Below are 121,527 nucleotides of genomic sequence, written 5' to 3' on the forward strand. Positions count from 1 at the left end.
TAAAGGATAGAAAACAGAAAGTAGGAATAAATGGGGCATTTTCAAGTTGGCAGGTTGTACCTAGTGAGGTTCTGCAAGGATCAGTACTTGGGCCTCAGCTATTTACAGGCCAGAATTTTACGTTGGGTGGGATGCCCTGGCCAAAAAGTCAGGGCAAGCCCACCTCTGCTGGGATTTTATGCTCCCCAGGCCCTTAATTGGCCTTGGGCAGAACTTCCACCTCCTTGAGCCAGGAACTCCCACCTAATGGAGCTGCCGACCAATCAGTGGGCTAGCAGCTCTCAGTCCCAGCAGCACCACTGAGAGCGGTGGCCACTGCTGGGACTGCAGAAGCAAGAGGGACGACGGCCTCGGAATCAAGGTAAGTTTTTGGGGCTTCACTGGGGACAATTGGCCGGGCCACAGCAAGGCAAGTGGGGTAGGTTGTGGGGGGGTGGGGGGTGGGATTTGGGGGAATGTTGTGCAGTGGTGGCAGTTGGGCCATGGGGGGAGGTGAGGGCAGGCCCTCTGTGGGGCACAGGGTGCCCGATCAGGAGGACCACCCCCCCCAACCTATCAGCCCACAAGAAGGCCGCCAGGTTTTACCTGGTGGCATTCTCGGGGGCTTGAGTTGCCTGCTGGCTGTTGGTAAAATACCAGTGGCGGGAGGAGACCCTTAATTGGACAGTCAAGGGCCTTGATTGGCCTGGGCGGCTGGGCTGTTTCATGCTGCCGCCACTCCGCGTAAAGTTGCAGCAGGGACAGGCAGACGTCGGGAATGGCATCCCCGCCTTCCACCCAATTTTATGGCCCCCTTCGTCTGCAAAGGAAATCTGACCAAGCCCGAATGCCGGACCAGGAAGTGCGACCCGACCCGACCCCGACACATGGCATCTGGTCCCGTCGGGGTCGGGTCGGTAAAGGCATGCTACCCCACGTGTCGGGTTCAGGTCGGGACGCACTTCCGAGTCCGGCATTCGGGCTCGGTCGGGTTTCCTTTGCACACTTTTACCTCATATATAAGGCTATCCAACAGTACATTGTAGTGCTTTGCACCAGCCCACTCATGTGGGGGGGCTGTAAAATTCCAGCCACGATCTATATTAATCACTCAGATAAGGGGACTGAGTGTAACGTATTGAAGTTGCTGATAATACAAAGTTAGGTGGGAAAGTAAGAGTGAGAAGGATGCAAAGAGGCAGAAGAGGGATATAGACAGGTTGTGTGAGTGGACAAAGAACGTGGCAGATGGAATACAATGTGGCAAAGTGTGAAGTTATCCACTTCGTAAGGAAAATTTAAAAAAGGAGATTATTGTTTGAATGGCGAGAGACTGGGAAATGTTTGCATTCAGAGGGACCTGGGTGTCTTTGCACATGAATAGAAAGTTAACATACAGGGACAGCAAGCAATTAGGAGGCAAATGGTATGTTAGCATTTGTTATAAAGGGTTTGGAATATAAGAGTAAATAAGTCTTACTATTATTATACAGGGCATTGATAAGGCTACACATGGGAGTACTGTGTATAGTCTAGCGCTCCTTAGTTAAGGAAGGACATAGATGCCCTAGAGGGAGTGCAACAAGGGTTCACTAGATTGGTTCCCAGAATAAGGGGAATGTCCTAAGAGGGGAGATTGAGGGGACTAGGCCTATATTTCCAGAAGAATGAGAGTTGATCTAATTGAAACTTATAAAATTCTTAAGGTACTTGACAGGGTAGATAGAGAAAATGTTTTCCTTGGCTGGAGAATCAAGAACACAGGGTCACAGTCTTAGGATAAAAGGTTGGTCATTTAGGACTGAGATGAAGAGAAATTTCTTCACTCAGAGGTTGTGAATCTCTACTCCAGAGAGCTGTGGATGCTCAGTTATTGAGTGTTTTAAAGACTAAGGTCGATAGATCTTTGGGTACTAAGGGAATTAGGGGATAATGCAGGAAGGTGGAGTTGAGGTAGAAGATCACCCATGATCTTGTTGAATGTCGAAGCAGGTTTGAAGGGCCAAATGGCCTACTCCAGCTGCGATTTCTTACATTCTTATGAAGATGTTCACATAATTGATCATCTCCTAACTTTGTTTGTTATGTCTCAAATTTTTTTTCAATTCATTCATGGGATGTGGGCGTCGCTGGCCAGGCCAGCATTTATTGCCCATCCCTAATTGCCCTTGAGAAGGTGGTGGTGAGCTGCCTTCTTGAACTGCTGCAGTCCATTTGGGGTAGGTATACCCACTGTGCTGTTAGGAAGGGATTTCCAGGATTTTGACCCAGCGACAGTGAAGGAACGGTGATATAGTTCCAAGTCACGATGGTGTGTGACTTGGAGGGGAACTTGCAGGTGGTGGTGTTCCCATGTATTTGCTGCCTTTGTCCTTCTAGTTGAGGTCACGGGTTTGGAAGGTGCTGTCTAAGGAGCCTTGGTGCATTGCTGCAGTGCATCTTGTAGATGGTACACACTGCTGCCACTGTGCGTCGGTGGTGGAGGGAGTGAATGTTTGTAGATGGGGTGCCAATCAAGCGGGTTGCTTTGTCCTGGATGATGTCGAGCTTCTTGAGTGTTGTTGGAGCTACACCCATCCAGGCAAGTGGAGAGTATTCCATCACACTCCTGACTTGTGCCTTGTAGATGGTGGACAGGCTTTGGGGAATCAGGAGGTGAGTTACTCGCCTCAGGATTCCTAGCCTCTGACCTGCTCTTGTAGCCACGTTATTTATATGGCTACTCCAGTTCAGTTTCTGGTCAATGGTAGCCCTAAGGATGTTGATAGTGGGGGATTCAGTGATGGTAATGCCGTTGAATATCAAGGGGAGATGGTTAGATTCTCTCTTGTTGGAGATGGTCATTGCCTGGCACTTGTGTGGCGCGAATGTTACTTGCCACTTATCAGCCCAAGCCTGGATATTGATCAGGTCTTGCTGCATTTCTACACAGACTGCTTCAGTATCTAAGGAGTCACAAATGGTGCTGAGCATTGTGCAATCATCAGCGAACATCCCCACTTCTGATCTTATGATTGAAGGAAGGTCATTGATGAAGCAGCTGAAGATGGTTGGGCCAAGGACACTACCCTGAGGAACTCCTGCAGTGATGTCCTGGAGCTCAGATGATTGACCTCCAACAACCACAACCATCTTCCTTTGAGCTAGATATGATTCCAGCTAGCGGAGTGTTTTCCCCCTGATTCCCATTGACTTCAGTTTTGCTAGGGCTCCTTGATGCCATACTCAGTCAAATGCTGCCTTGATGTCAAGGGCAGTCACTCTGATGATTGAGAGTAGGCTGATGGGGCGGTAATTGGCCGGGTTGGACTTGTCCTGCTTTTTGTGTACAGGACATACCTGGGCAATTTTCCACATTGCAGGGTAGGTGCCAGTGTTGTAGCTGCACTGGAACAGCTTTGCTAGGGGCGCAGCAAGTTCTGGAGCACAGGTCTTCAGTACTATTGCCGGAATATTGTCAGGGCCCATAGCTTTTGCAGTATCCAGTGCCTTCAGTCGTTTCTTGATATCACGCGGAGTGAATCGAATTGGCTGAAGTCTGGCATCTGTGATGCTGGGGACTTCAGGAGGTGGCCGAGATGGATCATCAAATCGGCACTTCTGGCTGAAGATTGTTGTAAATGCTTCAGCCTCATCTTTCGCACTGATGTGCTGGGCTCCCCCATCATTGAGGATGGGGATATTTGTGGAGCCACCTCCTCCAGTTAGTTGTTTAATTGTCCACCACCATTCACGGCTGGATGTGGCAGGACTGCAGAGCTTAGATCTGATCCATTGGTTATGGGATCGCTTAGCTCTGTCTATCACATGCTGCTTATGCAGTTTGGCATGCAAGTAGTCCTGTGTTGTAGCTTCACCAGGTTGACACCTCATTTTGAGGTATGCCTGGTGCTGCTCCTGGCATGCCCTCCTGCACTCTTCATTGAACCAGGGTTGGTCTCCTGGTTTGATGGTAATGGTAGAGTGGGGGATATGCCGGGCCATGTGGTTACAGATTGTGGTTGAGTACAATTCTGCTGCTGCTGATAGCCCACAGCGCCTCATGGATACCCAGTTTTGCATTGCTAGATCTGTTCGAAATTTATCCCATTTAGCACGGTGATAGTGCCACACTACAAGATGGACGGTATCCTCAATGTGAAGGCGGGTCACTCCTACCAATACTGTCATGGACAGAAGCATCTGCGGCAGGCAGATTGGTGAGGACAAGGTCAAGTATGTTTTTCGCTCGTGTTGGTTCCCCCACCACCTGCCGCAGACCCAATCTAGCAGCTATGTCCTTTAGGACCCGGCCAGCTCGGTCAGTAGTGGTGCTACCGAGCCACTCTTGGTGATGGACATTGAAGTCCCCCACCCAGAGTACATTTTGTGGCCTTGCCACCCTCAGTGCTTCCTCCAAGTGGTGTTCAGCATGGAGGAGTACTGAGTCATCAGCTGAGGGAGGGCTGTAGGTAGTAATCAGTAGGAGGTTACCTCGCCCATGTTTGACCTTATGCCATGAGACTTCATGGGGTCCGGAGTCGATGTTGAGGACTCCCAGGGCAACTCCCTCCCTACTGTATACCACTGTCCCGCCACCTCTGCTGGGTCTGTCCTGCCAGTGGGACAGGACATACCTGGGGATGGTGATGGCAGTGTCTGGGACATTGTCTGTAATCTATGATTCCGTGAGTATGACTATGTCAGGCTGTTGCTTGACTAGTCTGTGGGACAGCTCTCCCAACTTTGGCACAAGCCCCCAGATGTTAGTAAGGAGGACTTTGCAGGGTCGACAGGGCTGGGTTTGCCGTAGTCGTTTCCGGTGCCTAGGTCGATGCCAGGTGGTCCATCCGGTTTCATTCCTTTTTATTGACTTCGTAGCGGTTAGGTACAACTGAGTGGCTTGCTAGGCCATTTCAGAGGACATGTAAGAGTTAACCACATTGCTGTGGGTCTGGAGTCACATGTAGGCCAGACCAGGTAAGGACAGCAGATTTCCTTCCCTGAAGGATATTAGTGAACCAGATGGATTTTTACAACAATCGACAATGGTTTCATGGCCATCATTGGACTAGCTTTTTAATTACAGATTTATTAATTAAATTCAAATTTCACCTTCTGCTGTGGTGGGATTCGAACCCATGTCCCCAGAGAAATACCCTGGGTCACTCGTCCAGTGACAATACCACTACGCCACCGCCTACTAAATGTCATATGACTAGTTTCCTGAGGCCAATACACTCTGACCAGTAGATTCACAAAGATGTTGTGAAACATTGGCCCAAATTTTGCAGCTGCAGTCGTGACAAAACTGTCAGCATTCAGTCATTACTCTGCGAAATGGATAACACCTTTTGGCATTCACGCATGCGCAGTTTAACACAGAAATCCAGAAACTGCCATCAGTGATTGCCCAATTCTTCACAGTGTGTGCTATTGAAGCCTCACAGATGGAAATCAATTGGAAAGACTTGCAGGTTGATAAGTAAATTGGCCATTATAAATTGCCCCTATTATAGGTAGGTGGTAGGGGAATTGAGGGAAGGTGGGGATGTGAGAGGGTAATGGGATTAATGCAGGATTAGTATAAATGGGTGGTTGATGGTCGGCACAGACTCGGTGGGCCGAAGGGCCTGATTCAGTGCCGTATCATAAAATAAATAAATAAATCACTGAATTGCTGTGAACTTCCAGTTTTTATGCAATTATTCTCACCGTAAAAATCTTTGAAAAAGTTACGCCTTGTTGAATGATGTGTAATTAGCTTTTTAAATGGTGTACTAAGTACTGCTGAAAATAGAGACATGTCGTTGAAGCTTTTCAGCTTGCACTCCTCAGAACAATCCAGTCAATCCATACACAAGACGAAAAGCTTTGACAACGTGTCTCTATTTTTAGCAATGCTCAAAATCTGTACTACCAAATGACTATTGGTGTACTAAAGTACTGATAATCCATTTTTACATTTTTTTTTAGATTTAGATTTAGATATACAGCACTGAAACAGGCCCTTCGGCCCACCGAGTCTGTGCCGACCATTAACCACCCATTTATACTAATCCTACACTAATCCCATTTTCCTACCACATCCTCACCTGTCCCTATATTCCCCTACCACCTACACTAGTGGCAATTTATAATGGCCAATTCACCTATCAACCTGCAAGTCTTTTGGCTGTGGGAGGAAACCGGAGCGCCCGGAGGAAACCCACGCAGACACAGGGAGAACTTGCAAACTCTACACAGGCAGTACCCAGAATTGAACCCGGGTCGCTGGAGCTGTGAGGCTGCGGTGCTAACCACTGCGCCACTGTACCGCCCTGTAGATGTTGCCATGCCACACCTGTAGATCACACTTATTGCAAATCAAGGAGTCACTGATTGTAGTTAAAATAAACCCTGAATTATCTGCTCCCTTCAGAGATCTTTAACGATCATTTGGACATCTCTTCTTGCAGCAAAATTGAAAGAAAAATTATTTCCAAATTTTAGTAAATCCCTATGCATACAAATCCTGATGCAAGGAAATCCCTAGCAATCTTCAGGTCTGTGCAAGTAGCCATCTAAGCTCAATTTGCAAATTTGTGGAATGTCAAATTTCTCCATTCAATGATTACAATTTCATAGAATTTTTAAAAATACAATCTTTTAAAAAAAAATCATATTTCAGCTTCTACCTCAATCCCGTGTGCATGTCCTAAATTTTATCTCGCTTTCTGTAAAATTATAAGAAAGTTAATGATAAAACCTGTTACTTACTTCCTGAAAGAATTCTTCAATGTGATTGGCAGCTTAGCCTGCTAAATGACATCACTGTTGCTGATCACCAGAAATCCCTTCTACCTCCCAGATGATGTGCGCTGGCGACATCCTTCTTCCACCAGCTGCATGGCCTCAATTATGACATGCAGCTCCTGTTTATAAACCTTGGGGGTCTCCATGCTTCCTTGCAGGAGCTGCCTGTCTTTTACCAGGAACTGATCAGGGTCTGAAACATGGTCGCCTTCAACTGGAGTCCTCCTGCAATAGGAGTGGCAGCTATCTTTTGGGAACCGCTGCTCACGAATCTGCACCTCCATCAGTACGGATGCATGTGGCTGGTGGCGGAGAGGGCTGTCGCTGCCAAAGAAATGTACTGGATGGCAGAGGAGTGGACTGGATGTTTCCAGAAGAGCTGGCATGACATGTGTCCTTGGGTAGCATCCAAAGCTGTTGAGAATCTTAGAAGTGGTGCTGGGGCCCCGAATGCACTCAAGGTGTTAAGGTGGCTCAGGCACGTACAGCACTCTCATCCGAGCTGACCCCCTTCGAACGGAATTTCAGCGCCAGGCCCCGAAACCTACCTCGGGAACCTTGGCCCCACAATCTGAGCCGCCTCTCGGAAATCCCCTCAGTGCTACTCCACTCTGCATGGAGGGGTTTCCTGTACGTTCTGCTCTTGCACATCCTCTACCTCCTCTGGTCATCTGGAGGAGGTGGGGGGAGGGGGGGAGGCGGTCCCAGGTTGGAGGCTCTCTACTTGGTGGTCTCATTATTTATTGGGGATTTGGCATGGAGGGTGTTGCACGTGGCGGTCCTGTGCAATAGAATGTTAAGCTGATTCATGGACTCCTGGGCTGCCTGCAATTTCTGTGGCATGGAGGAGTCTGTGTTTCATATCTGTGTAGAGTGTGAGAGGCTGCAGCCCCTCTTCCGTTTTTTTGAGGGAACTGCTTCTCAATTTCTGGCTGCACTTCAGTCTCATGCTTCTGAACTTTGGCAACCTTGTGCGGAGGGGACTAGTCAGTTAGGAGAACCTCCTCATGGGACTTCCCCTCAGCCTGGCCAAGATGGCCATCAACAGGACCAGGCAGTGGGCAGTTGAGGGGGTTGGTCGGCCTGACTGCCTGCCTCTCTTCCATGGCTACACCCACACCCGGGTGTCTCTGGAGAGGGAGTGCGCGGTGTCTGCGGTACGCTTCACACCTTCTGCGACCGGTGGGACTGGAGTGCATCATCACCCCTGACAATGTCACTTCCATCTGATTAGCTAAGTTTCCTTTAAAGTTTATGGGGTTTTTTCTGTTCAAGTATATTAGTGGTGCCCCTTTCAGAAGGGGCACCTAGTTCCTCTTTATTGACAGCCTTCCAAGTTGGTTAAAAAGAGGTGTACCTGGCGCCAGAATTAAATTAATGTTGTGAAAGGTGAAACCCACACCAGAGAATTCACCAGATCTTTGTGGGTGGCTTTCTTCAAGGTTAGTGGCAAGCACCTTCACTTTGTTGCTAATGGTGGAATCTAGTCCATTAGTTAAGTCAGTCATTCAGAGTTGGTAAAGTGTAGTAACTCCCTTTGTTTTCCATACACAGGCAGTGTATTAGCATTAGCAGAAATAGTTTCATTCAGCAAAAAGTCTATTCTCTTCAATACCCATGGCAATGTGGCTGTCTAAAGACCAGCTGAACAGTCCACATATTAATTTGGCACAGCTTATTTTCAAACATTCTCACCCAAGCTTTTCAAATAAATATACTTTTAAGTTCATTTTATCACTAGAAAAAAATAGACGATTGGGCTGAATTCACAGAAATCCAATACATTGTGTGTGTTCAGTGAAACAAAGCAGAAAACAACATATTTGAACAACACAAGATTTATTTTGTCAATTAGTTTACAATTCACAATGGTTTCTAATCTCAACAAGACTGGCTAGCATACCACCTGGTGGATGAATCGGTACAGCAATATTTTGATTAGCAGGCTTAAAGTGGTCAAATTGTGCAAGGCATTTAGGAATAAGTAATGCACGATAGTTTGGAGGAGAAAATATTAACTCCTAACCTTTATGAATGAATTCTACTGAAAATACAAAGCCAATAGTAATCCAGTCTTGTTGCAATGGTCAGTCAGGTCGCACACAATAATGAATAAATTGGTGTTTTTTTTTCCCACCTTGGGCTCAGCTTCCAACCTGTATCCGGTCCATCATCGGGCTTTCCTGCTCCATTTTCCTTGAAGTTGTCTACATGGGACACTACATCACCCTCATCCTAGTTTTACTCATTTCAGAGCTTAATTTCTCCAATACTCTTAATGCCAGTCTCGTGAGCTACATTGAAAATAAACTACCCAAAAGCCTGCTGTGATATCAAATCACAGATTAAATCCTACACATCCATCACCTTTGACCTTGCCCACTACTATTGACCCCCCATCGCCCAATGCATCTTTAAAAGTCGTCAATCTCAATTTCATATCTGCATTTCCTCACTTCACTCTTCCTCTGTAAATGTCTCCAAACTTATGTTTCAACAAGCACCCTCCTGTCAACGATGATCTATTTGTCACTTTCTCCTCTGCCCCGACTCTGGCCAATTGTGTATTTCCTCTCCTACTCCCTGTACTTTTCTTTTTTAAAATGTTACTGAACCTTGAGCCATTTTACCCTTGCTTTCTGAAACATTCTTCTTAAACCCCTTCATCTTATAACCTTGCTCTCCACATTCAAAAGCCTCAACACCTATTTATCTGTACCTCTGCTCACCTTCAATAATTGCTTGTCTGCTTCCTACTTGGTCCACTAATCTTAAGTACCTGGGACATTGGTCATGCTGTTCAGTCATGCTCTTTAAAAGTATAAGTTCTTGCTGTTGTTGCAAAGTTTAAGACAGTGACTAACAAGTACATTAGTTCTATTAAACATCTTTTTTGACTTGGACTATTCATTTCACCCTGTTCCTATTTTATTGTAATCTGTGATTTTACAAAAAAAATTGCTTGTGGTGCCTTTAAAAACTTGTTGAAACTTCAGATGGCAGGTTCAGAGTTCCATTTTTAGAGTCTCAAAACATAAAATTGTTTCAATTTGATTTTAAACACGCCAAGGAAATGCTTGCTGTTAAAAAGAATGTTAATACAGTATTATTTATGGAGAAAAAGGCTGGCAAAATGGTAGATAAAGCACACCTAGATATACTAGCAAACCTTTCAGAGTCTCAGATTGAAACTAGGAGCATTGTCTTACAGAACTATTCAAGACAGAGCCAAGTCTGCCATTAAAAACTGACCTTACCTTGGGGATGTGAAGTTCTTTGGTTTTGCCTTCATAGACACTCAATTAATCATTCAAACACTTTTTCTTAAATATTTGTTCTTAGGATGTGGACAACAATGTTGATAAGTCCACATTGACTGCCTAACGCTAGCTGTCCAGGGAAGGTGGTGATGGGTCTTTTTCTTGAAGCAATTGTACAACTGAGTGACTTGCTAGGTTGACCTCAGACAGCATTAAGAGTCAACCATGTCGTATCAACTATGCAGTCCAAGCCAGGTACTGGGGGCATGTTCCCTTCCCTGAAAGATGTTATTCCCCCAGAGATCTGTATGTGAGCTTCTTTAACAGCCTTAAGAGCCTGAGTACATGATATGACCACACGACCATACGAATTAGGAGTAGAAGTAGGCCATTCAGCGCATCGAGTCTGCTCTGCCATTTAATAAGATCACGGCTGATCTGTTTCTGTCACGAGTTCCACACTCCCATCTGCCCCCGATAATCTTTGATTCCCTTGCCTAAAAATATTCAATGACCTCGCCTCCATCACCTTCTGAGGCAGAGAATTCCAAAGTCGCACAACCCTCCGAGAGAAAGAATTTCTCCTCATCTCTGTCCTAAAAGGGTGACCCCTAATTTTCAAACAATGCCCCCTAGTTCTGGACTCACCCACAAGAGGAAACACCGCCTCCACATTCACCCTGTCAAGACCATTCATGATCTTATATACTTCAATCAAGTCTCCCCTCACTCTTCTAAACTCCAATGAAAAGAAGCCCAGTCTGTCCAACCTTTCCTCATCAGACAACCCGCTCATTCCAGGTATCAATCTAAACCTCCTCTGAACCGCCTCCAACGCATTCACATCCTTCCTTAAATAGAGACCAAAACTGCGCACAGTATTTGAGATGTGGTCTCACCAATGCCCTGTATAACTGAAGCATAACATCTTTACTTTTATTTTCAATTCCTCCCATAATAAAGGATAGCATTCCATTAGCCTTCTTCATTACTTGCTGTACCTGCATACTAACCTAGATCACTCTGCACCTTGGAATTCTGCAGTCATTCCCCATTTAAGAAATACTTTGCTTTTTATTCTTCCTGCCAAAGTGAACAACTTCACATTTTCCCACATCTGCCAGATGTTTGCCCACTCACTCAACCCATCTAGATCGGTCTGCAACTTCCTTATGTCCTCTGCACAACATACTTTCCTACCTATCTTTGTGTCATCTGCAAATTTATCTACCATGCCATCGCTCCCCTCATCTAAGTCATGGATATAAATTAAAAAAAAGTTGAGGCCCCAGCACAGACCCCTGCGGAACTCCACTTGTCACATCCTGCCAATCAGAAAAGGACCCATCTATGCATACTCTCTGTTTTCTGCCAGGCAGCCAATGTTCTATCCACGCTAATGTTTTATTTATTTTTATTTTATACGTTACCCCCTACTCCATGAGCTCCTACTTTGCGCAATAACCTTTTGTGTGGCCCCTTGTCAAATGCCTTCTGGAAATCCAAGTACAGTACGTCAACGGGCTCCCCTTTATCCACAGCGCATGTTACTCCTTCAAAGAACTCCAATAAATTGGTTAAACCTAATTTCCCTTTCACAAAACCATGCTGATTATTCCCGATTACCTTGAGTTTTTCGAAGTGCCCAGCTTTATCCTCCTTAATGATCAATTCTAATACCTTCCCCACGACAGACATCAAGCCAACTTGTTACCTGTTTTCTGTCTCCCCCCTTCTTGAATAGTGGGGTTATATTTGCCACTTTCTAGTCTGATGGAACCTTTCAAGAATCTAGCGAATTTTGAAAAATTAACAGCAACGCATCTACTACCTCATTAGACACCTCTTTTAAGACCCTAGAATGAAGTCCATCACGACCCAGGGACTTGTTAGCTCGCAGCTCCATTAGTTTGGTCAGTACTGCTTCCCCGGTGATTGGAATTTCACCAAGTTCCTCTCTTCCTTACACCTCCTGATTTACAGCTATTACTGGAATGTATTTAGTATCCTCTATAGTGAAGACAGAAGCAAAATATTTTGTTCATTTCATCCGCCATTTCTTTATTATTTACTATTAACTCCCCATTCTCACTCTCTAGAGGACCAACACTCACTTTACTTACTCGTTTCCTTTTTAAATACCTGTAGAAACTCTTGCTATCCGTTTTTACATTTCTGGCTAGCTTCCTCTCATACTCTAATTTCTTTCTCCTGATTAGCCTTTTAGTCATTCTCTGCCATTCTTAATATCACCTGACCTGCCACTCATCTTTGCACAATTATATGCATTTTTCTTAAGTTTGATGCTTTCATTAACTTCTTTAGTTAACCACGGATGGTGGGTCCTCCCCTTAGAATTTTTCTTTATAGTAGGAATATACCTCCTCTGAGTTTTCTGAAATATCCCATTCAATGTCTGCCACTGCTTCTCGATTGATCTATCTCCTAGCCTAGTAATCCAGTTCACATCAGCTAGCTCAGCTTTCATGCCCACACACTTGCCTTTATTTAAGTTTAAAATACTAGTCTTAGACCCACTCTTTCAAACTGGGTGTAAAATTCAATCATATTGTGGTCACTGCTACCTAGAGATGCCTTTACTCTGAGGTCATTAATTAATCCTGTCACATTACACAATACCAAGTCTAATAAAACCTGCTCTCTGGTTGGTTCCAGAACGTGCTGCTCTAAGAAACTCTCTCGAAAGGTAGTATGATAAGGTTGTCTATTTTCAACTCAAGTCTGTTTTCAGCAAAATAGCTAACTAATTTCAATGTGGATAAGTGTGAGGTGGTGCTTTTTTGGTAGGAGGAATAAGGATGCCACACCTTGGACAATAAGGACAATATCTAAATAGGGTAGAGGAGCAAAAGGATCAAGGAGCACACATTCACAAATCATTAAAAGTAGTATCACAAGTTAACAAGGCCATATTAAATACAAACAAAGCACTCGGGTTCATTTCTAGGGGAAGAGAATCGAAAAGCAGAGAAGTTATATTAAACTTGTTTAGAGTGATACCACAGATTGGTTGTAAAAAGAAAGCAGCGTTAACAGAGTGCTAAAGTTGGGAATTTGGTACAAACAGGAATTCAGTGCAGAGGAGGAAATGCTGCATTTTAAAAAAAAATCGGCAACCTCCAATGTAGTGGTTTGTGTAAGCTTGAGGCAACAAGATTTTTTTTTTTAAATTGTCTACTGCTTAGTGCAAGTTAATGTGTAGAAAAAAAACTACAAATTAAAAACTAGATGTAAATAATATAATCTAGACTGAGATAAGGCAGAGCAGGTTGTGTGTCTTGTGGGAGTGTGTGGATAGTGAGACTGTCCCAAGCCATCACATCTGCAGTAGATCTTTCCATCTCGAATCTCTCCAGCTCAGAGTCATTGAGCTGGAGTGAGAGTTGGAGATACACCGACACATTAGGGAGAGGTGGGGGAAGCAGTATCTGCACAGTTTGCTTCCGACTTCAGTCACACCTCGTAGAGAGGTACGGGTTCAGAATGGGGTTGGTGTGACCAATAGTGCACAGAGTAAGGGAAACCAGGGAAGATGAGAGAATGAGGAACCACAGAAACGTTTCCTATTCTACAGGTACAATGTACTTCATACTTGTGAGAATAAGGATTAAAAACTGTCTGAAGGGAAACCAGAATTGAGGCAATGGCTCTTGGACGAGAGGTTTGTTCAAAGGGGGGAGGAAGAGGAAGGGGATTCAATAATTATAGCTCCACATGGTTTATTGCCTACCTACTGCCAGCGTGTGGGATATCTCAAACTGTCTTGAAAGGATATTGGAGAGCGAAGGATCCAGTTGTTATAGTCCACATTCGGCCTACAAAATAGGCAGGAGTAGGCAAGAGATCCTGTTTGGAGAGTACCAGGAATTAGGAGGTAAATTAAAGTATAGAACATCGAGGTTTATAAATTTCTGGATTGATGTCTGAGCCACATGCAAATTGGCATAGGAATAAGCAGATCAGGGAAGTGAAGATGTGCCTGAAGGAGTAGTGTGGAAAAAGGGATTTCATTTCAAGGGTCACTGGCACCGTACTAGGACAGGAAGGAACTGTACCATTGGGACAGGCTCTACCTGAACTGGGCTGGGACCAGAGTCCTAGTGGAAAGGATAAATAAGGCGATCACAAGAACTTTAAACGAGGAAGTTGCAGAGAGGGTTCAGGTGAAAAAGGTAGTATAAATAATAGTTTGAAAACAAACAAAAGGGAAGAGAACAGAGCAACAAACAGAAATTGTGCTTTAGACAATAGAGGCAAAGGGAAAGCTAAAAGATGTAACGTACTTAAAGCAGGAGAGCATAAAATAGGTAAAGTGTGAGTAACCCAGTAAAACAGAGGACAGTTTAGGATGCGTGGCCCAAATAAGTGTTCTTTATACAAAGGCATGGAGTATAAGGAACAAATTGAATTAATTTCAGGAGCAAATTCAACAAGGAGGGTATGGCATGGTAGCCATTACTGAGACATGGCTGCAAGACAGTGAGGACTGGGAACGGAATATACCCAGTTATAAAGGTACAAGAAAAATAGTAAAAATGGTAGTGGCGAGAAGGAACCTAATGATTAAGGACAAAATCACATCAATGATGAGAGAATGCAACAAGAGGTAAGCAGGCAGCGGAGATTTTAACGATAGAATTAAGAAATAAAAAAAGATTTAAGAATGTAGAGGATGTTGTGTATTGGACCCCTGGTAACAGTTTTCAAATGGTAGCTTGTATAAATGCTAAGATTAGACAAGCATAGAAAACAGAGTGGTTTTTAATAGGGGATTTTAACTGTCATATAGTTTGGGATAAGCAGACTAGCACATCAAGAAAGGTAGTGAATTTGTTTGAGTGTGTCCGGGATAGTTTACAGCAACAATATGTCCCAGAATCAACATGGGGGAAGGCTATATTAGGTTTAGTAATAAAAATGAGCCAGATTTAGTTAACAGCTTCACGATGCATGAGAATATATCAAATAGTGGTCTTTATATGATCGAGTTGAATATAGTGTTTGAAAGAGAGAAATGTGAAACAGCTAAAATTCTAGATTTAGGCAAAGAACTTCAATAGGGCGAGACAGACTGTTCACAGTAAACTGGGCAAATCTGTTAATGGGTGAAATGACAGATGATCAGTGGGAGGTGTTCAAAAAAGAATTTAATGCCATCGAGTTATCTACGGCAGAGAAGAAGGCCATTCAGCCCATCAGCTACGTGCCAGCTCTCCACAGAGCTATCCAGTCAGTCCCACTCTTCCGCTTGATCCCCGTAGCCCTGCAAGTTTATTTTCTTCAAATTAGATACAGAACCAGTTTATACTCATAAAGGGCAAGAGTTTTGCTTTCTGAAACAGACAGCCATGGACAACTAAAGAGGTAAGAGGCAACATAAGACTAAAAGAAAAAACATACAAAAATACAGAAAATAGCACAGATCCTGGCAAATGGGAAAGATACAAAGAACAGCAAAGCATGACAAAGCAAAGTAAGAGCTACAAAAAGAGCGTATGAAAAGAAACTTGCAAGGGATATCAAAAGCAACACAGAAAACTTCTACAATTACGTTATGAAAAAAAGAGGGTCTTCAGAAGCAATGTAGGCCATTTGAAAACTGATAATTGTTGTGAATGAAAATAAGGGAATGGCAGACATGATGAATAGTTAAAAGCAAAATGCTGCAGATGTTGGAAATCTGAAATAAAGCAGAAAGTACTGGAAATACTCAGCAGGTCTGGCAGCATCCGTGGAGAGAGAAAGAGAGTTAATGTTTCAGGTCAATGACCTTTCATCAGAATAATTACGTTGCGCCAGTCTTTACAGTACAGGAAGAAGTCAGCTTGTCAGACCTCCCAATTGGATCAAGGATCAACAAAATTAACATATGCAAAATAACAGTAATGAATAAATTAATAGCACTAAAGAGTAACAAATCCCCAGCATCAGATGGTTTCCATCCCAGGGTTTAAAGGATGTAGATGAGAACACTGCAGATGCCCTAATTATAATCTTCTAAAGTTCTCTCGATTCAGAAAATGTTCATTCAGATTGGAAAATTTCACGTCACTCCACTATTTAAGAAAGGTGAGAGAGGGAAATCAGGAATTATAGACCAGTGAGCCTAACATCTGCTGTCAGGAAATTGTACTGAGGATAGGGTGGCTTAACACCTTGAAAAGTTGTAGGTCATGCTTGATGAATTTGATTGAATGTTTTTTGAAAAGCTGAATAAAGTAGTGAACAGGGGAATGTTTATGGATGTTACTTATAAGGACTTCCAGACAGCATTTGATAAAGTCCCTCATAAGAGACTGCTAGCTAAAGTTGAAGTCATGGAATTGAAGGCAAATTATTGACCTGGTTAGGAAAGTGTTTCAGCGGCAGGAGTCAGAGTGTAGGGATACTGGGCAGGTACTCTAATTGACAGGATGTGACTGGAGGTGTCTCGCAAGGGGCCTCAATTATTCAAAAACAACTGGGATGATGGGATAGCTGCATATTCAAATTTACCGATATCACAAAGATAGGGGGTTTGTAAGGAGTGTAGATGGAAGTGTAAAATTACAAAAAGATATTGACAGATTAAGTGATTGGGCAAAACTGTGGCAAATGGACTTTGATGTAGGCAAATATGACGTCACCTACTTTGGCCCTAAAAAGGATAGAGCAGGGTACTTTCTAAATTGTGAAAATCTAGAAACAGTGGAGGTTCAAAGAGACTTGAGGGTCCAGGTACGTAGATCATTAAAATGTTATGACCGGTACAGAAAATAATCAAAAAGGCTCGTGGAATGCTCGCCTTTATATCTAGAGGACTAGAATTCAAAGGGACAGAAGTCATACTTCAGCTATACAAAGCCTTGGTTAGATCACACCTGAAGCACTGTGAGCAGTTCTGGGCACCACAACTTAGGAAGGATATAATGACCCTGGAGGGACTGCAGCAGAGATTTACTAGAATGATTCCTGGACTCCAAAGGTTAAGCTATGAAAAGAGATGAAAAAAGCCAGGGTTGTATTCCCTTGAATTTTGACAGTTAAGGGGAATTTGATCTAAGTTTTCAAGGTACGAAGGGGAACAAATAGGGTACATGGAGAGAAATTATTTCTGCTGTCTAGGGAATCTAGGACTGGGGGCATAGTTTAAAAATTAGAGCCAGATCTTTCAGGAGTAAAATTAGGAATCACCTCTTCATGCAAAGGGTGGTAGAAGTTTGGAACTCTTTCACAAACAGCGATTGATGCTAGATTAATTGTTAAATTTAAAACCGAGATTGACAGGTTGTTATCCAAAGGTATTAAGAGATATGGGGTAGAGGTGGGCATATGGAGTTAGGTCACAGATCAGCTATGATTTCATTGAATGTTGGAACAGGATTGAGAAGTCAAATGGCCTACTCCTGTTCCTATGTTGTAGAACCTTGGCTAGACTGTGCACAGTTCTAATCTCCACATTTCGAAAAGGATGCAGAGGCACTGGAGAAGGTACTAAAAAAATTTGCAAGGATAATACTGCAACTGAAAGGTTCTAACTATCAGGAATGATTGAACAGGTTGATGTTGTTTTCTCTAGGAAAGGTGGAGGGTTGAACTAATAGCAGGTCTTTAAAATTATGCAGGGATATGATACAATAGACTTAGAGAAGATGTTTCCACTTGTGAGAAAGTCTAAAACTAAGGGTCGTAAATATGTGAGCCATTAATAAGTTCAATAAAGAATTCAGGAGAAATTCATTTAGTGAGAGTGGTCAGAATATGGAACTTGCTATCACATGGAGTAGATGAGGCAAATAGCATAGATACCTTTAAGGACATGAGCACATGAGGGAGAAAGGAAATGAAGGGTACGCTTGTCGGGTTAAATGAAGTAGAGTGGGAGGAGGTTCTTGTGGACCATAAACGCCAGCATGGGCCAGTTGTGCTGAATTACCTCTTTTTATGCTGTATACTCTATGTAGGAACAACATTAAGCTTTATACTTGTAAAAAGGGCCATAATTTCTTGTTGAAAGGTCCATGAACTGTTCTTGTGTTCTATTATTTTAGGGTTTATGATAATGTAGCATTGAACAATAAAAGGAAAAACACCAGATTTATTATAGTTGTAAAAGGATTTTACATGCAGTGGTATTCCTACAGCCCCAGTGGAGAGGCTTTGTATAATCCCACCAATTACTGATCTGTATAACAGTACATGCAGCAATATTCATCAGCTCACAGCTAGCTCATCAACTCCATCCTGAAAATTGATTCTCTAGTCTGTATCCAACATTGTTTAATCGGAGCATCTTTAAATACTCATTTTCAAACTGGTATATTACAGTCTGAAAAAAGATGTCCTGTGATTGTATCAAAGTACAGAGATTTATTTTGTATAGACCTGTGGGCAATCTCCACGGCAGCCAAGAAACGGGATCATAGTATTAACAAAAACAAACAAACAATCTGTCCAAGCTAAAATCCTGAAGTAAATATAAAGAAATTATAAATTACAATTACCAGATCCACTTTAATGCACTAATTAATCCCACACAATACCCAGCAGTCATAAAGCTAAAGGACAAAATCAGACAGATAGCATGTTTAATTAATTTGTCACCAATGAAGTGAAAAGGTTTGTGAGACTGTCTTCACTGTAGCAGACCATAATGTACCTGGAGCACTAGACTTGCTAATCAGACATATTGCAGACAAAATTATAGTGATTAGCGTCACTGAAAGAGGATTGGCCCTGGCTGAAACATATCAGTGTTGGTAGATTAAGTTCCCAAAATACCAGTACTCAGGAATTCACAATTATCATGAAACATACCTGAGTGCTGATTGATCTGGTAACAGACTTGCTTTCACCTTCTAGTTGTCTATTTCTAATGAGTTAAATTGTTGGATCAGCTTTGATGATGCTCACTTTGAAGATTCCAAAAGAGTTTGGGGAAGGTATGCCTGGTATGACCAGAAACAAATCTATTAGACTGCATTCCAATCTTGCTGAGTTACGGATAAGAAAGTTCCCACAGGGAGGGAGATCACAAGCAGTAGTTTTGATGGTATGTTGCCTTTTTGCTGTGATGAACAATTAACTATTTTTTCCTAATTTTTGTTGCATAACTACACCTTTAAACATAATGCATATCCTAATAGGCAAACATCTGTTCACCTTGAGAATGCTGTAAGATAAATTCTGTTTTTCTTTTATTACATCAACTAAACTACATAGCTCTAACACAAGTCTTACATATAGCATATTCCCTACCACCTACCTACACTAGGGGCAATTTACAATGGCCAATTTACCTATCACCTGCAAGTCTTTGGCAGTGGGAGGAAACCGGAGCACCCGGCGAAAATCCACGCGGTCACAGGGAGAACTTGCAAACTCCGCACAGGCAGTACCCAGAATTGAACTCGGGTCCCTGGAGCTGTGAGGCTGCGGTGCTAACCACTGCACCACTGTGCCGCCCTAAAAGAGCTGTCCAATTAGTCTCACCCTCCTACTCTTTCCCCATAGCCTTGTTAATACTTTTCAACTATTTATCCAATTCCTTTTAAAAGTTACTATTGAATGTGCTTCCACCACACTTTCAGGCAGTGCATTCCATGTCATAACTCGCTGCGTAACTTTACTTCCTCATGTCGCCAATTACCTTAAGTCTGTGTCCTCTGGATACCGACTCTTTTGTCACTGGAAACAGTTTCTCCTTATTTACTTTTATGAAAACCATTTATGATTTTGAACACCTCTATTAAATCACCCCTTAAACATCTCTGCCCTAAATGAGAAAAAAAAACCAATTGCTCTAGTGTGACTGAAGTCTTTCGTCCCTGGTACCATTCTTGTAAATCTCCTCTGCACCCTCTCCAAGGCCTTGGCATCCTTCCTAAAGCATGGTGCCTAAAATTGGCCACAATACTCTAGCTGGGACCTAACTAGTGTTTTATTTCTTTTTAAAGTTTAGCATAACCTCCTTGTTTTTGGACTCTATGTTCATGGATTAAAAAGTGAGGAAAGTGGCTAGAAAATTTTCAATGAAGAACTGTCAAGGATTTATAGAAAAAAAAATCAGGAGAAGTTACAATTAAAACACTTGGGACAAAAAATGGTGAACCAATTTAATTCATAGCTTTTCCTCCAGTAATTGAAACTTCTAATTTTCAGAATAATGCGAAAATAAAAATCAGATAATTGCATATTTTACAATAATATTAAGTATGCCTATTAAATTATCTTTAGTGTCCTCTAATGCCTGAACTTCAATTGGATAGGTTTTCACCAGTTGTAACGTTACCAGCCATATTTTTGCGCTCAGAGCATGTAGAGTTTGTAGAGTTTCCTGGCATACATTAGTACATTTTGGAGTTGAAACAGAAGGTGCTTCCCCGATCCCTGAGGATTTGACAGGTTTTGTTTTTAGAAAGACATTGGGCTCAATTTTTGCTCTTCCACCTGGTGATGAATTTGGTCTTCTTTATTTCACCATAGGGCATTAATCATTTGATTAACTAGCTAGACTGGGAATAGCTTCTTTAATGCAGATTTATTTATTTAATTTCTTTCAAAAAACACTCTAGTTGGTGGACCATACCTGTCAGTACAAAGCTTCATTCTAGAGTTGCATCGATTCATGCTGCTGCAGTAAACCTGGCCAGCACTGGAGTCCAACAAAGCTTAAAACACTGCAGATTGGACTTTAGTGTACCAGGATCACTTTAACATCCCAACATTTTTCTAATAGTTTTAGTCATCCACTAGTTCTATGTATTGTAATCCTTATTGCACTAAAATGATTGTACAAAAGAGGGAAACCTTCAATAAGATTACTGCCATGATGTAGGCTGAGAGAGTGCTTAAATGCAGTTATCTCCAGTATTGAACGATACGCAGTGCAGTTTTTTTTATTCTACAGTGTCGCAGATGGCGATCAATTCCATCGTGGCCTCCCACATCGAAGAATTACTAAACAATGAGACCTTGTAAATTAGAGAGACAATCCAAGATAGGAGACCAGCCTTAGGACTAATGTCCAAGCATCTTCATGAATGACACTGAAACTGGAAGTTACATCAGGAAGATTAGGAAAACACTGGTACAGTCACATGACTACCTACAGAATCATCCCTGGCAACAGCCTGGTGCCCAGAATCCATTTAATAAAGTAACATACAAAATGTTAATGGCAAAAGTTAGTGACAGTAAATGTTTACCACATTACAACCAACCAAAGTTTTAATACTGCAGCAGTCACAGTAAACCACTCATGCTCTAAAGAAATTCATACAAGAACCAAGAATTCACTTAAAATGTTAAACTGTAAAAGTTCATGATAACTGATTATCAAAACTTTAACAACCAAATCTCTTGTGCTTACTCAGAGAACATGGAATATCTTAGATGTGTGCGTTGTAACAGGCTGAGGGAAGTTACTCTGCCTCCTTTATAGCAAGAAAGAACAGGTATTACCATTACAGCATTTCCAAGTCAAGGATCGGCTTATAGAAAGGATTCATTTGGTTGCTTCTTCACTTCATTTGGGAAGCAAAGACAATGCTATTGGAGAATAATTCAGAATAATGGAAAAAAACTTCCTTATAATTTATTAAAGACGTGCATGGTTGCGCTGCTTGGAGTCATACCTAGCGCAAAGGAAGATGGCTGTGAATGTTGGAGGTCAAACATCTGAGCTCCAGGACATCACTGCAGGAGTTCCTCAGGGTAGTGTCCTAGGCCCAACCATCTTCAGCTGCTTCATCAATGACCTTCCTTCGATCATAAGGTCAGGAGTGGGGATGTTCGCTGATAATTGCACAATGTTCAGCACGATTCGTGACTCCTCAGATACTGAAGCAGTCCGTGGAGAAATGCAGCAAGACCTGGACAACATCCAGGCTTGGGCTGATAAGTGGCAAGTAACATTTGCGCCACACAAGTGCCAGGCGATGACCATCTCCAACAAGAGAGAATCTAACCATCTCCCCTTAACATTCAATGGCATTACCATCGCTGAATCCCCTATTATCAACATCCTGGGGGTTACCATTGACCAGAAACTGAACTGGAGTAGCCATATAAATACCATGGCTACAAGAGCAGGTCAGAGGCTAGGAATCCTGCGGCGAGTAACTCACCTCCTGACTCCCCAAAGCCTGTCCACCATCTACAAGGCACAAGTCAGGAGTGTGATGGAATACCCTCCACTTGCCTGGATGGGTGCAGCTCCAACAACACTCAAGAAGCTCGACACCATCTAGAACAAAGCAGCCCACTTGATTGGCACACCATGCACAAACATTCACTCCCTCCACCACCGACGCACAGTGGCAGCAGTGTGTACCATCTACAAGATGCACTGCAGCAAAGCATCAGGCTCCTTAGACAGCACCTTCCAAACCCGCGACCTCGACCACCTCGAAGGACAAGAGCAGCAGATGCATGAGAACATCATCACCTGCAAGTTCCCGTCCAAGTCACACACCATCCTGACTTGGAACTATATCGCCGTTCATTTACTGTCGTTGGGTCAAAATCCTGGGAACTCCCTTCCTAACAGCACTGTGGGTGTATCTACCTCACTTGGACTGCAGCGGTTCAAGAAGGCAGCTCATCAGCACCTTCTCAAGGGCAATTAGAGATGGGCAATAAATGCTAGCCTAGCCAGTGACGCCCACATCCCATGAATGAATAAAAAAAAAATGTGATTTGGATCAATGTCTTACCAATTTGAATGGCAGGAGCAAGATGGTTTAAGTTCAATAAATAAAACGATAATCCTTTACATAGTTATTTTATGAAAGAACCATGGTAATGAAAACATTTGCATCTGTATTGCTCAAGGCACTCAACCATCTCGATGATAAACATAGTGAATTTCTGATGTGTGGGAAAATGGAGATACAATATGATCTGCTAAATTATAGCCATTTCTCTGACATTCAGCATTCAATGTAAAAGTTATCAGAAATAAGAATTATGCCTTTTTTCAGTTTCTTCTATGAAAGCAGTAACCAAATAAGAACTAGGAGCAGGAATAGGCCATACAGCCCCTCGAGCATGCACTGCCATTCAAAATCATGGCTGATCTTTGACCTCAATTCTACTTTCCCACCTGATCCCCATATCCTTGATTCCTCTAGAGTCCAAACATATACCCATCTCAGCCTTGAATATACTCAACAACTGAGTATCCACAGCCCTATGGGGGTAGAGAATTCTAAAGATTCATAAACCCGAGCGAAGAAATGTCTCCTCAACTCAGTCTTAAATGATCATCCCATTTATGAAATCAAGAATAAATGTAACAGAAATTGTAACAAAAAACACAAAGGTAAATTTAGCAATTCTAGTGCTGCATCATGCTCAAAAATAGTGCAGGTCAGAAAATTACAGTAACATTGCTGTAGTCTAATCCATGAGGCTTCTCATTCACAGTAAAGGATGGCAGAATTTTGGGGATGATCAGCAGCAGTTAAAACTCCTTCTCGGGTATGAATGGTTTGCCTAAAGAATTTTCTAAACTTACTTTATTTAGACCTGCAAGCATTGAAGATGCAACGGACTACACAAATGATTTAGTCAGTGAACACAGTATTATCTAGCAAATACAATGACATAAAATACAATTACACATTTCATCATACAAACTACCAAACTGTAACAACTATTTTGATGCTATTCTCCAGACATAAGAAAGCAAGTTAACCATCAATGTTTTCATATACAGTACTTATAAAAGTAATAAACAACAAAGTAACAACAGCCTCAATGAGTGTCAGCAAGTCTTGGTGTGTGTGTATGCCAAGACAAGACAATTCTTCTGGATGGCAATAAGGGTGGAGGTAGGTGTGGAACCTCAGCTAAGATTTCATTTCTCTAATCTAGGAATGCTGAGGCCAATTGTAGCACCCCCACCACGACCTCTATAAAGATCGGTCAACTCGGCACAAATCCAGCAACAAATCCAAGGGATATGCTGGTCTGTACAGCTTGGCACCTCACGGGATAAACTTAACCCAGCCATGGGTCGAGGCAAGCCTCTGTTTTTCATTAAATGCTAGGAAACACAGGAGGTATGAATACTTGATCTTCAGTATTTTAAATATTCACCATACTTGACTGTTATAATGCAATAAGATAAAGTAAAATCCAATTTTCTATTTCTAACCATTTGAAAATTACATAAAACTCAAAGAATATCCCAATAGCTTTGTAACATCAAAACAAATTGGTATTGTAAACTTCAAAAGTAAAATGCCATGGTGCTGTTAGCCTACAGACTACAGTACGGTAGCATTCTCCAACACTTCAGGGGTGTTATTTCTCCCAGATTTCAATAGCACCAAGTATTCCCCATTCAATCTGCATAATTGTAAATAATATTCTGCATGTGGTCTTCTAACAAAATTTCCATTGATGCTGTTAGAATCAATCACATTATAGATACTTCAAACAGCAATTAATACATCGTTAAGATCTCAAGAGGCAAGGCCTCTCAAGGATTCTCCAATAAACAATTGAGGCAAATGGCTGTATAAAAAGGTTGACAGCTGTACTGCAGTGTCTTATTTGAGAGTCATTTTTTCAGAGAAGTCTCAAAATGTTTAGTCACTTTCAGGATTCCTCGAGGAACTGTAAGTCTTTACTGATTATGTTATTATCCTATCACTTCTCTCAGTGTGTTTTTTTTTTAATGAGACTATTTGGGCCTTATCTGGAGAAGAAAATCTGATAATTTTATGCCATTCCTTTTCTTGGACAGCAATCATTTTAGTACTTACACAGTTTTAAATTATGTTGACAATTCGATAAATAATATGGCAAGGGCTTTTGGGAAGTGGATGCACAAAGGGCTAGAGCACTGATTTTGCACTTCTTGTACATGGTCTCAAATCCAGCACAGATTCACAGAATGAAAAAATGTTGCCTCCATCTGCGGGCTTTTTGTGTTCCATGTAAAGTAAGTTTGGGCAGTTTCAACCAGTGCCTAGTCGGCACAGGGTCTAATGGCACAAAATTTCTCCTAATCAGTAATCTCATACAACGTGAAAGGCCAAAAAAATGCACATAAATGGGTGCTCGAATTTGGGGTTGAGACACACTGCTGGGACAGAGTAGAGGACCCTTACTCCAAATTGAGTTGTACTACATCGGACCCAAGAACATCCGAATCCAAAGTTATTCCAATCTCCAGAACCAACATCCTTTAGCATGATGACCACAAAAAAAAGCAGGCATGAAGTCCTAGTCCAAAGAGGGGCATCTCCTGCAATCCCTAACCAACAGAACAGGATCTCGCCAAGGAGGTACAATACGATTTAAATTCAAAATTATAATTGCTGTTTCTTTAATTTTGCCTTGTAATAACTAATTTTGCTAGAAGAATCTTTGTTGCATAGTACTAAAACAGTGTATGAAGACATATGTATTTTTAGCTTTTTAAATAAATTAGCCTTATTAAGACATTAGTGCAAAGCAGCAAATAAAGTTCAATATACTTCACTGGTGCCAAACCTAGGACATTCTCTCCAACTGCAGCAAACCTACACAGAGCGTTCCAAACCAAATAAACTTCCCTCCAAACATTTTTCAAGCAGTTTCTAATTCCACCTCTCCTCCAAAGTCATATGTCAAGAGTTAATTGATAACAATGGGTGCACTACTTCCTGGAGCTGCTACTTTGCCCTGATCGTCCACCTTTTTGATAGCTGCCTGGATGGCCTCCTGGTCACCCAAAAATTCATGTTGTTTAACTGGATGAAGGTTCTCGTCCAGTTCCAAGAGAACTGGCACTCCAGTAGGCAGGGTTACATTAACTATTTCATCAGCTGGGATACCTGAAAAAAATAGGAGAATTGATTAGAAATAGAAACTTGAACGGCAGAGAATCCTGAAGATTTCCTTGATGAGGCAAGTTTGAGAATATTGGATTACTATAAGGAAGCCTTTACAAAGCTCCACAGTTGTGCTATGTACATTTGGTAAAGACAGTACCAAAAAAGGCAGTCAAATGATCCAATTGATACTATTTTTAGTGGCACTTCAAAGAACTTGGCACTGAAAATCGCTATCGGTCTTTGCATCATTCATGTCTGCAATTAAGGACAATTGCTCCAATCTTGATCTGCTGTTTGAAAACACTCTACTATTAATCCAAGTTGAATACTATAGAGAGAACCTTGTACAGCCATATAAATATCAACAAACAGCAAGTCAATTATATGGTAACTTTGACAATCAAAAATGAACCACATAATCCTGTCTCACTAGATAAAAGTTTTTATTATGGTGATACACAAGTTCACAAAATGAAATGTAATATATTTACACTTGAAAATGTGAACAACAACTTGCATTTAGATAGCACCTTTAACGTAGTAAAATTTTCTAAAGGTGCTTCACAGGAGCGTTCACAGAACTTGAAACTGAACCAGGAGGACAGATGGTGAAAAGCTTGTCAAAGACATAGGTTTTAAAGGAACATCTTAAAGAAGGCAAGAGAGATAGAAGGGCAGAGAGGTTTGGAGAGGGAATTAGAGTTTAGGGCCTAGGCAGCTGAAAGCACGGCTATGAATGGTGAAGTGATTAAAATTAGGGTATGCACAAGTATGACGAGTGCAGAGATCTCAGAGAGCTGTATGACTGGAATTAGGGACAAGCAAGGCCTTGGAGTGAATCTGAAAACAAGGATGAGAATTTTAAAATTGAGTTGTTACTGGATTGGGAACCAACAAAGGTCAGTGAGTACACAGTGATGGATGAACAGGACTTGATGGGAGTTAGGGTACGAGCAGCAGAGCTTTGTATAGGCTCAAGTTTATGGAGGGTGGTGGATGGGAGGCTGGCAGGAAATCATTGGAATAATGAAGTCTAGAGGTAACAAAAGGCATGGATGAGCAGAAGCAGGGGCAGAGTTGGGCGATGTTGGAAGTGGAAGTAGGTAATCTTGATGGATGCTCAGATACGTGGTCAAAGGGCAATCACACTGCTGGGAGTGAAATTAGTTCCCTTTGACCCTCAACCCCTTCCCACCACCCCCACATCCAATAAAAATGGATTTGCCCGCTCTTCCACTCTTCCCGCTCTGAAAATTCTATTGCTCCCCTCTCCCCACCAGGTTCTCGCCTGGAACTCCATGTGGAGTTCCGAAGGCGCGCGGAGCACTAACGGCGGCCGTAATATAGGAGTGGGATGGCCACTGCCTGCAGGTAGGTTAATTTGAATTTCATTAGGCCTCATTTTAATATGGAGATGAAGTGCCCGCCGCTTAGCGGCCGGGGGGTGCGGGGGGGGGGGGCGCACCGAGGTCCCGCCACCACTGGTAATATGCGGCGGGCCCTTCTCAACGTCGCTGGTCAAGGCGGGACTGTCCCCGCAGCATTTTACTGGCCCCCGCGCTGTGACTCGCAGCGTCGAGGTCTCGGTAAAATTCAGCTCAATGTTTTAATCCAAGCTGACAGTGACCTTTCTAGTCCATCAGCCACAATTTTGTTAACCAGCCTTTTGTGTGGTACTTTGTCAAACACTTTCTTAAAAATCCATATGGACAACATCCATTGCATTCCCTTGATCAACCTTCTCTATTACTTCAAAAAATTCTATTAGATTAGTCAGACACAATCTGCCTTCTACAAATATGTGCTGGCTCTCCTTAATTAACTCAAAACTCTCCATGTGCCTGTTGATTTTTTTCCCTGATTATCATTTCTAAAACAAGGTGGGAGCAGCATCACTTTGACAGAACCACTCAAACCCTCAACCTCCACCATCTAGAAGGACCAGGGTAGCAATTATGTGTGAACACCATCACCTCCAAGTCACCTACACTCCTGACTTGTGTGAAATTCAGTACTAGGTGAACAGATATTTCCTCCATTTAAATATTGGGAAGACCAAAGCCATCATCTTTGGTCCTCATTACGAACCCTACTCCCTAGTCGCTGCCTCCATCCTTCTCCCTGGCAACTGTCTGAGGCTGAACCAGACTGTTCACAACCTTGGTATCATATTTGACCCGAAGATGAGCTTCTGTTTGCATATCCACGCCATCACTAAGACCACCTATTTTCACCTCCATGCATCACCCGACTTCGCTCATCGGCTTCTGTAACTCTCATCCATTCCTTTGTTACCTCTAGACCTAACCGTTCCAATGCACTACTGGCCAGCCTCCCACATTCAACCACCCGTAACTTGAGGTCATCTAAAGCTCTGCTGCCTGTGTCCTTACTCGCACCAAATCCCGTTCACCCACTACCCAGGTGCTCACTAACCTACACGGGCCCCCGGTTAAGTAGCACCACAATTTAAAAATTCTCAATCTTGTTTTAAAATCCCTTCATGGCCTCACCCCTCACTATCTCTATAACCTTCTCCAGCACCACAACCCTCAAGATATCTGGGCTCATCTAATTCTGGCCTCTTCAGCATCCCCGATTTTAATTGCTCCACCATTGGTGGCCATGCCTTCAGCTGCCAAGGCAATAAGGTTTCTGGTGGTTCAAAGCAAAAAGAAATTCTACCTCTACGATGAACATTGATTGCTGAAGGAATTTGCAGGCTATGCAAATACTCTGTCACCCTCTGGTGGCAGAAATTGGATACTGCCTTTCCACAACTTTAAGAGCCACCTCTCAGTTCTCCCTAGATACACAGGTCCAGCTCCACAGCTCAGGTCGATGAGATTTTTATCCCTAGCTTTGTGCGCAACTCAAATACTTAGAGTATACAACAATATTTCACATACAAAACAGCCAAATAAAGTACAGGCATTTTGCAGCAATCCTTCCAAATAGTTGGCACATCCATATTTTTTCTACTGACTGTATAAAAGAAAAACAGAGCTTAGAATAAATATTTGAATCCCAGACTTTATAGCGTAAACTAATTGTAAATACTGCAAATCACAACAGCTAACAGCATTTTGCCAGCCAACTTGCTTGCACTGAATTAACGACCATCTCTTGCTCCAGGACAAGCAGTAACTACCCCTTGTTTCCACAAGTGTATTGCTTTATAATATGCATGCAGTCACATGCATATAAATCAACAAGATCAGCTGATGCTGCAATCCTGATTTTGCATTACAAATTTTGGAAACTTCATTTTTCAGCCACAGAAATGAAAACAATGGCAGAACTGATCAGACTGATCGGAACAAAAGGAAAGAAAATGACTTATGTAAATTTATATTTCTTTATGCTTGATGCTGGGTGTATGAACTTTCGAAGGGGCTCAAATGAAGTGCCACATAATAGACTTGTTCACAAAACTGAAGTCAATGAGATTAAAAGGGGCAGAGGCAGTATGGATGCAAAATTGTCTAAGAGACAGAAAACAGAGAGTAGTGGTGAACAGTTGCTTTTCAGACTGGAGGGAAGTATACAGTGGTGTCCCACAGGAGTCAGTATTAGGACCGCTGATCTTTTTGATATATATTAATGACCTGGACTTGGATGAAGATGGTATAATTTCAAAGTTTACACATCCACACTGATACAACCCACCCTGCTATTTATAATAATGTTATTTTCCTTTCTAAAACTTAATGTGTCAACATTTTCTCCCTTGATCCCTTCAATACTCCGTACCCTTCTATTCCCTACAATACCCAGCAAAAATTGAAGGGAAACGTCAGTCTCATGATTCATTCCACTGACGTCCTATATGTGCTCAATAATACTAACCAGGGCAATGCAGGTGGGTAAGAGGGAAAAAGATAAAGGGAAAAAGAGTGAAGATGTTGGAAATGCACAGCAAGTTCATCAGCACTAAAAGGCAGAATAGTGTATGGTATAGTGTTTACCAACTTGCCCGTGTTAGCCATATTGCAAGTACAAAGAAAAAAAATCAACTATACAAATGACTGATATCAAATATATATTTTCTTTCTATTTTTGCTGTAGTTCATGCAGCAATGTTTTGTCTACATACTGTACACATTTAATAAGTCTTGCATGGAGTGTAAACAGCTGTATTCTGCTGTTCATTACGGGAAAAATAAAAGCAAACATTTATATAACGCCTCAACACATCCGCCGGGTACTCCAAATTGTTTTATAACCAATGCAAGATTTTGAAGTTATTCAAACAAACGCAGCAACCAACGTCTGCAAATCACATCACAAATGAATTGCCAGCTCATTTGCTTTCAAATGACATTGATTCAGGAAAATCCATTGCTCTTCTATTAATCCCTTGAGACTTCTTTTTTTAAATATCCACCTGAGCAGGGAAACCAGACCTTGGTTTAATGACTTATCTATTACTCTAGACAGAAATACAGGCTGTGGTCAAATCCATTTGAGGCTTGAACCCATAACTTTATGAATCCAGGAGAGACAATGCTGCTAACGTGGCAGTATGGACAGTTAGCTTATGGTTTCAAAATTCTGTAAAGGAGTTTGATTTAAAAAAGCACTTCAGATTTATTAGGCTCATCTCACACTGACAGGTTAACTGTAGACGTTTCTACACTCCTGCGCACAGCAATCTATTAATAAAGCAAGGCGTTGCAAATATGGCTTTGGATGTTCTGCCATTTCTAAATGTCACAAAGTTCATTTCACTCTCTGTAATACAAGCTGCATGGCATATCCAAAAGCTAAGTTTGTTTGTACGATGTATACTTGAACAGATTAGCGATTGGGGCAGTACATCTTAAGATCTAGGATTCCGAGAAATTGGTCAGCTTTTACAAGATAGAAAGTGAATTGGGCAGTATGAAGCTGGATGCCACAAAAGTGTACAACTCTAATCGATGCTCAGCTACAGCAGCAGTAGGCGCACTACAATTGGCCTCAGTGTCCCCAACTCAACCAAGGGGAAAAAAAGCAACCAAGTTTCTCACTGCTGATTAGTATGCTCTAAATTTGGTTGAAAAGTGTAGACGTTGGGGCATGGCAGTCAGTTGTAAGTGTGATGTCCTCAACAGGCAATGAGGCTGCTGTAGGGCTTAGTTATATAAACTGACTTCCACGATTCCTTATTATATATTCTCCATATTTAACATAGCAATGACTGTCAACAAGCACTATTATTGGCCTGCTTAAGGGCCCCAAGTGATTGACTGTAAAATGGCAAGTTTACCAACCGCTATCTAAAAGCCAACTGGTAAAAGGTTCTTCTATTATTAACATTTATTACCATACAACCAGGCGGCCTGTTTGGTGGAAATATTCAAAACGAATCTTAACAGGTGAAACAGCTGCTTGCCAAAACAAAGAATTGCTTGTGCATAGACGCAAGATAATGCTGAGTAGTGCAAAGATGTGTTCAGTCTATGTGGCATTAGGCAAAGCATCCTTATGTGCAGCATACAGGGAGGGTACCACTTTCTCCAAACAGTGTCTTCTTAAGGAAGGAGATAAATTGAACCCTAGTAACGTGTTTGAGACTGCTACAAACAAACAATCAGGGGATGTAGTGCAAGTTCATAAGAGGAATAATACAGTTTTGATTTAAGATATAGAATGCCAGACTGCCCAGGAAGGTAGGGAGGGAAAATTGGATACGTATTTGCAGGAGATTGCTATGGAGGGGTTCTAGTTTTAAGACTAGCCAGATGTACTGTAGTCTTTTGATCCTGTACTTTATGTTTCCTTTAACAGGGAGGCAACATTTAGTATTCCTTGTGTGAGAGAAGACTGCAAATTAAACAACTGTAATAAAAGGTATAATGATAAAGTTGGGGCAGATAATTCTGTGGTGCTCATGAAGCTTGGGGCCATGCAGGCATGGAATGCTGGTGCCCATAGGTCACAAGTGTGTGTGAGAATCAATGCTCCCAAAAGGGGCAAAGGTGGAAAATGTAAATGGCTTAGGTGTAAATCACGGATCATTCACTGAGGCTGAATTAATAAAATTTAAGTCAGTGCCAGGATCCATCTTAAAGATATTCAATTTTGGCAAAGAAACATTATTTTAACTACTAGTAGTGAAAAATGTGGAATAACGGGGTTAATTATTCGATTAGGTATGCCCAGAGGCACTGATTGGGTGCGTAAAATGGAGTATTATTGGGTAAACAGGTCTTGGGGTTCCAAAACCTAGGCATAGATTTGAAGTACCTGTCATGTTTCATGTTCAGAACCAGGAATGTTCTGCACCCATATAAAACAAAGGTGCATTTAAAGGTCCTTCTGCAGTTTAAGATTGCACTTAAAGGGATTAATGTAGAGCTGTGTTTCTCTCGTCATTCTTCATTTTAAAAAAAATGCTTTCATTGATCAGTGTTTGAAAAATGTAACAGAAGATGGCGTTATAAAAGCTTAGATATGTGTACATCTACTGTCCATCAAACCTCAGACATCCATCACTGGTCTTCTCAACAAAGCCAAGGCTCTGATCTTCACCGGAATATCAAACTGCGAATGAACTTTCCATGTGTTCATTTATCAATTGGACTTTGTAACCTTAGAAAAGGACACACACCTACATTTTAGCATATAAGATGGTACAACGTCCCTTGCTATACAAGAGTGTATCCTCAGACTTGCCTGAAGTCACCGGATCTGCTATTACAGGGAATGTACAGCATAGAAACAGGCCGTTCAGCCCAAATGATTCATGCTGGTGTTTATGCTCCACGTAAACCTCCTCCCACCCCTTTTCATCTAATCCAATCAGCACAACCTTCTATTCCTTTCTCTCTCATGTTTATCGAGCTTCCTCTTAAATGCATCTTATGCTAGTCGCCTCAACTACTCTTTGTGTGAGTCCCAAATTCTAACCACTCAGAGTAAAAAAAGTTTCTCCTGAATTCCTCAATTGGATTTATTAATGACTATTTTATATTTACGGGCCATAGTTATGGTCTCCACTAGTGGAAACCTCTTCTCTACGTCTACCTTATCCTACCTGTTCATAATCATAAAAACTTCCACAGATCACCCTTTAGCCTTCTCTTTCTCGATAAAACAAAAGTCCCTGCCTGTTCAATCTTTTACAATAGGTATAACCTCTCAGTGCTGGTATCATCCTTGTAAGTCTTGTTAACACCTTCTCCAGTGCCTCTACTTAGTTTTCATCATATGGAGACCAGTATTATGCATATTACTCCAAGTGTAGTCTAACCAAGGTGCTATACTACTTTAATAACTTCTTTACTTTTCAATTCTATCCCTCTAAAAATGAATCCCAGTGCTTTGTCTGCTTTTTTATGGCCTTATTAACTTATGGTTACTACTTTTAGTGATTTGTGTATCTGGAACCCTAGATCCCTCTGTTTTCTGCCCCATTTACTGGGTGGTGGCATAGTGGTAATGTCACTGGACTAATAATCCAGAGCCCAGTCTAATGCTTTGGGGACACAGGTTCCTCACTACCTCACACTTATCTACACTGAAATTAATTTACAAATTACATATCCATTCTGCATGTTTAATGGTTTGTATTTTCTCACAGCTGTCCTCCATATTAATTTTATCTCCAAGTTGGTGTCATGCACAGAACTTTGAAATTGTACTTCTGATTCCAAATTATTTATGTAAATGATGAACAAACGTGGTCCAAGCACAAATTTTTGAGGAACACCAATTCCCACTTTTTGCCAATCTAAGTAACCACCATAAGCCCCTACTCTTCTCATTTTGTAGCCAGCTCGCTGTCCATTCTGCTACTTGACCCCTGATTCCACATACTCTATATTAGTCATAGATCTACTATGTAGTGCTTCATTGAAGGTCTTTTGAAAATCCAAATATATTACATCTACTATATTACCCTTGTTTACTCTTACTTCTCCAAAGAATTCAATAAGATTGGTCAAGCATGACCTTCCCTTTTGAAATCCATGCTGCCTAATCTGATTACGTTTTCAGTTTCTTGATGTTTTTCTCTTACATTTTTGGAGTCAATATTGCAATATCTTTCCTACTACCTAGTAGCATTAGAAACATTTTAGCAATGTGACCTTTCAGATTTCATACTTAGCAGTCATACTTGATATGCAAAATCCCTGTCACAGATGTACCCAACAGGTTCAAATTACGTGTTTGTAAAATCAGCAAATTACAATTGAACAGGCAGACACTGCACCAATCAAATGTGGGAAAGGCAAGTAGGTAAACTTTGAATGAAAACAACCTATCCTCAATGCCTAGACCAGAGAATCTAATAAATGAAAGAAGGGCAAGTCATGCCAATCAAAACGTCTTAACTACTTTTTTGAAAGAATTTTGTGCCACCATTTGTTTTCCTTCAACTATCTGCACACTGGTTTTTTCATGAAGATAACATGGGCCTCCCCAAAAGGCGGCAAATAGTTGCAAACATGGAGAAACTTACAGCAGCAACAGCCCTCTCATGGACTATTTAGACCACTTTCCCACACAGAGTGCCTGAAAAATGGTATTTAACACCAATGCATTCCACCTCAATAATGCCTTTGAACAATTGACTAGGATGTTGCTGTAAATTATTTTATAGTTTTATAATGGAGATAGAATTTCCCAAATTACACGGTAAGGGTAATCATCTATCTAATTCCTATCTTTCTCTTGCCCCCGAGTTCCTCTTGATCCCAGACACTAGGCATGTAAAGGGTTCTCCTATCTGCTCTTTCCATAGTAGTGTGTCGCCCCCGCCCCCCCCCCCCCCCCCCATACCTACCATACCAAAAAGCTAGTTGAAATGGAGGTCAGGAACTTGCCTACATCCATCTCAACATTCCATGGCAAAGCAAGACATATACGATGACACCATTTAAACCATGATGCAAGGAAATAAAAATATATTACCTTCCAGATGTTTGAGCAGAGCCCTGGCACTGTTTCCATGTGCAGATATTAGAATACATTTCCCCCTTTTCACTTCTGGTGCAATTACATCATTCCAATAAGGCAGCAGTCTATCAAGAACCTCCTTCAAACTCTCAGCTTTGGGTAGCTTGTCTTTTACAACATCACAATAATTGTATCTTCGATCACTGTAAATTTCATAGAAGTACGAATGCGATTCATCAATAGGAGGAGGGGTGATATCATAACTTCTTCTCCAAAGCTTAACTTTTGCTTCTCCGTGAATTGCGGCCAACTCTGCCCGGTTAAGACCAATTAGTGCTCCATAATGACGCTCATTAAGTCGCCATGAACTCTCAGTCTGTACCCATTCTTGCCCCATCTCGTGCAAAACTAGCCATGCAGTTTCAATGGATCGGCTCAAAATGGACGTAAACACAAGATCAAATTCAAATCCTGCTTCTTTTAGGACCTTTCCACAGGTTTGGGCTTCTTTTATACCATTTGGAGTCAATCTCTGATCAACCCAACTGCAAAACCGGTTTTCTTTATTCCAAGCACCTTCACCGTGCCTCAGCAAAACCAGTTTGAACATCATACTGATCTAAATGTTGCTTCAAAGGCTTCTGCAAAACAAAAGAAATAAAATGTTTCACAGAAATGTGGTCATTACAGACTGGATACATAAGTATTTAATATATTAAAATCATGGCAAGTTTAAGATATTTAAAGAGGGAGCAGAAGCCACATGGCTATTCATGCATCACCAAATGCCTGATCACTACATGATACTTAGTTAGTTTGCTATTTTGGATCAGGTCAAAGAAAAGGTCAAAGCACATGCTGTTACCAGTTTATCTAATGTCATACAGTTTATCTGTCATACTACTTATCAGGGAACACAACAAAATAACCTATATTCACAGAATTCGGTGTAGTACAAACTAAAAATCTAAATTTCAAATCAGACATCTTGGGTGGGATTGTATGAGTGCCACGGCGTTCTCGACGGCGGGACCGGAAGCTGTCGTAACTTCTGCTCCGCACGTGATTTTGTATTTAAATTAGCCATGTGGCGACAGGCATGGGGAACACGTGGGATCATGCGGCGCGGGCTGCCTTTCATTGGTGGAACCCGCCAGCACTGCCCCAGTCTTCCTTTCGTGCAAGTATCTTCAGAATAACTTAAATTGAAGCTTTCACTGAAATCAAAGTGTTCTTGCCTCCATTATTTTGTGAAACTCAGAACTAACTTCAGATCATTTATTCTCCCTACAGCCAAAGTCAATGACATGGCAGCCAGCGTTCCGTCCCACAGTTCAGTGATGCCTCCCTGCAGCTTCTCCTCTAGCCTGTCAGGGAAAGGCAGGAGGTCCTCTTCCCTACAGATGGAGTGCAAAGACCCTCTCACCTCACCAAGGTGGCCTGGATGGACGTAGTGGAGGAGGTCTGGAACTGTAGGGTCACTCTTAGAACATGGGTACAATGTTGCAAACGTCTAAATGACCTGCTCAGATCGGTGAGGGTAAGTGCTTTCACTGAAGCTCAATTAATTCTGTCACCCTGGCTCCATTTGTGTTTGACAAGGGGCAGACAAGGCATGCATCAGAATGTCTGATCAGTCTTGGTGACAGACACCAAATGAATTTGCAGAATCCTGGCATCTGGCTTTTGTTTAGAGTGATGGCGTGAAAGCTACTCCAGAATGATTGTTGATGCAGGTATACAATGCATGTTATTTATCATTTCACGTCATTAAATCTGCACTGTATCCTGGAGGATAAATGCATCCATAACCAGACGGAGCAGGGAAAGACGGGTGCAGGAGTGCCCGATATTACAGCCTTTTCAAAAGCTGAGGAGGATGCAGTGCAGATCGCCAGAGAGCAGACAGAGCGTGGCTGACGGTGAGGCAGGATCCTCAAGGCATAAGAATGAAGTGTTCAATGTAGTCTAGCAGCGATATGTGAATGCAGACGAAACGTGAGTGAGAATTTCACATTCACGTTGAACTTATGCTGAATGTTCCTCTTTTTGTCTCCACTCCAGGCGGCTGCACTCTGCCGACAAAATGACAGGAGGGCCTGTAATCCTCCTCTCGGGAGCAAGAAAAAGCCAATTCCCCAGAGGATGCACCATCACCTGCTTCTTCCACCTCCACCAGGGCAGTTACATCCACATAGTCCGTGGGGCGTTTAGGACTAGAAGCAGCGTCACAATCTGGTGGACACAATACAGACACGTCCCAGGAACGGAGGGAGCATGTGCCAGCTGTGTCCCCCTGACAATTGGAGGACTGCTGGGGACCAGGTCCCTCAGCCCCACGCTCACGATGATCCTTCATGTGTTGCTACGAGACGTCTGCTGGATGTGCAGCAAAGCCATGTGGATCATATGGCGGAGATGCCTGAGGTCATGCGTGACTTTGCGCATAGCATGGAGGAGTCCATGCAAGCCATGACATCTGCCATATCTCAGACATATGAGCGTATGGCTTCTTCAGTCAAGAGTCTGGCGAGCTCCGTGGTGAGTCTGATTGAGCACTCAAGCCATAGGCGATCTGACCTGCACTCCATCGCTATATCCACCGGCTCCATGCAACAGAGTCTAAGCAAGAGGGGGATGAGGAACCTGGACCTCCGTACAGGTGCTCCTTCCCCTCAGGGAGACAGGCAGCCTTCTGCAGCCAGATGGAGGAGGAGCATGTGCCAACCCCTGACATTGACTCCTTACCTCCAGCAGGTGAGCACAAGGGGGATATTCAAGCACCAGAGCTGCAGACCTCCAATAAGATGGAGCCATCAAGGCCCGGTACCTCCACAGGATGCCCACCGGTCATCCACAGCAACGGGGCAGCGCAATGAGCAGACTGCTGCCACCTCAGCTGCTAATGTTGGGGTTGCACCTAGACGTAGCAGTAGAAAAAGAAAAACTAAACAATTATGAGCACTAAGATGGCACGGGTGATGTAAATTGTACAAAATGGAAGGAATGTTACAAATATATTTATTAGCTTTAATTTTTGATGCACTCTCGTGAGGTGATGTCGTAAATAGTGAGGAGGAAAGCCTTAGATTACAGGACAACATAGATGGGCTGGAAAGATGGACAGAGCTGTGGCAAATGGAATTTAATCCTGAGAAGTGTGAGGTCTAACAAGGCAAGGGAATATAATAGATGGTAGGACCTTTGGAAGTTCAGAGGGTCAGAGGGACCTTGGTGTACTTGTCCATAGATCACTGAAGGCAGCAGCACAGATAGATAAATGGTTAGGAAGGCATATGGGATACTTGCCTTCATTAGCCGAGGCATATATATAAAAGAACAGGGAGGTTATGATGGAGCTGTATAAAACGCTAGTTAGGCCATAGCTGGAGTACTGTGTACAGTTGTGGTCGCCACACTAAAGGAAGGATGTGATTGCACTGGAGAGGGTGCAGAGGAGATTCATCAGGATGTTGCCTGGGCTGGAGCATTTCAGCTATGAAGAGAGACTGAAAAGGCTAGGGTTGTTTTCCTTCGAACAGAGAAGACTGTGGGGGTACCTGATAGAGGCATACAAAATTATGAGGGGCATAGATAGGGTACATAGGAAGAAACTTTTTCCCTTAGCGGAGGTGTCATAGAGTTATACAGCACAGAAACAGGCCCTTCGGCCCATTGTGTCTGTGCCGGCCATCAAGCACCTAACTATTCTAATCCCATTTTCCAGCACTTGGCCCGTAGCCTTGTAATAACCAGGGGGCATAGATTTAAGGCAAGGGGCAGGAGGTTTAGAGGGGATTTGAGGAAAAAAAATTTCACCCCGAGGGTGGTTGGAATCTGGAACACACTGCCTGAAGAGATGGTAGAGGCAGGAACCCTCACAACATTTAAGAAGTATTTAGATGAGCACTTGAAATGCCATAGCATACAAGGCTACAGGCCAAGTGCTGAAAAATGGGATTAGAATAGATAGGTGCTTGATGGCCAGCACGAACATGATGGGCCGAAAAGCCTGTTTCTGTGCTGTATAACTCTATTAGTTCTAGATAAGAAGGTACATTTATTTTGAAGGCCAATGTCTGGCACCCATTGATGCTTGCAAAGGATTTACCAAAGAGTCCAGTGTGATTTAATCCTTGACATTGTAGCCTTCAGTCTGCAATGATGGCTATTTCTGCTTCAACATTTATCACTTGAACCTTTACCAACATAATATCCACTTTCAGTTCTGTGGTCATCCCGTTACATTAGTTGCATAGGTGCTGTGGTGGGTCTCTCGTTGACGATAAACGACTAGATATGCCTCTCACATCAAAGTGCTGCAAAGCTGCAGCATCCTCTGTGTGAGGGTCTCAGCCTTGATGCAGGACACCATTTCCATGGAGACACATGGCCCTTTTAATAAAGGTGAGAGCCGACAGGTCGTTAGAATCAAGTTAACCTGATTTGAAGATGTACCTGTCATAACAGCCCTTCTTTTAAATTGCAGCTCTGCATCAGAACACAGGCCTACATTAACAAATGTAGATTGTTTTCCTTCCATCCAAATAGATTTCCTTCCATCCAAATAGATTTCATCAAGTGACTCAATGTTGGTTGAAAGGTTCTCTCTGATGTCCTTTGCACATCTCTCCATGGCCCTTATATTCATAGCAGCAAAATTTGCATTGTTGCCCTCCTCACTTGCCTGGTATCGCAGATGCAACATTTTCTGGAAGAATAATGCAAACTGTGAGTCCAATCAAGGAATGCAGGTCGATTGGGAGGAGACAAATGATGGTGGTTGGGATCTCCTGCTGCATGCAAATGTAAGGCACATAATCGTGATCTGCTCATGACTTTCTTGGTTCTGCTGAATGACGTAAAACTGCCCTTTTTCTAAAACTTTTCTCTTGTCTACAGTTGAAAAGCTGCATAGACATGAGTCTCATACACACAATCTGTCTTCTAACATGCGAACAGTTACAGAGGGAGAGACTGAGGAGGGATCTTGGCAATGAGGATCTGAGGATGACTGCTGTGCCTTCTGTTGCACTCCATGCAAACTGTGACCATGTCTAACTGTCAGGTTGTGCAATGCACAGCAGAGAGCAATTAATCATGAGACCCTCTGTGATACATACTCAAGAGCCCCTCCAAACTTTCAAGGCAGTGGAATCGCATTTTCAACATGCCAATGGTCTGCTTAATGATGGCTGTAGTGGATGAGTGAGGAGCATCGTATCGATCTTCAGCTGCGCTTTGAGGATGCTGCACTGGTGTCATTAACCATGCTCAAAAGGGGCAGCCCTTGTCACCCAGGATGCAGCTGTCAGATTCTGCTGTTTCATCAAACTTTTAACTCAGCTGTGAATTATGCAAAATGTGGGAGTCGTGCATAAACATGCATGATTCTTTTCCTATGGTCACAAACCAGTTTTATGTTCAAACAGTGGAAGCCTTTGCGAATGCCAAATTCTGCAAGCTGTTGCCACGGAGCTCTAATGACCACATGAGTGCACTCAATCACCCCTTGAACTGTATGGAAACTAGCGATGTAGCCAAAGGGCGCAGACCTTGCTGCCTGGCTGTCCTCGTCTACAGGAAGTAGATGAAATCATCGGCACGACAGAACAGAGCATTGGTCACCTCTTTGATGCACCTATGGGTCACAGAGATGCCATATGTTGCCTGTTGATCCCTGGTAGCAAAGAAATTGAGTGCAATAGTAACCTTGAGGATAAGTGGCATGGGGTTCCCAACGAAAACAAGTGGCTGCAAGTAATGCTGAAGAATCATATACATTTCTGTCACCATTGCACATCGCATCCTCATGCGCCTCTGGCATTGCCTCTCTGATATCTGAAGGTAATATGTCCTTGTCCTGAGGATACAATGACACGTCAGCCCCCGTCCTTGATAATGCCTTTCCTGGATGGCTTCATTATGAGCAGCCTCAACCTCTTGCACTGCCTGCTGTTCCTGTTGAGGCATCATCCGTTGATGGCCAAGATCCCTCCTCGGTCTCTCCCTCTGCAATTGTTCGCATGTTAAAGGACAGATCGTGTGTATGAGACTCATGTCTCTGCAGCTTTTCAATTGTAGTCAAGAGAAAAGTGTTGTAAAACTGCCCTTTTTCTGCCATTCAGCAGAACCATGAAAGTCATGAGCAGATCGCGATTATGTGCCTTACATTTGCATGCAGCAGGAGATCCCACCCACCATCATTTGTCTCCTCCCAATGGACTTGCATTCCTTGACTGGACTCACGGATTGCATTCTTCCAGAAAATGTTACGTCTGCGATACCAGGCAAGTTTTCCCACCTTCCAACCTCCTCCTGTCACCTTCCAGTCTGCACCCATCACCCTTGACCTACTCAACTTAACCTACTCCCTTCCCCATTACCATAGAACCTCCCCCCATTATTGTGGACTAGCTCATCAATTTATACATGCCATCCCTCCACCGTATCCAAACTCTCATCACCATCCAACTGTCGACTCTCACCCTTGAACCTCCAAGAATCCCCCTTGATATAGTTACAGATTCCCAAACCCTTCCTTATGGCGACCTCGAATACCCAACCCTAAGTCTCAACCTTCCCCCCACTATATACAATTACCCCCTGTGACTATGACTGTATTTCTGCCAGCCAGTACCCTGATGTGGATACTCAGGACTCCGATGACAACAACAGCGATCCTCCCTCCTTTTAGGCCTCTCATGACCATCAGTTTTGTGACAGGAACACTTCAACCCACCACCCCCTGGAACTGCACACAGCCAGCCTCATCATCAAAACCAGCCACTATACACCCTGGATCCTCCTTCCTCCCTCCCCTGCTCCTCCACGCACCCAACTACAAACTCTGGAAGCTGCCTCCCTCCCTCCCCTGCACCCAAGACCCCACCATTTCCTCTCCGACTACCCTCTCCTGCTGCTCCATGCACTCGAGGCCCTACCCTGCCCTGCCTGACTACCTTCCCCGATCCTCCATGTAGCCCCTGCCTATGCCATTGCCACCATCCCGAGATGATTCACACTTGCTGGTGCTGAACCTGGAGGCAAACATCCATCGCAATGCTGGTGTTAGTTTAGCGGCTATGTGAAAGAGAGGACAGCACAGTCCTGAGATTCAACTGCACAAATCCAAATGTTGCACTCCACACTGAAACATTTGTGAAGCGGGTGGCACGGGAATATTGTTCGCCATTCACTTAATCTGGCAGGTAGGACTCAATCCTAACTATGCATAGGGTAATGAGTATTCAAAGCTGCAATCCGCAACCCCCCGATGACTTAATTCCTTTAAGATATCCTGTCGTTGGAAATCTGAGAAAACACCTTTTGCCTAATTATATTGGCCCTCGCCACCAAAACCTCCGCAGCCGACTGCATAAAACTACCCGCCCCCCCCCATCTATTTCCTCTTTCCAATTAGGTTCCAACCTATGTCAGCAGAAACAAGAGAATTAGAAAGTAATGTGTTTAAAAGAGAAAAATAATATGTTTAGGCAGTTCCCATTCATATACATGATAACATGAGGTAACAAAGTTAATAAAAAACAACAATCTGAAGATTAACTCGATATAAAACGTTTCAAACTTCATGGTTACCTGCAAGGCTTGAGGGAGAAACAAAGCTACTTTCTAACAAAGATTGTGCTTCCTTCAGTTATGTACACGGCAGCAAATTATTTTCAAATGAAGGTCAACAGTTACTCAAATCCAAGAAGGCTTGGTCGCAATTTCTGGTGACATTTAAAGATTTGTAGCTGTTTGAATCTTTTGAGCTATTTAGCATTCTCAAGAGAATAATTCAAGCCAGTTTCAGCTACTGCAGTGATTAATTTTCAAAGAACTAGATAGATTTTATATATAATATATATAAAACACATGTTCATCTGTTAAATAAATTCATTTAAGTATTTAAAATTAAAGTGAGCTCCATTTTGAAGACAAGAGAGAAAGCTTACGAAGACATAGGGTTATTCCAGCAGCTAAATATAACAGACACGTTGTTCTGTTCTCATATAGTATCCAGCACCAAGTCTCTTTCACCCATTGCTCCATCCTCGCTGATGTACACTGGGTCCTGATCCCCTGTACCTCAAATTTAAATCTCTTTATGGCCTCACTCCTCCCATCTCTAATCTATTTCAGCCCAATAACCACCTTTTTCTCACATCACCAGCCATCCCTCCAACCCCGAACTCTCAGTTTTTCCAATTCTGGCCTTGTTCTGACGTCCACCCATTCCCACTACCACCCACCATGCACCAACCTTAACCCCCACTTCCCACACACCTCTCCCAAAACCGCACTGCATCTCCTTCTCCTCTGTAAGAAACTCCCTAATACAAAGACCAGAAATTTAGAGCAAGGGTAGAAAAGACCCATAACAGGTAAGACCAGCATCCTGCATGTATTTGTAGGTCCACGTTGCCACAATAGAAAACTGCCACAAAACACTCTTCAGGACTCATGCCTCTTCCTTTTCTCGTTCTCATTGCAAAAAGAAAATTACATCGGTCCATGTTCAGACACTTAAGCCAAACTGCATTTAGTCTATCTACTATAGTTAGTGTTACTGTAAACTTGCTATCAGGTGATAATTCGAATGCATATCATATTTATTTGAGACATAATAGCAACAATTTAGACACTTTTTGGAACAATCTATTAAACAGATTTATAGGAAGAGTCATTTATAGAAGCAAACAGTATAGAAGAGATACTGAACAGTTCACATTCAACTCAGAAGTTGATCAGTCAAATAAGGCAGACAAATCCCTTTTAAATGTAAACCAGGTTAAGTTTATCAATAGATATACCCAATTTGAATCATTACATTGGGTAAGTTAGCAGTTCTTACCTGGAAAACTGCATTCTGAACAGCTTGAGCTAGACAAGGAATGAGCTCTGGGCACGGGCCTTTAACCAACCATATCAATCCCACAGGAGCAGGTCATGGTGTAGCTGTGTCTCAAATTCCTACTTACCACAGTGCTGTAATTTCATCTGCAGCAGGAAATTAATATTCCTTCTTTTTAAAATCAGTGTCATATTGATCAAGCCCTCTAATTTTCTTCTGTAAAATAAATTCAGCTCTGCAAGCCTTGGAATGAATATGCTCCTGATCTCCGAACACTCAAAACATCCAAGTATTTTAAAGTAGAAGCCCAAAATATTCTAAATCCAGTCTCACAAGTTATCTGTACATGGGCAACTAGTAATCAAAATGCCTGTAAGATGGATTCTAGTGTACTTGCTTATAGCTTCAAATTGCCATGACTTCACTTTGAATCCAATAAACAACATTTCAATTATTCAAGTGGCAGGCAGATTTCACCGAGTATATGCTGAAAATGTCTCATTCTTTAGGACAAAAACTTTATGCAAGACAATTTACTTCGGGACTTGCATGTGTCCAATGCGACACAAACTGCTATTTCTAAATAAAAGGCTGACAACAGTTAGCTTAATGTATTTAACATTGGTACAGTTCACAAATAAAAACTTTCAGGTAATTTCCAAAAGCTACCCCCCCAGGGTTAGTTAAAAAAGGCTAATTTTAGAAATCAGATGAGGCATTTGTAGAAGACTAATCATTCTGTGAAACTAGCTTATTTCTATACTCGAGCCATGAATAAGTTGCAATCTCAATGGCCTGCTCTAACTGGTCAATTTGCTCCTGAGTAACACTGAATCACTGGTAAGAGGCCAAAAGGAGGGATATTGCATAGCCAATATTAAACACTTGAAAGATACTAAGGTCATGGAATAGGTCAAGGATGTCAAATGAAAAAGGAATTTTACCATATATACCCACATACACGGCAACTTACCTACAAGATGATGCTCCCAAATTCCCCACCCTCCCCCCACCAAAAAAGCCCCAAGATTGTATTACAAAAATTCATTAACATTTTCAATTTTGCATCAGCTGGTGTCCATAAACATGTGCATTTTCTGTCCTTCCTTACTTTAGCCAGCAATTCCTATTTACTCTGCTTTGGTATTTAAATAACAAATCTCTCTCCACAGTAATGGCTGCTGCAGCTTTCAAATTTCCTCTCGTGCATTCATTCTGCCTGTGGAAGTTGGAAGAGTTACTGTTTAAATATCACAGCAGTCAACGTCATGCTCAAGCAAGGAAAAATTATGAACTATATAATGAATTTATGAAACAAACCCAGACTTGAGGCATGCCAAAGCGGCCTGGATTCAAACTGACCTATCATGAGAAAAGATTGTGACTGGTGATGGCGGCGTGCGAGTGAAGCGGCAGCACATTCTGGAACAATCGTAGCAGAATCAGTGTTGATTTTAATTCAGTTATTAGTTCAAAAGTGAAAAATCCATCTATTCCAGTGAAGAGGAAGGATCCTGCTGAAGATCATTACCTTTAAACTACATACAGGCAGAGACTGGAGTTGCTCTTGAACGCCCTACCTGAGAAATTGAACCAGGCTTTCGCCATTGAACTGTGACTGAGATATAACAAGAGAAGTCTGCAACAATGTATGCATGCATACTCCTGAACCTTCAGACTTTTTTTTATTTCCTTCAGTGAACCAGAAAAAAACGGAAATGCATTCTTGCACCGTTTCAAGTCTTCACCCTAGGGAGAAAGCAAGTTTTACAGCCAACTCTTTTTGAAACCATCAGACCTAAACACATGTTATATTTTAATCTATATATTTTCTTGGATGTGTCTATCTGCATGTGTGAGAGAATGGGCGAAGTTACCTACATTTTCGGGTGCTGTATAATGAACATTTATCTTTCTTTTAAACTTATGAGAAAACCTGTCATTTGCCTGTTTGTTGACCATTAAAACACTCATGGGTTAAAACACCTTTTAAAAACACACTGTGTGACGCAAATCACACATGCCAAATGGAAAATATTAATTTTGTCAGATGGAACTCTGCTTGACACTTTTGACTGGACGTTACAAATAACTTTTAAAAAGCAAAACAGAACAGCTAAAGATGGCCATGCACAATTTGCATATGAGACGCCAAAGGCTGGCTGAGAGACAGAGGTAAATTACCCAGTCTAGCTAGAACAACGGGAGTGCTCCCTGATTCAATTAACGAGAATGGTTTTGTCAATAGTAGTGATCAAAAGCCATCGACGCCCTTTGACTTTGAAAGAACCAACCCCCCGCCCCCCACCAAGTATGTCTGAAGAACTTTGAATTTCAAACAACCTTCCAGAGACTTCTGTTTTCAAACAAAGAGGTGGTCACATGACATACCCGCTGATGTAGCACTGAATTTGTGAATTGTGCCTCAGAAAGAAAGGGATGATAAATAAACTTCAAGAGAAAAGCACCTCTTTCTCTGTTTGCCTATCCAGCAAAGTCCCGGGGAATCTCAGCTGCAGCAAAACCTCAAGACCACAGAGCCTTACAGATGACAACCAAGAAGGATAAAGCCTCTCTTCAGCCTCCCGGAACCAGAGAAGCAAGCCTGAATTGTGCACATGGCCCCAGCAAGGGCTTCAAGATTTTAACTTCAACAAAGGACATTGAAACTCAGTATCTGAATTCCACTTATTACAGACTTTACTTCAACCTCCCAACTCTACTTTTCCCCTTTGTATCTATTTGTGTGTGTGTGCCTATTGTATGAATGGGAGCGTGGATGCGTCGTGTATTTTAGTAATTCTAACTGGTTTAGAGTGATAAGGCTAATAAACTTACATCTTTCTTGTTTAAATTCAAGAAAACCTGTCTGATTGGTTCATTTGCAATTGTAATTCGAGGAACAAGTGCTCACTGAGTTGGTAAGTTAAACCACTGTGTTTAAAAGAATAAACCCTGTTGCGGTCAAATCAAATAGGAGCAAAAGGAGAGCCTGAGACCCCTTCCTCACCTGATCCTAACTGTCTAGTCAATTGGGAGGTGAAAAAAGGGGAAACCGTCCCCATCATCTTCCATCTGTCCATAACAACAATAGGTGATATGAATGCATCACAATCCTTGTGGTGCTGAGTTAGCTATTTTAATGAAATTGCTGCATTCGGAAGGAAATCCAAAGACAATCCAAACAGGCACATCAATTTCTAGTTTGAATTTGGTCACTCTTGAAAGCAGCATCCTCCATATAGTAAAAGATGTCTGTCTTTTGTTCATGATTAATATACATAATATAGTTTTGTACATCCTGCAGCACCCAGCATAAGCGATTAGACATAAGGGAGAAACACATAATTAGATACATGCTACAATCTTATTATGGTCAACATTATCAGGGCTGCTTCCAAAATAGTTTTTGTTAATAATCTAGCCTCATTCCTGTAATATGATGACCTATTTCTTCCCAAGGTAGGTAAATTGTTTTTGTAGTCAAAGATATTGCTATGGGAGGGAAATAAACTAGCACCCAACTGTTAGAAATCCCCACAGTTCTAAGTCACAGACTCACAATCATTACAGTGCAGGAGGCCAATCGGCCCATCATGTCCACACCGGCTCTCTGAAAGAACAATTCCCTCGGTTCCATTCCCCTGCCTTCTCCCCATAACCCTGCACATTCTTCCTTTTCATGTAACTGTCTAATTCCCTTTTGAATGCTTCAATTGAACCTGCCTCCATCATGTTCTCAGGCAGCACATTCCAGATTCTAATCACTTGCTGCGTGAAAAAAGTTTTTCCTCATGTCACTTTTGCTTCTCTTACCAAATACTTTAAATCTGTGCCCTCCCGCTCTCGGTCCTTTCATGAGTGGGAACAGTTTCTCTCTAATTACTCTGTCCAGACCCCTCATGATTTTGAATACCTATCAAATCACCTCTCAGCCTTCTCATCTCCAAGGAAAACAGTCCTAACCTCTCCAATCTATCTTCATAACTGAAATTTCCCATCCCTGGAACCATTCTCGTGAATCTTTTCTGTACTCTCACCAATATCCTCATGTCTTTCCTCAAGTGCGGCGCCCAGAATTGGACGCAATACTCCAGCTGAGGCCTAACTAGTGTCTTATGCAAGTTCAACATAACTTCCTTGCTCTTGTACTCTATTCCCCTATTAATAAAGCCCAGGACACTGTATGCTTTATGAACCGCTCTCTCAACTTGTCCTGCCACCTTCAATGACTTCTGCACATATACACCCAAGCCCCTCGGCTACTGATTGAAATTTTAACATCACATTGCTGCTTAACTAGGAGTCGATGTAGATCAGCAAGCACAGGGTGATGGATGAATCGTATTTGGTGAGTTAGGATATAGGCAACAGAGTTTTGGATACTTCAGGTTTACGGAAGACAGAACATGGGAATCCGGCCAGAAAGTGTCAAGTCTGGAGGTAAGAAAAGCAGGATGAGGGTTTCAGCAACAGGTGCACTGAGGCAGGGGTGGGGTCAGGCAATGTAATAGAGGTGAAAATAGGTGGTCTTAGTGATGGCGTGGATTTATGGTCAAAAGCTCATCTTGGGGTCAAATACGACACCAAGGTTATAAGCAGCTTGGGTCAGCCTCAGACGGTTGCCAGGGAGAGGGATGGAGTCAGTGGCAAGGGAAAAAAGTTTGTGCTGGAGATCAAAGATAATGACTTCAATCTTTCCAATATTTAGTTGGGGAAATTTCTGCTGTACTGGATATTGGACAAGTTGTCAGAATTTAGAGACTGCAGAGGGGTCGAGAGAGGTAATGGTGATGTAGAGCTGGGTGTCATCAGTGTACAAATGGAAATTGACATTGTGTTTTCAGATAATATCACTGAGGGCCAGCATGTGGATGAGGAGTATGAGGTGGTTAAGCAGAGGTGGGACACTAGAGGTAACGGTGTGCAAGCAGGAAGAAAAGCCTTTGTAGGCGATTCTCTGGCTACAACTGGATAGATAAGAATGGAACCAGGCAAGTACGGTTCCACCCATCTGGATAAATGGAGGAGAGCTGTTGGAGGAGGGTGGTGTGGTCAACCTTGTCAAAGGTGCAGACAAATCAAGAAGGACGAGGAGGGTCAGATCACTTTTGTCACAGTCACATAGAATGTCATTTGTGGCTTTAATATGAGCCGTTTCAGTGCTGTGGCAGGAATGAGAACCTGATTGGAGGAATCAACCACGGAAACATGGTTTGGAAGGTGACAGTACCTGCAATGATATAAAAACAAGAAATGCTGGAAATACTCAGCAGGTCTGGCAGCCTCTGTGAAGCAGAGTTAATGTTTCAGGTCAGTGTTCCTTCTTCAGAACTGACAAATATTAGAAATGTAAAATGTTTTAAGTAAGTAAAGCAGGGGGGGGGGGTGGGACAAGAGATAACAAAAGAGGTGTTGATAGGACAAGGTTACAGAGAATAACTGACCCAAAGTGATTCCTGACAACGCAGCCTGCCACTGACGTAAGCAGGCTGCGCCGCGGTGCGCACATGCGCAGACGGTCTCCTGCTCTCTGCGCATGCACTGCGTTCCGGCTTGCCAGGGCTGGTTAGCGCATGCGCCGTTGACGTCATCGCGTGACGTGTGCTTCTTCGCGCAACACGCCTGGTCAGCCTCTGCGCATGCGCTTTATGCAACCCCAACGGGTATTCACGTATGCGTCAATCTTCTGATATTCACGCATGCCTCAAAGCTTCGGCGCGAGTTTCTGAAAGTGGAAGGAGGAGAGGTTTCATCGGGCATTTTCTCACATTTTATCGCAATTATTTAGTCGTTTTGGAGATTTCAGTCTGCTTCATTTTTATTAGAAAGAGGAGATTGCTCCAAGGTAAGTTGCTCTGCTGTTGTAAGTTGCTCTGAAAATATTTCCATTGTCTGGGGCACTGCATGTGCTCCAGTCCCTGTTGTAAATTGCTCTGAAAATATTTCCATTGTCTGGGGCACTGCATGTGCTCCAGTCCACTGCACTTTTCTTTTGGGCCTCCTTATCTCGAGACAATGGATACGCGCCTGGAGGTGGTCAGTGGTTTGTGAAGCAGCGCCTGAAGTGGCTATAAAGGCCAATTCTAGAGTGACAGGCTCTTCCACAGGTGCTGCAGAGAAATTTGTTTGTCGGGGCTGTTGCACAGTTGGCTCTCCCCTTGCGCCTGTCTTTTTTCCTGCCAACTACTAAGTCTCTTCGACTCGCCACATTTTAGCCCTGTCTTTATGGCTGCCACTGCACTGCACTGCACTAAAATCCTTTCCATTGTCTGGGACTGTGTGCAGGCAGTACATGTGCTCCAGTCCCTGTTGTAAGCTGCTCTGTTCCTGCACCCATTAGAGCCGTGCAAATGGACACACAGCCACACGTTTCCCCATCCGCCCTTGAAACAACCATGCAGAGCCTTGTGAGACTCTGCAATTGCCAGCTGCTGCCTGTCAAGCAGAGAGGGCATCCAAAGCGGTCAAGCACTTGGGGAACATTCAGAAAGAAGAGACTGAGCACTGAAAGAAACAAGCATGCCGTGTCCAGTGGTAGCACAAATGTGAATGCTCTTGCTGAGTACACAACTGGTGAGGTGGGAGTGCAGCCACACCGTTCTCCATCCTCAGTGTTGCTTTAAGGCAAAGGTAGGTAAGAGTGAAAGAAATGGAAGGTGATGCTGATAGTAGTAGGCAGGATTAAATGGGAATGGATGGGAAGATGCACGAATAGCATAACCACTAGCAGGGAACAGCTGGGCTAAATGGCCTGCTTTATGTTCATAGTCCAAAAGAAATGTGCTTCTTTTACCAGCACCCTCACATCATTCATGTTTTCCCTGAGAGCAGCATTGAACCATCACGAGATAGGGGCAGTTACATCATCCTGACTCCTACAGCTGAGTTGGGTACTAAGTGATTCATTGGCGGTGTTATCAGTACATGCCTTTACTGCAGAACATAAAGCATGCTCAACAGTAATTTCATTGGAGGACACTGATGTTCTTTCCTTATTTCTTTTCATGTAAAACATGCCCTTGAGAAAACAATCCTTGAGACTTAAGGTCAGCAATCAAGCAACGAAGGCAACTGGATCATGCTGCGGAGCTTCACGATACGGAAAGGAACCTTGCATTTATGGATGAAGTGGGAGCGCACATTGGGATGCGTTTGGGGAACATTCACCAAGAATAGACTGAGCTCAGACTCTTGTGACTTTGCCTTCTTCACATGGACAATACAGTAGTGGAATAGAGAGCCACGCGTTCATTCACCACGAGGCTCTCCAGGAACAATCTCTTTAGTTCTGCATAGCAGAAACTCGGCCTGTCTGTCTCACGGGAATGCTGGCAACACAACACTCATGTATCCATGCACAGCAGTGCCTCGAATGTTTAATGCACTTAATAAAATTTCTCAATAATTAAACCTGGAATTGTTGAGGTTTTTGATGTTATTTTCCCGACTTTGCAACTGCACTTCAGATACTCAACTGCGGTGTGGTCCTTGGGGGGGGCGGGGGGAGAGTGGGGGGGTTGTGAAGGGGTTGGGGGGGGGGGGGAAGAGGGAGGGGGTTGTGAGGGGAAAAGGGAGGGGGAGGTGGGGGAAGAGGGGGGAGGTGGGGGGAGGTAGAGAGGGGGTGTGGGGGGGGTAGTGGGAGAGAGTTAAATTCCGAAGCTCCTGAAGAGAGGGATGCAAAAGGCAGGGACCAGAGAACTGCAATGCCTGAAGTACAGTTGAGAAGTAGGGGAGAAAGCGGCTGGATGGGGGATCTGCACCTGGAGAGAACAGCTGGATGGAGAGGGCCAGAAGTGAGAGGCCGTAGAGAGCCGCGGGGAGCGAGCGGCCGAAGACCTTGGTGTTGCCGGGTGCAGGTAAGTCTTTTGCCGTTGCAAATTTATGGCGTATGCGTAGAAAAACGCACCTCCCCCCCCCCCCCCCCACGCTGCTATCTCCGGCCGCTCCACTTCCCTCCGTCACTGGGCCGTTCGCTCACCCACTCGCCGGCCGCTCCGCTCCCCCCAGAACCGCTCCGCTCCCCTCCGTCACCGGCCCGTTCACTCGGCCATTTGCCGACCGCTCCATTCCTACCAGGCCCGCTCCGCTCCGCTCCCCCCTCCCTTCCCGGCCCACTCCCCGGCTCGCTCCCCAGCCCCAGCTCGTTCGCTCTCTCACTCCGCCATTGTGTGCTGACATGTGTTTGTTAGGTTGCCTCCGTGTGATTATTTGAGCAGCGCTATCTTTAGTCCTGGCAGCTGACTAAAGTCGCAGTCTGTGACGTTTTAGTGGCACATGCTGCATTTGCGCATGTGTCACAACAGCGCGCCCTAGCGGCAGCGTTGTCAGCAAATGCAGTCTAACTGACCAGCTAGTCATGGAGCAAAGGCAAATGGTATGTTAATGGTGTGCTGAAAGTCAAAGCGTTAGTACAGAGAAGGTGTGAATTGACTGTAAAGCACAAAGCACACCAAGCACAAAACATTTAAAAACAAATTTAAAAAGTACCTTCAATGACATTGGAGAGGAAAAGTAGATTGGAAATGGGGCGGTAATTTGCAAGGACAGAGGGGTCAAGGATTGTTTTTTCCAGGAGAGGAGCGAGAGCAGTTTTGAAGGAGAAGGGGACAGTACCCGATAAGAGAGAACTGTGATTAATATCAGCTAACATGGGAGCAAGAAGGGAAGATGGGTAGTCAGCAGTTTAGTGGGTAAAGGATCAAGGGAGCAGGAAGTGGGTTTCATGGAAGAGGAGCCTGAAGGGAGCACAATGGGAGATAGGAGAGAAACTTGAAAAATATGTGAGTTTAGAGATATCATAGGGGGACCCTTACTGGAAGGTTGGCCAGGTGGGCTAGTAGATGGGAGGGAAGCTGCAAAGGCAGCTGATCCGATGGACTCAATCTTAATAATAAAGAGGTTGATGAACAGCTTGTACTTTTTGTTGAAGTGAGGGTGGAAGAGACAGGGGAGAGGGGTTTAAGAAGACAGTTTGCAGTAGATAAAAGAAGCCAGTGGCTATCTTTGCTTGCAGGAACATGCGAGAATAGTGAGCACATTTGGCAGGCAAGAGCAATACTCAGTAGTGCTTTAAGTGATCCAGACAGATCTGGCAATGAATGCCTAAACCAGTAATCTGCGATATCTATTCACTTCTACGTCCCTTGGACTTACGGGAGTGGAGATGAGAGCAATTCCAGGAGGAATGGCCAGAGCGAGAGAGTGCAGTGCTTTTAATGGGGACTAGGACATCAAAAGTGGAGGTGAGGGTGTGGTTGAGTAGATTGGTAGCTGCAGAAATTTTGTGATGAATGGGAGTGAGAGGGACAGGGTAGATATGGGGAGAGAGTGATACAAGGAAGTGATCAGAGATGGCCTTCTCTGTGATTAACATGATGACAGTGGTGAGGCCATGAGATGCAAGGTCAAGGGGTTTGCCTTGAATAGGCATTGAGGAGTTTTTAATGGAGGGAGAGATCAAGGGAGGATAGGAGGACAGTGAACTCAGAGGAGAGAGAGCATGATGAATTGAGATGAAAGTTGAAATCACCAATGATAAGTCACAGTGTTGAGGGTGAGAGGGGAAAGCAGTGAAGATATCTCAGTGAGAACATTTTTAATGGTACTTGGGTGAGCAGCAGAGAAAGAGAATTTTAAATGAGATGTGAGAGGGGTGGAACATGATGCTCAAAGTGGGGGAAAGTGGCAGGATTGGGGGGCAGGGGCAAACCAAGGTGTGATTTGATGATAAGAGCCAGGGAATCATATAACATCAACAGGTTATCGAAGTGCACAAAAGACACAGCAGTCTATCTACATTAGGCTAATAGGATGAAGCATTTAAAAGAAACAAAAAAAAAGTGCAAATGACAAAGGACAAGAACTGTGCTATTTTGTCAAGATTCTCCCAAGACACACTGCATTTTTGAAAAGTATTCTTGTTATACTGGTGGAATTTCTGAGTAAGATTTTACTTAGATTAATTTTATTTTGCACCAATAAATGACAGTGGATTAGAACAGACAACAGACTCACATAGGTACTGAATCAATTTTTTTAAAAATTATGCCTCTGAAGCATGTTGGGATTTTTAAAAATAAGTTAAAGCTATATATAAATACAAAGTTCTTGAATCATATAAGTAAAACTCAAACACTGTAATTTGAATGTGGTAGTATGTGTGGGTGTGTGTTTATTTCTTTGTGGTTTATTTCATTCAAACCATTACAGAATAATCTTCCCATTATTTCATTGTGGAATAAACCTCAAATTGGCAAAACAAATTTAAACTTCACTGAGTCGAGACTGGAAAGTTTAGATTAACAATATTCAAACTAATCTTTCAGATTCAATGAATAGTCCAACTAATAATGAACAGTAAAATGATCAACACCATTAAACTTATTTCACAATACTGTGCTGAAAAAGTATTTATACATTGGCAAATTTAGTGTAAAATATAAGCTGTTTTATCATAATATTCATGTTAAAAGGTAACCCACTGCTCCAATCTTTTATTGAAAGAGGTTCCGTAGGATTAGTTGCATGCCAAAATTTGACCAAAACTGGATTTAAAAGGTAGAGCTGCAATTATGTTGCACCTGATCACATCCCAAATGTTTCAAAGGAGCTCCACACAATTCATTAAATACAGTGACTTATGTAGAGAAATGAAACAAACACAGACATGAGATAAATGGACAGATTACATAGAAGCTAAGAAACATTTAACAGTTTCTCCTGAGCTCGAGTACCAAACATTCCACCAAGCCAGTTAAAGGCATCCGACAGCCTGTAATCACTGTTAAGGGTCACTGTCCAACATTGTTATGTTTTATTTCCTTATCCGGGGCTTGTTACATATCCTGTCCATATATCGATAATTACTTGGAGATAAACGTAGAATGGCTAATCCATGCTTTAAAAACAAAATTAAAGCTCAGCTTAAGTAGAGTTTTTTCCTCTTCCTCTCTTGACTCACAATGTAATACAATTCCATGGCACAATGAACCCTCTAGCACCTCACCCAAGCACTGTAGCAATTGTGAACAAGTTATTTTGCCACAATCAAGTCTTATCCTGTGCTTCCATTTAAAGAGATGAAGTCTTGTGTAGTTGTTGATCAAAGTGAACCTACCAACAAAAATGTGGAAAATCAAAAACTGATTGATCTTATTACAAAAAATTGCTGCCCAGTAGAAACCCACCATTTTCTTCCTCCTTCTCTACAAAAATACGTCTCTAGCCATTGGCAAGCCATTTTGTCCCAGGGTAGCCCAAGAACACTATCAACTTTGGGAAAACACACATTGGCACACAGTATTAGTTTTCTTGATGAGCTCCTAAATGGTTTCACTGTACCTGCACTGTTCCAATTTCAGGGTCCGTTTCAACCCTTTCCCAGCTTTAAAACATAATTCACAAATATTAATATATGTCAGCACCACTGAGTTACAGAAAATTGGGAATAATATGGAATTCACTCATTGTCCTCCTCCTCCTCGTACCCCACCCCCAACTTTTCTCAATATTGGACATTGGGCCATATTTTACTGAAAAAAGGCATCTCAATGACACACACCATTATTAGGGACAGGTGGTGATGTGGTAGGAATATGGGATTAGTGTAGGATTAGTATAAATGGGTGGTTGATGGTTGGCACAGACTTGGTGGGCCGAAGGGCCTGTTTCAGTGCTGTATCTCTAAACCAAACTAAACTAATGTGCAAACTAGCCAGAAAATTTTGGCAGAGATGAGATACCCAGAGAATTACAAATTACCACAAGTAATTACTACAAGGAGGACTTCTCACGCTTAACCTCCATGACTTTCATCAAGTTGTTGCATTTGCACATTAATCACCATACAAAGTTGTCTCGTAAATAACAGTGCACATACTCTGAACACCATGCTAATTGTAAACGACTGCCAATCAACCTCTCTCGCCCAAAAACTGAACAATTATAAGGATGGAGGTTTATACCTTTAGTTTGTGAATTGTTTTAGACTTTTAAAATGTAAAATTTTGAATTAACATTTTCTCTCACCTTTCATTTCAGTCTACCCCTTTTGAGGCTGCACTGTTTAAATCTAGAAAAATGTACATCAAAATGCAATAAACCATTAATCTATCTGGATGCAAACCATTAAAACATTAACCAAAATTTCCTTAATTTGTATTTGCAGAAACCATAATGACACAGAAGATGCAAATACTGTTTTAATTTATAGAATCATTTTAATAACAGAGAGGACAGGTATTTGGCACAATGTTCTTGTGCCAGATCGTCCATTATCCCTGCTATTTCCCCAGATACTATTACATTATTCCGCCTCAAATAATTATCAAATTCCCTTCCAAGTGATATTACAGTCTCTCACAAGCCACTTCCTAATAACTCACAAAAATCCAGATTAATATGAAAGAGTTAAACGTAGGGAAGCTGGTAAATTTGATGCTCGTGTCTCTGTTGCTGCCAATCTGTCAGGCCTGGACCCCCCTTGGTTTACAGACTGACAGGTCAGTCCCCGGAGAAACGCCAAGAACCGACACAAGGTTACGGTCAGTCACACCCACTCCCTCTCAATGTACGCCGGCCTCAGCCATGAGTGCGAATGTCTGACAAACCCCAAGATACAGGACCGGCCTGAACCACCCCCCATCTCCGGCCACTCACCTCACCCCGTCACTTCAGCAGTTTCTGTGCGCGGCCCAAGCGGCTGTCTGCAGCTCCGACCAGGCCGCTGTATCGCAGCAACCGGCGCTGGCCAATTACAGGCCGCCGCTCTACCAGTAACATCCCCGCGGCCCAATCATAGGGCAGGTAATAAACGGGGCGCCTTCTTGATTGGCCAGTCAGCCTGATAACGGGAAATAGATTAAGATTCAAATAACAACAGAAAATACTGGGCAGATCAGGCAGCATCTGTGAACAGAGAAATAGCCAGCTCTCAGGTGGATGCTCTTTCGGCAGAACTGGTAAAACTTACAGATGTAACAAGGTTTAAGCAAGTACAGCGGCAGGGAAGGAGGAATAAAAGGGAAAGAAGGACAGATGTATTTATAAAGCGTTTTATCATGTCTCCAAGCGTTTTACAGTCAATTAAGTACTTTTTAAAGTGTAGTCACTGTTGTAATGCAGGAAACACAGCAGCCAACTTGCACACAGCAAGGTCCCAAAAAACTAGTGTGATAATGGCCAGATAGTCTTTTTTTTGTATTGTTGATTGTGGAATAAATATTGGCCAGGACACAGGGGATAACTCCCCTGTTCTTCTTCAAAATAGTGCTGTGGGATCTTTGACATCCACTTGAGAGGGCAGGTTGGGCCTCCATTTAACATCTCATCTGAAGCACAGCAATTTCTTCAGCACTGGAGTGTTAAAATCTATTTTGTGCTCAAGTACTGAAGTGGGTCTTGAATGCGGAGGCAAGAGTGCAACCAACTGAGCCATGGCTGCTCCTTAGGTCTATGATGTGGTGGAAGGCAGGAGAGATGAAATGATAAAAGGAATGCTGGTGCAAATCAAAAGGGGGTGGTAATGGGCAAGTAAAGAAACAAAAGGTGGGGCTAGAGGTGGTGTAAATAGTGTTACGATAGTGCTTCTATTTTTTAAAAATAAGTTTTTTAAGGTCTTATAGTTGAATTATGGACATTGATTCATCTAGATGCTTGAAGAGATGCTGCACTGTGTGGGTTTTTTTTCAAAAGTGGTCATCAGAAGGCTTCCTGGACTTGGCTTGTCAACAAGCCCTTACTGGAAGGCATCTGTTTTCAGATAAAATACCAGCAGGGAGCTTGTTGTTTTGACTTGGACAAGATGTTTATAGAGAAGTGATAGGTCAACAATTATAGGTCAGGAGGCTTGACTTCTGCAATATTTTTGCTTTCACTTTGAATTGTTAAAAAAAAGACAGTTGGTTTTTGTCTGCCAAGAAAACCCAACTCATCTCCTTCTCTCACTTGGAAAAAAACTCTGCGTGTCTAATGTGTCAGTCTCCTCTTTCCTTCTGTATTTGAAGAAACCTTGCGTATCGAATGTGTGGGAACTGAAACCCCTGTCACTTCGGCAGGCACTGTATGTGTGTATGTAAGTATGTGTGTGTGAGGGGCTAAGGTAAAAAAAAGGGAACTTTAATATTTCAATCTGTGTTTTTATGTTTTACTTCATTACTGGTCAAGACTTGTTTTATAATAAACTATAAAATTATTAGTTTAAGAAACCTGGTTGGTGTGTTTAATTCTGGGAAAAATGAGTATATGATTGACCGTATTGGTAATTGGGAAAATTTAAATGTATGTTGTGACCTGTGGAGAAGTGGGACTAGAATAAACAGTGCACTCCTCCTGCCTCGGTCGTAACAATGGAAATAGCAGAATCATTACCAACAGCTGCTCTCCCAAAAAAGGGGGACAAAATTTATAATCTGAAATTGTTGACCTCAACATTGACTCAAGGTCAAATTTCGATCGCTTGACACTTTAATTCTCTTCCCCACTCTCACTCTGACCTTGCTGTCTCCTCTCTGTTACGTTGAAACTCAACATAAGCTCGAGGAACAGCACCTCATCTTTCAATTAGGAACTTTACAGTCTTCCAGACTCAACATTGAATTCAACAATTTCTCTCCTACCTTCCACCCTATCACAGAACTTCCACTTTGTTTTTTTACCCTCTTGCCTCTTTCCCTACCTCTGCACTTGGTTACAACCTGTTACAACTCTAACATTTTCTCGTTCTGGTGAAAGGTCATCGACTTGAACCATGAGGCTGAATTTTCCCAGCCCTGTAGCAGCAGGTTTGGAGGTGGGATGGGGCTGGGAAAATAGTGGGGAGGCATGTTGGAATGGCTTCCTGACACATTCCCGCCGTCGTGGAACTTTCCCAGGAGTGGGATGGGAAGTGGGTCAATTTGCATAGTTAAGGCTCCAAATGGGCGATTTTGATGTCTCTGCACATTTTGCCAGTGGCCTCCCGTCACGTGCAGAGGCTGCCAGCTCAATGGAGGCAGCCTCACTGCGGCAGGCTGGGGTGTCTTTGCAGCCAGAGGCTCCATGCCACAAAGAGGGGGCTGAGTTAATGAAATGCTACGATCATGGCTGAGAATTATCCAGTGGAGGGGTTTCCCTATCACCCCGAATCACCTACCAGTCTATATTCTGACTATTTAATTATTGATATGCAGGCCAGGGAGGGCGCCTCCATGTTGAGGGCCCTCATGGTTCCCGACCAGACTCAAGGACACAAGAAATAGGAGCAGGAGTAGACTACGTGGCCCATCAAGCTTGCTTTGCCATTCAATATGATCATGGCTGATCTTAGGCTTCAACTCCACTTTCCCGCCTGCTCACCATATCCTTTGATTCCCTGAGAGACCAAATATCTGTCTATCCCAGTCTTAAATGTGTTTAACGATGCAGCATCCACAACCCTGTGGGGTTGAGAATTCCAGAGATTCATAACGTTTTGAGTGAAGTAATTTTTCCTTGCTTTTCCTGATATATGTTAATGACTAAACTTTGGTGTACAGGGCACAATTTCAAAGTTTGCAGATGATATGAAACTTGGAAGCATTGGAAACTGTGAGCAGGATAGTGTCGAACTTCAAAAGGACATAGACAAGTTGGTGGAATGGGCAGACAGGTGGCAGATGAAGTTCAATGCAGAGTAATGTGAAGTGATTTATTTTGGTAGCAAGAACATGGAGAGACAATATAGAATAAAGGGTACAATTCTAAAAGGGGTGCAGGAGCAGAGGGACCAAGGAGCATATGTGCATAAGTCATTGAAGGTGGCAGGACAGGTTGAGAGAGTGGTTAATAAAGCATACAGTATCTTGGGCTTTATTAATAGGGGAATAGAGTACAAGAGCAAGGAAGTTATGTTGAATTTGTATAAGACACTAGTTCGGCCTCAGCTGGAGTATTGCGTCTAATTGTGTGCGCCGCACTTGAAGAAAGACGTGAGGGCATTGGCGAGAGTATAGAAAAGATTCACGAGAATGGTTCCAGGGATGAGGACTTTCAGTTATGAAGATAGATTGGAGGAGTTTGGACTGTTTTCCTTGGAGATGAGAAGGCTGAGAGGTGATTTGATAGGTATTCAAAATCATGAGGGGTCTGGACAGAGTAGATAGAGAGAAACTGTTCTCACTCGTGAAAGCATTGAGAACAAGAGGGCACAGATTTAAAGTATTTGGTAAGAGAAGCAAAAGTGACATGAGGAAAAACTTTTTTCACGCAGATCTGGAATGTGCTGCCTGAGAACGTGATGGAGGCAGGTTCAACTGAAGCATTCAAAAGGGAATTAGACAGTTATATGAAAAGGAAGAATGTGCAGGGCTATGGGGAGAAGGCAGGGGAATGGAACTGAGGGAGTTACTCTTTCAGAGAGCCAGTGCAGATACGATGGGTCGAATGGCCTCCTTCTACGCTGTAACGATTCTGTGATTCATCTCAGTCCTAAATGATTGGCCCCTTATCCCGAGACTGTGCCCCGTGATTTAGATTCCCCGACCAGATAAAACAATCTCTCAGTGTCTACCCTATCCAGCCCCTTCAGAATCTTGTATGTTTCAATGAAATCGCCTGTCATTCTTCTAAACTCCAGAGAGTATAGGCCCAATTTACTCAGCCTCTCATCATGGGACAACCCTCTCATTCCAGGGCTCAATCCAGTAAACCTTCACTGTCTTGCCTCCAATTCAAGTACATCCTCCTTAAATATGGTCTGGAATTTAACAAAGAGGCAGTGGCCCCACCCACTGACAAGAAAGTTGGGGTTGAGCCCGCCTCCGCCAGCCATGGAAGCCACAATCGTATTTTATGGTTGTCAGGCTGTTAATTGCCTGAGGTCGTTGCTTCCATCCCTCCAAAGCAGATGTCCCACATCCGAGAGCTGCCAGCGCCCAATTTCCAGGGCAGCAGCCAATGAGGATGCTTGGAGTGCAGGTATGTGGGGTCCGGGATCGCCGGGATCAATCAGGCAAGCCCTGGCAAAGGATTAGGCGGTCGATTACGAGGGCGGGGTTGGGGGGTGGTGGTGGTGGGGGGGGTCTTCCAGCATCACCGTAGTCACAGGGAAGCTGCCAGGTTTCATTTGGCTGCCTCCCAAGGTGGCAAAGTGTCCGTTAATTAGCCACTTAAGGACCTCCCTCCCCACCACTAATAAAGTACCAGCAGAGGCAGGTATGCTACGGGGACAGAACCCCTGCCATCTCACCTGAGTTTACACCCCCACCTCCTAGCCCGTTCCCGGGGGCATAAAATTCCAGCCATGGAGACTAAAACTGCACCACAGTACTCCAGGTGTGGTCTCACCAAAGCCTGTACAATTTTAGCAAAACCTCTTTATTGTACTCCAATCCCCTTGAAAAAGAGAGATGACATTTGCCTTCTTAATTGCTTGCTGTACCTGCATGCTAACTTTCTATGTTTCTTGTACCAATTTATTTGAACATTAATGCAAAAGCAGAAGCTTAAAATTTGAAATAAAAACATAAAATGCTGGAAACACTCACCATCTATGCAGAAAGAAACAGGGTTAATGGGCAGAAATTTCTGGTGGGTTTCCAGACCCCGATGTTGGGACCGAATGGGGGTCCCGAGCCCACTCTTGCTAGCAGACGGCCTGCATTGCAATCTTCCGGAATGCAGCCTCCTAATTGGCTGCCTCCAAGCTCGCCATCCTATTAAGGTTGCTGGGTGAGCTCTCAATGCTGCCGGCAGCAATCAGAGGGCCAGCAGTTCTGGAATCTTGGCAGCCTCACTGGGACAATTGGGCGCTACTGAGTAATCTAAGATTGCTGATGATACAAAGGTAGAACAAAGACCAAAGAACAGTAATAGCAACTTGGATTTATATAGTGCATATAACATTGCAAAATGTCCCAAGGCACTTCACTGAAATGCCATGAAACTAAATTTGAGACTGAGCCACATAAGGAAATATTACAACAGGTGACCAAAAGCTTGGTCAGAGGCAGGTTTCAACAAGTGTCTTAAAGGACGCGAGCACAGTAAAAAAGTGTAGGCATTTAGGGACGGAATTCTAGAGTTTAGGGCCTAGGTAGTTGAAGATACGGACACCAACGGTAGACCAATTAAAATTGGGGATATGCAAGATGCCAGAATTGGACAAGAATTGGCAGCGTGACATGTTAGAGGCAGTGGAGGGGTCACGAGAGATGGTGGTGATGAGGTGAAGCTATGTTTCATCAGCATACATGTAGACCTGATATATTACCTAGGGATAGCATGTAGTTGAGGAACAGGAGGGGACAAGGGTAGATCCTTGGGATACTCCAGAGGTGACAGTGTGGGAGTGGGAAGAGAAGCCATTCTCTGTCCATGACTGGATAGATAGGAAGGGGAGAGGAAAAGGGTAATCACACCCAGTTGGATGACGGAGGACAGGAACTGGAGGAGAATGGTGTGGCCAACTGTGTCAAAGGCTGCAGACAGCTTGAGAAGGATAAGGAGGGATAGTTTACCTTTGTCACTGTCACATAGGATGACATTTGTGAATTTGATAAGGGCTGTTTCAGCAGGTGCAGAAACGTGATTGGAAGGGTTCAAACATAAGAGTTGCAGGAAAGATGGGCACAGATTTGAGAGGTGACAAAAATGTTCAAAGGACTTTCGAGAGGAAAGGGAGGTTGGAGATGGGGCAGTAGTGTGCAAGGACAGAGGAGGAAAGGGTGAGCTTTTGAGAAGAGGGGTGGCAATATATTTGAAGAAGAGGGGGTCAGTACCTGAGGAGAGGGAACTGTTAACAATTACTGCTAATATAGGGACCAGGAGGGAACTTTGGTGGTCAGCTGTTTAGTGGGAATAGGTTCAAGGGAGCAGATGATGGATCTCATGGACACAATGAGTTCAGAGATGGCATGAGGGGAGATAGGAGAGAAACTACAGGAAGATACAAGTTCAGGGCTAGGGCAGGCTTTAGGGAAAGTTTGGCCCTTGTGGAGGGATGATCAGGGTAGAGGCAGCTAATCGGATAGTCTCAATCTTAGAGACAAAGAAGTCCCTGAGTTCATCACACTTGGTATTGGAGGTGAGGGAGGAGGAGACAGAGGAGAGGGGTTTAAGAAGATGGTTTGCAGTAGAGAAAAGAAGCCAATGGTTATCTTTGCATTCCAGGATGATCCTGGAATAGGGAGCAGTTTTGGCAAAGGAGAGCAGGACCCGATTGTGCCTTATGGGTTCCAACCTGATCTGGTGATGAATTGTTAAACCGGTTGTCTGTCATAAAAGTTCAAGTCTGCTACTCACGGACTTAAGGGATCAGAGATGAGGGCGGTACCAGAGGAATGATCAGGGTGAAAGAGAGTAATGGTTTTAATGGGAACTAGGGCATCGGGGGTGGAGGTGAAGGAATGATTGGGCACATCATTAGCTGCAGAAATATTGTGGTGCATGGAGGACCAAGGCAAGATAGTTGTGAATTTGAAAATGTCTTTGTAAATGACTTGGGTGAGAGTTTTCCCAGAGGCGTACACAGAAGGAAGTCGAGTTGGGAGGAGGGAGGTGGATATAAGTGGAGAAAGATAGAAAGAAGTGATCAGGGATGACTGTGATTTGAAATGATGGGAGTAGCGAGGCCATGTGAGATGGCAAGGTCCAGGGCCCATGAATATGGGTATGGGGATGTTATATGGAGAGAGAGGTTAGTGAGGATGGGAGGGCAGCAAACTCAGAGGAGACAGGGCATGATGAATTGAGATGGAGATTAAAGTCACCATAATTGTGAAGTCATTCGGTTCAGAGGCTAAGGGAGGAAAGAAATAAAGATATCTCAGTGAGAAACTTGTCTTGGTACTTGGGTGGGCGGTAGAGAACAAGGACTTTAAAAGAGAGCCAACAGGATGGGAAGATGCCAGAGGAGTTTTGGACAAACCAAGGTATGATTTGATGATAGGTACCACGTCACCACCACAATGGTCTGGACAGACCAAATGGTGGAAGTATAGCTAGGCAGGGAGGTTTCATTAAGGGGGAAGGTGTTATCACCCACCAGCCAAGTTTCTGTCAAGGTTATGATGTAAATGCAATCATCTATATTAAGCTCATAGATGGCAAGGTCCTTGTTCACAAGTGAATGGTCATTCATTTATGTGTAATGTCATTATTATTTCTTCTTAATGTTTCCCCTTTTGTTTTCCTCTCCCAAAGGCAATGACATCTCCACCACTACCCTTGACTGTATCATCAGGCTACAAATACTTGAAAAGCCACAATTGTCTCCAATTCAACATTGGCCAGACAGAAAAAATAGAATAAAATTAAATTTATTCAGGTCACTGACCTGAAACGTTAACTTTGCTTCTTTCTCCACAGGTGCTGCCAGACCTGCTGAGTAGTTCCAGCACTTTTTGGTTGTATTTCAGGTTTCCAGCATCTGCAGTATTTTACTTTTATTAGATTTTTCCAATGCTTTACTGGCCTCCCAAATGCTATCTAATTAAAGTGTATTTCAAGTGTCAACTTGACTCATTGGTAGCATTCTTGCCTCTGAGTCAGAATGTTGTGGGTTCATAGACTCATTCTAGGACTTGAGCACATGATTGACACTGATACCAGTATAGTGCTAAGCAATTTCTGCATTGCTGGAACTGTTACTTTTCAATCGAGATGTTAAATTAAGGCCCCATCTGCATGTTTGAATGAATGTAAAAGATCCCATGGCAATTTTTGCAAAAGAGCAGGGAATTTTCCTAAAGGCCTGTTCAACATTTCTCCTTTAGCCACGCCACCGAAATGGATAATCTGGTCATGATCGCAACCTGGGAAATGGGTCAGGGTCATGGAAGGTCAGAATAGCAATCCCGTCCAATTCCTTTCCGGGAGCAAACCCACCCCAGAGGAATATCCAAGCTTTTCATTGGAGTGTTTTGATGGCTGTATACCAAAAATATTTTTGTGATGAATGTGATTAGTTATTTTTGTAACTGGACCATAGAAACAAGAGTAGGCCATTCAGTCCTTTGAGCTTGATTCACCGTTCAATTAGATCATGGTGTTACGACCAGGTGCGACATGTGTCTAGGGGTGTTTTGCAGTCTTTACCTGGTCTTATTGTAACAGGGTTTTATTTTTAAACACACTGTGTTTTGAGCTCGCCCCTTTTTGTGAATTTTGTTCACAGCTTTGCAATTATAAGGCAAAGAAACCAACACACCAGGTTTTCTCAGGTTTAAAGGAGAAAAGTGAAATTTATTAAACCTTAAACTTAAACTCTAATACGGTTCACACCTACAGATATACAACACACCCACGCTAGCATGCACACGCAATACACACATGCAATTGGAACAGAAAAGAGGGGAGGAAAATATAGTAGAGAGGGATTAGAGTCAATAGCAGAAGAGTTTCTTGTTTACTGTGCTTCAAGCTCACTTGATTGTAGGTAGTCTTGCTGTTCGTCGGGGCCCAGTATTCTTCTTAAACCTTGTTCACATGGGAGACTTTTCTCTCTTTGAGGTTCACGTGTTTCCACAAGATTTCCGATGCTGGGATGAGTGAGATGTGAGCAGACAGGAGAGAGATGTTCTCACCCTGGAGCTTTCTCAGTTCAAATCGTCTGTTGGAAGTTCAAATTCAGTCAGTCGTGTGACCAAAACTAGTCTGACTACTTCTTCTGTGTATTGGGGAAGCAACGACTGGGTCCCCATTGTTCCAACACTGTCTGTTACTATTCAAGTGTCTTTCCAGTCAGAGGCTGGCAATTTTAAGTTTTAATGTTCATATGGTGAAATAATGTGTGCTTCAGTCTTGGCAGGTGGTGGGGGGGGTGGTGGGGAGTGGTTTGCCTGACAATGGTCAATATTCTTGTAAGCTGCGCACTGGCGCAGCAACCTAAAAGTCACTGTGCAGGCCCCGCACAAGTCGGCCCCTTTAAGCTACCATGTGTGTGCGGCTGCACAAACAATCTAAAGGAACCGCGCACTTAAATAAATCACCCATGCATTCCAAAAAAAAAAATTAAAGGGAACGTTGATGATGGCTGATTTTTATATTAACTCTGCTTCCTCAGCTTGGTTCCTATCTCTTAACATTTTACCTGACAAAAATCTATCAATCTCAGTTTGAAATTTTTAGTTCACCAGTCTCAACAGCTTTTTGGAGGAGTTTCAGATTTCCATTACCCTCTCTGTGAAGGAGTGCTTCCTGACATCACTGCTGGTTATGTCCCCTTGTTCTAGACTCTCCCACCAAAGGATATAGTTTCTCTATATTGTCATGCAGACCTCCACCTGCCAAGAATGCGGCATATTAATTTTGTCATATGAACACTGATTTTAAACTGTTGCTGGAGTGAAGAAAGGACTTGTTAAAAAAAATCACCAGACACTTGGCTGGAAAAACATTTGCATACCAACAGACAGTGCTTGGAGAGACAAAGGTCTAATCCTTGGTCCACTTACCCCAAAATGGGCTGTGATCACCAGACATTGAAGGTGAGGCCACTCACATTCCAGGATGACTGCTAAGATGGCAGAATCCACAAACAAAAGTGGTCAAACCAGCTAGTCACATGACTAACCTGCTGGGCAACCTGGGTTATTTTTTAATTGTGCCACAGAGAAAAGTCAGAAGGCAGTTTGAAATGGAACCTGGAACAAGGAAGCCTCTCTCTATCTCTGTCTCTCTCTCTCTCTCTTGCGTTCTCCCAAGCCACTGGACCCAAGGAAGACACGTAAACCTCAAGCGAAAAAAGACTCCTACATTGGAACAAGTTGAAGCGTGAACTGGGCCCCATCGAATTGCAAGATTTACCGGCAACCAAAGACTCCACATTGAACTGAAAGGACTGTAACTACCAGATATTGCCTCAAACTTTTCCCCTTTATTCCTTCTACTTTTTCTGTCTCTATCTGCGTGTGTGTTTATTGCGTATGCATGCTAGCGTGGTCGCATCGCATATTCGTAGTCGTTAACCGGATTAGAGTTTAAGATTAATAAATGTCTACCTTTCTTGTTTAAATCTAAGGAAACCTGTTTGATTTCTTTGCCTTACAATTGGAGCAGTGAACAGGGATTCACTAAGGGGGAGCTAAAAACGGTGTTTTTAAAATTAAACCCTGTTATGGTTAAACCAGGCAAAGACTGAGAGGGCACCCCTAGACCCCTCTCACCTGGTCGTAGCAGTACCAACTCTTATCAAATCCTTTCATCATCTTAAACACATCAATACAATCTCCCCTCAATCTTCAACACTCAAGGGAACATAAGCCAAGTCAATTTTACCTGTTCTTGTAATTTAACCTTTTTACCCCCGGTAGCAATCCGGTGAATCTGCACTGCACCCCTTCCAAGGCCAATATATTCTTCCTGACTTGCAACACCCAGTACTCTAAATGGGTTCTAACCATTTATAATTTATACAACCTAGCATAAAGGAACAGTGATCACTGGTTTCTTGGTTATGTGATTTGATTGTATGAGGAAATACTATAATTTTAAAGCACTACACTCATACAGACAGAAAACATTTATTACTGATGAGTAGTCCCCTTCAGCCCATCTTAATTCATCCATTCAGAATAGCCCTAAATTCTATCCATTGCGGTATTCAATTGGGTTTTAAGTGATTCTAAGGTTTTTGCCTCCACTAGTCTACCTGGAAGTCTATTCCATTTGTTGATTATTCTTCTTGTGAAGAAAAAATTCCTGACAGTGATATTAAATTTGCTCTTTAGTAGTTTGAACCTTTAGCCTTTATCCGACTTAATTTGAAATAATTTCTTGTATTTACTTTTCCATACCATTTACTATTAGATATCTCAATAAGATCACTTCACCTCCTTTCAAGACTGAAAAGTTGAATCTCTCCGGCCCTCCCTTGAAACTCACAACCCTCATACCAGGGTTCGCCTTGCATTGCTCCAACACTTGAATATCTCCCTTGCAACTCCCTGACCAGGTTTGGGCACAGTACCTGAGGTGTAGCCTGACCAGAACACTTTGGACGAGAAATCTGATGAAGCTATACGCCTTTTACAGGTGTAAGACACTTGCTAAAATATCCAAGTAGCATGTGCGAACACGTCCTCACCAGAAGTGCACCGCCTGCCATATTCATGTAGGCATCAAAAGAGATCTCCAGGGCCTGCACCCGAAACAGGCTTTTGGGTGTGTGCACATGCAAATAAAAGGCCTTTATTAAATTTGTTTGCCCTGAACGCAGTTCTCACCAGTTGGCTTAATTCGGGAATAGCAGGAATGTAGTCTAACCAACAGTCCTTAAAGGTAAGTTTAAAAATATACTCAGTTGAATAAGGAGCCAGTGTGCAGCAGTACACATTAAAACCACAGGCCACTGCCAGCCACTGTTTGTCACCCCTCCCAACCGCTGCCTCAACTCCCCTTCCAACCATGCTCATCACTCCCTTTCCCGATCACTAACTTAACCTCGCCCCAATTGCCCCCTCCCTCTCCCTGTTGCCACTGCTCCCCCCCTCTCCCAATCTCCCCCTTCCTCTTGCAGTCATCCCCTCTCCCTCGCCCTCCTGGTCATCTCCTCTCTGAAGTGCCTCCCCTCTTTCCCAGTCACCTCTCCCCCACCTTCCTCGTCGCCCCTTCTCCAGGTCACCCCTATCCCAGTCATGCCCCCCCCCCCCCCGACCCCCATGCAAGACCTACTTGTGTTTCCAGCAGCTGCCAGAAATTCAAATGGCCTTCACTGACAAGCTGCAGATGCCTGCTCAGCATCCCCAGTCAGCTTGCCAGTCTGATGTAAATGAGGTCCAATGCCCAATATCAGGTGGGCCTTGGGCCTACCTGTCCCATGGGGATTGATTCCTAAATAGGACCAATTTCTAGGTCTATATAGTTTGATCATGAATTTCTCTGACATATTTTACTGTTGCTTTATAGATATGTTGGAGGAGGAGAGGTGATAACTTTCCTGACTCTGCCTGTGATCCATACACTTTATAACCAATAGCTGCCATGCCACAAAGAAAGATAGTTCTTGCTTACAAGATAATCTTCTGCTCACCTTATGTCATCCTTAACTACATAATGACCTCTCAGTATACAGACTTACGTCCATAATTCAACTTAACACATAATTACAGGTACTTGCAAACCACAAAATGTGCAATGAGTCAATTCAATGTATACCTATAGCATTCATTTAATAAAGATTTTTCTTAAAAAAAAAGTCACGATGATCGTATCCATTATATTTACACCTTTATTGGAACTGAACAATTGTGTATTTTAAAAATAAATATTAGACAGTTGCCATTGTTGAGATCATGCCAATCTAACAATAACATTAATCTTTTACAGTTGATTTCTTAATTGTTAAACTAAAATATCACTAATATATAGATTGTAAACTAAGTGCAAACTGGGAGCCATTGCAATATTTTACAAACATTTGAACTTCTTTCAAGAGACCAACTCAATTGTTTACTTCATATCATTTTTGCCCTTTGCAATCTGAGTGGCACTCTCAATAAATTTCAAAATATTACCAGGATGCTATCATTTTTTTTAAAAGCTGTGAATTAAGTAGTATCCTTTGGTTCTATATACTTCTCCAACTTTATATTAGTATAATTCTCACTGAAAAGCTACTTAAGTTCATTTCTATGAAAGGAAAATAGGTACTTATTTTGAAAGTTGAGAAGTTCTTTGTGTTGAGGGAGTTAATACCATCTGTTTTCCATCTTCACCGTTTTCATAAATACATATACAGCAGACTCATCCAACAACTGTTCCTATTGAACATACCATTCAGCCTTGTAAATGAGGTTCCTCTTCTCAGTTGGACCACTGTCTTTCAGCTAAACTTTCCTTTTACGAAGCACGTAACCTCCACTTTCCAAAATTATCTTTAATTAAAAAAGTGGACTTTCTTTGAGATTTATTATGATAAATTATGAATGACAACTGAATGATTTCCAAGCTCTCGTCAGCAGATCTGGTGGAATAAACATTAAGAAACCATTACTGTTTGCCAGCAAAGATTGGCGCCGTTGCAGGTTCAAGAAATAACCAGTTGCTCTTTTCACAGCTGTGATCCATATATAGAAACAGTCGCTGCGAGTGTATAAAGATATTTTTAGATTAGTGTAGGACCTGATGAAAAGCCAGTGGCAGAATGCAAAGCTTTTGCCATCTAGTGCAATTCATTTCACTACAGTTTTCAGTAAGCGACAATTGTTTTGTAGAATTTAGCCATTTTAGAAGACTACATTTTAGCTAATGCTTTTGAATAGGTGTACTATTACTTCTACACTGGCTGAATTAGGGATAATAGAGGCCCAAACTCAATCAAGGCAATGAAAAAGCAAACCTGCAATCCACTCCCCATAGATTACTCCCAGGTGGTGAATCCTGAAATGTACCCCACTATTACTTCTTTAAAGGAATTGAGGCCACCTAATAACTCCCTTATGAACTCATTGTTTCCAGTTTCCTATTGAACAAATATACATTAATGGAACACAATGATAACAAACTGAATAAATTCCACCATAAAGCATAAGAGGATGCTCCTTTGCTACTAAAGGGTTATGGATTGAGGCGGCCCTCCTTTCATGACAGCTTGTTTCTGGGAGGAAGCCACTGTTGTCTAAACCTCTGGAGTGTTTGCCTGAGTAGCCTGTTGTAATTTCCTATTTGCCACTTGCATGGTGTGCTGAGGGGAAAGAACTGGATGCTTGACCTGCTTTGCTGTCCTGAGACACAGCAGCTTTATGCCTCATCACCATTCTACTAAATCTACTGAATCTGTGTTCACCAATCAGCAGCTGGTGTAAGGGCAACTATCAGATCCTGAAAGGCCTTTGAGGCAGCAGCCTGCATGCCAGATCCCAGTCGTTGAAAACCAGTGCAAAGAATGCTGTTTAATTTGTCTCACAAGGCCACAGGGCAGCAGTCTCTGGTTCCATGGAGTTAGAGTCACCATCTGATCACTGGCTGTTTCTCAGGTGGGTGGCTTTTGCAGATTCCAGTACAGCTGCCATAAGCTTCATCGGCAACCGCAATGAAGAAAATCTTCCATGATGTTACAACAAATGAAGGTAACTGACTTCAAAGTCACACCTGTCAGTTTCTGAGCATCTTTGGAGACTGAGCTCAGAGTATCTACATAGATATATCTCTTATACTACAACAATGTCTACACTTCAAAAATACTTCAATGGTTGTAAGTCACTTTGGGAAGTTCTGAAGTATGTGAAAGGCACTATGGAAATATAAATCCATCACCCCTTTCCTCACAAAATCCACCATTGACCCCTCTGTCCTTGCAAACTACCGTCCCATCTCCAAGCTCTCTTTCCTCTCCAAAGTCCTTGAGTATTATTACCTCCCAAATCCATATCCATCTTTCCCACAATTCCATGTTTGAATTTCTCCAATCAAGTTTCTGCCCCCGCCACAGTGCTGAAACAGCCCTTATCAAAGTCACAAATGACATTCTATGTGACTGTGGTAAACTATCTTTCCTCATCCTTCTCAACCTACCTGTAGCCTTCGACACAATTGACCAGGCCATCCTCCTCCAACACCTCTCCTCTATCGTCCAGCTGGGTGAGACTGCCCTTGCCATTATTATCATCTTCCCCTGTCACTTTGATTATTCTGCATGAAAGGCAGATCTAAGCTAGCAATGGGTGAGTATGAACCCTTTAGAATTAGGGAGCTAGAAAAGGGTATGTAAGCTTCTAGCTGTTTATCATGTCATAGCCATGCCATAGCAACTGTCTGGGTGTGCCCCCCCTTCTAACCTTCAGCCTGCACTGTCCCACCAGTCTCACCTCTCCAGCATATCTATGGTATGCTGCTTTTCGAGGGTGAACTCCCTAAGGTCAGTAACTGGCACCTTAAAGCATTAACTTGCCAGTTCTCTTTAAATACCTGCTGCATATTTTCAAAAGTTGCTGCTTTTGTTCCAAACTGAAGGAAAATATATTTACTGTGTGGGGACTGAAAATAAATTTATTGGTCACTTCATGGATACATACCTGTTACTGAGGAGCAGAACCAGTATCAAATTTCTTCTTTCTTCCTTCCATCCCAGACATTGCTTCCACATTCTTACGCCAGTCATGGACTTCAACTGATTTGTGTTCCTTTGAACAGAATTGAATATATATTAAATTAAATTTCATAATCAGATGAAGCATGATTTCTTGAGCTTCATGCACTTATTGTGTAATGTGTATACGTAACTTTCTGGAGCATCAGAAAGTAGACAAGGATTGCCAAATGTGCCATTTGCTACAACATCTTAAGTATAAGTTACTCCCTTATGCACATTTTTCAGTTCTGTTATAGAGTTCCATCTGTGAACTGAAAATTATGAAGATAAGTATAAACAAAGATTATTAAATGCTTATGAAACCTGATATTTCCTAACACACTGGGTGCATGGAAATGTCATTCCATGGAGTGATATTAGTGAAGAATGAGTCATATGAAATGTATGGTCAAATAAATATCCTGGAGTTACTAATTTGTAATTTATTTATTTTTTATTTAGAGATACAGCACTGAAACAGGCCCTTCGGCCCACCGAGTCTGTGCTGACCAACAACCACCCATTTATACTAACCCTACAGTAATCCCATATTCCCTATCACCTCCCTACACTAGGGGCAATTTACAACAGCCAATTTACCTATCACCTGCAAGTCTTTGGATGTGGGAGGAAACCAGAGCACCCGGCGAAAACCCACGCAGACACAGGGAGAACTTGCAAACTTTGCACAGGCAGTACCCAGAATTGAACCCAGGTCCCTGGAGCTGTGAGGCTGCGGTGCTAACCACTGTGCCGCCTATGAAAGTTACATTGCTTACTTGGATGAAATGTGATTATTTTAAAATATTGGGTTGCAAAGCACAATTCCTGTGAAAGGAATATGAGAACGTTAGATGTAAATGGCAACATCTTAATGGATGACAATAAGATGGGTATAATTTGGATGGATATTATGCCATTGTTACACACACCCTGATCTGCATTTATCCTCACTCTCCATTTCTGCCTCTATATCTGGTCAGGTATTAAGAGATTCAATAGTGGGAGGGCTGAAATGTAGGGCTGAATTTTCCTAGCCCTTTGGAGATGGGCTGGAGGGCTGACAATATGATGGAAGGAGGGGTCGGGAGGAGAGCCCAATGTTTTCCTGCCACTATGGCATATTGCCAGTGACAGGGACCTCAGCATTTGGCTGCCCATTGGCGGTATTTTGCATATGTCAGGAGTGTCCGCCGCAGTGTGGGGAGACTGCCTGGTAAACCCTGGCAGTCACCCAGCAGGTTCTCAGGTTTGAGGCCCTCCTTGAGGGGCTGCTGCTGCTTAGGCTTGGATGCTCATCCGAGATTGGCGACCCCAACACCCAATAAAACCATGGGCTTACCATCTTCTGGCCTGGGTATGGTCAGATGTCTGATACTGCAGCAGTACAGATCCAGCCTACAGGCTGCCCCGGGGTGCTCAGATTCTGCCTGTATCCCTCCAACCCGATGCTTATGAGGCCCAGCCCTCAGAATGGACAGGGCCTCCTGCTGGGATTATCAGCTATGTTGCCTGAATTCCAATTGAGGAAAATTTTTACTGCAAGGGGATTGGAATACAGGAATAAAGAAGTCTTGCTACAATTGTACAAGGTTTTGGTGAGACCACATGTGGAGTACTGTGCAGTTTCGGTCTCCACATTTAAGGAAGGATACTTGTATTGGAGGCGGTGCAGCGAAGGTTCACTAAATTGGTCCCTGGGATGAGAGGGTTAGCCAATCATGACAGGCTGAGTAAATTGGACCTATATTCTCTGGTGTTGAGAGGAATGAGAGACAATCTCATTGAAACATACAAGATCCTGAAGGGCCTGGATAGGGTAGACACTGAGAGATTGTATCCGCTGGTCAGGGAATCTAAAACACAGGGGCACAGTCTCAGAATAAGGGGCCGATCATTTCAGACTGAGATGAGGAGAAATTACTTCACTCAAAGGGTTGTGAATCTTTAGAATTCTCTACCCCAGAGGGTTGTGAATTATCCATCGTTGAATACATTTAAGGTTGGGATAGACAGATTTTTGGTCTCTCAGGGAATCAAGGGATATGGCAAGTGGGCGGAAAAGTGGAGTTGAAGCCTAAGATCAGCCACAATCGTAATGAATGGCGGAGCAGGTTCGATGGGCCATATGGTCCACTCCTGCTGCTATTTCTTGTGTTCTTGTCCTCTTGTGTTCTACTCCATATAGAGCAAAGAGAATGATAAAGGGCGGCACAGTGGTTAGCACCGCAGCCTCACAGCTGCAGCGACCCGGGTTCAATTCTGGGTACTGCCTGTGTGGAGTTTGCAAGTTCTCCCTGTGTCTGCGTGGGTTTTCTCCGGGTGCTCCGGTTTCCTCCCACAGCCAAAAGACTTGCAGGTTGGTAGGTAAATTGGCCATTATAAATTGCCCCTAGTATAGGTAGGTGGTAGGTAAATATAGGGACAGGTGGGGATGTGGTAGGAATATGGGATTAGTGTAGGATTAGTATAAATGGGTGGTTGATGGTCGGCACAGACTCGGTGGGCCGAAGGGCCTGTTTCAGTGCTGTATCTCTAAACTAAACTCTAAACTAAACTAAACTAAAAAGAGTAAAGAAGGAAAACACAGATGTAGAGAGAGAGGGAGGACACAGAGTCTACTGGCACCAGATGCTCATATGTTTTCTTTCTACCTTTCAGTGCAGGTAGTTTTGGTGCACACTTTTTCCATGATATTGACCTGTAGACAAAATATGTAGAATAGAATATACAGTACAGCGGTTTCACCAGAAAATGATGGCAATAGAACCAGAGCAATATTGTTATAATACAGCAGCTATAATTGGAGATAATAATTTAATCTTAATATGAAGTGAAATTGAATGTCCAAAACAATCTGAAATGAAATATCCATAACTAAGTATAAGAAATCAAAGCTATTGATAATTAACAGCAGTATGTTATTTTTTAACAGCTCCATACTATAGTAGTACAGGGGTATAAAGGGTTAATACTAAAGACAGTGAAAGAGACCCTTCCCACTGTACGAGTGATCATTTAACAGCCACATTAGAAGAAGAAGGTATAACAGCACAAAGAATGCTAGCTTAGGTGGCTTGTATAGAGTGTATATAGCAACAGCAAATAATAGAGTTGTTAGAGAAAGTCTCCAGAATGCCCTAAAACGCCTAATACGAATACAACTAAAGCCGACACATACCTTTTCCTCTTCCTTTCTCACTGATTTTAGGTTCGATCTCAAATCCATGGAAGTTTTGCAAGTGGTTTCCGCTAGAGCACCCAGCATTGCATCAGCAGATACTCTGACTCGACGTAGATTGGGACGTTTGAATTTGCCTTTGAGATCTAAGACCTTCTGGTTTAAGCTTTCAATCTAAATATAATAAAAGATATTGTCAACCATACTCTCCAATCTGATCCTTGAGAATTTACAGCTCCAGTTTTCTTTAATGAAAAGAGATCTAAATGATTCACCTCTTTGGCATTCTTGGACACTTTAACTTCAAAGTCATAGCGCTCTGCATCAACACCATCAATCTTCTGGTGGAATTGTTTGCAGACATTCTGGAACATTCCAAAATAACATGATCAGGATGACTAGAGGGCTGATTCAAATCATTTTTTTGGCCCCAGCTTACGCTCAATTTTAATGGGGTCATTTTCACCTTCACAGCCTGAGAGGTTGAAGATCGGATGGGTTATACAATGAGTGGGTGGTCCACTCTGCCATAGAACCATATCAAGCGATGAGGGGTAAAATTATCCCCACTGTATCATATCTCAGCAAACCTATCCTCAAGGCCCCAATAAGGCTACAGCCATACAAACAGTATAGGTTGGCTATATTGATGGCAAAGGATTCCATCCTCACTTTTTTTCTGCCCTCCCTCCCCACTCCACGCTGGCATCAGCCTGGTGGAAATCAGGAATTCATCATGGAGAGAACTGTAACCACGAACCTGCATTTTGCTACTCTACGGTGCCCCAGTACAGAATAATTTGTGCAATGTTACGACTGAGGCAGGAGGAGTGCTCTGTCTTTTCTAGTTCCACTTCTCCACAGGTCACAACATACATTTAAATGTTTACCCAGTTACTGATAATAGTCAATCATATAGAGTCCTAGAGTTATTTACAGCATAGAAGGAGGTCATTTGGCCCATTGAGTCCATGCCAGCTCTCGTGGATCAATCCAGTCAGAATCCGAATAAACCATCCTCATGGGCAGCAGGTTCCAGGTCATTACCACTCGCATTAGAATGGACTATAATGTAGATAAATGTGAAAATGGAAAAACCCTACGAATCCAGGGTGTAAGAGCTAAAACCCCTGATGCCACATTTCTCCTAAGACACTCCTGGAAGACCTGCCAGATTAATTCTCGATGCTGCCTGAAAGGAACTGCTCAAGAAAAGATCCTAGTGACCCGTCTAAATGTATTCAGATGCTAGACTGTATGCTGGTTTTTGGACATAACATGTCTCATCTTTTTTCTTCAAATGCGAAGAGATCCACTTTGGTAGGAAAAATAGAAATGCAGATTATCTCTTAAATGGTGAGAGTTTGGGAAGTGATGCTGTCCAAAGGGACCTGGATGTCCTTTTTCATATGACACTGAAAGCTAACATGCAGCTGCATATACTCTACTTTCTATCCCAGAATGAAATACACCAAACTGGTTTGTTTAATAACAAAAAAAAACAGTTTATTATAAAACAAGACTTATCCAGTAAAGAAGCAAAGCATTAATATACAGATTAAAATATGAAAGGTTCCTTTTGAAATATGCAATGCACACACACTCATACACACATTGGTTAAATACAAAAAAAAAGAAATTCTCTCTGCAGTGATCTTTTCCAAAAAAAAGAGAAAAAAAACTTTGGCCAAATACTTGTTAATTCCGAAAGAAAAAGGATGAGATATGTTGTGTCCCAAAGATAGCATACAGTCTGGCGTCTGAATACACGTCACAGGGATCTTTTCTGGAGCAATTCTTTTCAGGTGGCATCAAGAATTAATCTGGCAGGCCTTCCAGGAGCATCTCAGGAGAAATGTGGCATCAGAGGTTTTAGCTCTCACACCTTTGATTCACAAAGTTTTTCCAAAGGGGTAGAGAGAAAGAAGCTGGGTGTTTTTCAACAGGCTATAAACCCAACTGCTTTCAACACAGTCCACACCCCAACTGAACCAAAACAATATCCCAAAAGCGAAACCTCCTGACCACCATAAATCTTGATGTGTCACTTCTCGGTAAACATCTCCCGCAAGTCACCAAGGTTTCTGTTGTTTAATGAGCTTAAAGCATGTGATATCCAGTAAAGGTTTGTTTTCAAACAAGACCTGTCAGTGACTCTTGTAAAAAAAAACACATCCTTGGAATCTTTTCATTTTCCCAAATGAATCTATGTCCATAATTCTAAGATACAAGTCCTCAAAAACAAAATTAAAAATAGAAGCACTTTCATAACACCTCCATCCTTGGAGGAATGAAATGTTATTTTTAAATGTGTCTTATTACGAAGTGTGGGAAAAAAGCAGGAGGTGAAAAATATTAAAACACATTTACACACTTATTCTCATTTACTCTTTACCTGTAACTACTACAGTTCTGCTTTGTACCATCTTTGCACTCAGATAACTCAAAGCAATGTTAAATTCTAGACAAAGCATCAGCAATTACATTATTTTTCCTCACAATGTGGGTAACCTTTAAGTGATAAAGTTGCAACAGTAAACTCCATCGAAATAGTCTGTCATTCTGGTTTTTGAATTTTTCCACAAAGGATAGGGGGTTATGATCAGTTACTACTAGTGTCGCTCTGTAGTCATGGAGGACATAGAGTTCAAAATGAGATGATAGTAAGCCCAGGGTTTCTTTTTCCACTGCTGAGTACCTCTTTTGATGTCAATTTAGCTTTTTGAAAACGTATCTCACTGACATTTCTATGCCCAGTTCATTATTATGTAACAGGACTGCACCGACCGCCAGGTCACTAGCATCAATTGCTACTTGAAGGGCTCAGTGAAACTTGGGGCAGCCAACACTAGTTCATTAATCAAAATGGATTTCAGCCTCTCAAAAGATGCTTGGGTACTGTCCTGACCACACTATCTTGGTTTTCTTTCTCTGAAGCAAATCTGTCAGTGGAGCAGCTATGGTACTAAAATTTGGTACAAAATTTTGGTAGAAACCACACATCCCCAAACACCTCATGACTTCTCGCTTAGATTCAGGGGTAAGGAACTCCACAAATGCTTGTATTTTCACTGTTCTTGGAAACTGGTGTCCTTGCCTTACTATATGCCCGAGGTAGGTTATTCTCGCTTTTGCAAATACACTAAATCAGCCGGTTTTAATTTTCTAAACAGAGCTTCTAGTTGTTTCAAGTGATCCTTCCAAGTGTCACTGTATACCAGCACATCATCAAGGTAAACCACACAGTTAGGGACACTGGCTACCACTTGGTTCATTAGTCTCTGAAAAGTGGCTGGGGCATTTTTTAGCCCGAATGGCATCACTCGGCATTGGAAGAGACCATTTGGTGTGACAAAAGCCGATATTTCTTTAGCTCAGGGTGTTAAAAGAACCTGCCAGTATCCCTTTAACTAATATATTTTTGTAAGAAACGTGGCACTGCCCACTCTCAATACAGTCTTCCAAGCGAGGAATTGGGTAGGAGTCTGCCTTTGTTACTGCATTAACCTTTCTGTAGTCTATGCAGAATCTAGTTGAACCATCAGGTTTAGGCAAAAACATGACTGGGGAACTCCAGCTGCTTTGACTGGGTTCAATTAGGTAGTTTTCCAACATGTATTGGATGTTTGCTTTCACCTGGGCCTGTTTCTTTGGACTTAAGCAATAAGGATGCAGTTTTGTAGGAAAGGATTCCCCTACATCCACATCATGTGTGGCTAAGGTTGTACATCCTGGTTTGTCCCTACAGACTCATTTAAATGCTGTGAGTATCCTTGTTAGGTCTTCTCATTGTTCTGCATCTAAATATGAAAGCATAGTGTATAATCTCTCGAACAATTCAGTATCAGCTAAATGGATAGTAGGAGGTTCAATATGAGAATTGTCTAGGCCTCCATCTGCCTCATTCTCACTATCCCTTTCATCCTTCCCTGTCCTTACTACCTGACATACCTGTGCTTGCTTATCCTCCTCCCGGCAATGATATTTTATCAACATATTGATGTGTTGCAACCAATTCTTTTTCCAGAAATCTGGGGTGCCAATCAAATAATTTACTTCACCAATTCTTTTGACCAATTTATATGGACCACTGAACTGTGCTTTCAGTGGTTCACCCTGTAAAGGCAGTAATACTAACACCTCATCCCCTGATTGACATGTTCGGATCTTGGCATGCTTGTCTGTCCATTTCTTCATGGTTGTTTGGGAAGCTTTCAGGTGTTCCTGAGCCACTTTGCAGGCTCTCGTGAGCTGCTCCCAGAACACGGATCCATAATCTAACACAGAGGATTCGTCTCTCTGTTCTAAAAACTTTTCTTTGCTTAGTTTTAGAGGACCTCTTACCTCATGTCCATAAACTAATTCAAAAGGACTAAAACTGGTAGACTCTTTAGATGAATCCCTAGTGGCAAACAAAGGAAATTCCAACCCTTTATCCCAATCATGGGGATATCCATGACAATATGCCCTGATCATCAAGTGGGCCCACATCAGAGGCGCCATCAATGACTCACCAATGACCACCTATGGAAAACATGTGAAGCAGAAGGCAGATTGGTTTCAATCTCACTTTGAAGAGCTGGAACCTGTCATAGCCGCTAAGCACATTGCACTGTTGAACTACAAGAAAGCCCCCAGCGAGTTAACATCTGTAGCGCTTAAAGCAGCCAGAAGCGTTGCACAAAGAACAGCCAGGCGCTGTGCAAATGACTACTGGCAATACCTATGCAGTCGTATTCAGCTGGCCTCCAACACTGGAAATATCAGAGGAAGGTATGATGGCATGAAGAGAGCTTTTGGGCCAACCATCAGGAAGATTGCCCCCCTCAAGTCTAAATCAGGGGACACAATCACTGACCAACACAAGCAAATGGATCGCTGGGTGGAGCACTACCTAGAACTGTACTCCAGGGAAAATGTTGTCACTGAGACCGCCCTCAATGCAGCCCAGTCTCTGCCTGTCATGGATGAACTGGACAAACAGCCAACAAAATCGGATCTCAGTGATGCCATTGATTCTCTAGCCAGTGGAAAAGCCCCTGGGAAGGACGGCATTACCCCTGAAATAATCAAGAGTGCCAAGCTTGCTATACTTTCAGCACTCTACAAACTGCTTTGCCTGTGCTGGGATGAGGGAGCAGTACCACAGGACATGCGCGATGCAAATATCATCACCCTCTATAAGAACAAGAGTGACCGCAGTGAGTGCAACAACTACCGTGGAATCTCCCTGCTCAGCATAGTGGGGAAAGTTTTCGCTCGATTCGCTTTAAACAGGCTCCAGAAGTTGGCTGAGTGTGTCTACCCTGAGGCACAGTGTGGCTTTCGAGCAGAGAGATCCACCATTGACATGCTGTTCTCCCTTCGCCAGCTACAGGAGAATTGCCAAGAACAACAGATGCCTCTCTACGTTGCTTTCATTGATCTCACCAAAGTCTTTGACCTCATCAGCAGACGTGGTCTCTTCAGACTACTAGCATAGACCGGATGTCCACCAAAGCTACTAAGTATCATCACCTCATTCCATGACAATATGAAAGGCACAATACGACATAGCGGTGCCTCATCAGACCCCTTTCCTATCCTGAGTGGCGTGAAACAGGGCTGTCTTCTCGCACCTACATGTTTAGGATGTTCTTCTCCCTGCTGCTCTCACATGCGTTCAAGTCTTCAGAAGAAGGAATTTTCCTCCACACAAGATCAGATGGCAGGTTGTTCAACCTTGCCCGTCTAAGAGTGAAGACCATAGTACAGAAAGTCCTCATCAGGGAACTTCTCTTTGCTGACGATGCTGCATTAACATCCCACACTGAAGAGTGTCTGCAGAGACTCATCGACAGGATTGCGGCTGCCTGCAATGAATTTGGCCTAACCATCAGCCTCAAGAAAACGAACATCATGGGACAGGACATCAGAAATGCTCCATCCATCAATATCGGCGACCACGCTCTGGAAGTAGTTCAAGAGTTCACCTACCTAGGCTCAACTATCTCCAGTAACCTGTCTCTCGATGCAGAACTAAACAAGTGCTTGGGAATGGCTTCCACTGCTATGTCCAGACTGGCCAAGAGAGTGTGGGAAAATGACACACTAACATGGAACACAAAAATCCGCGTGTTTCAAGCCTGTGTCCTCAGTACCTTGCTCTACGGCAGCGAGGCCTGGACAACGTATGTCAGCCAAGAGCGACATCTCAATTCATTCCATCTGCACTGCCTCCAGAGAATCCTTGGCATCAGGTGGCAGGACCGTATCTCCAACACAGAAGTCCTCGAGGCGGCCAACATCCCCAGCATATACACCCTACTGAGCCAAGCAGCGCTTGAGGTGGCTTGGCCATGTGAGCCGCATGGAATATGGCAGGATCCCCAAGGACACATTGTACAGTGTGCTCGTCACTGGTATCAGACCCACCAGCCGTCCATGTATCCGCTTTAAAGACGTCTGCAAACGCGACATGAAGTCCTGTGACATTGATCACAAAGTTGTGGGAGTCAGTTGCCAGTGATCGCCAGAGCTGGCGGACAGCCATAAAGGCGGGGCTAAAGTGTGGTGAGTCGAAGAGACTTAGCAGTTGGCAGGTAAAAAGACAGAAGCGCAAGGCGAGAGCCAACTGTGTAACAGCCCCGGCAACCAATTTTATCTGCAGCGCCTGTGGAAGAGTCTGTCACTCTAGAATTGGACTTTATAGCCACTCCAGGCACTGCTTCGCAAACCAATGACCACCTCCAGGCGCTTACCCATTCATTGTCTCTCGAGACAAGGAGGCCAAACAGAAGAAGAAGAAGATGCCCTGAACATCATTTTGAGGGTCAGATGGTACCATTCTAAAGCCTCTTGTGTCTGTGGGTGGTACGCTGAGGACTTTAGCTGTGTTATACCCAAATTACCTATAACTTCCTGAAAATTTTTAGACATAAAATTGGAACCTTGATCCGATTGAATCTCAATCGGTAATCCATATCTAGTGAAGAACTGAGTTAACCTCTCTCCCACTACCTTAGCAGGAGGTGTTTTCAAGAGGATGGCCTCTGAGAACTGAGTAGCCCTATCCATAATAGTGAGTATATACTGGTGTCCTGTTTTTGTTTTCGGTAAAGGTCCTGCACAGTCTACTTACACCCCACTAAATGGTTCCCCAAAAACTGGTATGGGAATTAGAGATGCCAGTTTTATGGCAGGTTACGGTTTTCCAACAATCTGGCACGTATGGCATGTTTTACAAAACTGCACCACGTCCTTGGAAAGACCTGGCCAGTAAAAATGTAAACCTATACGTGATTGGGTCTTTCAGATCCCCACAATCCCGCCATAGGAATTTCATGGTCTATCCTTAATATTTCCATAATACTTGAGCGTTCCCACTATCTGGTGAACAACTGTCCATTCTTCATCTGCAGTCCTCATCAGAATCCCATTTTTAAGATAGTAGCCTTCCGGAACTCTCTTTGCTTCAGCTTCAGTTAGAGCCAACTGTGCCACTTTATTTGACTCTGGATCGGCCTCCTGAGCTTTTTTTCAGAGAAGACTTACTAAACATTTGCTTTGGATTATCCAAATTCCCAAAGGAAGTTTCAGATATTTGGCTATCTGTCTGTGGTGCCAATTTTACCTCCAACATTGGAAATTGTTTAGCCATTTCTCAGGTCACTATACATGAAGGAAAAATTCCTGGAACCTTTTCCTGAAACTGTTCTGTCTCTTTAACTTCACTTGGTCTTTCTGTGACTACTGGAGAAGCTACTACCTTCGCTCCGGCCAAATCATTCCCCAGGAGTAGGTCAACTCCGTCTACCGGCAAACTATGGACAACTCCTCTGGTTACCATTCCAGACATTAGGTCACACTTCAGGTGCACCCAGTACAAGGTACGGATATATACTCACCGTCGATAGCATTCACTAAAATTTGGCATTCAGTGCGTTCTCTGGTGGAAATGTTTGCCTTTCCCCAGCAAAAGAGTTCGGGTGGCCCCTGTATCCCTGAGTATAATGTTACGATCAGGTGAGAAAGGTATCTAGGGGTCTTTTACTGTCTTCATCTGGTCTTTTTGTAACACGGTTTTAATTTTAAACACACTGTGTTTTAAGCTCCCCCTTTGGTGAATCCTTGTTCACCACTTTCCAATTATAAGGCAAAGAAATGAGCATTATCAGGCTTTCTTAGGTTTAAAGAAGAAAAGTGAAATTTATTAAACCTTAAACTTAAACTTTAATTCGGTTAATGCCTACAGATACACGACGCGTCCATGCTAGCATACACATACAATACACACATGCAAATAGGGACATAAAAGAGCAGAAGAAAAATAAAATGGAGAGGTTTGAGGCAATATCAGAAGAGTTTCTTGTTTACTGTGCTTTGAGCTCACTGTAGTCCTTCTGTAAGTAGTCTTGCTTTTTGCTGGGGCCCAGTATTCTTCTTAAACCTTGTTCACTAGAGGAGACTTTTCTCTCTTAGGGTTCATATGTCTTCAGTGGTTTCCGAAGCTGGTGGGAGCAAGATGAGAGCAAACAGGAGAGAGGTCTTTTCCAGTCAAGGAGCAAACAGTTTTCTCATTTCAAATTCAAAAAAGTCCAACAGTAAGTTGGCCCAAACCAGTCCGACCATGTCTGTTCATATATTTGGCCATCTTAGCAGTTAACCTGGAATGCTAGCCTTTCCACCTTCAATGTCTGGTAATCAGAAGTCCATTGTGGATTAAATTGGAGCAGGGAATAGCCTCTTTGTCCTTTGAGGTACTGTCTGTTGATATGCTACTGGCTCTCTCCAGCCAAAGTCTCCAATTGTTTTTTAAAGCAAGTTCTTTCTTCACCAACAACAGTCCAAAATCAATGTTCATGTGGCAAAATTAATTTTCCTCATTCTTGGCAGGTGGGGGGCATGCCTGACAATAACTGTAAGTTTACCTGCCTGACTTGAGGGATGAGGAGTTACTTTTCCTTTTGACAAGATTAACTCTCAGGTAAAATAAAAGCAAAATACTGCGGATGCTGGAAATCTGAAATAGAAACAAGAAATGCTGGAATCACTCAGCAGATCTGGCAGCATCTGTGGAAAGAGAAGCAGAGTTAACGTTTCGGGTCAGTGACCCTTCTTCGGAACTGACAAATATTAGAAAAGTCAAAGATTATAAGCAAGTGAGGTGGGGGTGGGGCAAGAGATAACAAAGGAGAAGGTGTAGATTGGACCAGGCCACATAGCTGACCAAAAGGTCACGGAGCAAAGGCAAACAATATGTTAATGGTGTGTTGAAAGACAAAGCATTAGTACAGATTAGGTGTAAATACACTGAATATTGAACAGCAGCAAGTGCAAGTTTGTTCTCCTTTGTTATCTCTTGCCCCACCCCCACTTCACTTGCTTATAATCTGTGACTTTTCTAATATTTGTCAGTTCCGAAGAAGGGTCACTGACCCGAAACGTTAACTCTGCTTCTCTTTCCACAGATGCTGCCAGACCTGCTGATTAACTCTCAGGTATCTTGTTCACGTTCCCCGCACTCACAGCAGGTTTTATATTTGGCCTTACAGCTGCAGTCAGAGCTACAGCCTGATCTGTCATGCTCTTGGTTAGGGTCCCTTTCTCTACATTGGCCTTGTCCCATGGGTTTGCCCCGCAGCTTCCAGCATTCTGCACGAAGGTGTCCCACCTTGTGGCATTGGAAACACTTAGGCTTGTGGACCTCACTTCCACCCTCAGCATCTTACTTTCTGGCCTGAAGAGGAGATCCCGAGGCGTTCCCAGCTGTCCCTTCTTGTCCCCAGCTACTTGCCTTCCTTTCACCCTCCCACCTTCTATCCTTCTCAGGTTTGTAGGGATGACAGTCAAAGGGTTTGGGCTTTAAACAAGTTCGTAATCATCAGTGATCTCAGCTGCCTGACTGGCTATTGAAACCTTCTGGTTCTCTTCATGGGTCCTTAGTAACGGAGGGAGTGAATTTTTAAATTCTTCCTGGAGAATTATTTCCCTAAGGGCCTCATAGGTGGCCTCTACCTTTAGTGCCCCTATCCAACGATCAAAATTAATTTGCTTTACCCTCTCAAATTCTATATAGAAGTCTCCGGAGGTTCCAAACTTTCAGGGACTAACTCATAAAAGCGAGAATAGCCTTTTTTCCAATCTCATAATCTGCAGAAGCCTCTTCAGAAAGCACGGCATAAACTTCATGAGCTCTGCCCATCAACCTGCTTTGCATAAGCAGTGTCCAGCTTTCCTTCAGCCACTTCATCTGTTCAGCTATCTTTTCAAAAGAAATGAAAAACGCCTCTATGTCCCTTTTCTTAAACTTAGGGAGGGCTTGCACAAATTTAAAAAGCTCTCCACTGGGTCCTGAGCTGGGGTCAGTTCTTTCCTCACTGGAGTTAAGTCCACCCCTTTGTCTTCGTTCCAGGTTTTTACATTCAAATTCCTTTCCTTCTCTTTCTCTTTCTCTTTCCTGCTGCTTTGCTTGCTCTCTTTGAAATTGTAGTTACTGTAATGCACAAGAAACCTGGTTTTTCCTTTCTCTTTTCAATTATTATTACCCCACTTACAATAGCATATCATCAGTTTTGGATTATCCCGCACAGAGCCTCCAATTATATGTTACGACTAAAGCGGGAGGCGTGCACTGTCTTTTCTCATTCCACTTCTCCACAGGTCACAACATATATTTAAATGTTTACTCAGTTACCGATACGGTCAATCATACCCTCTATTCTCTATCCTAGAATAAAATATATCAACCAGGTTTCTTGATTAAACAAAAAGAATTATCAGTTTTATTATAAAGCAAGATTTATCCAGTAAAGAAGCAAAGCATTAACACACAGACTAAAATATGAAAGGCCCCTTTTGAAATACCCAATGCACACACACTCACACATACACTGGTTAAAGAAAAAAATACAAAAAAATTCTCTCTGCAGAGATCTTTTACAAAAAGAAAGACATAAAAGAATACTTTGGCCAAATACTTGTTAATTCTTGAAGAAAAGGGATGAGATATGTTGTGTCCCAAAAATAGCATACAGTCTGAATCAGAATACACGTAGATGGGTCACTGGGATCTTTTCTGAGGCAGTCTTTTCGGGCAGTATCGAGACTTAATCTGGCAGGCCTTCCAGGAGCACCTCAGGAGAAATGCAGCATCAGGGGTTTTAGCTCTCACACCTTGGATTCACATGGTTTTTCCACAGCGGTAAAGAAAAAGGAGCTGGGTATTTTTCAGCAGGCTACAAACCCAACTGCTTCCAACACAGTCCACACCCCAAGTGAACCAAAACAATATCCCAAAGGCGAAACCTCCTGACCACCATAAATCTTGACATGTCACTTCTTAGTAAACATCTCCCCCAAGTCACCAAGGTTTCTGTTGTTTATTGAGCTTAAGGCATGTGACATCCAGTACAGGTTTGTTTTCAAATAAGACCTCTCAGTGACCCTCTAAAAAAACACATCCATGGTATCTTTTCATTTTCCCAAATGAACCAATGTCCATAATTCTAAGATAGGAGTTCTCAAAAAAAATTTAAAAACATAGAAGCACTTTCATAACAACAGTATATCATTAAAATTACTTCAGTATAACTTGCTACACTCCACTCCTCATTCTTCTAGTGAAAATCCTCAGTCTATGTCTCTTTCTTACCAATTCACCAATTTTTCACTGGTTATGTTCTTAAACTCTTTCATAATTTTGGAAACTTTGTTAAACTTCTCTTGATTCATTCAGTTCCATTGTGAAAAGCCTCAATCTTTTAAGTCTTTCTCCATAGTTATAATCGCTTATTCCCGTCCTTATTCGAGTAAAGTTTTGTTGTACTCCTTTCATGGTTCCAATACCCTTCCTATAATGGGGTCCCTAAAACTTGGCATAATACTTCAACCGTGCTGTCATTGGTGACTTGCACAAAGTCAACTTCATTCCTTCAATTTCAATGCCCTACACATAAAGCCCAAAATAGCAATTGCCTTTTTAGGCCTTTTTCTACCTGCTGTCCCCCCGTTAAAGATTTTTGTTTCTACAACCTTAGCTGTTTTTGTTCTATCATGTTTAAAAACTTACCATTTAGGGAATTATTTCCTCACGTTTCTTCCCAAGATGCACGACTTCAAGCTTTTTGGATTGAACAGCCTCTGCCTGCTCTGTTGACTTGTTTTGTGCTCCGACAATCTCATTTATTTTTGTTCATAGTTTTCCATAACTCTTAATTTGGTATTATTAGCAAATTGCAACTCACTTTCTCTTGTGACTATGTCAAAGTTATTTATAAAAATGGAAAACAAAGAACTCCAAGTACAGATCACTAGTGCACATCACCACCCACATTCCACATGAGTATAGATGATCAGCAGCTGAAGTATTAGGGCTTGGAAGCATATAAACATAAGACATAGGAGCTGGAGTAGGCCATTTAGCCCCTCAAGCCTGCCTGCCATTCAATAAGATCATGGCTGATCTGTCCCAGGCCTCAACTCCTCCTTCAGGCCTGCTCCGCATAACCCTTGACTCCCCGAGATTTCAAAAATCTATCCACCTCCTCCTTAAATACATTTAGTGATCTAGCCTCCACAACTCTCTGAGGGAGAGAATTCCAGAGATTCACCACCCTCTGAGAGAAGAAATTCCTTCGCATCTCAGTTTTAAATGTGCGCCCCCTTATTCTGCAACTAAAATCAATTAATAGAATTTAAACTCCACCAGCTGCCGTGGTGGGATTTGAACCTATGCCCCCAGGGAATTAGCCTGGGCCTCTAGATTACTAGTCCAGTGAAAATACCACTCTGCCACCATCTCCCCCTATGCTCTAATTGTATTGTTTCTACTACAAACCTAACAGAGTTCCAGCTGAAATATTTAATATCTATTTTTGGTAAAATGTTGAATCTCTTGCAAACCACACAGCTATATCATTTCATCGGGTAGAGGTCCCAGTCATGCTAGAAATTTGGAGATCATCCTGATAGGTCCCTGAGTGAACCACATCCCAGAAAATAAAATGCACTATATTGGATATAGAGAATTTTCTACCATGCAAATAAGTTCTCAAGTATGCACTGCCTCTCAAATTGTCAGTCAAATTTCACAATAAAAATTGATGGTGCTGGAAATGCGCGGTAAGCTAATCAACATTTTAAAGTCAAAGATAGCTTAAATATTTTGGATATAGCCCACTATTAGTGATTCTGATTCTAAGAATTATATACTAAATATTAAACTTGCAGGTTATAGAGTCATAGAGTTATACAGCACAGAAACAGGCCCTTCAGCCCACCATGTCCATGCCAGCCATCAAGCCTATCTATTCTAATCCCATTTTCCAGTACTTGGCCTGTAGCCTTGTTTGCTATGGCATTTCAAATGCTCATCTAAATGCTTCTTAAATGTTGTGAGGGTTCCTGCCTTACCACCCCTTCAGGCAGTGTATTGCAGACTTCAACCACCTTCTGGGTGAAAAAAAAATTCCTCAAATCCCCTCTAAACCTTCTGCCCCTTACCTTAAGTCTATGCCCCCTGGTTATTGACACCTCTGCTAAGGGAAAAAGTTTCTTCCTATCTACCCTATCTATGCCCCTCATAATTTTGTATACCTCAATCAGGTCCCCCCTCAGCCTTCTCTGCTCCAAGGAAAACAACCCTAGCCTATCCAGTCTCTCTTCATAGCTGAAATGCTCCAGCCCAGGCAACATCCTGGTGAATCTCCTCTGCACCCACTCCAGTGCAATCACATCCTTCCTATAGTGTGGCAACCAGAACTGTGCACAATATTCCAGCTGTGGCTGAACTAATGTTTTGTACAGATCCATCATAACTTCCCTGCTCTGAGATTAAAGGTCTGTAACACATCAGAAACCTGATTTTCACTAGTTCTGAAAGTTTTCAAATGTTGTTTAGGTCTGTACTTCTCATAAAGTCAGTCAGAAGAGGGAGGAAGGAACTCTGCAAAGTCATCCACAAGGTAAACAGGACTGCAGGGGCAGCAGGAAGTAGCCAGGACATTCAATGCCAACTCAATGACCCCACGCACAACAGTGCAATGCTGTTAAAGTCTGACAAACTCACTAGGTCTGGCAAGGTAAGAGGAGCGATGCACACCTTCCAAAAATGCATTTAAGCATGTTGCAACTTGAAATCACTTTCCTCTCACAGTGTGCTAAATTTTCTGAACAATTTATCATCCATCTCCACAAAGTAGCAAGGGACCCTTAACAACCCTTATTTACACTTGCAAATATCCTAAACTCACACCTTTACATGTTCTTCCCCCTCCCCACCCCCCATCCAAAGGCTTACGTGGCAGGTAATTGTTTGATTTATGCACCTGTTATCACTCCCATTATAGTCTTCACACTGGCACCATGGCTTTACTACATTTCATGGCAATCAGAGGTCATTCTCAAATTCTGTTTCATGAAGAATTCAGTCCACAGTAGCAGAAAAAAGTTGGTGACAGGTGATGAATGGCCTAACCTCTGCTCTTTAACCCATATGAGGAGAAGCAGTGGAATTTCTGGGCTGGGAAACCACAGAAGTAGTTGAAGATGGGAAAATAGAATGGTAGATGTCAACTGCAGATTCATCATGACACTTAACTTTCCTTTTTATCTTATTCTACTTCATACAATCTTTCAGCAATCTAGATCTCGAAACCTTCATGCCACTTCTACTGAAAATGACACGTGAATCCTTCTCCTTAGCAACCAATTGTAACCTCTTTTATTTCTTTCTTCTCGATATACTGGAGAAAAAGAAAGCAGAGGAGGAAGAAGAACTCTGCCAGAACTTCATCGCTATAACCCAAAGATAACCACCGGGGGAAAGTGGTGGGGGGGGGGGGGGGCGGGGTGCGGGGGGAGAATGGTGGGGTGTGGGGGGTGCCTAAATTAGACAGTGAGACAGAGGGGAGTGTATTAGGTAAAATACAAGCAGCTACAAGCAGGAGTAACTGTGAGTGGAACATGAGGAGGAAAATACTACTGCTCAGATGTCATAAGATGTCACACTTCAGCTGAACAGCCTGAAGATCTTATGGATCCTACCTTCGAAAGAAGGATATTTGCAGAAAATCAATCAAGTGTGCAGGCACTTGTGAACCTGTGCAACCAGAGTAGCCCAATATTATCACCTGTGATCTTCTAATGGATAACGTCTCAATCGTCCGCCATGGAGCATGTGACAGTTCCAGGTAGATCTGCAGTGGTCCTAAGAGCGTCAATGTTTCCTCTGTGGATACTCATACTGCTCTATAGAACCTGGTGGCAGATTGGAGAGACTATTGCCTCCCACGTCCAAATGAATGGAGCTGAGATACAGACAAATATTTCACAGGTTTTACTGATCTCATTGTTATCATTAAGTCTAGTGTCCTGTACATCACTGGCCATGCAAAGCCAGTGTCCTATATTGGGAGGAATGCATTCAGATGATGGTACAGTCTCTCAGGATAGTGGAATATGCATGCATTGCCACTGAACCCTGAGGAGGTAAATGAAAGAAGGCAGGGTCAGGCAGTTCATGTAACAGCACAAGATTTGTAGCCTTTGGCAGCTCCATCGAAGGACTTAGTTTCCTTAAGATGAGGGCACTAGAGTCACAAAAACTAACACATGCCGTAGTTAGCCAACTCATTCACTCCTGCCACTCAGATAGCACCTATGAAGAGTACCTGATTAGGATTAAGAGCTCACACTGCACAGGGAAGTATAGTTGTAAGAAGCAGTAGACACACACTTTTGATTTTGATTAAAATTATGGTTACGTTAAAGTTATTGTGCTGTTGGCAAGGTTTGGTAATGGTTTTGATGAGGTGGCATGAATGGGAACTTGGTGATGTTCAACGCATAGCAGGGTACGCTTTGTAGATGAAGTCATATTTTATGGTGGGAAGAGATGCTGGGGAGATGTGCAAGGACTATTCCATGGTGGCCAGATGTGGTAGTCAAGAGAAGATCTCCCGTATCAGTGTAAGTTGAATGTGCCTTGCAACAAGAAAAGAGTTTTTCTGGATTAGTATAAATGGGTGGTTGTTGGTCGGCACAGACTCGGTGGGCCGAAGGGCCTGTTTCAGAGTGCTGTATCTCTCTATGACTCTATGACTCTCATCATCTTCAGGCTGCTGCTGACACTCCTTGAACAAATGTGGTTGGCAGTGTCTGCCTGTATCCTCAGGTATGGGGGTATGGTGAGCGGGTGGGGTTGTCTCCAGTGCAGTCTGACCTCCCAGATCTTCTCTTGCAAAACAAATGTAGACAGAATCCCCATTGGGAATCCAATTGATGTCTCGTCTGGAATTATATCATGATGAAGAGGGAATCAAGTGGCAGAATGGCAGGTGGTCAATTAGTCAGCAGGAGCAAAGTAAACAAAACAATCCAGAAATGATGGCAAAATGATGATTTGTTAAATCTATAAAATATTTGGGCCATCATGTCTGTGCGCTGTGCTGGTTCTCTGAAGGAGCAATTCACCTAGTGCCACTCTGTCGACTTTACCCCGTAGCCCTGCACATTCTTCCTTTTCAGATAATAATCAAATTCCCTCTTGAATGCCTCGATTGAACCTGCCTCAACCACACTCTCTGGCAGTGCATTCCAGATCCTAACCACTCGCTGCATAAAAAAAGATTTTCCTCATGTTGTCATTGCTTCTTTTGACAATCACCTTAAATCTGTGTCCACTGGTTTTCAATCCTTCCACCAATGGCAACAGTTTCTCCCTATCCACTCTGTCCAGACCCTTCATGATTTTGAATTCCTCTATCAAATCTCCTCTCAACTTTCTCTTCTCTAAGAAAAACAGTTCCATCTTCTTCAATCTATTCAGATAACTGAAGTTCCTCATCCCTGGAACCATTCTTAGGAATCTTTTCTGCACCCTCTCTAACGCCTTCACATCCTTCCTAAAGAGTGGTGCCCGGAACTGGACACAATACTCCAGCTGAGTTCAAACCAGTGTTTTATACAAATTTAACACATCTTCCTTCCTTTTGTAATCTATGCCTCTATTGACAAAGCCAGGATGCTGTATACTTTATTAACCACTCTCTCAACTTGTCCTGCCACCTTCAACGACTTATGCACATGTACATGCAGGCCCCTCTGCTCCTGCACCCCCTTTAGAATTGTACCCTTTATTTTTTTATTATCTCTCTGTATTCTTTCTACCAAAATGAGTCACTTCACACTTCTCTGCATTAAATTTCATCCATTCCACCAACTTGTCTATGTCCTTACCTGTCTATGTCCTTTTGAAGTTCTATGCAATCCTCTTCACAGTTCACAATACTTGCAAGTTTTGTATCATCCGAAAATTTTGAAATTAGAACATATGAAGTCATCATAGAGTCATTACAGCACAGAAGGAAGCCATTCGGCCCATTGAGTCCATGCCAGGTCTCTGTAGAGCAATCCAATCAGTCCCATTCCCCTGCTCTATCCACATAGCCCTGCAACTTTATTTCCCATTCAATTTAAATTTAAATGTCCCATTTAAATACAACCACCCATTTTAGAGCAGGTATTTTCAATGCCCACTGGAAATGACAGCAGAAAATTGGGCAGGCACTAAAGTGGGCAGTATTGTTAGAAAAGTCTAAAATTATGTTTTCTAAATTCAATAAGTTCCAAGTTCCACAATACCTGCAAGCTGTTTATTCTTAGATGGTTGCAGAATAACTGACTGACTGCTGAAGATTCCCATTCTATTCAAATTTTACAGCTTGTATTAATTGTAGCATTGACTGAAATAATTCATAGTTTACCTGGAGTTCCTGCATTGAAAGGCTTGATGTGTTAAATTGTGGCACACACTCTTTAAGCATACGATTTTTCTCTGTATCTCTTTCATTCTTTTCTTTTTCCAATTGCTTGCCTGCATTTGCAAGCATCAAACTCTACACATAAAATACAATTGAACATGTTGAGAAAACCTTCTGAACTTCCAAAGTTTAACATACTAGTTTTTAATATTAGGATTTTTGTCTTCTCTATGGAAATTTGTTCCTTAAAGACATTGGGAAGTTTTATCTGACTTACCCAGGAGGTAAATGGCAGGTCAGAATTAAGGCCACTTTGAGGACCATTAACAGTGGTTGCAAAGTCCATTATAAATTTAACATGGTCAATATATAACACTAAATTTACCAATTCAGCCAATTATTTGGGGACAGATCCAATAATTTTCAAATAATGTACTCTACCAGTACTATTGTCATGAAAAGCTAATACAGTCATCTCTGCGTACTGAAGACTACTATCTCTGGTGAGGATGGGAGATCCTGCCTCCAGTTTTCAGAAGTGGCCTCCCAGTCATTATCACAGGGGCCATGTTGAGAGGAGCATTGCACTTATCTGGTGCATTAGTCACCGTATTCCGGTAGATGTGGGTGGAGGGTCGTGGATACCAAGAGGAGGGGAAGTGATGAGTGGAGAGGGGTGAGAGGAGGGAGACAAGAGGAGGAGAGGAAAGGGAGATAAATGGTAAGGTGGTGGGTGGGGTTTGTTGGAAAGCCTGGCATGGGAAGGGGTGAGTGCAGAATGTATGACAAGAGGAGCAAGGCAGAATGCATCCTAAGGGAGGAGGGGCAGAATGCATGACAAGGGGCAAAATGGATGGGACAGGAGGGGGAATTGGAAGGAAAAGAGGAGGAATGGATGGTACTGAAAAGGAGAGTGGTTGGAATAATGAGGAAGTGGATAATAGTGAGGGAGACAGGATAGCATAGATGGCTAGTGTGTGGTTCAGAACAATATCAACAGTGCAGGTTCAATTCCTGTTCTGCTCTCAGGAAGACAATGGGAAATCACCTCATTTACCCTCTTCCCTGGTCATGCGCATCTCTCCTGCTGGGAGAGTGATGGGGAAGGGGTCAACCAATGACATTGAAAGGGTGATAAATGGATGGCAATGGTGGAAAAGGATAAATGGATGATATTGAAGGGAAGAGAGAATGTGGCAGGAAGCTGTGCTTTGAGGGGGAAGAAGCTTGTGTGAGGATTTTAACTCCCAGGTGGAAAGCAGGGGAAAGGCACCAACCTGGAAGTCACTCAGGCCTGATCCATTGTAACAGTCAGATGTCATTAGCATATCTGGCAACTGCCCACACCTTCAGCAATGGGTAAAAAGAGGAAGCTGGACGGCTGTCACCCTGCCATCAGCACTCAGGGGATTCAGGAAGGCTTTGCAGGTGGAAAATGGGGGCAGTCCAGGATGACAGATGCACAAACCTTCCTTATATGGCCCTGAAGAAGCACTCTTGTTACTCTTGACCCACAAAGATAAGTTTTGTACTTACCACTTTGAGTTTTCACTTCTGCCACCACAAGTTTTGCTGGTCAGAGTGCCCATGGCAGATCTGCCAGCCTATGGGCCATTAAAACTGTCTTGAAGTCATATCGGAGCAGGGGGGTCCCCAATATGCCTATCTTCATAAGGTGTCCACTTGAGTTGGGTGAGCATCTCAAGTTCCCAGCATTAAACAGTCATAAACAGGCAGTATCAGAGCGACATGCTGTATGTACCACACGGTTTTAACTCTCATTCCACCCAGACAGAGGGAAGTAAAGGTGAATTGGGAGAGGAAGGAGCATAATGTGAGAGTGTTGAACAGTACTAGATAAGGGAGTAGTTCTATATTAGATAGGAGCAGACTGAGAAGGGCTACGAGGGATGCAAAGACAGGATTACAATGTACGCATGTAAATGCACAAAATGTGAATAAGGCTGGTGAGCTACAAGCACAAATAGTAATATGGGAATATTATGTACTGGTAAAAACGGAAGCATAGCTTAAAAATGGTGAGGGCTGGGTGCCTAATATGCAAGGATATAAAGTGTTCAGAAAATATAGAGAAGGATAAAAGGGAGGTAGGGTGACAGTACTGATTAAGGAAGGCATTTTAGTGTTGGAAAGAGGGGATGTCCTTGAGGGGCCAAGGACAGAATCCATTTGGTTAGAGTTGAGAAGTAAAAAGGGTATGATCACACTCCTAAGGGTACTCTATTGGTTTCCAGATATTATGAGAGAGATAGAGGAGCAAATTTGCAGGAAAATCACAGAGATGTGCACGAACCATAGAGTGGTGATATTGGGAGATTTTAATTACCCAAATATCGATTGGGATAATGTTAGAGTAAAGGGAAAGGAGAGGAATTTGTGTTCTGGATTGTGTTCAGGAGAACTTCCTTGACCAGTATGTTCTCAGCCTAACTAGAAAAGAGGCATTGTTGGATCTGGTGCTGAGAAATGAGGTGGGCCAAGTGGACAAAGTGTCTGTGAGAGAGCACTTGGGTAAGAGTTTTCATTGTATCATAAGGTTTAGACTCGTAATGCAGAAAAGCAAGGAATGATATAACATAGAACAGCTCGATTGAAAGAGGGGCTAATTTCAATGCGATGAGAAGGGATCTCGCCAGGATAAAATGGACCCAAATACTGACAGGAAAAACTGTAACAGAACAATGGGTTATCTTTAAGGAAGAGATGTTTCAGGTAAAGGCTAAGTACATTCCAACAAGGGAAAAAGGTACGGGAACCAAAAGCAGGGCTCCTTGGTTGACGAGGGTGAACATTAATGATGAAAATTTAAAAAAAGAGGGTGTATGCTGCATGTCAGGTGAATTCTTCAAGTGAGAATCAGGCCAAATACAATTAGTTGAGAGGGGAGGTGAAGAGGAGAATAAGACTGGCAAAGAGAGAATATAGGAATAGAATGGCAGTCAACATAAAAGGGAACTCAAAGACCTACTGGCATGTAAATAGTAAGAGGGTAGTGAGAGGTGAAGTGAGGTCTATTCGGGACAAAGAGGGTAATATATGTCTAGAGGCACAGGACAAGGCTCGAATACTTAATAAGTAGTATTGGTGTTTACAAAGGAAGAGGAATCTGACAAAATATTGCTAGAAGTGGAGAGAGTACAGTTAATGGATAGGGTAAAAATTGAGAGGGAGGAGGTACTGGAAAGGCTGGCTATGCTTAGGGTAGATAAGTCACCTAGTCCAGATGGCTTGCATCCCAGGTTGCTAAAGGAAGTGGGAGTGGAGATAGTGGAAGGGCTTGCCATAATCTTCCAAATTTACCTAGATATGGGGGAGGTGCCAGAGGATTAGAGAGTGGCAAATGTGACACCCTTATTCAAGAAAGGCTATAAGGACTGTTCTAGCAACTACAGGCCAGTTAGTTTAACATCAGTGGTGGGTATGGTTTTAGAAACAATAATCAGGGGAAAAAAATCTGCAGGCACTTAGAAAGGTTTGAGTTAATTAAGGATAGCCTGCACAGATTTGTAAAAGGCATACTAATCTAATTAAATTTTTTGGTGAAGTAACACAGAAGGTTGATGAAGGGAATGCGATGGATGTTGTCTATTTAATTTTAAGAAAGCATTTGATAAAGTACCACATAAAAGGCTGGTTAAGAAAATGTGGTTCATGGAATAGGAGGGTCAGTGTCCAATTGGATAAAAAAATTGGCTAAAGGACAGGAAATAGTGAGTCGTGGTAAATAGTTGTTTTTTGGACTGGAGGATGGTAGACAGTGGTATTTCCCAAGGGTCAGTACTAGGACCACTGCTTTCTTTGCTATATATAAATGATTTGGATCTTGCAATATAGAGAGAATTTTAAAATTTGCCGATGATAGCTAACTTGGAGGAGTGCCAAACAGGGAGGATGATACAAACTGCCTGCAACAGGATATGGATAGACTATCAGAATGGACAGACTAGTGGCAGATGGAATTTAATGCAGACAAGTGTGAGGCGATGCATTTTGGCTGAAGATATAGGGTGAGGCAGTATGGATTTAACGGCGCAGTTCTACAGAGTGTGCAGAAACAGTGGGAGTGCAAGTGCATTGATCTTTGAAGGTGGCAGGACATATTGAGAGAGTGGTTAGCAAAGCATATGGAATGATGGGCTTCCTAAATAGAGGTCTTGAGGACAAAAGCAGTGAAGTTATGATGCACCTTTATAAAGCTCTGGTTAAGCCCCAACTAGAGTATTGTGTCCAGTTCAGGTCCCCACTCTTTAGAAAGGACATGAGGGCCCTTGAAAGGGTGGAGAGGGAATTTACCAGAATGGTTCCAGAGATGGGGGAATTTTAGTTACAATGTTAGGTTGGAAAAGTTGGGGGTTTTCTCCTTACAGCAGAGGATATTGAGAGGAGATTTGTTAGAGGTGTGCAGGATTATGACAGATTTAGATAAGTTAGACAAGGAAAAACTGTTCCCATTAACTGCTGGTGCAAGGACTAGGGGACACAGATTGAAGGTTTTGGGCATGAGATGCAGGGGGAATGTGAGGAAGAACTTTTTTACGCAATGAGTGGTAATGACTTGGAACCTGCTGCCCATGAGGGTGGTGGAAGCAGAGAGATTCAATGATTCCAAAAGAAAATTGGATGGGTATTTGAAGGAAATAAACTTGCAGTGCTACGGGGTTTGAGTGGGGGAGTGGAACTGACTGGATTGCTCCGCGGAGAGCCAGCATGGATTCAATGGGCCGAATAGCTTCCTTCTATGCTGTAAATGAGTCTATGACTCTATGAGAGTATCAGCATTTAACTGAGTGGAGTGGGAAAGGAAATTGCTTGCCTACATTAACTGATACAGGACAAAGAGTGCCAGCATAATGCTATGGGAAGGAAACAGGACCAGATTGACGGGGGAGAGTGGAAGAAGACAACCAAACAAACAAATTGGAGGAGAAAAAACACTGGGAAGCTTGAAGCCTAGTCTTTCTTGGTGAAAGGGTGGAGAATTGGATGGGGTGCAGTGTCTTTCTGAATTGACTCTGAAGGGGATAGAGAGACTTTGTGAATTGGTAGAGGTTGAAGTAACTTGTTGAGGTGAATTTTGGATATGTGATGGTTGGTCTGTACCAAAATTTGAAAATCTCTATATTTTTCCATTATTTAAAATTCAAAATCTATTGATTGAGAAAGACCGTTTTTTTCTGCAGAGCACATCATTGAACCACCTAAAATTAATTCACCAATTTTGTGATTTCAACCTTTGGATTCCCCCTTCAGGCTTTCATACACTCATGTTTCTTTTCCTCTAATACTGATGAATGGATGTTGAGTATACCAACAGCGTAAAGTACAAAATGCAAAGTGCTATGAATGTTGTTTTAGCTTCAAAATGACGCCCGTGGCACATGCACACACTTCTGGTGCAACCCTTGCCAAACACCATTTTGGCGAGGGCATTAGTGCGCATGCAGAGAACATCTGCCAGAAGTATGCAGAGTAGGCAGATTTTGATGTCAATCAGCTGGTTTATGTCAGCATTGCTATTTTGGAGCCCAAAGCTCCAGTCAATGTCCTCTCATAACCTTGCACATTTGAACATGCTTTCAGCAGCTATTTAAAGGGCATCAACTACTTTCAAGTTAGTTGCTGATTAATTTCCACTGGTGGTTGTTGCGATTGTAAAAGTGTTTAGTTACTAAAGTTTCTTAAAGTTGCTGAATTCTACAGTGAGTGGTGTGGCACATGCTGAAGAGCTTTGCTGCCCTGACTTCAAGGATTTTGCCCATACCCCTTGCTTCCAGACATGGGTGCCATAGTGAGCATTCCACTTGGACCACAGCATGAGAGGGCAAATGAGCAGAGGCCACGCAGAGAAGGACAAGCTGCTGGTAAAGGGAGGAGGAGGGAGAGAAGAGTTCTCATCAGGACGTCATATCCGCCCAGGGTGTTCAGGGAACCATTTTCCAATCTGAACAAGAACATGGAACAGTGTGTCAGATGTCTACACTTCAATAAGGATGTCCTCACTGAAATCTGCCAACTCAGAGAAGGGCAAGGATGCCATTGTCAGTGGCTGTGAAGGTGACTGTTGCTACGAGCTTTTATGCATCGGGCTTGTTCCAGGCTGGAACTGATGATATATGCAAGAGCCTTCAGTTTGCCATCCACTAGAGGAGTGTACTGAGACTCTTTAATCCAAGAGAGCTGAATACATTTCATTCTCTCTTGCCAGAGAGAAGCAGGTGGAGCAAGAACACAGTTTCATGAGGATTCCAGGATTCCCATGGTGCAGAGTGCCATTGGCCGTATGCATACTGCTTTTCAGGCACCTCATGTCAACTCTGAGATGTACCGCAACCGAAAATGATTCCATTGCCTCAAAGTCCGATGGCGTGTGACCATACGAAGTGAGTCATGCAGGTCAATGCCCAGTATCCTGGCAGCAGTCATGACGCCTTCATTCTGTGGCAGTCCACTGTGCCATTTGCATTTGAACCAGTGCAGCAAACCAGAGGCTGGCTACTGTATAACAAAGGCTACCCTTTGACAACATGAATCATGACTCTGTTGCACACACGTGGGCAGCAGGCATACAACAAAACCCATACTGCCACAGGAAATGTGATAGAGCAGACCATTAGGGTGCTTAAACAATGCTTTTGCCTCCTTGACTGCTCTGAAGGAGCCCTGCAGTACTCAACAGAGCATGTATTGAGATTCATGGTGGTCTGCTACATACTGCACAACCTCACCATCATGATGGCACAGCCCTTGCTGCCAGCTGGAGGTGGAGAAGAAGCTGGAGAAAGCAGGGGAGGAGGAGAAAGGGGGGAGGCAACTTAGCCAGCCCCTTTCTGGCTGCCCTGTCCATGATCGACTCATCCAATAGTGGTAAGAGTAAATGCAACCCCAATTCCCAATCACCAATAGCCCCAACCCTTCCCTCTGTCACTGACCATCACACTGTCCACTTGGCCACAGTGCAAAAATAAAAGCTACCATAAAGTAAACATTCCAAACAAAATTTCTAAATCAAAGCAAGCCATATTGCATGCAAACATCAACTAATTACCCTTGTGCATTTCTTCGGTGCCAGTCTTCCTGGTGCCTTTGCCTTCCTAGTGCTACTACACAGTGGGACCCAGGGGCTTCAGCGTGGCTGTTGGAAGGCTCTTGCCTTTCAGTGGGAGAAGTTGTAGATGGCCTTGGAGGATGACCTCAAGCAGTTATGGCCTTAGAAGGCCTGGCTTTGGACTACGCCATCTCAACATGGGCAGCAGCAGCAGTCTGGGCTGGATGGCTGACAGGCAACAACAAAGATTGACAAGTGTGGGAGGACGACTGCTTGTCATCCTGAGAGAGGACAGCAGATTGTGATTGCTGATATCATGCTCAGATGAGTTCTTCATGGACAGCTCTGCCAGGAAGGGGCTGTGCAGGTTGCTTCCTCTCTTCCTTCTCCTCCTCATGTTCCTCCTCCTCATGCTCCTGAGCTGCTCACCATATAGCTGATGGCAAGGGCTGTCCCCTCATGATGGACAAATTATACAGCCTGCAGCAGACTCACATGAATCTTGACACACACTCTGCCAAGTACTACTGGGTCCTCCTCAATGATCTGCTCTATCACATTTCATGTGACAGATGGTTTTCATTGTCTACATGATGCACATGCACTGGAATCATTAGCCATGTGGCCAGGGGATAGCACTTGTTGCCCAGAAGTAGCCCTTTGGTTTGCTGTAATGGCTCAAATGCAGATGTCACAGCAGACTGCCACAGAATGAAGGCGTAATTACTGCTGCCAGGCAATATTGGCCATTGGTCTGCATTATACACTGCTTATGCTTACACAGCAGCTGGATGTTGAGGGTGTAAAATCCTTTCCAGTTCTGGTATGAGAAAGAGTTGATATGAGACATGTGCAAAACAATGTGCATGCAGTAAATGGCACACTACACCATGGGGAAGCTACAATCCGAACAAAGCCACATGCTCACTCCACCTGCTGCTCTCTGGCAAGAGAGACTGAAATCTAGTTAGCTCTCAATGAATAGAGAACCACAGTGACATTCCTTACACAACAGTGGACGACAAACTATAAGATGTTGCAAATATCATCTGCTCCAGCCTGAAAGGAACCAAATGCATAAAAGTTCATGTCTACAGTCACCTTCACAGCCACTGACAAAGCGGTCCCCACTGCTCTGAGGTTGCAGTTGTGGCTGCAGCAGGTGGCAGATTTCAGTGAGGACATCTTTATTGAAGCACAGACATCTTACACATTGTTCCCCACTGAGGTACGGGTAGGAGAATTGCTCCCTGAACTCCCTGGGAAAATATGGCCTCCTGCTGTGAGCTCTCCTCCCTTTGCTTATCCTCCTTCTACCAGCAGCTTGTCTTGCTTTGTGTGGCCTTTGTTCATTCACCAAAAGTATGCTGTATTCTGAAGGGAATGGCTACGAGTACACCCATGTCTGGGAGCAAGTGGTTTGTGCAGAAGCCTTGAAGTCAGCAAAAACTCCTTGAGCACCTGCCTGTAGACCTTTGCAGCTTTAAACAACTATAATAATCACCAAACACATGTAGAATCAAAGCAACAGCTCAAAATAAAAATCAACCAGCAAGTAATCTGTAAACAGTTAATGGTCCCTGTAAATAGCACTAGTTCTTCCTGCTGCTGAATATGTGTTCAGCAGTCTGAGGTTAAGAGAGGGCATTAACTCGAGCATTGAGCTCCAAAATGGCAGCACTGGCATTGAATCAGTGTTGCATGCTGATTGAAGTCATCATCTGCCTGCTGTGCCTACTTCCGATGGTCGTTCACTGTGCACATAACCACCTTCACCAATATAACGTCTGGCATTTCTCACCCCAAATGTGTGCACGCTGTCAAGCATGCCATTTTGATACCTAAACAGCACCCACAGCACTCAAAAACAGGCGCTACCAATCCCAGTTTCATGCTGTCTTTAGTTGATATGTTTCATCAACTTTTTTGGAGCTGTTGGTCTGCTTTTGCAAGTTTTCTGGCTTGTTACATTTGGACACAGACTGTTGTGCACTCTATAGTCAGATATTTATAGAGATGGGTTCATTGTGTGTGAACAAACTGTTTATGTTCTGTAAATGTGACTTTTATCTATTAATGGAACTATAACCTAACCTGGCTTTCATCCATTGCCTGCAAGGTGATTGTTTTACAGTTAGATTAAGTAATGTAGTGATAATTCATGTGCACCAACATTGGAGTCACCTCATATTATAACAGTGGAATTAAAAGCTTCTGGAATTTTTATTGACAATGTTGAGTGCTGTTGCAGTTTAAATGCCAACTGACTGATGCAACGTCTGTCATGTTAGGAATTCAAATGGATAGTGAGAAGTATTCTTTTGGGTGGGATATTACTTTCTATGCTGAATAGAATGACTTTAAAATGAATTTATATTGCAATCGTAGTAATTGTATCAAGTTCTTACCTTAAGTTGGATTCTGCGTGCAATCGAGATTTTCGCTTTTCTTGGCTTTTAAGATTTAAAAAAATGAATAATTATTTAATCAGACTGAAACATGATAGTGTAAATAAATAAGTCAGAAGTAAATCTGATGGAAAAGCTTCCATGTCCCTAAACAGTGGTATAAATTGCAGGGCCATGGATCAATTACGTTTTCTAGATATTGCATTGTTCTTTCATTGAAAGATTCAATATATATGTATATATAACTGACAGTACGCACACACTGTTCAAGAAAATCATTTTTTTAAGGGAGATTTCTTAATAAAACTTACTCTACCTTTATTACTACAGCATCTGCTTTACAGAGCACTGGTTTAATCATATGATCAAGGGATAATTTTACAATTTCATTTTCCTGACACATAGCCTTGTCTTCTGGGAGTGGGCATTAATAGAGAGAAAACCATTGGAGGGGGTAGACTGCATACCTGAATTCCTGAAATGCACTCCTGGTGAGCTAAACTGCACCCTGAGACCAAGGTTTGAAAGTTTCCTTCTTGATATAGCAGGATCCACCTTGAGTAATATCTTTAAAATTTCTAGTTGGTTGTGCTATTTTCAAGCTGGCCTTCCTATTTGTCCCTGTAATCCACGATTCTTGGTTGGTTGTGGACTCTAGTTGTGGACTGATACACTGTTCCTTGACTTGCTAGGTGGTGGTCTTCAGTAATACAGGTCAAGGCCATTCCCTCAAATGACACTGCAGTGAACACTGGTGAATCTTCACCCCAAAGGAAGCACAAGTCTGGATGCCAGCTAAAGCACCATCTATATTGTTCTGTTCTCTTCCATCCATTGTTGGATCGTTGGAGTTACTTAACTTCATCCAACATCCTTCACTCAGAGGATGGGAAGGTCTGATTTACAGACCATTTGCTGCTTATGTTACACCAGCATGATCCAACAGACTGTGCGTTTGAAGCAGAACAAGCTATTACAAAAGCAAAATACAGCAGATGCTGGAAATCTGAAATAAAAACAGAAAATGCTGCAAATACTCAGCAGGTCTGGCAGGATCTGTGAAGAGAGAGAGTTAACGTTTCAGGTTGATGACCTTTCCTCATCCTTTCATCAGGGTTCTAATGAAAGGTCATCGACCTGAAACGTTAACTCTTTCTTTCTCCCCAGATGCTGTCAGACCTGCTGAGTATTTCCAGCATTTTCTGTTTTTATTTGAGCTAAATACTCTGTCTAAGACAGACATATATCTATGTACTGCATCAAATGATACTCTCTTAAATCTAGCAAAGTTCACCTCCAAACAAGAGGAGGTAAGCTGGGGTGACAGGAAAGCTTGGAACTCCCCACCATAACTATCTGATTGGAAGATTTGATACAACATCACAATCATAAGAAACAGAAATAGGAGTAGGTTAGACAGCCCCTTGAGCCTGCTCTGCCATCAACAAGATCATGGCTGAACTTTTACATCAACTCCACTTTCCCACCCAATCCCCGTATCCCCTCATTCCCTTAATGTCCAAGAATTTATCAATCTCTGTCTTGAATACAACTCAATGTCTGAGTATCCACAGTCCACTGAGACAGAGAATTCCCAACCTTATGAGTGAAGAAATGTCTCCTCATCTCAGTCTTAAATGTCTGACCCCTTATCCTGAGACTATGACCCCGACTTCTAGACTCTTCCTTTTCCCTTCTGCAAAATGCACTGTTTGCATTAGCTTAAACATAAACAGTATGCCTAATTTCAATAATTATAAGCTATTTATGTTACATTAATAATATACACAACATTGCACACCATTACCTATACATGCTGCTATACTGACCTGAAGAAAAGCCTTTGGCAGGTTGATTAGCCCACCTCCAAATATGTTCAAAGGCACTAAATCAAAATTATAAAGGCTTTATTTTCTATGTGTGGGCTTTCAGCATGGAGACTTGCCACCTGGGTACTTGATCAAGAAACCTTGGACATGCAACCAATAAATTTCCATATTATACACAGAAAACTATGACGGAGCACATGCAATTTCCTGATGTGCGCTACTCATGGGTAAAGCACTTTAAGTAGAAAATTTCCCCTTAAACAATCAGTGGGATTGGGTGACACTTTGTACAGACCTTGTGTTTGGATGCAGTCCAGAATAAGGATGTAAAAGTCTCCTCTCTCTGCCACCTTTAAGTAAAAAGACTGCACGGTAAAGGCCTGCTCGGGTATGCAATTGAAACCCGACCCGGGCCCGACCTGACCACATCAAACTCGAACCCGACCCGGGCCCGAGTCCTTCGACTTTTTCCCACACCCGACCCGACTACCGGAATGAAATTAATTATATCAAAGAGGTTGTGCTCTACCTTGTCCAAATATTGTGATCCTCCGTTCCGGCAGCAGGCTATTCCTGCAGAATCATGCAGATGGAAGCAGACTAGTGTGGTGTGCGGATGCACGTTTCCCGCCTTGACGCCCTGCTGTTCAAATTTTGAAGCTTACTTCCCTTTCCCTGCCTGAGCAAAAGGCAGCACTGTATCCGGCCCGGCCCGGCCCAACCCGACCCAAGCCCGAATGCTGGACCCGGAAGAGAGACCCAACCCGAACCTGACACGTTGTCGGGTTCGGGTCAGGTGGCCATGCTCTACTGCACAGCATCAATTCAATTCCTAGTGATAAAAGGCCACAGCAAAATGCCTTCATTAGAGAGTGAAAATCTTTTCAAAGGCAAGAGTGCTATCACTGGTATCGGCTGTGGCTCAGTAATTACATTCTCACCTCTGAATCAGAAGGTTGTGGGTTTATGTTCCACTCTAGAGACTTGAGCCCATAATCCAGGCTGATGCTCCAGTGCAGTACTGAGGGAGTGCTGCACTGTTGGAGGTGTCATCTTTTGGAATGGACATTGAACTGCAGTCCTGTCTGTCCTACGAGGTGGATGTAAAAGATTCCATGCCCCTCTTTTGAAGACGAGCAGGGGAGTTATTCCCTGTGTCCTGGCCAATATTTATCCCTCAATTAACACCACAAAAACAGATTATCTGGTCATTACCACATTGTTGGTTGTGGGGCTTTGCTGAGTGGAAATTGGCTACTGCGTTTTCTACAACTATTACGATACTTCAAATAAATATTTAATTGGCTGTAAAGTGCCTCAGGATGTCTGAGGTTGTGAAAGATGCTGTAAAAATGCAAGTTCTGCCAACATGAATTGGGAGTAAATTGACAGTCTCTGTGTAACCAATGAGACAGCTGCTCTTGGAAATTATAAATTCACAATGCTTCCATGAGCGAGGCTGGAGCTTAGAGCATGTGAAAATTGAGGTCATTTGGCACATCGCACCTGTTTCTTTCACAGACAATGTAACATGTCATCAACTCTATTTACTCCCCTAAAGGAGGTTTCTAAAACCACAATTGAAAATCACAAGACATGTCTGCCTAACAGTCAAGGTAAAATTCCGGAATGTTAGTCAACTATTCGCTCTACATTATTCAACCCTGATCAGTTTCACCAGTCCCAGTTTCTACAGCCTCCACCTGGTGGAGGGGCAGGTAAAAGATGGGTGTCAGCTACCCCCACCGATCCTACTCCCTACCTGCTCTGTCCCCCCTTGAGCAGGAAACCCGCAAGAAAGAGGGGGAGTCCTTATTTAAATATGCAGATTATGTCTGATGATGTCATCTGATGTGCAATATTAACCAGAGGCTTGAGCACAGGGTTGTGGGAGGAGCAGTGTTGGTTACCCTGCCAGGCGCTGGATCCTGGGTAAAAAGAGCCCCAGAAGGTAAGTTTAAAGTTAATTTTGTAAGTCTTTTTGTGAGGGCGGGGGATGTGGGGGTGGGGCACAAGAGTCCTCCCCCAAGGCTCACAAAGAAACCTTGAGTCTCCCTTGAATTGAGCTATCCTCTCTCCCTAGTCACTGTATGACCACCTTCACAGCCTGCCCCCACCCCAATCATAGCTCTTGTCACTATTCAATCACTCATATCACTACTCTTTGAAATGCCCAATGCATCAATATCCTTTGGATAATGCAGGACCTACAAACAATATTCCAATTGCGGACTCACCAATAATCTAGGCAAAGGTAGAATCCTTGTTTTGACTTAGAATTAATTGATTTTTGAGATGTACCCACGTATTTGATGATCTTCATGTACTTAATATTAGTATCACATTGGCTGGATAATTTCATTTACTGTCAATAAAATCACCCCAAATCCTTTTCCTTTCCCACTTTTTCTAATCAAAGCTAATTGATACACTGTTCTCTGGCTGATAACCAGAGTGAAAATGTTGGTGCGAGTACGGCATGGTTTTACTCACAATAGCAACCTGAGGAAAGTAATGCTCCACAGTGTGCCTATGTTTAATGTTTCCTATTGAAATGATCATTACCTTCCACTTATCCACATTAAAATCTGCCTGCTGTCCCTTAGCACATCTGATTGTTCAGATATTTTTAAACATTCTCAATTTCCCTGACATCAGTCAATTGGCCAATAGGGCTACATTTTCTACTTGTTAACTGTAAATAGGCAGAAATCTAGACCCAGTTTGTTGGGTGAGAAAATGTTATTATATCACTGCCATTCTCCATATGGTGTATGTCTATAATGAACAAAATTTCCAGAGAAAACCCTGTGGAATTGCACTAGTCCCTGCTCTCTAGCCTGAGCTTTTCCAATTTATCATCATCTTCTGCTTTTTATTTTGAAGCCCATTTTCAATCCAGCTACATAATTTGGAACATTGAACTTATCCTCAGTGTCATGGCCATCATTTATCCCTCAACCAACACCTAACACTGATTATTTGGTCATTTATTTCATTGCTTTTTGTGGGGTTTGCTGTGTGCAAATTAGCTGCTGCATTTTCTACATTACAATGACAACACTTAAAGAGTACTTAATCAGTTGTAAAACATTTTCAAAGATCCTGAAGTATTGAAAGACATTATATAAATACAAGTCTTTTTTTCTTGTTATTTCCATGCTTCTTTTAAGTGTCCTGCTCTCACCTATACATTTAATTGCCTACTCAAAACATTTCAGTCAATTTGTGAAGCCTGGTCTATCTCTTCCAAACCACCCAATAATCTCTCTGCTTTTTAGATCAAGATTGATGATATATTCAATTCTCCTAAGCATTTTCTTTATTACTGATGTTAGACAAGCTGGCTTCTGACTTTCATATAATATATGTCATTTGGTCCAGGTGTATGGTGGATACTTATTCCTCCTTTTAATGGCATTATTAGCAAACTTGGCTCAGGTATGAAATGACACAGGTCTGTTTTTGCACTCTCACTGATTGATTTGCCAACCTAATTGTCTGATTTTGATCAGATTATGGTTATGATTTTGATCATACCAGATGTTTCATTGACCTTGATACATGCTCTAGATTAAAAGAAACTCCACTTTGCACCTAGTTATTAAAGTACCTGACCTAGCAGTGAATGGTGCCAACACTGGGTGAAAGAAATGGAAAAGTACCCAAAGCCTAAAATACCAGTGAGATTCAAAGGCAAGGATTGGGAGCACATCATCCGTCTACCATGAGAATTTAGAGGGAGAGCTTGGTTCTACCAAGATTTCACCCTGTTTTTCTCAACAATTGTTATTTTCCATTAGGGAGTGGGAGGGTGATTCTTCTGTCTGCTACCTCCTTACACCAAGCTGCGGGTTAGGGCAGTTCCTTGGTTTCTCCAGGAATTCCATCCATTCTGTCTTTATAATGCTAGAGCAGAACACTTGCCAATAGAGAGCTGGTCTGAGTTCTGCTTTGATCTTTTGAATGGCCCCATACCGCAGGCAAAGGACAGCAGGGGTCTGATTATCTTTTGTCTGGAGGCAGAATGGCTTCTTTTGATATTTGGAGTATCTTTTTCCTTCAGCCTGGCGGGGGCTTGGGGCACCTCAAATGGAGCAGATGTGTTCTGGTGAGTCTCACAAATGCTGAAATACCCACGCGGGTACTTGGGCCCACTTTGAATGTGCTAACAACCCCACCCCTGCAATTTGGGATAGGGTTTTCATCCTTGTTCTTGGATAGATGGGGGCCCCACTCTACTGCATTGACAGAAAGGGACCCCCCCCCCCCACCCCCACCATCCCACCCTGCCAAAAATTTCAAACCCTCATTTTCCATTCTCTGTTTTCATTTTAACAAGCGTAAAAAAGATCACCAGTAAATTTTATTACAGAGTACATTAACAACTGTTTCTTACATGTAACTAGGAATCCATTGTTTGCAACCTCTACTAGTAGTTTATAGACATGTGGCTTATTTTAATTCATGGTGTAGCTACCTCATTTGTTAAAACAATGTTCAAAGAAAGGAATTGAAAGAAAACCAAAACTAACCTGTACATTGCTACACAGCAGGGAAAAAGAAAGCAGAAAATTTAATGTTAATATCATTTCTGAAATGTATGTATTTCAAGACTAATCTGCTAGAAAACTAAATTAATTTCAATACTTACTTTCCTTCTGACATTTTGACCTGTACAATAACAAAATAGTGCTCTGTTAAATTCATTTCAATTTTTTTTTATTATCTTCCAACATTCATGTTATATCCTGATCTAGTACAGTGATTCACGTTCTATTTTGCAAGTATAGTTTTTTTATTATTCATGTGGGCCTCGCTGGCTAGGCCAGTATTTATTACCCATCCCTAATTGCCCTTGAGAAGGTGGTGGTGAGCTGCCTTCCTGAACCGCTGCAGTCCATGTGGGGTAGATACACCCACAGTGCTGTTAGGAAGGGAGTTCCAGGATTTTGACCCAGTGATAGTGAAGGAACAGCAATATAGTTCCAAGTCAGGATGGTATGTGGCTTGGAGGGGAACTTGCAGGTGGTGATATTCCCATGCATCTGTTGCCCTTGTCCTTCTAGATGGTAGAGGTTACGGGTTTGGAAGGTGCTGTCTAAGGAGCCTTAGTACATTGCTGCAGTGCATCTTGTAGATGGTACAAATTGCTGCCACTGTGCATTGGTGGTGGATGGAGCGAATGTTGAAGGTGGTGGATGGGGTGCCAATCAAGTGGGCTTCTTTGTCCTGGGTGGTGTCGAGCTTCTTAAGTGTTGTTGGAGTTGCACCCATCCAGGCAAGTGGAGAGTATTCCATCACACTCTTGACTTGTGCCTCGTAGATAGTGGGCAGGCTTTGGGGAGTCAGGACTCGCCGCAGGATTACTAGCCCCTGACCTGCTCTTGTAGCCACGGTATTTATATGGCTACTCCAGTTCAGTTTCTGGTCAATGGTAACATCCAGGATGTTGATAGTGGGCGATTCAGTGATTGTAATGCCATTGAACTGTTGTCTTATTGTACAGTATTGCTAATTCCTGTATTTATTTTCATTTTGTTTGGATGTGAAGTGTAGCAGAAGGTTCAATTGTTGAATTTTTAGCATGCTCATGTAAATTTAAAAAAAAAAGCATTTTTGTGAGCTTGGCTCAGTTGACAGCACTCTCAGGACTGAGTCTGATGGTTGTGGAATCAAATCCAACTCCTGGAATTGAGCATATCACCTACTGGGTGGATGAGACTGAAGCCCTGTCTGCTTTTTCAGGTAAAAGTGGCACAACTCAAAGAAGTGCCAATCTCAACCAATATCACCAAAAGAGGGATGTTTGTACAGTTGGCTACTGTGTTTTACCTACGTAATGACAGTGACTGCATTTCAAAAGTAATTGGCTGTGAAACACTTTGCAATGACCTGAGGATGTGATCGAGTTCTATAGAAAGGCAAGGTCATTCATCTATCAAATGCTGGTCATCACATTGCTTTCTCTTATTTATTGGCTCCATTGCTTCATTTTTTTTTCAACACAGGGCAGTTTGTGGATGCAGTCCAGTAGTCCAGGCTGCATTAGACCTTTGGTGAGTAAAGAGGCTGAGTTGGACCGTACACATTTATTAACATCTACTTTAACTCAGAGTGGGAATTGAGGGCGTGTAATCCAAAATGGGCAGTGATCTCCACCCAAGAGCATGCGGCCCAGGAAATTCTTACTTCTGGGCCTCATTTTCACATCCCGACATACAATTCCAACAGGAATGACATCACCGCCAGTGGGCAGGAGTTAAAAATCGCTTAGGTGGGGTGGGGGTTTCAGGCCTGCTGGGGACCTACGAAAGTGCTCCCTGGCAAGATAAATAAGGAATTGGGGTAGATCAGCAAGTCCATGATCAAGGGAGGGAGAATACCCGTTATCAGGGAGGACCAAGGTATTCACAAGCCACTGTATAAAAATATTTTAAAATCGCAGTTACCTGGGCTTTCCTGGCAGTTTGGAGATTTAGTCGGACAACAGGTAAAATGGCGTGTGTATCCCAATGATGTCATTGAAATTTAGTCCCTGCTTCACCAGAGTGGGCATCCTTCCTGTGCCTGAATTCAGGCAAGTACAAACAGTGCTAGCGAGAACACGTCAGGAACACGAAGCGAAACCCTCCCTCTTAACACTCACACCTGCACTATTGCTGCCATATTTCAAACAATTAAGATGTTTATTACTAGCAGGCATAGTTGTTCCAGTAGAAAAATCTGTCACTTTGCAGCTGTAAATCTTTCCACTTATCTGATAATTTCAGCCTCTTGGGGTCAGGAAGAGTTAGTTATTTGCTTTTATACATATGTATTTGGGCTGAGTTAGTTTACAGCGTGAAGTGTAATATTCCTGATGTGTGTTTCATGCTTGTCACTCTATTTCAGGACCAAACACAGCAGATAAAATCACTATCATTTTTAGACCAAACTAAAACAGGAAAAACACTAATTCATGCAAAGGGAAACAATTTATTTTCAGCTTGTGTCGGCATAATTTTAGACCCACATATTAGCTTCAACAGTTTGTTAAGAAAGTTAATAGCTTATGCCACAAAGTGGGAAAATGATCATTTATTATGTTTCCAAGCTATTTTATATTTATAACTGCATTCATTCAATTCCACATTCTGAACAAATCTAAATTAAAAATACAAGTGTCAAAGTAGACTTGCTGTGAAAGCCAGATTGTTTTAAAAACATGTCAAACTTCAAAAATGAATTACAACTATCTCACATTTTACATCAGAGTGTGTCATATCTTAACAATGCATATGTTAAAAATAAAAATTGTCATTATACAGGATTTAAAAATTGCTTCATCTTACAAATTGCAGCAAGTTCCTTTCACCAAAGTGGATCTTACCTTGTTCTCTGTTGTGAAGACTAATGAAGAATTGTAATGTAGTGAGTAATAAGGGCAGGTTGTGCATTTATTGTTGCTGCTTTTATTCTTGACTTTCCATGAGTGGTTGGTTAAAATAGCACCACATGATTCACATTGCTTTGTCCTGACAATGCACAGCGTGATTTTCTCTCGTAGTAGTCCAGTGATTTGCAAATACCTGGCGTCATCTCTCAGGCACATCCCTTTTATAGACGCAATTGTCTACTCCATAGACATTGTTATTCAGCATGGAACAATTTTGAAGTGGCTTTAAAATTGCTAGAAGGAACCAAACTTACTGTGTTCGGAAGATGTTAGTATGACAACTTTTTATTTTGTTGAACTACTAAATGAGCTATTGCCTATAGAAATCAATAGTGTCAATAGCTGTTTTTTAAAAATTCATTCATGGGATGTGGGCATCACTGGCTAGGACAACATATATTGCCCATCCGTAATAGCCCTTGAGAAGGTGGTGGTGAGCCACCTTCTTGAACTGCTGCAGTCCCTGTAGGGTAGGGTTTGGTATCAAACAAATCCACTTGCTCTACCCTAGTGATCAGGTGCGTCAATCGGTGTGCCAGTGTAGAACAAACCCTACTTACTCTTTACTAGTGATGAGGTGGTTCAGCACAGAAAAAACACACAGATTAGCATTGTGACCTCTTCCTGAAATAGGAGAAAATGTGATAATCTCCTATAACAAATAAAAGCAGAAAGTGCTGGAAATACTCAGCAGGTCAGGCAGTATCTGTGGAGAGACAAGCACAGTTAATGGATGGAATTTTGTGCCCCCCCACCAAAGAGCAGGATGGTGGCAGGGGGGCATAAAATGGAGTGGGAGGGTCAGGGTGCCCTTCCCGACCCATTCCTACCTCCGCTGCCATTTTACGCAGGGCGGCAGTGAAAAATGGTCCGCCCGCCTGAGGCCAATCAAGGCCCTTAAGTAGCCAGTTAACAGCCACTTAAGGGCCTCCCCCGCCACCATGGGGATTTTACCATTGGCAAGTTGACGGCCCAGGCCCGAGAAATGCCACCTGTTAACAGTAGGCGGCTTTCTGACGGCCTGGGGTGGAGCCCTCATGATCAGGCACCCTGTGCCTGACGGAGTGCCGCCTCGATGCCCCAACCATCTCCAATGCCCAATATGCACCCCCCCCCCCAATCAATCACCCTTGCCTCACCGGAGCCCATCTGATCACCCCGGCGAGGCCACAAAAACTTACCTTTTCCCGGGACCGTCCTTCCTCTTCTTCTTGAAGCTGGGTTGGAGTCCCAGCAGTGGACACCGCTCGGTGGCGCTGCTGGGATTAAGAGCTGCCAGCCCATTGATTGGCTGGAAGCTCCATTAAGCAGGATTTCCTGCCTCAATGAGGTGGAAGTCCCACCTCAGACCAATTAAGGGCCTAGGGACCGTAAAATGCGGTGTGGATGCCTGGGTAAGGCGGAGCCGGGATCAGTCGGTGGACGGCTCCCGTCCGACGAGAGTAAAATTCCGGCCAACGTTTCAGGTCTGTGACCTTTCATTTGAACTATGAAAGGTCACTGTCCTGAAACGTTAACTCTGCTTCTCTCTCCATTGATGCTGCCTGACATGCTGAATATTTCCAGCACTTTCTGTTTTTATTTCAGATTTCCAGCATCTGCAGTATTTTGCTTTTATTTTACTGATAATCTCCTGCTCTGTGGGACAGTGTGCTGCAGCTTCCCTCTGCTGGCTCTTTTACAGTTTTGTATTACCAGTAATGATTAATTTAGTGAGTATATCTATGGAATAGGGTCCCTAGGGTGACAATGCAAGCAGATAATGTTGATTTATTCAAATTCAAATTTGCAGGATTTTTTTCAGAACTATTTTGGGATACCGCCTTTGAGAAATTCAAGACAAAGCAGATGGTAAGTGTAACATATTTAGGAGGAACAGGTGAGTTTGGACCCATGGTTCCCAAAGCTTTCCACTATTGGGGTTTTCCTCATTTCATATCTGGTTCTGTTGTCGTCTAATTGATAAAATTTGAGTGCCATACTTAGTCAACAACTCCATTCTCGTTCTATCATGTGACTGCTAAGATGGTAGAAGGTGAACTAGGTAGACTGTGATCTATTTTTGTCTCGCAATTTCTATGTTCCTATGACGCTGACCTCAAACATAGAAATATTCAATGACATGAACAAATGTATTTCCATTTTATTTTAGATCCCTGGTTTCATTCAGTGCCAATAATCTTTTCACCACTGATCCTTATGTTTCCCATTATTTCTTATTCCTAACATCTGAAGAAAGGTTATTGACCTCAAATGGTAACTCTGTTTCTCTCTCCACAGATTCTGCCTGACCTGTTGAGTATTTCCAGCATTTTCTGTTTGTATTTCAGATTTGCAGCATCTGTAGTATTTTGCTTTTGTTATTTGCTTATGTTTGTTTGTGCATTCTGGACATCCTAATGAGGTGCAAACTTGTGAGTAAATGCTGTTGGTTTCTGCCCAGAATAAACAGAGCACTTAAGACACTATAACTGACAGCTTTTCAAATTAACGTTAATGCAAATAGCTATCATTTTTTGACCAACAGAAGTGGCTGCCCATTTGAAACATGGGCCTTTTAAATGTTGGGGACTGTACTACTAAATGTCTCTGATTCAGTGTTTTCAGAGAGTGTTACTACATTCATAAGGCTTTAATCGATGCTGATGGAATGGTGATGATGACAATGCTGAAAAACAACAAACAAGTGACGTGGGAACTTCAGATAGTGATTGGACTCTCAACACCTCAGCCTGAGAATTGAAACCTTTGTAAAACAGTGCTCAGGACACAAAGGTCATTGTGCTTCTCTGAAAATAAAAATATAAATTTGCAACATATCTACAGCTGGATAGAACCCATCAGGAGACCTAGAGCTGTGACATCGCAAGGTTTTAAGTACTATCAGTTGTGGGTTGTACTTTTAACGGAATGCGCTTCCTTGAAGATCCTGTCCCTTTTAAGATGTTTTGTCTTGATGGAATGAAAATTGATGTGGAGGTAGCTCATATTATTAACATACCCATCAATGACTGGATATAATAAAAATTTAAGTTCATTGTCAATTTCTTGCACTATTTCAGAAGCCTTACCCATGGAGAAGCCATAATGGCTGGTGGGAGAAATGGAAATATCACACTGCATTGGAGTACGTATCTTGGAGTGTAGCTTAAGGTGCATTGCTGTGTAAAAGGACAAGATCCATATGTACTATATCAATATGTACTTGACTTGGGAGTGCTTGATGCTAACACTACGTAGTAAAAATGAAAAACATTCACTTTCCAAGGACCACCATCCTTGACCTAAATGAGTACATAACATTCATGGAAGAAAATCTAAAATAAATTAATTGATCGGATGCACTTCATTTGAATTATTTGTTAAGATGACTTTTTTTTATTTGTTCATGGGATGTGGGCATTGCTGGCTAGGCCAGCATTTATTGCCCATCCCTAATTGCCCACTGAAGGCATGTAAGAGTCAACCACATTGCTTTGGGTTTGGAGTCACATGTAGTCCAGACCAGGTAAGGACAGCAGATTTCCTTCCCTAAAGGACATTAGTAATCCAGATGAGTTTTTAACAACGATCAACAATGACTTCATGACATTAGTTTTAATTCCAAATTTATGAGTTGAATTCAAATTTCATCATTTGCTGTGGTGGGATTCAAACCCATGTCCCCAGAGCATTAACCTAGACATTTAACCTATTGGTCCAGTGACATTGCCACTGCACCACCACCTCCCTCTGCCTGATCCTATCTTCATTAGATATACAAGATGAAACAGAATATGTGAAACACATAAGCAAATGGCATCTTTCCTCATCAGCAAGGATCCATCTGTTAAATGATACCTATGTTTTTTGCTTTGACTATCTGACTGTTAGACCATTTTGCACATTTTCAACGCCTTGGGTAAAGAAATTTTTCCTGCATGGAAAATACAATGCAAAATTCTGGAAACCAATAAAAATAATGAATTAAACAAAATATATTCATGGCATTTTCACACCAAGTTTGAAATGTAAATATTACATATAAAGCTGTTATGGCTAGTGAGACAATTAGCAATGTTCAAAAATCCAAGTGCAGATTGGCAGCAAACAGTCAAAAATGGGCACAGATTAACAGTGTGGTCCATAGCTTGCAATTGGTGTCCACAGTCACATTGGGCCGAATTTTATTCCACTGATGGGGGTCCTGGCGGCGCGGCAGAAGGCGATGGGTAGAGATGCCACCTCGGTCCTCCATTGGACCTGAATTGCTATCTCAATGTGGGCAGCCAAATAAATGCTGCCGTCACGGACGCCATCTTTTAAGGGTTGAGCACCTGCCTTCAGAGCTGCTGGCCAGTCAGAAGGCTGGCAGCTCTACAGTACCGGCAGCGGCACTGGGAGCAGTGGCTATTGCCGGTACTACAGGAGGCCCTGCAGTACCAAAGAATGAAGGAGACCATGGAAGAAATGAGTGGGGTCGGGGTTTCCGGGTCCATTCAGGCAGGCCCCAGCAATGGGGTAGGAGTGGGGGGGTAGGTTGGTGAGGGTTGGGGTGGGGTTATCTTCCTGGGGAGGCAGCCAGCATTGCCCAGGGGCCCTGGATTGCCACTAGGAGGCTGCCCGGCTTTACCTGGTAATATCTCCATGTGGCAGCAGGCCCCTCCGCCATCAATAAAACTGAAGTGCAGGCAGGAAGAGGCCCTTAAGTGGCCGTTAATTGTCCACTTCAGGGCCTCAAATGGCCTGGGGCGGGAAGGCTGTCCTCGGCCTTCCTTGCCCAAACAAAATGGTGAAGGTCCTGAGCAACATCGGGAACAGTGCTCCCTGATATTTAGTTTGCTACCCCCCACCAACCCCCGCCTCAATGTGCATGTCCTGTGTTGGCTGTCATCTTTCAGAGGTGTAAGAAATGATGCCACCTGACGTGTGATGTTCTAAAATGGTTCAATACGACCAATTGTTTTAGGAGTGACTCAAGACCTGGGAGTTCAAACAAGGGCTCGACATTCAGGTGTTCGTTTGTGACATTAACATTGTCCCAGAACTCATTCCAGTGTGCCTCAGTATTAAGTAAGATATTTTAAAAGCACTGGCCTGATTCCCAAAGGCCTACTAAATTCCAAGCATGTCTTTGGAAGATTCTGGAAGTTGGCATGAATTAATAAGTTCAGGTTGACCATGATTTGATTGCAACGTCAAATAAGAGAATAATATTGTACACAATCACTCACCCAAAAAGTTACCAACTCCATTTATAATTATTAAATTACTCATAGAATAAGATACTCAGTCCAATTTATAAATAAATTACTCACTAACTTCAATCTGTTATAAACCTGTCCATTTTGTTCATAAGCAATGAAACAAAAGTTCAACTAATCATTGCTGACAAAGCTTAGCAACTTTTTTGATGTGCTAACCATTGTTTTATTTAACTTAAAGTTAAATCTTCTGTCATTGGGGAGAGTAGGAAAATTAGGGTATTTTGGAAAATGATTCAAGCTTTCTAAGATCATGAAGAGGATGCAGAAAAGATCATTGTACTAAATCAGAAAAGTAGAGATTATAACTGAAAGAAAACCACATCAGTTAGTTATCAATTTTACAGTTAACTATTATTTCGTGAAATAGACTACCACCTAGTGCGGTGAACACAGAATCAATTGAGCTTTCAAAATGAAATGCATGGATTCAGATTTGGAGAGGAAGCAGACGGATAGGTCGTTGCTATTGAGGGAGGAAGAAGTTAAACATTGTCTGACACAGTCCACACATGGACCTAAACTAAATCACCTATTTTTGTGGCTGTGTTTTTACATTTATACGGCAAGTATTATTCACCAAATGTGGGAGGTGCAGATTGATTTGATTGGAGGCATGCAGGCTCCTATAACTCTTTTCTTTGATGTGTGCTGAGCTTTTAATATAAAGGCAACAGGTGCTAATCCTACCCTTCCAATGTCCTGCCAGAACATGCTCAGAGTGCCAACTGGAAGAATAATGAACACACATTGTCGTGACTTTCAAAGCCATGTGTCCTTGCCCTGTGTGCTTATATTAGGAGCAACAGTTGTAAATACTACTATTCATGACAGCTGCATGTAAGTGGCTTTAAAACAATGTTTAGTAGCCTCTATACTGAAATACATCTCATGACAGTAAACTACCTCCTTTCCTACCTCAATATACTTTAGAATTTGATCTAGGATAAGGTTATATTGCACGATGGCTCAGAGACAAGTAGAATATGAAGTGTAATGGACAAACTTTATTCCTCAACTAGTATATTTTTACCGTTTTAGTAGAGTTTCCACTGTTTCCACAATTTTCAGACAATATTGAAGAGACTTTGCAATATGTTCATATGGTGTTGTCGCTAATAACTTTGAATGAATGTAATAAACTAGGATGAAAAGGGTTAATCAGGGATCTTGCATCAGTCCTGATTGATTCTCTGAAGAGCCTTGTTAGTGCAGCATTACGATACTTTTTTAATTGTATCTGTCTAAAATGTTAACTTTTCTTATAACAACAACAAATTTCATTTCTATAGCACCTTTAATGCACTAAAACATCCCAAGGCACTTCATATAAGCATTATGAAACAAAATTGGACACCAAGCCACATAGGGAACTATTAGGACAGATGACCAAAATGTGATCAAAGAGGTAGGTTTTAAGGAGTGACATAAAGGAGGAAAGAGAGGTGGAGAGATATAGGGAGTGAATTCCAGAGCGTAGGGCCTTGGCAGCTGAAGGTCAATAGTAGAGTAATTGATATCTGGAATGCTGAATAGGCCTGAATGTGCAAAGTGCAGCGATCCAGGAGATTGTGGGAGATAGGGAGAGGCGAGGTCAGGAAGCAATTTGGAAAGAAGGATGAGAATTTTAAAATCGAGGTGTTGCTTGATCAGGAGCCAATGTACGTTAGTGAGCACAGGAGACATGGGTAAGTGGGACTTGGTGTGAGTACGACACAGGCCACAGAGTTTTGAATTACCTCAAGTTTGCAGAGGGTAGAACATAAGAAACATAATAATGTAGTTCTAAACCTTAATACCTTGAAATAGCTAATCAGTGTCTGGGACATATGGGTAGATGGCACAGAAAGCAAAAGTGCATGCTGGATGAAAAGTAGTTGGTGCTTACCTGCGCTGATTGACAGGACACCAGCAGCAAAGGGACACCATCAACTCAGACTTTCATGTGAGAGCTGAGAAACGAAAGGAAATTTACACCAGAGTTGTCACATCCCAGTGGTAAGAAAGGGTACAAAGGGAAAGTGTCTACATCTAGGCTGGGAACCATGGGAAATCCTCCACAGAAGAAAACCTCAGTTGGCATAGTTCCCAGGATGGAGATAATCACTGTGTCCTGTTGGTAAGATGGCCCCAAAGCAGGAATGTGATGCAATGTCATCTTACTACCAAAGTCATGTTTCTGCTTTGCTCATTTACTTGAAGTGTGTCATAAATATAGGCTAAATACATACAAGTGTGTACTCAGGTTTGATTTGACAGGCCTGAACTCAAATTATATTTGGATACATGGTGCAGCAGTTGACCCACAATGACCAGAGGTCCAATACATTGCCCGCACTTTTAATTCTAGATTTAAATGGCACTGCACTTAGAAAATAGCTTTCCCAAAGAAGTGCACCCAGTAAACTTAGTTTCTCGGCCAGTAAATGTTTAATGTGTTGAGGCCACAGCCAGGGGCTGTGTATTTCCAAAATGTTCTGTGCATCTATGCAAACGTAACACTATGTTGCATCCTTGGAGGCATGGTTAATTACCACAGATAAAATACAGTGGAGCAGTGGTGTCCAAACTGTAAACCTTGGGATATATCAGGGGTGGGAACAGCTATATTTTTGAAGCAAGCTCTTGAAGTTCTGAAGAAAAATGATTTTATTTTCATAATTTGTAACCATGTCCTTATGAGTGACTCCATTCACAATACAAGTTTCTCTGTTGCCATAAATAACCAACAAAAACTTACATTTATAAATGACAGCAAAGCTGCCAGTGTTTGAATATCATTACAGCTATGAAACTGACAGCATCTTCTGGCATCCACACATATGCTGTCAAATGTAGAAAACCAGAAGTTTCTGTCAGTGATACCCTGCTCCTCCACAAGGTCCACTGTTGAAGTCCCCTCAAACAGCAATCTTTAAAGATCACTGAACTGATGAGTACTTTCCCTTTTATGCTGTATTATCGCTGTTAAAACTCCCCAAAAAGTTACACCTGGTTAATAAGGTGTAACAGGAGTTTAATGGTGTATTAAGTCATAACTACTGCTGAATAACCTCTCTGGCCCTGAAAAACCAATTTTATATTCATAGAATGTCAGATTCTACATTATAGTTAAAATTCCATCAGCTTTTAACAATTTTTTTAAAGTTTGTTTATATTTCAGCTTCTAATATGTATGTTCCAATCTTCATTTCAATCTTTGTAAAATTAATGAAAAGCTAATAATAATTAGAGCATTTTACTTCCTAGTTTGCTGTCTGTGGGATTTCTTCAATGCGATTGTTTGTTTACGCCGCTTGATGACATCACTGTTTTTGGACGCCTGGAGAATGTAAGTGCTGTCGCTTCACTGCTGACTGAGAAATCTGGGCCATAGTGACTTTAACATACAAAAATGTCCCAAAGGTGATTCACAGAGGTAGAGTCAAAAAATGGATGCTGAGCCAAAGAAGGAGATGTTAGGAGGGATGACCAAAAGCATGGTTAAGGAGATGGGTTATAAAGAGGGTCCTAAAGGAGAAGAGGAAACGGGGAAGCAGAGGGATTTGGGGAGTGAGTTGCAGACCATGGAGCCTGGGTGGGTTGAATCAGAGGAATGGAGTGCTTGGAATGATTTGTTAAGCTGCAGAAGTCTATCGGGGAAGGGAAGGCAAAGTCATAAGGGATTTAAATATGAAATTTAAATTTGAGGTGTTGGGCGATTGGGGGCGTGGGGGTCAATGCAGATCAACAAGGACAGGGACAATGGGCTAGAAGGATTTAGTCCGGGATAGAATATAAGGAGCAGAATTTTGGACAAGCTAATGTTTCCAGAGGATGGAGTCTGGAAATAACAAAGGCATGGATGAGGGTTTTAATAAACTGAATAGGAAAATGCTATATCCTTTGGATGAAGAATCAGTGATAAGCAATATTCAACTGAAAACTGACAAAATTTATCTGTTGGATCATGAAATGCTTTGCTGTGAGGAGTGGAGATAAAGACCTATTGCATTTTTTAAAGGAAAAATTGAGAAATATTTAAAGCAGAGGAAGATACAATGTTCTGGAGAGAGAGTGAGACAGTGGAATTGGCTTAGATTGCTTTAGTAAAAAGCCAGCAGAGGTATAACAGGTAAAATAGCTTCCTTCTTTGCCATAAACATCTATGGTTCTATGGCCTTGATTTTTCCCACCAGAGTGGGTCCACTACTAAAGGATGGGGCAGTACTTCTGCCTGCCAGCTCAGCACCTCTGTGTCCGTAATCCATTTTACTCAGTTGTGGCAGTTTATCAATGCAGGACAGGGTCCTGATAGGAACCCCACCACCCCCAGCAAAAGCGACCCTGCCATTGCCAGAGAAGACGTTGTGACAGTACTGCAGCAGAACACCTGGTAAAATGACTCTTGGCTCTTTGGCAGAATCTTCCAAATAGGTGAAGAACAGTTGAGTTTGGTCCTTAGATTAGACATTCGTGCAGTGTGAGGAGAGGGAGAGATGTCCGACTTCAGTGAGCCTTCCACTGCTGTCCCGGGGTCTATCACCACCTCCCTCCTGAGGGTTCCTGGGCCCAAAGTCAGCAGCAGTAGAAAGCCGGGAAATTGTACGGTTTTCTGGGCCCGGAGACCCCTGCCATCTACAAGCCACCTTATTTGTAGTAGGAGGGAGGGAAATGTAGAGCCGAGTTGGTAAGGGCAGGGATGCAGAGGTCTAAATTTATCTCTTTTTCCTTCTCCATGTGTCTGAACTTGTTCCTTTTTCTCTTCCCATGCCTGAATTTGTCATAATTTCCTTTCTCTCATGGCTGGTTTTGTCCCTTTCTTCATCTCCCTGTATCTGAACTTGTCTCTCTCTCTCCTCCCTTACTCTATGTGGCTGAAATCTTGGTTTCTTACTTTGCTATAAATCTAAATTTTCTTTCTCTTTTCTTCTCTTCGCAGTTGTAAACTCAAGCACCAGACCTGCCACCCAGGAGGCAGGTGCCTCATTTAAATATTTTGATGAGGCTGTGGGCCTCTCTTTTTTTC

At 42.7% G+C, this 121,527-nt stretch overlaps 2 protein-coding genes across 6 annotated transcripts; both read right to left on the reverse strand.

Annotated features, from left to right (window-relative positions):
- Positions 1-24,579: 24,579 nt before the first annotated feature.
- bpgm (2,3-bisphosphoglycerate mutase) lies at positions 24,580-56,323 on the reverse strand. Of its 5 annotated transcripts, XM_068058997.1 has the most exons (4): positions 56,247-56,314; positions 55,617-55,659; positions 34,745-35,370; positions 24,580-25,843 (listed from the first exon to the last, which is right to left on the reverse strand). In XM_068058997.1, exons 3-4 carry the CDS (start codon positions 35,340-35,342, stop codon positions 25,644-25,646), a joined length of 798 nt encoding a protein of 265 aa, XP_067915098.1. In that variant the 5' UTR covers positions 35,343-35,370; positions 55,617-55,659; positions 56,247-56,314; the 3' UTR covers positions 24,580-25,643. The 5 variants fall into 5 exon arrangements, 3 of the variants coding, with proteins under 3 accessions (XP_067915098.1, XP_067915099.1, XP_067915100.1); XM_068058998.1 differs by lacking the exon at positions 55,617-55,659; XM_068058999.1 differs by lacking the exon at positions 55,617-55,659 and having other exon boundaries at positions 56,252-56,293.
- A 15,237-nt stretch (positions 56,324-71,560) lies between these two features.
- LOC137384923 (troponin I, slow skeletal muscle-like) lies at positions 71,561-111,432 on the reverse strand. The gene is made up of 6 exons (XM_068059632.1): positions 111,211-111,432; positions 102,010-102,054; positions 92,539-92,670; positions 75,070-75,159; positions 74,795-74,968; positions 71,561-71,665 (listed from the first exon to the last, which is right to left on the reverse strand). The coding sequence occupies exons 1-6, from the start codon at positions 111,430-111,432 to the stop codon at positions 71,561-71,563; spliced, it is 768 nt and encodes a 255-aa protein (XP_067915733.1).
- Between the last annotated feature and the right edge of the window lie 10,095 nt (positions 111,433-121,527).

The sequence above is a fragment of the Heterodontus francisci genome, chromosome 27 (assembly GCF_036365525.1).
Source record: "Heterodontus francisci isolate sHetFra1 chromosome 27, sHetFra1.hap1, whole genome shotgun sequence".
NCBI lineage: Eukaryota > Metazoa > Chordata > Chondrichthyes > Heterodontiformes > Heterodontidae > Heterodontus > Heterodontus francisci.

Bases quoted from the DNA above. Each gene is read 5' to 3' on its own strand.
- bpgm (XM_068058998.1), bottom strand. From the start codon at position 35,342: ATGATGTTCAAACTGGTTTTGCTGAGGCACGGTGAAGGTGCTTGGAAT. The intron at 25,844-34,744 runs GTAATATATTTT...TATTTTTTTCAG, and splicing joins TCTGCTCAAACATCTGGAAG to GTATCCCAGCTGATGAAATA.
- LOC137384923 (XM_068059632.1), bottom strand. From the start codon at position 111,432: ATGTGCCTGAGAGATGACGCCAGGTATTTGCAAATCACTGGACTACTA. The intron at 102,055-111,210 runs GTAAGATCCACT...AAATCTTAAAAG, and splicing joins TCTTCACAACAGAGAACAAG to CCAAGAAAAGCGAAAATCTC. The intron at 92,671-102,009 runs GTAAGAACTTGA...TTTTATGTGTAG, and splicing joins CACGCAGAATCCAACTTAAG to AGTTTGATGCTTGCAAATGC.